At 40.6% G+C, this 144,179-nt stretch overlaps 3 protein-coding genes, 2 long non-coding RNA genes and 2 other non-coding genes across 11 annotated transcripts; 5 read left to right on the forward strand and 2 right to left on the reverse strand.

The window, feature by feature from the left end:
* Positions 1 to 27,316: 27,316 nt before the first annotated feature.
* Positions 27,317 to 29,744, forward strand: LOC125905307 (uncharacterized). Its single transcript, XR_007451635.1, has 6 exons — positions 27,317 to 27,431; positions 27,656 to 27,696; positions 28,321 to 28,404; positions 28,999 to 29,077; positions 29,378 to 29,467; positions 29,560 to 29,744. It is a non-coding gene; the product is annotated as an uncharacterized LOC125905307 (long non-coding RNA).
* LOC125905433 (small nucleolar RNA SNORA9) lies at positions 27,875 to 28,009 on the forward strand. The gene has a single exon (XR_007451652.1). It is a non-coding gene; the product is annotated as a small nucleolar RNA SNORA9 (small nucleolar RNA).
* On the forward strand, positions 28,501 to 28,635 carry LOC125905435 (small nucleolar RNA SNORA9). Its single transcript, XR_007451653.1, has one exon. It is a non-coding gene; the product is annotated as a small nucleolar RNA SNORA9 (small nucleolar RNA).
* Positions 29,745 to 31,701: 1,957 nt separating the features above from the next.
* si:dkey-154b15.1 (RNA-binding protein 43) lies at positions 31,702 to 38,125 on the forward strand. 3 transcript variants are annotated; one of them, XR_007451634.1, is made up of 6 exons: positions 31,702 to 31,782; positions 32,015 to 32,096; positions 32,194 to 32,399; positions 35,029 to 35,120; positions 35,202 to 37,174; positions 37,263 to 38,125. XR_007451634.1 is itself a non-coding variant. In XM_049603229.1 (5 exons), exons 3-5 carry the CDS (start codon positions 32,216 to 32,218, stop codon positions 36,348 to 36,350), a joined length of 1,425 nt encoding a protein of 474 aa, XP_049459186.1. In that variant the 5' UTR covers positions 31,702 to 31,782; positions 32,015 to 32,096; positions 32,194 to 32,215; the 3' UTR covers positions 36,351 to 38,125. The 3 variants fall into 3 exon arrangements, 2 of the variants coding, with proteins under 2 accessions (XP_049459186.1, XP_049459187.1); XM_049603229.1 differs by having other exon boundaries at positions 35,202 to 38,125; XM_049603230.1 differs by lacking the exons at positions 31,702 to 31,782; positions 32,015 to 32,096; positions 32,194 to 32,399 and adding an exon at positions 32,556 to 33,845 and having other exon boundaries at positions 35,202 to 38,125.
* A 4,694-nt stretch (positions 38,126 to 42,819) lies between these two features.
* myo1g (myosin IG) lies at positions 42,820 to 107,851 on the forward strand. 3 transcript variants are annotated; one of them, XM_049603226.1, is made up of 22 exons: positions 42,820 to 43,024; positions 47,525 to 47,733; positions 49,762 to 49,855; positions 50,107 to 50,272; positions 52,329 to 52,382; positions 52,515 to 52,610; positions 52,789 to 52,905; positions 53,067 to 53,273; positions 53,515 to 53,660; positions 53,765 to 53,879; positions 55,075 to 55,245; positions 56,502 to 56,572; positions 64,894 to 64,968; positions 65,119 to 65,251; positions 68,117 to 68,283; positions 69,286 to 69,493; positions 70,101 to 70,324; positions 71,397 to 71,541; positions 76,689 to 76,793; positions 77,539 to 77,652; positions 85,354 to 85,511; positions 107,071 to 107,851. In XM_049603226.1, exons 1-22 carry the CDS (start codon positions 42,930 to 42,932, stop codon positions 107,231 to 107,233), a joined length of 3,033 nt encoding a protein of 1,010 aa, XP_049459183.1. In that variant the 5' UTR covers positions 42,820 to 42,929; the 3' UTR covers positions 107,234 to 107,851. The 3 variants fall into 3 exon arrangements, with proteins under 3 accessions (XP_049459183.1, XP_049459185.1, XP_049459184.1); XM_049603228.1 differs by lacking the exons at positions 42,820 to 43,024; positions 47,525 to 47,733 and adding an exon at positions 48,861 to 48,906 and having other exon boundaries at positions 107,071 to 107,850; XM_049603227.1 differs by lacking the exons at positions 42,820 to 43,024; positions 47,525 to 47,733 and adding an exon at positions 48,953 to 49,109 and having other exon boundaries at positions 107,071 to 107,850.
* A 7,968-nt stretch (positions 107,852 to 115,819) lies between these two features.
* Positions 115,820 to 119,601, reverse strand: LOC125905308 (uncharacterized). The gene is made up of 3 exons (XR_007451636.1): positions 119,489 to 119,601; positions 116,308 to 116,446; positions 115,820 to 116,034 (listed from the first exon to the last, which is right to left on the reverse strand). It is a non-coding gene; the product is annotated as an uncharacterized LOC125905308 (long non-coding RNA).
* A 4,440-nt stretch (positions 119,602 to 124,041) lies between these two features.
* Positions 124,042 to 130,866, reverse strand: si:dkeyp-92c9.2 (uncharacterized protein LOC571482 homolog). The gene is made up of 2 exons (XM_049603232.1): positions 130,308 to 130,866; positions 124,042 to 129,637 (listed from the first exon to the last, which is right to left on the reverse strand). The coding sequence occupies exon 2, from the start codon at positions 129,470 to 129,472 to the stop codon at positions 128,474 to 128,476; it is 999 nt and encodes a 332-aa protein (XP_049459189.1). The 5' UTR covers positions 129,473 to 129,637; positions 130,308 to 130,866; the 3' UTR covers positions 124,042 to 128,473.
* Positions 130,867 to 144,179: the final 13,313 nt, after the last annotated feature.

The raw sequence follows: 144,179 nt of genomic DNA on the forward strand, positions 1-144,179 counted from the left end.
ACTGGTTCTATAGAAATTAAATACAACATATGACATATATGATAAATAAAGCCTTTCATCTTGTGTTTCTAGAGTTATGTGTTTTTGCGGACATGTGGGAATTGTTAATATATCCTATTTCTTAAAGGGAGTTTGGCATAATATTTTCCACCAAAAATGGTGACCTTTTAAGATCCCCAGTCTTTGCAAAATCAAAGTCTTTAGATGTGAGAGGGTGGCAGACTTTAGTCTTTTAAATGTCTTTTCAAAGTCTCTAGTGTATGGCACAGTAGGCATAAGGAGGATAACGTGCTGCTCATTTTATAGTCGTTTTATTGTGAGCATGATCATCATCTATTAACTTTTGCTTTAAGAATTGTTTTAGTCAGATGCGTGTATTCTTACATAAAAATCAAACCTTGACGTCTTAAGATCAAAGTTTGTCCCGAGATGTTCAGGCTGAATCACGAGTGATCACGGAGGCTCACGTGCCTTTAAGGATGGATGTGGGCAGCCGGATCATGAGAGTGGAGGGTAGCTGAGCTTAATCATGGGAACCAGAGGCGGATCACTTGTGAGTGTCTCGGCTCCTTAGGTTACAAAATCATATGACAGAGGCCGAGACACAACTTTTACAACTTGCATTCCTGACCGCGCTTGATCCAACTCTTTTTTATCTATCTATCTATCTATCTATCTATACTCACATTTTTCTACTTATGTTTCGGCTCATGAGAACTGTTTAGTGAGTGCATTCCTGTGCAGAGCCACATGAGTGGAATTAGGGTAATGTCTGCTGACAGAGTTATATAATGTTATTCTACAGGCAGGCAGCTTGTAACCTTTATTTGCTGTATTCACTCTAAAGCAGACACATGGGAACAGTAAGAAGCTGTGTATCAAGCAGGAGAATCAGTTTTTTTTTTTTTTTTAGATAAATGTTGGATGAGAAAAAAGTAAATCTCCTTCTGGTTATAAATGTTGTAGTGTGTTACATAGTTTCACAGACGTGTTTTTAAAAACGATTACATGATGTTATTTAAAGCTTTGTTAGCTGACCTTTGGACGACTGCAGCATGTTAGTGTACCACAGGCTTTTATGTAAGAATTTCAAAATGCAAATTCATGGTTCAATGGATGAAAACAAACTCTGTATGCTGTAAGTCTACATTCACACTAAATCTAGTGTTGCAGCGAGAACGCCACTCCTCCCATTCATTTGAATGTGGGCAGTGTGTCTAGGCTGCGGTTATGGGGTGGACAAGGGGACTGGAAAAAAAGACAATGCAGCCTGTGGCGAAAAGTTGAAAAAGATTCAACTTTTGGAGAAAGTCTGTCTGTGTTTTCCCACATAACTGCCGATGAGACAGAAAGGTAGTCCACGCGAACAAGTAATACAGTCTTTTTCTATCATTAAATATGATGGTGAGTAAAAGAAATAGTGTATGTATTCACAGCTTGTGTTTTTGAGCCTACAAACAAGAGCGCTCACTTTGTGTGTGTAGTGCACGCATGTGTGTTTCCGGTGGCAATAAACATACTGCATTAATGATAATCAAAAGGAATTCTACTGATCTTTTAACCATCATAAACAAACTTACCAAAGCTGCTGAAATTTTTCCCTTCACTCCCCCAAAAATGTGCCACTTCAGTGACAATTCACGCCACTGCACAACCCTGCGACTAATCACCAGAACGACAGATTTGGTGTGAATGCAGCTTACGTCTCAAAAGTCCTTTCTCAGACATAGACTCTTCAACATTGCTGGTTTCATCTTTCTCTTAAAGTGACCATACATGTCTGATTACTATAAGAAGGGGCCAGAAGTTCTTTGGAAATCAGCTCTATCAAAAGCAACAAGCTTTACCTAGTCTGTTACTGGCCACATTTTGACCTTCGCCGTGTCTAAAAACTGACATTCAGAGAAAGGTTTGGTCTCATTTTGAATCAGAACATCTGTAGATTAATTCTATAGCAAATATGTTATTATGTCCCACTGCAATTAGCATGATGTGAGTTGAATTAGTCCCAATTTTTGTTATATTAGCTGGCATGTTGACTGTAGGGCCGTTTCATAGTCGACGCAAATGCGCAAATGCATTGAGACACATCGAGAAGCATTGGCCGCCACGATGCGTGCTTGCATCTCGACATGTGTTGTCCATTTTTTTGATGCGACGCAGCGACGTGTGTAATACCATGCGTTGCCAGCGGGGGTGATAATGCAAGTGACGTACTTTAAATTAACCACTTTTTGTTATTCACAGAAGAAGCAGGTATGAAATATGGTGGCAAGGAGGAAAAACTTTGTGAACTCATACAGGCACATCCCCATTTATATGACAGTTCTAGTGCCCTGCACTAAAAAAAAATAGCAGTAGAAAATGTGTGGAAAGAGATAGAAATGGCAATGGGAAAGAGTATTGAAACAGTAAAGAGAGTAAAAGATTGGAAGAATGTGAGGGACATGCGAAAGTACTTAAAATGCCTCTCCTCATCTACAATTCGCATCGGGCGCACAAGAGAGACAAACTCTCCATCCTCATATCTGCTGCAATTCAGAGGATGGACATACCACCTTCTAGGCCTATCCTTACGTTTTGCGTGATTTTTTTGCCGCCGTCGATTCAAAAGTAGTATCAGAATGCACTCCTCTTCAGTAGCCATTTTGATCTGAATATCAAATATGAATATCACCTGGAATGTACCAGTGACTCTGCTACCCCCTATTGCGCGAGCGATGTATTGTATTTCAGGTGTCGCCCGCGTCGCTTGCGTTCAATGTGTTGACTATGAAAGGAAGTGCGTTGTTCGTGTCGCTTGCGTCGCTTGTTTGTGTCGACTATGAAATGGTCCTAAGGGAGCCGAGAGGGACTGGGCCCAGCTGTCCATGGTCTGGCTGCAATATATTGTTGGTGATTTCCATCCACTGCACAGCATCATACCACAGCATGGACGTTTCAGAAGCAGACATTTTGCCTGTTGAAAATACTTGTCTAATACTTTGGTTTATGACCAAACTTTCCTGCCAGCCTGTAGCTGGGTGGAAAGTCCAACATGACAGCACATGCTAACATTTTGCATTAAGGCTGATATTTTCAGGCCACGGTCACTTGTAGCTGATATTTTGTCTTATTATGTTTTATTTTGACCTTTTGCATGTTTGAAAAATAACAAATCTTCACTATCTACAAATAGTTTTTATCCTTGTCTACGTGAAAAAGATTTTATAACAAGATGCTAAAATTTTGCAGAGAATTACAAAAAATAATTAAAGTAGAAAATGAAAAGGGCAAATAAATTTCACTTTAGCTGTAGTCAGGGAGGAAAATCCACATGACATCAACTGCTTCTCTCTCTCTCAACAGCTGGGAGTGGGTGTTGGTTGGATTATACATCTTCTGTATGCGTAATTGGGATTAGTTGAACCTCTGTGCATAATTCACAATAATCTGGAGACAAAACCCTCATTCAGAAAAAAACAAAGTGCTGTAACCTCTTCCGCCCATGGAGCTTAGATAGCAAATGTAGAGTGGATATATGGTGAGAAAAGTGTGTGGAGGGATTAAACTTAATCTGACTTCATGAATGAATAAGCGGATGAATGGATGAAGAGGGGGGTGGACAGGAGGGGCGTGCAAGTTTATTCACAGTGTGTGTGTGTGTGTGTGTGTGATTATAATAACATCCAGTGTTCCTGACAGGTACATGGAAATGGAAAATAGTTTATTAGGTTAGCATCTTCTCCCGCACGCTTTGAATGACAGGAGCCATTATTCAGTAAACTAAGGTGCATCAGTGACATACATACGAACACAGCTACCCTCTGTTGTTCTCTCTTACAGCAGAGAATGACCTCCAGACATTACATGGAGGAAAATTATTCATGCAACATATTTCATGCACAAGGGCACTTCAAAATAAAAATCCAAGTAAGACGGAGAGTTGAGGATGTAATCACAAGGTAGATAACAGCTGAGTCCAGTATTTTCAATTATGCCAAATGCAAGAGAAGAGACTGAGGGTGGCGTGGTCAGTTCAGCACATGGCTCTGCAGTCTCCAAACATAATCTGGATTCAAGTCCCAGCTATATAGTCATTGTATGCCTCTGTTTGGAGAGCAGACTGTACAGAGTTGACAGGAAATAAGAAAGAAATTGTTTAACATATTGGGAAATAGACTTATTGGCTGTCTTCTGAGAGTTTGTCGAGAAGATCAGTATCACTCTCATGTCTTTATGGTAAATATATAGCTATACAGTCAGCAGCTTATTTTAGTATGAAGACCAGAAACAGGGGAAACAGTTAGCCTGGCTCTGTGCAAAGGGAGCAAAATGTTGAGGAATCCATACAAAATTCTTTGGAGTCCCTGCTGGTGAAGAAAAAGTCTGTCAGAAATGCTATGTGACATTTTACACCATATTTGTGTGCAGTTTGAATGGATTAAGTATTTTATTTCAGATTTTGTTTCCTTTGGACAGAACCAGGCTGACTGTTTGCCCCTGTTTCTGGTCTTTGTGCTAAGCTAACCACCTGCTGGCTGTAGCGTCTCATTTATTGTACAAACATGACAGTGATATCGATCTTCTCAACTCTTAGCAAAGAAAAGAAATAAGAGTAGTTTTTAGAATGTTGAATCATTTCTTTGATAGTTTTCTATCAAATGGCATTGAAGAGAGCGGAGCACCCAAAAACTAAAAGCATGTCAGTGTAAACAGAATTCAACGGAGGCCCAACAAAAGACAGCAACAAATCTTAAAATACATTTAAAAAAACTCTGAACATTCCTGTGCAGCACTTTCCATTTGTATGTTTATATAAATCCAATCAATATTTCTGGTAAAATATTGCTTAACAAAGCATTGGACCATTTTCCCTGGAAACACCTGTGTGTCTCACTTTCTCATTTGTACTCCATCGAAGTCTGTTTGCACTGTTATGCTTCACTTTCCTTAACACCATTTAATTCAAACTTTTTCTGGAGGAGACCCTGGGGAGATGAATACTATATACAATTCATATTGTTTTTTAGTTAACTATTCCTTTAAAATGTTGTTCTACCTCCCTAAATGCAGTACCAGGAGCTTGACTCTTAGTCAGTCTTAGTGTGTGAAATAATTATCTGCTTTTATCACACTAATGATCTCAACCTTTAATAATATAAAGCACATCACCTGCTTGAAGGAGATAACACAGACACACTCCCAAACATTCACATCAGCTGTTTGTCTCTGTATGACTACAGCATCATCATCACATCTCAACAACAGCTGGAGGAGCGGCGACACACACAAGCTGAAATCAGGGGGAAAAAATCCAGGCATATCAAACTTAAAGAGATTAGTGCTGGATTGTACTGAGTGTACTGAGCGAGCTGAAACAGTCTGTACTAAAGGTGCAGAATCTGAGCTCTTTGCAACATGGAAAGTTTTAGTGTGTAAAAAAGAAACACCCTGTTGGTTTGCTGTCTTAGATAGAGACTTCAGGGTCTGGGTGTGTTTTTAACAATGGGTGACCAGCGAGTATATTTATGTCATGTTTCCTGCTGGGACATCAAAAGTGAGCCGAGCGGTTCCCAGCAGCACTGTGGATGATTTGGACTTCACCTCCTGTAGATAGGCTCTTTCTTTGGCCCTGGCTCAAGTGTGTCTGGCTAATTATAGCAGCTCACCGCCCAGGACGGTTTCAGACATCTGGTGTTATGTGCATTTGTTGCTCCTCCGTTTCTGACGGGTTCCCGCTGAACAAAGTTCACTAAGAGACAACACCTTGTTTTTGTTCTTCTGTGCTTTCCACTGTTTTTTGCTTGTAAAGTTCCAGAAGGTCACGTAGCTTATCTCCCAATTTGTTGCTGTGAGATAAGAAACATTACACCTCTAAGTTGTCAACATTTGTAGGAGTCAGTTATGTTTTAGTGCAGAAACTGTCAATTATTTAACTTGTAGTTGACTGAATACTAATAAAGCTTTTGATAAACTGTTTAAAGGAACATTCCACGTAGGGCTGTTCCAGTGAATTAATTTCCCCTGCGGTTATTAAGGCTGTCTCAACAGCACAATATGCAGTATTAATATCATTTTTTGTTGTTTTTGCAAATTACTACTTCCTGATTTTAGCGCTTTAAGCTTTATTGTTAGGCTATTATGAGGTCTTTTGTTGCTTTATGAATGACAAAGATGACACAGATTTAAAACAAATTAAATACTAGTTCATCGTTATGTGCAGAATACAGAAGGACAATAAGGTGCAATGAAGGGCACAGTGTTTTTCTTTCAATAGAGATGCTTTGGTTGCGTCTGGTTGCTATGATACAGAATATCCACAGAAGTAAAAATGGTGGCACGAGACGGAGTACTTGCTCTGGATGAAGGGAAGGTTGAAGCAGACAGGGAGAGAGGGCCAGTCTGTTTTCAGTTCAGAATTAATTTCTCTGCCAATGTTGTTCAACGGTGTGATGGTTGGTCTTTGTGGTATTTGTCCCACCCATCCTCCATTGTGATTGAATGGCTGAGTACAAAAGGACAGTGACAAGCAGCTGCAGTGTTTTACCTTAAGTTGAACATTTTTTCGGCTTCCAGGAAAAAAAAAATCTACAGATATGCAGCGCTCAGCACATAATATAGTGCCTCATCACACAGCTAGTGTTTGTTTGTGTGAATAGGCCTGGCGTTCCCATTAAAAAGGACAAAACATGAACATAGCGCTTGTGGTGGTTGCTTGCCAAACTGCAGGTGGCTTGTTAATTGTGTGGTATTGCAATGTTGCGGTGAAGCTTACCGATTGAGTTGCATTATGGGAGATGGAGGATTCAGTGCCTTTGGAGTTTGGCCAAGCAACCTGAATCCGCTTTTACGTCTGGAACCTCCCGTCTACAACGGGTTCGAGACGCGCCGTTGTTGAGGACTTGGCTCAGATTCCGGAGTTACTTTCTTATCCTGAAGCCTCCTTAAGGAATCCCATTTGATTTGGTCACTCGTCTTTGCTGACGTCGACCCCAGCAGGGTTTGAACCCTGGACCTTCCATATGGAAGACGAGTGCTCTAACCACTACACCACTAAAGTGCCAGAAACTGTAGTTCCTTAAATAGCCACTTGAGGCTGGTTCCAAAACAGAGTCAAACCTCATAGACCCCCGTGTTAAAATGCCCAACATACGGCAGAAGTAAACATATTTAGAGCCTGATACATAAAAGTGTTTTAATCTCTATTCATGACAAATATACGAGCCCTGTCATAGTCTTGTGACTTATTAAGGATAACCAAAGTCAGTCAGATTCATGAGCCTGTGGGGAACATGAACGTCTGAAACCAATGTCATTGCAATCTACTAAATGGTTGCTGAAATATTTCACTCTGAACCAAAGAAGTTGGCCACCATCCAGAGCCAGAAAGTAAAGGTAAGGGTTTTTGTTAAGGTAGAAATTAGTATTACTTGAAAAAACTAGGTTCCTGGGTCATGAAAGTTTGCAAAGAAAGTACAGAGTGTGCTTTGCATTTACATTTACAACATTTAGCTGATGCTTGCAGATAATCTGGAGCCAATTACAACAAGTCAAACACCAGAATAAGCTAAAATTTTCACATAAAAAGCAGCAATTTACTCAAACAACAGACAAAAGGTGAATGCTTGGTCAGAGCCCACCCCAAGGCAAAGACAAAATAAATAAATAAAAAAACTAAATGTGCATAAACAAAAGCTTCAAGCAAAAATGTAAAAACACCCAAAATGCAATAATTACTTTTGTTGTTTCCATTGTGCAAATGAAGCTTGTAGCAGAGGAGGGGGATGGTGTTGGGTGATGAAGGTTCAGGTTGGACTAGCAGAAGAATCCTGTTGGATTTGGGCTACAGATAATAGACTTAAAGACAGATCCCTGCAGCCTGGCCCCTCTTTTCTCAATGAGATCTGTAATCACTGAGCCCGCTGACGTGGAAAACTGCCAGGAGATCAGTTAGCGAGCGTGCTGGACTGTGATGGTCTCATTGATCGACTGTCATCAGCTGATTAGTCTGTGGTGGAAATTTCTGCCCGTGTTCCTGCAGAGCCGTTTTAAATATAACCCGGACAACCAGGGGCATGTGGTCAGACACTCACATGACACATTTACATGAAATCTACTTGTTTTTTGTTGGTGAAAAATGCTGTACTCCCACATAGAGTGCAATCATATTTGTATAAGTTAAGGTTATATCATACTTGAACTCTAGTTCAGCATTATAATGAAGTTTTAAAGGGTTAGTTGCTGATAAACTGACCCAAAACCTTCAGTAATGTGGCTGAAAATCCATCTTCGTTAATTAAAATGTGTGCTTTTGCCACTGGGCTCTTGTTCGTGGGTGTTGTTTATGAATGAAGGTATCAGTAGGAGGCAGCTCCTGACATGTTACCATGGTTACGAGCTGCTCACCTGGCCTCAGGTCTCACACTGCTCATGCCCTTTTGTTTAGAAGTCAAGAATAACCTGCACCTTTACCCAACAGGTTAATGGGATTGACTCACTGGGGAAAAGCAGAGGGAGCACAGCACAGCTAGAGGTGCTTGAATTTATGAGGGAACTAAATATAATGACTCATAACAAATTTTCACACATTGCAGTGAAATTGTGATATGAAATCCCTCAAGGTTAAAATGTGGGCAGATACACAGCTATATTTCAGTCCTCCAACCATAGCAAATATAATCTTCCCTCCTTAAAAATGTCATAAATCACGTACTATAGTTAAAAAAATGCCTCCTGTTTTCGGTCACTCAGTCTGAAGGCTCAGTCGAACCAGCGTTTAGCAAAATGGCAGACCAAGATCAGTTCATTTAATTGAAAGCAGTTGATTTGCCCTCAAAGGCAAACTAAATTAAAGCAGTGCTTTCACCAAGAGTTCATCTTATTAACCTGAAGTCTATTCGAGGTGGGTGATACAGCATTATAATGCATTATAGATGTGGCTTTCATAGAAATGTTAACCAAGTTTTACCAGAGCCAGAGTGCCCAATATCCATGCAGACTTTTTAAAGGGGCTATATGTAAGAAATCTAAAGCAAATAGTAAAATAGTAGTAGTAATAGTAAAATCATCCTAATATGTCACAGAGAATAAGGAATAATGTTCATATAACATACTGATCTCACCGACAACAATAGTACAGCCAGAATATTCGCATTTAAAAAAAAAATTTATGGTACGCAAATCATGTTTATGTTTTGAATTTGTGCTTTGGCCTGTTGTGCCTCCCACCGCCGTCTACCAGTCACGCAGTCAGTAGAGTCTCAACATCAGTTACAGTTACGACTGAGCTACAATGGCTGACGGTGCGACTAAACCCAAACAACCTCGTTATGATTCCCAAAAACGCCAAGACAAAACTTGAGGCAAAGCGAGGGTCTATATAGGAAATGCTTTTGAACGGTGGAGACGGTTGAAAGCGGAGAAGAATTTGAAATCGGATGTCAAAGTGGCTACTCTTCTCCTCGACAGGTAAGCTTTAGCCAAAGTTGGCTAACTAGCATCATAGCTAGACGAGGATGGATATTTCAAATACTTTCAACTGTCATTTTCGATCATACGTTGTAGCCCATGTGCAGGTGGGTCAACAGTTAGCAGCACGGCAAGCATCATTAGCAGTGTCCCGGTACATAGCATTAGCAGCTGGCTCCTCAGCTGTATCCCGGCAGCAGTGTTAGCAGGAGCGAAGCCGGACTTGCTCGAACAGTCCGCTGGAAAACCGAAGATCAAGGACATGGCAACGCGGCCCTGCCACAGCAGCTGCATGTGGGCAAACAAATCAGTCTCCAGCAGCCTTGAATCTGTAGGGGGGGAGGGGGGGGTGGACATGACTCGCGGCAGTATTTTGATTTTGAGTGCAGTAACTGTTTTGGCCACATTCTTACATACAGCACCTTTAAAATTAAAAGCAGCTAACATGCTGTTATGTGGGGGAGAGCATGTGTCATGATTTATGAGGTAAAGGCATCAATACTTTAGAGGGATATGTAATGGGATGTCTAAAACAGTTGAAACAGAAGTTACACTAAGGGGATAAAGAATGGATTGCAGCCACTGATTGCTCCATGAATCACTTGCAGCTAGGGCTGGGTATTCTCGATACCATTCAGGTATCAACCAAACAACCCAATACCAAGTGGTATTGAAACGTCTACAGTCAAACGATACCTACATTTAATCATTTCTGTGCTGGGGCTCTGACCATTGAGCATCCCAAATTTTCAGAGCCGCTCTCCTCGCAGTGAACAGTTTAACGTCTGCCTAGTTAGCATAACCTAATGCAGCAGTGGCTAACATCCAACACTGAGCAGTTAAGCTGTCCCAGCAAACTCATTCAGACACTGAAAACTGCTCAATTCTGTCATTCAGCCTTTCAATAACTATTATCCAATGTTAACCATATGATGCTAACAGTTTGCCCTGTCACTGTGTGTTTGCAGGCGGGTGGACTCTTTCAATTGTCCCTGGGATGGAGCTCACACTCCCACAGCAGCAGCTACAACCCTACAGTCTGTGGTGTGGCGAAGTCAAGAGGGGTGCATTTGACGGAGTTAGCTATTCAAAGTGCCAAGATGCCATCAAACCATTCACATTACTGGTATTGATTTAAGTGTTCTATTGGTACTGGTATTACTTACAGGGTACCGGTATTGTAATTTTGTGACAAAGCCCAGCCCTACTTTGCAACTGCTATCTGCCGTGTCTCAAGGCCCAATTCATAAAGAACATTGCACTAATTATATTACAGCGCAAACACACTCATAATGTTCTGCAGCTGAGTGCAATTTGCCCTTTTTGGGGCTGATTGCCATTATCCATGTTAAGTATAAATGTTGCCTTTGTGCCAAGAACAGAGTAGGCAGAGCAGTGACAGAGAGAAAACAGAATTTTTCAGGGCACAAGCTACAGGTCCTGGCAAACGAGGCCCAGAGGCATTTCTCAAAACTTCAGGTTAGGAATTGAAACGGGACGGAGAGAAATCATATTTGGGGTTCAATGTCCTAGTCTGTCAGTGCACCTTAGTTGCCACCAACTCTCTGAAGAGGTAGGTGTACTGCTAGGTGGACTGATAGGTTACAGAGGAGGAAGTGGGAATACTGTTCTACATGTTCCAGGAACTTTTAAGCTGATAGATGGGAATACTGTAAACAGCCAGACAAAGAGGTGGATATACCCAATGACCTGCGTATGCCCCCACTACAATCCTTTTGTGAATCTGCTTGTGAGTTTTGGAATCTTAATTCAAACATAAAACAACATTAATATGAACATGCTCAACATATTTCGATGCATAAAGTTATGCAGTTCTTATCACAGTAAGTTTCTCTTACACTTAACGGCAGATTTTGTCCGATAATATTTGTTGGAATGAAAAGTTTTCTGTCTCTTATTAAGTCTCAAAACAGAGTACTGTTAGTTTAGCTTAAGTTCTGCTACTTTAACCAAAACGGTGATGGAAATGAGTCCAGGACTTCATCATTCTGCCGCTTTTCTGACAAAGTCTAATATGTTGTACTTTTAAATTAGAGTATTGTCAGTAAGCCAACAAATAAAAACCTGCAGGGTTCTCTTGAACAGTGAGGCACTGAGTGCTGTGAAAAGGTAGGAGGGTCAGAGCAGGACTCATGCACTACACTGAAGCCTTTGGACATTTCATCTATTTATAGATGCTTGGAGAGCACAGTATCAAGGAAACAATCATATTAGCTTTTTGCCATATCCAGTTTTGTTCTGCTCTGCTGAATGAAAGGCAAAATAATAAATAATACACCGCCTACTCCCGAGGGCCCTTCCTAATGATCGTTGCTGTGCCACTTCCTGGTGTGACCATGCACTTATAGTTGGTATTTCTTGTCATGCAAAGCCAGCTGTATCTCCAGCAGCTCATTTACAGTAGGAAGTACTCAGGACATTTTTACGGCACAGAGGGAATAACTGAGATAATCTGATAAAGTCACTGATGCATTCAGACATGTGGAGAGCTGGTGAAAACATCCACCCTCCCTGCTCCCCACAACTGTCCCTAAAACATGTGTAAAAGGATTAAAGCCATCAGAGGAAAAAAATCTCTGTTGCCATTAGCCACTCTTAATTGATTTTTCCGAGCAGAGCCCCTGTGCAGATCAGAAAAATGTTTCTGCATGTGCGCCATTAAACCCCGGATAGCTTGACTCCTAGCAGGGGACGCAATGACACTGTGACTTCGGCTTGAACAACACCACCCACAGGTAGGCCAAGAAACAATCCAGCAATTATGACTGGCAGATCAGCATGTTCCTTTCCCTGACCTCCTCCTTCTAACCTGGCCTGCTGTCAAGCTGCTCATGCTCAGCCCCCTGCCTCCCTCTGCCTCCTCACATCTACTTCACAATTACCGCCTGTCTGATGGAGTGATAATCACTGCAGCAATCAAATCAGGCTTCAGATCCGCTCCTGTGTTTCTGCTGTGGCTGCTGCTGCTGCTCTGATGAGGGACATGTGATTAAAACAGGATGTTAAAGTGTGTTTCAAGGACCACAGATATCTCTTCCTCCCTCTGCTGCGCCGTCACCCAGGATACAGCAGATAAACACCACTGGAAAAGTTCAAGGCCTCTCTCTCTCAATGCAAACCTTTAGGGTGGAAGTTTCCAGTATTCAAGTAATTTACTCAAGTAGAAAGTGAGACCACACTACAGAAATAGTAAAATACAAATAAAAGCCCTGCATTCAGAATTTCCCTTAAGTAAAGGAGCAAAAATATTCAAATCTGTTCGTGTCATATCTTTATATGACTGGACCATTTTTATGTATGCATTAATGTAATCAGCACTTTATGGAGCTCATTGTAATGGTTTATATACTGTTTGTTAGTTGAATTCATAACACTGTCATATTTTATAAACTGATCACACATTTTGTTTATAAAATCTTGATCTGAAAACTAACCGGTAACTCAAGCTGTCAAATTGATGTGGTGGAGTAGAAGAATAAAGTTGCAGCCTAGTCACCAGAATAAACGTTGGCATCGCATGTTTCTGCAAACCACAGATATGTTACATTTGTACATTTCATACTACGTGTGACATTTTTCAGATTTCATGTATAAGAGCTGAGTTTCTCAGAAAGAAAATGATGGTGGATAGTGTGACACCTACACATGGCAGCTGTCAGGCAGCAGACAGCAGCAGATTACTGTTCAAGACCAACAAAAGTGGGTGTTTTTTAACAACTGTTTGGGACATGTCCAGCTTTATTTGTAGCAGCCAGCACAGGAGTTTTTTAAGGAGAGTTTTGACATGTCCAGCTGTGTTCGTAGGGGCAAAAGCGGGCATTTTTTTATCGAGAATTCTGGAAATATTCAGCTGTTTGTAGCAACAAAGCAGGTGTTTTTTTAACAAGAGCTGGGGACATATTCAGCTGTTTTTTTCACTGACAAAAGTGGGTATATTTTAACGACAGTTCAGGACATGTCCAGCTATGTTTGTAGCCACAAAAGCAGGTGCTTTTGAACGAGAGCTGGGGATATATCCAGCTGATTTTGTAGTGAGAAAAGCAGATATTTTTTTAATGACAATGTTTGTAGCTACAGAAGTGGCTGCTTTTAATGACATTTCGGGAATTGTCCATCCGTGTTTGTTTGAAATTTTGGCCTCTCTTTGGGGCAACAAATGCAAGTGTTGTTGTTTTTTTTTTTTTTTAGCAACAGTTTGGGACATATCCGGCTGCATTCATAGCAAGAAAAGCAGCTGTTTTTAATGACAGTTTGGGACATGTCCAGCAGTGTTTGTAGCAACAAAAATGGGTGTTTTTTAATGAGAGTGTGGGACATGCCCAACTGTTTTTGTTGCAACGAATGCAGGTGTGTTTATCAACAGTTTCGGACATCTCCAGCTGTGTTCATAGTGATGAAAGCAGTTGTTTTTTTATGACAGTTCAGACATGTCCAGCTGTGTTTGTAGAGATAGGGATATGTTCACCCTTGTTTGTAGTGACAAAAGCAGGTGTTTTTACCAAGAGTTCTGGACATTTTCAGTCATGTAAAAACTTAAAACTAAAACTAAAACATGATGTTTTCCTAACTCTAATCAAATGTTTTTTTGTGCCTAAACCAGATCTAACCACACTTTAACCACAGTGGTATTTTAACATAAAAATGTGAGGAAACATAAAGTTTTAACATATTGGGTACATAGAAACATACAAATGTAACATATCTGGGTTTGCAAAAATGGACAAAGCTAACATTTATTCTGGTGATTGGGTTGAAATACTAAAGTTAAGTGCCACTAAGCAGGACAGGAAAATGCAGAATTAGGTTAGATGGAGCCTTTTCTCATCACAGAGTAATATTTATAATATTTAGCATTGTTTCTCTGTAATGTAAAGTATCCAGTACAAGTGAAGAAAAATCTCTTTTTTCCAAGATGTATCTGAGTGTTTTTCCACCAGCCAATTTTTGACATTTCCTCATGCTCAGACACATATCAGTCTTCTGTCAGTATCATTATGTTCCCTGCATGTAACAAAAACCCATAAAATCTTTTCTGTCACGCAGACTGAAATGTTTGGCTCTCAAAGTAGAAAAAAACAAAAGTGATACTACTCATTGTAAATACTTTGTGTCTCCCTGGTATTTTTATGGGTTTTTATTTCATGTGGCAAACCAGGAAATAAAAATGTGAAAACAATCATTACCTCCCATTTAGAGGAAGAGACCTGTTGAACCATTGCGACACATGTTTGAGTAGGCTTCTGTTGCTGATCATAAAAATGCTCTTATCACTAATGCCATCGCTTTACCTTGTGAAATACTTTTTATGTGCAGTGTACTCTGGCTTTGTTGGCTCCAGAACAAAAACATTTTGATCTACTTGTACTGTAAACACCCATGAGTAGCACTTTTTCCCCGCACACTGTAGGTTGTGAAATCCAAACACAGTGTGAGGCTGAGGCGTCCTGCTGAGTAATGCTGCTCAGGACATAACGACTCTGAGATAAGAGTTTTTTTTTTTATTTATCCTGACATCTAAAAAGGACACTAGTTGCACATTATGCATTCATGCTGTAGATTTCCTAGAGCTGATGCAAAGACATGACGCTGAGATGTGAGTATTTGCAGAGTCATGAAGCCGGCACAGTGTGTCATGTGATAAGGCTATTAGAGAAGGATCTGGCATCCTTAAATAACCTGGAATAAATCCCTCCATTGATTGTAAAAGAGACATGACAGGCTGGTTAGGGTGGTAGAGGAGGGCATGGGAGGACCAATATATTGGCACACAGGAGGAGGAAGAGGAGGAGGTGGCGGTGAAGAGGTGGGAGACAGTAACAAAGAAAAGCTGAGAGGGTGAGTCAGAGTCACAGAGAGAGAACATCCTGCGTCGGGTGCTGCGCAGCCCTAAGAGGCTGACTCAGTCTGCACGGTGGGAAAATCATGTACTGGAAAACTTCTTAGTATATGATCCATCTCCTGAATTACATCTGTTCACGCACATGAACAGGCTGCGCTCTGTTCCAGTGTCCATATGTGCTGTTTTTCATTGTGTTGATTGTCAGTCCAAGTTGTAGAAGTACTCAGATCCTTTACTTCAATAAAAGTAGATATACTGTAGTCTAAAAGTAAAAATCCTGAAATCAAAATTATACTTAATGGTATTCTATGCCAGCTGGTTCTCATTCCCAGGTTGTGAAATGCTGACACTTTGTCATGATGCTCACTGTGTGATATTGACACCAAAGGCACTGGTTAGCGTATCTGTGATGCACCAGACCTTTAGTTAACCAAAATGTAAATCTATCCATGGCAATATGTGAAGCTGAGAGCAACTGACAAAGTATTAAGAGTGAGATCGTCTGCATAGAGTGTGAGGGCGGTGAGGTTGATGGGTCAAACAAAAGCGGACTTTCATCCAGGAGACTGCAGTTTGTATCTCACGTGAAAACAGAAGTCAGTGTTTTAACATAACATTAGGTAATTTGCACTTGGTCGCGCACTGACATCACTCATATCTAATCTATGTGACGTAAGACACGTACTTATTTTAACCCAAAACATGATTTTTTTTCTAAGCCTAACCAAATAGTTTTTGTTGCCTAACTGGCACACTGGAACACATTTCAGTGGGATGACTTGCGCAAGGATTGTCTACTGTCTACACATTTAAACCTGGCCCCTCCTCTCTACAATGCCTGTGCATACACTGCAAGCTACTGTACTAATGTAGGAATGTTACATTTGTTGAAGTGGGAGACACCCATATTTTAGCAAGCTAACTAAGAAAATTGCCAGCACCTGCCTATCAAATAGAAAATGTTGCTTTGGTTCTTGTGAGCAAAAGTGAAAGCCAACCTCAGATTCACTCTTGTTTTGGAACGAACTTTGGCTGCCTTGTGTTTAATTTCATTATAATGCATGTTTTCGACACTGTGGCTGCAATTTTCATAGCTTCCTCTTGGATGAATGCTGCTTTCAGTCTGAAACCTGGTTGCTACCTTTTTACAAGTTCCCAGCCTCACTTGCAAGCTGTTATTGACTGGAAGGTACACACCCAGAAATATCCCGACTACAGAAAATACAGGCAGACGAAGTCTCTGCAGACAAATACACTGCTGTACACTTTGTGGGTCATAAATGATGATTGAGAGGGATTACCTCTGTATGAATCTTTACATTTAGGACACATCTGGATGGTTTACCTTTAAGTAAAAGTACAGAAGTATTATTAGCAAAATGTACTCAATGTGTCATAAGTGAAAGTGTGCACTATGCAGAATGGCTCCGTTCAGAGCGTTATACTACTACAGAATATTATATGACTTTGTTTTAATCACTAACAAACACATGAAAGAGCATTTTAATGTTACAGTTTGTCAATGTAGAGCTTATTCTCAATCCTTTGTACACTACTGGGTAGATTAGCAGTTAAGTACTGCATCACATAACATAAAAAGTCTGAGCTTGTGATGGGGAGGTCATTGCTTCAATCCCTAAACTGGCAGGATAATAAGGTGGTGAAAGTGAAAAAGCGGTACTTAGCCCTCCCTCATTACAGCCACTGAGGTGCCCTTAAGCAAGGCTTTTAACCCTAACCGCTCCAGTAGGGCTGTTTAGTGGCCAGCAGATCACACTGTGGTTGTACTTGGCAGCTTTCAGGTGTGTAGGAGTGTAACTGTTGGAATGTGTTTAGGGGGATCCTGTAAAAGAGAGGCTTCCTCTCAGTGAAACCTAATATAGGTTTGAAAAAAAAAACTAGGAACTACAAATGTCAAATAAATGTAGTGAAGTAAAGAGTGTAATATTTCTATATGGGGCGGCAGTGGCTCAGTCCATAGGGACTTGGGTTGGGAACCGGAGGGAACCCCCCAACCGCTCGGGACGCCTCACCAAGGGCAGCCCCCTCACTCTGACATCTCTCCACTTTGTGCATGTATAGGTCCTGTTTGTGCATGTGTTTGTCTTTCGGACCTGTGTGTTAATGACAAGCAAAAACATTGAATTTCCCCTCAGGGGGATTAATAAAGTAAATAAACTTAAACTTTCCCCCTGAAATGTAGTGGAGTCGTAGCATACAGAAGAAGAAAGTGGAAATACTCAAAGTACAAATACCTTAATCTCTCAAGACAGATTCTGCAATTTACATTGTACAATCTGTCGGCAGCCCTGTGTGAAAGATGAAAAAAAAATTTTTTCCAGTGGATGTCTTAGTTACAACATGATTGAGCTAACTGGAGTAGTTTCATGTCGTATCCAACAACGGGAGGCTTTTAACAGATGATGTCCCGATGTTAGCTTTGCTAACTTTCCCTGTCAGCTGCAGCCACTGATGCTTTCTAGACATTGTGATTTCCCATAACTGAATAAATACCACACATAGCAACACAAAACTGCTTTGCTAGCTCAATTATGTTGTAACTAACATATCCGCTGGAAAAAATATTTTATTCATGGATTCATGGAGTTATTACCTTATTTTTATACAGTCTATGGTTATTACAGACACCACTAACGGCTAACGTTAACAGCTAACGGTTAGCCCAGCCAATCTACGATGTTATTATTGTTATTTACAAAACGTGCACACAGAAATAGTAACGTTTGTTCAGTCATTGTGTTTATAGACTTAACAAACATCAGATCAGTCTTCACGGTCATATAGTGACGTGAAGAATGTGATTTATAGCTAAACTGCTGGTTTTCTACCTTAAGTATTTGTAAACAACACGGTGATTCCCTGGGGGCACCGCCGGAAATGAAGGGTGTGATCGATCGCTGAGGCCCCTGCACTTCCGTTAGTCGAAAAACTCCGGGCTGTGCCTCCAGAGGTAAAGGAAGAAAAAACTTTTTTCTTTTTCTTTTTTTTTTTTTACCGATGGATTTCCAGATTGCAAGTACCTTAAAACTGTCCTTAAGTACAGTACATGTTACAGCACTTGGTTACATTCCACCAGTGATTTACTAACAATGGTTGATTAAACACAATCAACAAGGATCACAAAGACATCATGGCCCCTCCCCGCCTTTCTCTCAACCACGAGGGAATTAAGTATTTCACCTCATTTTGGCGATCATCAGGTGAAAAGGATTACCGGCTCATTGAACCCCTAAAGTCTGAATCAAACTTCAATTATCCTCAAACTGCAAACCTCACAAATCCTCTCAGATTGTTGCGTGGTTTCATAAGAGAGGCCAGGAGCTCCTGAACCAGCTGGAGCCTCAGCTGCACCTCAGCTCTCCTGGTCTTTCTGTCTTTCTGTGGCATCCAGATCAGACTGAACTGTGGGTCCACGTCAGACCGCCCCAGCACACAGATTTAAACAGAAGGGGCCCTGCCAGTTGATATTAAAGTCAAAATAGGGACAGAGCTGGAACATTATTAGATCAGCAGACATGGAATCAGTGTGGTTTTCATTGTTTAAGACAACGATCCAACTTTTCTTACCAGACTCTGAACTGATCTGCCTCCTGAATTGATCAAAACCCAAACTAATACAGATTTTAATGAAATATAAGTACATATTTCATATATGTTTCATGATTGTTTTATTGTGTATGTTTTTTATGAAGCAAAAATATCAAACATTTGTATTTTACAGCTTCTTAGATGTAAGGATTTCCTACATTTCTTTGTTTTCTACATTCAAGTCAAGTCACTTTTATTCATTTAGCCCAATATTGCAAATTTTGTAGCTATTTAATATGAAGAATATGGATCTGAGAGGACGCCAAACATAAAGGATCTGAGCCACACAACCGCCACTCTAAGAGAGATCTAAGAATATAGAGTAAATTTATCCCTTTCATGCATGAATTATTAAACCAAAATTTTTTTTTTTTGTTTTTACATCCAAATATGTGAATAATAATGACCATATATTTTTTTTTGCCAGTGTATTTTATTTTGAAGGAGTTGCATATCTGGACAATTGAGTAGACACCATGCATCAGTGAAAGAAAAAAAGTGAAAAAGTGATTCAGTCTAACGCAATAGGTCTGAAAAACAAGTGTTTTTAAAACATTTACTTATTCCCCTCTTCCACCAACATAGAACCAGTTCCACTCTGGTTCTTGCACTTAATTTTGAACCATTCGGTGCATTTCAGTCTAAAATGATTTGGTTTAGAACCTGAAAAGATGGTTCTCAGCTGGAACCAAAAAGTAGCAGGTTTTCCTTGACCTTAAGTGCAAACTGTGGCATCATCAGTCGTGGCCATGTCATGCTCTACGAATTGGAAAGAGAGGATGGAGAAGGAGAAGTCAAGTGAGACATCAGGAAAAAAAAGAACATGAAGTGGTCTCATTGATAACAGGTCCATGCTTGTTTTAGGGGTAAAAACAAATATCTGTACTAACAAAATAAAAGTTGCTTCTACTGTAAACTGTCCTTGTGCGTTGTGTAGCACCCTCCGTTGATGACACATCCTTGATTACAATGGTTCTGGTGGAACGTGGGCTGGTTCACAGCCGAAGCTCTTTGCAGCCTTATTAACTGTTAGCTACAGCAATCTCTCAGACCAGGTGGCTTCTCCAGGAGCTCAGAGATGTTGGTCAGCTGATACAACACACACACACACATTAACACACACTCACACAAAGGCATCATTCACATGCCGACTCAAGTGTAATCTAATGCCACTTACATAAGTCTCACTTGAATCTTAAGTTTGAAACAAAAGCAACCCTGTTGTTACACACTGCATGTATATTGTGCTGCAGCAGTTAAACTGATGGAGGATATATATTTAGCAGCTGTAATGAAAGTAACTGACATAACGCCATAGTGATTCTGAGAAAAGGCTCTGACAGGGTGGAGTTGTTATGTGTGACTCTCTCAGCTGGAGGTGATCCACAGAGCGTCACCTTGATACAAATCAGAGAGCAGTGACGACATTTGGAGCAGCGTGGCACTGAGCTGACTGCTCGCTAAACCCCCTTTAGGTAGATTACAGATCTGGTTTGGTGATGTGCAGTGGTGTCTGAGATCAGGCCAATCCTCTGATGTCTGACACAAGGTTCATTCAGCAGTCTAACCTGTCTGTCACACCTAAGCAATGACTCAACTAGATTTTTATTCTAAATTGGACACACGTTCACATTATGTGTAGCCATGTGATAGAATATTAATGTAAAAATTAGGGCTGCACCATGAAATTCTAGGCTGATAACAGATGTTTAAAATAATAATTTGTCCCATACTAATAAGGATGCATTTGTTGTTGTTTATATAGAAATTGACCTAACTTAAAAAACTTGAAAAAAAGGCTAAATCAACCACAAAAGACACAAAATGACTGCAAAGAGACACAAAATTACTACAAACAGACACAAAACAACTTCAAGGAGACACAAAATTACTACAGAGACACAAAATGACTGCAAAAAGACAAAGGGAATACAAAGAGACACAAAACAACTTCAAAGAGACACAAAAAGACTGCAAAGAGACATAAAATGACTACAAAGACAAATCAACTTCAAAGAGACACAAAACGACTCCAAAGAAACAAAAATGACTACAAAGAGACACAAAACAACTTCAAAGAGACAAAAAATGACTGCAAAGAGACACAAAACGACTACAAAGAGACAAAATGACTGCAAAGAGACACAAAACGACTGCAAACAGACAAAATGACTACAAAGAGACACAAAGTAACTTCAAAGAGACACAAAACAACTTTAAAGAGATACAAAACAACTGCAAAGAGACACAAGATGACTCAGAGACACAAAACAACTTCAAAAAGACAAAAAGACTGCAAAGAGACACAAAACAACTTCAAAGAGACAAAACGACTACAAAGACACAAAACAACTTCAAACAGACACAAAACGACTGCAACGAGACACAAGATGACTCAAAGAGACACAAAACAACTTCAAAGAGACACAAGATGACTCATAGAGACACAAAACAACTTCAAAGAAACAAATGATGACTCATAGAGACACAAAACAACTTCAAAGAGACACAAGATGACTCATAGAGACACAAAACGGCTTCAAAGAGATACAAAATGAATACAAAGAGAAAAAACAACTTCAGAAAGACACAAAACAACTGCAAAGAAACACAAAATGAGACAGTGAAACACAAAACAACTCTAAAAAGACACAAAACAACTTCAAACAGACACAAAACGACTGCAACAAGACACAAGATGACTCAAAGAGACACAAAACAACTTCAAAGAGACACAAGATGACTCATAGAGACACAAAACAACTTTAAAGAGACACAAAATGACTTCAAAGAGACACAAAATGACTACAGAGAGATACAAAATGACTACAGAGAGACACAAAACAACTTCAAAGAGACAAAACATAACTTCAGAGAGATGCAACAAACTACAGACAGGGGCAAAACAAAAACAGACAGAAAAAATTATGAGACAAAGACCAAAACAATTTTAAAGAGACACAAAGCAACTACAAAGGGGCACAATGTAAGTGCAAAGAGACACATAATGACCACAAAGAGACACAAAACCACAGAGAGGTGCATAACAACTAAAACAACAACAAAAAGAGGTTAAACAGCAAGTCTGTGTCTTGCTCCTCTGTAGGAGAGGTGGTGGGGCCTTTTGCATGTCTGTGCCCGGGGACCCACTGTCTCATAATCTGCCCATGACCCCAACCCCAAGTCTCTCCCCCCAGACATGACCTCACTGTCCTCAGCAGGAGCTGCAGCCCTGCTTTGATATAGAATAACAACTGATATGAAAGTAAAACAAATGTTTGGTCATTGATCTATTTTAAGACTCTGCCCAGAGGCTGAAATGTCATAATCTAATTTTTTGAGTCTGGTAAATTATTTCAAGCTTGGCCTGATCTGTACTGTTTATGTTGTTGTGGTATTGTACAGACTCTGTCAGGATTAATCCCAGGACATGATGGAAATAGGATTATTCAAAGAGATCAAATTATGATAGTATATCGTTTGGTGGGGTCTTCGGAGATAATGCAGCTCTTATTTATCGCCTCATCAGAGCCTTGACGCTGAGGTCTGTGCTTGGCTCCACTGTTGTTTTTATTAAATATAAAAACTTTCTTCAAACGTCAGAGTCTCCCAGTCACACAGAAACAGGAGGAGCAGCTAAAACAGCTCATGTTTGTGTCTAAACACAGATTCAGATTGTACGTTTTCTTCATCAGTATGCAAACCCCGCCAGCTGGGTGAGCGGTCAGCATCACGGCAGACAAACAAAGCTGAAATTCATCTCGGATGTCTGCTGATGGCGCAGGCCACGACAGACGGCCAGAGCAGAAGTCTGCTCCTCTATGGTTTGTATTGTTGTACGGCAATGCAGTCTGAGTCATCGACCACGAGCACCCTCCTGGTGGATGCGTCCGAGCTGCCAACACCCACCAGCAACGTCTGTCCACTGAGTTATAAAAGCCCTCCTACATGGAGACAATCTGTGTCGGTAGCTATAAAGCAGTTTTCGTATCACTTTTTATGGTTTTATTGGTTTCATTCTAAAATCCTGTATAATGAACTGTAAGTGTGCTGAATAAATCAGTCAAAGATACTTAAAAAAAAAAAAACTTTGTGAAGAAAAAGACTATTTTATAGGTATAGGTCTTATAAATGAGCTGTGTAATGTGCCAAACTTTCATGTCATCAGTTCACATGGGAAAATGGGAAGTGATATTGATACCATGAGATCATTATGTAAGGAATTTGCATTCTGTATCTTGATTGTGACTTCATGCTAAAGGTGAAGATTTGTTTTCCACTTGTCCTCACTGTGAAATTTCCAGCAAGAGGAAGTGCGAAGGCCTTATTTGTAAATATTTGCATTTTAATAAACTTAAAAAAAAAACCCATTGTGGTTTATTTTGGATGTATTTACTGTACAATTTAATTTCTCTATCCTTTTATAGCCCTTTTTAATACAAAAAACTTATAGGTCTAATTCCATTCAAGTCACAGCCTATAAAATGTTATATATGTATGGCAGTCATCACTAAACCACTTAATTTCTCGGTTTTACCATAACTTTGTGAAAAAGGCTCTTTTAAAAATAAGTAAAAGTCTCATAAATGAGCTGTGTAATGTGCCAAACTTTCATGTCATCAGTCCGCATGGTTAAAATGGGAAGTGAAATTGATACCATGTGATTGATATATAATGAATTTGCATTCTGTATCTTGTTTGGGACTCATTGTTAAAGGTGAAGATTTGTTGTCCACTTGTCATCACTGAAATTTCCAGCAAGAGGAAGTGAGAAAGCCTTATTTGTAAATATTTACATTTCAATAAACCATTGGGGTTTATTTTGGATGTATTTACTGTACTATTTTATTTCCCTATCCATTTATAGCCCTGTTTAATACAAAAAAAAATTATAGGACTAATTCCATTCAAGTCACAGCCTATTAAATGTCATATATTCCTGTATGTACAGTAGGGTAGTCATCACTTAACCACTTAATTTCTTGGTTTTATCATAACTTTGTCAAAATGGCTTTTTTAAAAATAAGTAAAAGTCTTATGAATAAGCTGTATAATGTGCCAAACTCTCCTGTCACCAGTCCACATGGTTAAAATGGGAAGTGATATTGACACCATGTGATCATTATGTGTCTTATTTTGGACTCATTGCTTAAGGTGAAGATTTGTTTTCCATTTGTGATCACTGAGTGGGTCTACATGGGGTTTTGGGAGTATCCTGTTTGTGTTTGAGTATGTGAACACATATTCGGTTTATGAGAAACCCAAATATGCTAACTGGAGTAATTTGAAACAAACCAGGATATATGCGGGGAATATGAATAACCTGATTTCTCTGTGCTCATGTGAACACCATATCCCAAACAGGTTAGAGAATCAGGTTAGAGAATCGAGTTACTTGTGTCTGTGTAATCACACTGAATGGGAAATTTCAGCAAGAGGAAGTGAGTCAGCCTTATTGGAATTATTTGCATTTTGATAAAACTTTTAAAAAATATTTCATACATTGTGGTTTATTTGGGATGTACAGTACTAGCTTCATTTATTCATTCATTTCATGTTTTAACTTCATTTTATAACTTTAAATTTCATGGTTCATACATTTTGTTTTACTTTACTTTCATCTTTATGATCATAGCTTAACTTCTGATTTGAAAAGTGCTGTAAATGATGCATGGTCACTACTGTATTCTTCTTAAATCGCTATGTACTGTGTTTATTAACCTTTTATTACTGTAAATACAGTTTCATCGATGCTACTGCCTTTTAGTTACAGACGAATTTTTACTTGTAACGATCTCCTTTTTTGTAAGGGAAGACGTTAAATTCTATTTAAACACCCCGCCGCCATCTTTGGTACTTTATTGCCCCCTGCTGGGCGACCCCGTGTATCGTAAACAAAGACGGAAACCCCGTGCATTAATTTAAATTACATCACATCCGGTAGCACGACCAGACATAATGCTAAAGCACTTAGGGGTCTTAGCATCCATGAAGCTGCTAGGTGTATATAATAAAGTGTGGGAAGTGGGGAAATTACCAAGTAGCTGGAAAGAGTCAGTGATTATTCCTATCAGGAAGCCAGGAAAGGATCCGTCAAGTCCAATGAATTATAGACCTATAGCCCTAACATCACATATGGGGAAGATAATGGAGAGAATGGTCACAGATAGACTGACATTTTATATGGAAAGCAGAGGACTCCTGTCTCCTTCTCGGAGTGGGTTTAGGAGGGGTAGAGGGACTATGGACCCTGTTATGTGTCTTGAAACAGAGATCAAAAAAGCACAAGTGAACAAAGAATCTGTAATGGCAGTGTTCTTTGATGTAGAAAAGGCATATGATATGGTATGGAAGGAGGGAGTAATGATCAAATTAAATATGATGGGAGTAACAGGTAGGGTATATAATTGGGTTAAGGAGTTTTTATTTGACCGATTTATTCAGGTTAGAATTGGAGCAGCTATATCACAGAAATATAAGGTCGATAATGGTACTCCTCAAGGGAGTGTTATTAGTCCTTTACTGTTCTCCATTATGATAAATGATGTTTTTTCCCAAGTGCAGGGGGATATTGGGCGGTCATTGTTTGCAGATGATGGGGCCTTATGGAAGAGGGGGAAGAATGTTGAATATATTGAAAAGAAAATACAAGAAGCAGTCAATGTAGTGGAAAAATGGTCCTATTCTTGGGGATTCAAGTTTTCTGTAGGAAAAACCAAAGCAGTATTATTTACAAGAAGGAGGGGTGCTGATCCTCAGTTAAAGATGTATGGACAAATAATAGAACGAGTGAAAGATTTTAGATTTTTGGGTGTGTGGTTCGATGAAAAGTTGACATGGAATGAGCATATTAATAAGGTACATGCTAAGTGTAAAAAAATACTGAATGTAATGAGATGTTTAACAGGATTAGAATGGGGAGCAAGTAGGTCAGCTTTGAAAATGATTTATGTTGCACTGATCAGGTCAGTATTAGACTATGGGAGTGCTGCATATGGTTCAGCATCTAAGTCTTTACTGAAAAAGTTAGAGGTGGTGCAGTCTCAAGCCTTGAGGTTGTGTTGCGGGGCTTTCAGATCAACTCCTGTGTTTGCTCTTCAGGTTGAGGTGGGAGAAATGCCACTGCATTTTAGATGAAAGCAGTTAATGATGAACTACTGGGCTAATCTTCAAGGGCATTCTGAAGGGTGACATCCAACAACAAAGGTGCTTCTTCCCTGTTGGGAGAGTGAAAGGGCCAAGCGCGAGTGCTTTGCTTGGAACAGTGTGAAAGTAGCTAAAGATATGGCATTAGATCAGTTAAGATACTCACCTACAGTGCCTTTATCAGTAACACCACCCTGGTTGTTTCCTGCAGTTTCAGTTGATTTATCTATGCTCCAGGAGCAGAAAGAATCTGGTAATATTGCTCAGCTAGTTGAGGATAGGCTGAATACAGTGTACCAATTAGCTGTGCCAGTGTTTACAGATGGATCTAAGGATCCGGTTACAGGAGAACAGGGTTTGCTTTCAGTGTCCCAACAATGGAAGTCTATGTTAAAAAGAACCACAGGTCATTTGTCTGTCTGTACAGTTGAGATGTTGGCAATAGCATCAGCATTACAGTGGGTAGAAGAGTCACAAATCAGAGAGGTTGTTCTTTGCTCTGATTCATGTTCAACACTAATGTCCTTACAGTCAAATATATCAGACAGTAGGCAGGATATTATTCATGAAATTTTTGAAACTTTGCACAGGATTAAAAATATGAACATTGGGGTGACATTTATGTGGGTTCCGGCTCACAGAGGAGTTGGGGGTAATGAATTAGTAGATACATTAGCTAAAGAGTCACTAAAAATGAACGAGATCATGGAAATCGCATTGAGCAAGTCAGAAGCAAAATGTTTAATAAAGGAGAAGATCATGAGAGAATGGCAGCACGAATGGGATACAGCTATTACAGGTAGACACCTGTATGCAGTCCAGACAGTAGTTGGCAAAGTAAGACCAGCCAATAGAACCACCAAAGAGGAGAGGATTTTAACCAGACTGAGGGTAGGACATGCTGGAATAAACAAGACACTGCACCTGATAGGGAAACATCCCTCAGGGCTATGCGAGCATTGTCAGGAAGTAGAATCAGTGGAGCATGTTATTTTGTGGTGCCCAAAATATTCACATGAACGTGAACTATTAAAGAGAAGTCAGGACTGCACAGGAGGAGCTGACACTGAAGAATGTATTAACAGTTGGTGTAGGAGGTCTTTTCAAGTTTTTAAATGATACTGGGTTAATTAGAAGGATTTAGTCGAGTTGAAACTGTTTATTTATCTATTTTTCTTTCCATTTATTTATTTTTTTATTTTTTGTTATTTTAGTGCTTTTGTTTTGAAATAGAGTGATAACGCTGGTCCACACTCCAACACAGTAGGTGGCGGTAATGCACTTCAACGTTGGTTGCCACCCGCCAAAAACACCAAGAAGGAGAAGAAGAAGCACGAGCAGACGGCTCCAGAGTGGTCGACCTGAGGTAAATTTAATAATCGTCTACCATCCGACTTAAATTACAAAATGTTTGAAGTTTTAACTTTGTGAAATGTTACCAGAGGCATCAAGCTGTGACAAAATGGCGGTTTTGTTGAGGAAATGTTCTTAAATGGTCAAAATCAGTCACATGCCGCCGCTTCTACTCGTTGTATCACAAACATATTAACTAAGTTTATAACAGCTGTCATCTATTTTCTGTGTTCACAGACTGAAGGCATGTCTGCAGCGTCCAGCATCAAAATGACAAGGTAAAGACGCTTTTTATTCTTACTTTTATCAGTTTGGCAGCAGCAATGCCTCCCAGGCAGCCCATGTGAATGTACTGGGTGGGATGTGAAGAACTCTGCACGTTGCTCACACAGGAACAACATGAAAGCTTTTAAATAGCAGACTTCAGAGTGACTGTTCTGTATTATACAGTTAATTCTGCAGACCTTTCCAGCGAGGCTCAGCCTGCAGTGGTTATGTCCTTTCCTGTTGTGTCTGCTAGAGAGATATGAGGCTGTTTGAGGCCCTGCTGTGACTCTTCATGGCAGGGTTATAGGTAAACCTCAGACAATCTCAAGTGTTAAATACACCTTGAATGTGACTTTCTCTACCTGAAACCTTGTGCCATGAGGTGATGCAGGCATGTCATATCAGTGGATTTCACTAGAGACTGCAGTTGTGCAGAAGACATATTTTTGATATTGACATTTGCAGCCATCTGCTTTTATCATGCAAATTAATCCACTATTGAGGGGAAGTCAGTTTCGCTTCATTACACAAGCTGTTGAACTCTCATCCCTTCATGGCACATGATGTGTGATGTTACCTTTACGTAAACTTCGTCAAACTGCAGAATGTTTGAAGTTCCGTTTTTATTCTGTCAGGTCTGCAAAGGTGAAGCCAGGCCCCGCACCACTCAGACCTCCTGACTGACATCTGATCCTCAAGAATGACTTTGAGCTTGATGAGTAAGTTTTTGTAATTTTAAAGAACATGTGGCCTGAAAACCTCTGTCATTTTGTATACTTCTCAATACTGCTACGTTATCTTGGATGAATGGACATGTGCAGACCTTTCCAGCGAGGCTCAGCCTGCGGTGGCTCTGATCTTTCCTGTAGTGTCTGCTAGAGAGATGTGAGGCTGTTTGAGGCCCTGCTGTGACTCTTCATGGCAGGGTTATAGGTAAACCTCCAACATTTTCATCTGAATTTAGGTTTATTCTTGCTGTAGTGTCTCTGGCACAAGGTTTGCGTGCCAAAAATAATGTCATTGCCTCTTTTGCATTGAACATAAAGGCTCTAAAAGTTGTACAGCACTTGCTTGTGCACCTCTGTGAATTTTTGTAACGAAGCACCCGCCCGCTTATCTACAGAATATTTCTTTTGCACACACCCTGGAGTTTTCATCTCTTGCATGCTTATAGCTTTTGTACAGTTTACAGAGGCCTGTGTCGTGGTGTCTGTCACGAGTATAAACAGAGGTTTAGGTTTCAATGACATGCTTGTTGTGCTCCAGTGTCATCTGTTAGCTCGACTGGAATCTTTTTTTTTTTTGCTTTACAGGAGTGGGAGGTTCAGCACTATGTTCAGAGGCATTGAGTGCAGAAGTCTGACATGTCATGGTTTCAAGGAAGGTGAAATGGTATGTTTACCTCTTTAACTTTTTTTTTTTTTTTTTTTTAACCAGCAACACATCACTAAACGTCGATCAGACCTGGATAGTCGTGATCTAGATCAATTCAGCAACAAGTGATTAACTGAACTCAAACATTTTATATTTTTCTTGTCATTTTCTTGTATACTCTGATGCTGCTGTACTCTTAACTCACTGTACATAGACCAGCCCAGTCAGGTTATTGGACAGTGTTGTGTCCAATGTATAAACATAAATGTACAAAAGTGTTTTAAGCATTTTAGAAATACTGCTTTTATTCTTTCTAAGGCTTCACTGGCCATGTGGATCAATGATGTGACACTGCATTAGAGCTGCAAACTTCAGGGAATTCACCAACATGACCAGACTTCAATGCAGGTAAAGATTACGTTTTACCCTAAATCACCCCGATGGAGCTTTGTCTGTTTTTTACAGTAAGGAGTTGATAACAATGTCTTCTTTGTCTGCAGGTTTATCCAGAGAGTTGGAGAGCCAGTTCATCTGCTGAAGGAAACAATGATCACATTTGTGCATCTGCAGTAAACTTCTGTAACAGGGAAGAGAGAAGAAAGATTTATGTTGATGGTAAAATCATTCAAATTATATTGTGCAAGGGTTTGACGAGAAACACTTGAAATAAACATCGTTCTGAGCATGTGTGGTTGTAACTTGATTGGTGGTCAGAGAATAATATTTTGTTAGTTGGTAAAGAAAACAGTGGGTGAAAGAGTAATGGTGTCTCTGGATTATCATTGAACAAGAAATAAATTCAGGGTAAAGCTGGTGTTACATTTATCACATTAGACTGTGGTGATCATCAGGATTCTGGATTGTGGCCATCTGGTGAAGAAAAGACTAATTAAAATCCAGAAACTGGAGAAAGGTTTGAATAAAAACATGATACTTAATTTCCTGTCCTGATTACATGACAAATGCATCATTTTAGTTGAATTTGTAACTGAGATTACTCGCATGCAGTTATTCCTGGTGACTCTTTAGAGACTATCACCAAGCCTGTCAATTTACATTGACATTGTGAGGAAAAACATGTTTGACAGGAACATTTGTAATATTATAATCTGTGGAGACTCAACTGTGGTCACATTAAATCTGATTATGAAATTAAGGTGGTTAGCTTTTTGCCTTAACAGTCTTGGAGGACGTAAGGCTTTAAAATACTGACCTTATTTTGTTCTGAAACAATGTGTAATTCTACAAAGATCCATGTGAGGGCACTATTGCACCGTGTATAAACTAGGTTTTAGAGCGAGTCATTGGCAAAATAAAATGCTCTAAAATCTAGGAGGGCTTTCTTACTGCAAGTTGTGTGGTATTGACCTACAGTTTGTTTTTATTCTGCTTATTATAAGTAAGAATTAAACTATGTTAGTTCTTTTATGGATGTAGATAAATTCTACCAAATTTACAGCAGATATACTGAATAAAATATGATCTGTGGACCGAGGTTGCAAATCACTGCCCAATAACAAATACCATTAAAAAGTGCTTACTAAGGCTTTCATGCCGTGATATATACCTGCTGGCCACTTTATTAGGTACTCAGATCAGTCATAGTTTCAGCTTTATTAGCATAATATTATACTGCAAGAGAGGTGTTATCTGATGTTTATTGCTGAGGTTGTAATGTGCAGTGGTGTTGTACTGGGTGCAATATAATAAATGTGTTTCTAATTTTTCCCACCACTTCATGTTTGTAATTGAAAAATGGACAAAACATAAGTAACACCTCTTTGTAAAGGTATTGGTTGCATTAGAGTTTAATTCAACTCTCTTCATTTTAAATCATGTACAGCTGTTTTCACTTAACATTTTAACATTAATTTTATATTAATGATTGGATGACTTTTTTTTTTTTACCGTACTCTTGTTATCTCTCTTACTTTAGATATAATTTTCACAGTTAGGCATAACTCAAAGGGAAATCACTTGTATGGGACAGTCTAGCCTATTTGGCAATAAACCTGATCAATGATTCACTGAGTGCAAACCAAAGGTGGGTTTTATGAGAGAGCGCAAACAAAGACCAGCGACAGTCACTTTAAATATATATTAAATTAGATGATGAAACCCTTTAATATGGGGCGGCACGGTGGTGTGGTGGTTAGCACTCTCGCCTCACAGCAAGAGGGTTGCCGGTTCGATCCCGGGCGTGGGAGCCCTTCTGTGGAGTTGCATGTTCTCCCCGTGTCAGCGTGTGTTCTCTCCGGGCACTCCGGCTTCCTCCCACAATCCAAAGACATAGGACTAGGTTAATTGATAACTCTAAATTGTCCGTAGGTGTGAATGTTGAGTGTGAATTAGAAGATGAACGAACGAACCCTTTAATATAACTTAATTTCACCCTTATAGTGTGTTACTTTATGCATGTATGTATGGATGCAATCTCTATGAAATGTGAAGGGTTTTCTTACCCGTTACTGAACTGATTGATTAATTGAAACATTGGCCAAGTTATTATCATTATCATATATAAAAAACCCAGAGACCCTAAATGCAGACAAGTATGTAATACCTTACTCAATACAAAATGATGAGAAGGAATTTTGTATTATATTGTGGAGTAATAAACTGTAAAGCTGGAGCGGAAATGACGTCATTACTTTCGGTTTCATCGCGCACTGATTAAAAACAAAGTGAAGTGAATCATGAAGTTATCGGGAGTGAGCTTTAAAGTAAGTTACCACTGTCAATTCAGTTTGAATTAGTCGCGGTATGTTTCCCTGTAATAGAAATGTTATCGAGTTAACTAATCAGTCGACACTAAACTCACTCGGTAGTATTTCTAAAGTATTTGGCGGATATTTTCGATCAGAAAAAAAGCAAGATTTAACTTTGCAAAGAGTGTGATTCTTGCCTGTACTACTTTAACCGCTGCATTCGCTCTTTCACCGGCATTAATTTTAGTTTCCAGAAGTATAAAAGAAGCTGCGGGCGCCGAGAGCCGCATTACTTTCACTTTCGATGAAACCTGGAATTGAAGTTTCAGGTAACCTCAAAATATCATCATGTAGGCCTAACATAAATCTAACCAGTACAAAGTGGACAGTATGATTTATAACAAGTGTTTATGTTTGCTGTCACAGTATCTCCAACACCGACGTGAGGATGGAGAAAAAGGGAAATATGATTGAGGTTTTGGGCGTGCCAGATGTTGCACCGGCTGAGAGGACATGTGCTAAACTGCAACTGTATTTCCTCAAAACCAGACATGGAGGAGGAGATGTGGAGAGGGTGTTGTACCCCTGCTATCAGCCCGGGCAGGCTTTCATCATATTTAAGAAGCCAGAGAGTAAGTCATGGTGGGGAGCATGAATTTTAGGTGGAGGGGAAGGTATTTTTTTTTTTTTTTTTTTAATATATTTAGATTTTATTAGGGGTTATACAATATACAAACAGACGCAGGACAGTGCGGGGGAGGGGGGGGGGGGATGCAGTACAAAACAATAAGTAGGTAACACTGAGTTAGCAGTGTGTGCAAGCACTGTAAAAGTCTTGACCTCACACACATGATATTTCCTGAGGGAGACGTATGGAGTGGAGGGAGACAATATGGATGGAACTTAGGTGCAGACATTACAAGGAGTCACCTGGATAACAGTCAATCACTAGGAACATCAACAAAAAGCCCTGTTAACAGTCTTAGTGGGCAAAAGGCCTTGATTCAATGGGACCACATTATGCTGGGGTGGGGGCAAGGTGCTGTGCTGTCATAAAGTTTCTAATTATGTCCCATAAGCCATCCTCCCTCTTGTGAAGGTCCAACAATGCCGAAGCAGCCTTTGCCATGCTTACAAGATTTAAAAATTCATCCAGCCATTTCAGGATGTTAAAACAGTCGGGGTTTCTAACTTTCCAATTCATGAGTATTATACGTTTAGTTGCAGGACATGCGAGTGAGACAATTTTTTGTGCAGTTGAAGAGTTAATGCCAATCGGTTGAACACCTAACAGGCATGTAGCTGGAGAAAGGGTCAGTTTAGTATTTAAAATTTGGGGCACTGTGGCTTTGACTGCATCCCAGAGGGCCTTGACAGCAGGACAGAACAAAAGGGAGTGGGCCAGGGTGCCTACCTCCCCACAGCCATGCCAGCATAGGTCTGAAACAGAGTTATCCATCTTTTTTAGCTTATAGGGCATGATGTAAACTCTATGTAAGATTTTAAAATTGATAATCCTGAAACGTGCACATTTAGTAAAAGATAGAGAGTTATTCCAAATTCTGTCCCATTCATGCTGGGAGAGTGAGATACCTAAATCTTCCTCCCACCTTGTCTGAGCCCTAGTGTTGGTATTGGAGGACGATAGGAGTAGTAATTTTCAATGCCTGAGACCAGACCTTTTCCACCCACAAGTTTTTTTAGGGTTTTGTTTAAGTGTTCACGACTACACACACTTGATCCTTTTGAGGATATTTTGGTAATAACAGCCTTAAGCTGGAGATAGGAGAGGAAATTGGAATTATTCATATTAAACTTCGATAACATTTCAGAGAAAGGTATCGTGGTGTTATCCTTCACAACTTGCCCTAAAGTATGTAATCCACAATTTTTCATAGAAGAAATGTTTAAAGGGTGGCCGCTTGCTGAAATAAGAGGGTTACTCCATAGTGGGCAGGAGGGAAGGGAGCTCCCCACAATGCCTAGCCTTCTGTGCACGAGCTTCACTATGCCAATGGAGCACCTAATTACTGGATTGTCTATGCCTGCCATATCTTTAGGACAGTACCATAATGATGGTAAGGATATATGTTTATTATGGTCTTTAATTATCTGTTCCTCTAACCAATCCCAATTTGGCTTCCAGGTTTTAGTGCTATAACCCCATACAATGGGAAATCTGGCATTGTATGCAAGGTAATATAAATATATATCAGGAACACTTAGACCTCCTTTACTCTTCAACATGGTCAACACTTTATGGTATTTAAAGTGGATCAGAAGTGGACAGCTTATAAACTAATCTGTTGCCTTTGTCTCCCCCTACTGACCATCAGTAGGAGCTGCAGCAATGTGAATAATGGTGTCATAAACATACTGTAGGTCGAAGTTTCAGTAGCTGTCTTCTAGCAGTGTAGTCTCACCACATTAATCTGTAATTATAAAGTATCCCATCTGTAGAGAGGAGTAAAGGCTTCTGTATGTCTTTTGTGCCCTTCAGCCAGCGGGGGAAGAAGTATTTAGATCTTTTACTCAAGTTGAATTAGCAATACCAGAGTGTAGCCCCGAAATACAAGTAAAAGTCCTGCATGCTGAATCTTACTCATGTAAAAGTACAAAAGTATTAACATCCAATTATACCGAAAGTACCAAAAAATAAAAGTATTCATTTTGCAGAATTGCCCATTTCACAATATTATGTGCGTACATGGATCATAATTTAAGGTTCTATATGCAACATTCAGAGCATTAACAGCAAACCACCACACTCACTTGCAGGTTATGGCTGATATCAGGACAGTGGCACTGAGGAAGCGTAGTGCCCACTCTTTGTTTTATGCATTTGCATTTCTTAATGAATAAAAATAAGGAATAAGGAATAAAACAGGCAGTTCACAAGAAATGCAAAACACAACCAATACATCATCTCCAATAGATACTAGAAGTGTAGGCCTGTAATGTGTTCAAGTATTGTAAAATCAAAATGAGAGGACTAACAATAAACAAATGCAAGGAAGTAGGAAAACAAAAACACAAAATTAAGAATCAAGACTTAAATTGGGTTGTATAGGACAAATGTAAAACTATATATTTCATACTCAAAAAATAAAAACAGGAGATCAACTTGCAATTTCAGTTCATGTATGTGTAATATCACATTAAAGTGAAAAGGTTAGCACCAGCAAAAACAGAGATTTTAGTTTTTTCTATTTGTCTCTGCACAGGCAAAAATCAAGTCCAATTCTGTATTTCTTTCCACAGTTGCTGCTCGAGTATTGCAGAGGAGCCCCCATGTGTTGGAAATGAATAATCAAAAATACCATCTGACAGTGAAAGCACCTGAGCATACTGAGGTAACTGAGATAACACACTATGTTAGGTCCGATTCATCCTTTACTCTCCCAGAATTCATTTGTGTGTCTGTCTGTTCTCAGGTGGATTTACCAGTGGAGGCAACAGTAAATTTAAGTACTTTCCCCGATGAGGCAGAGGTGCGAAGAATCCTCAGGTCACATGGCTTTGAGTTGACAGATCTGAGCGGCGATCAGGTGCGTGTCAAGGGGTCGTTTTTGAAACTGAAGGCTGTGAAGGCGTCTTTGGAGCAAATTCTTCAAGCGCAAACTAAGACAGACATCAGGCCCGTCCCAACGGTTTCCTCTGGAGCCATTTCCAAACACTACAACAGTAACAGGTTGATGTCAAATGGTGGCAGAGGCCGAGACAAACCTCAGCATGCCTCTCCATCTTCACCCACCACCTCCTCATCTTGGGCGCCCTTCAAACATCTAACCCTGCGTGGCTCACTCAGGTCTGGAAGGGAGTCCTTTGTCGTTGATGCAGATGTGTTTAGCTACGCAGACCGACTCAGGAAAAGAGACATTGACACAATCCTGGTCAGCCATGATGTTAGAATGGATGTGCGTGAAGTTGGTGACAGCTGCAACATCACTTTACTGGGGAATGGCTCGAGGAAAGCTGTGGGTAAACTTCAGAGCCTCCTGAATGATCTCAACAAGTCGCTGCGCACACAGGAAGTTCCTCTGAAACATGTGGATCATGATGGCCAGGCTCTTTTGGAGAGAATTCGGAAAGACAAAAACGTGTACAATTTAGTGCTGGTATGTCAGAAGAATGATCACCTTCACCTGATCGGACCATCTGGTGAGAGCTACGAATTACAGCAGAGGCTGTTAGGGAGGACGGCTGACCAGTCGGGACGTACAGGAAGGACATCGTACAGAAGCTCCAGTAGGAGGAGCAGCTCTCTGCCACCACTCAGTCGCAAGCACACAGAAAGAGATAGTGGTGCCAATGCTAATCCATCTCCTGCAGGAGCTGCTGGTTACTCTCCGCCACACTACCAAGATGATAAACAGAAAGCTGCTGAGGCCAAGCAGGCTTTTGGTCGAGGAGGTTGGAAGAGAAGAAGCCACTCTGAGACCCACGACAAAACCCGGGCACAAAGGGTTAACGAGCAAGAGACAGAAAGCAGACGTCCACCTCCTAGATCAGCCAAGAAATTCTTCATGGAATTAATAAATTTCAAAGATATAAAGAAAAAGTTTAAAAATATGAAAAAATGACAAAAGAGCAATGAAGTAATGTTCACGAAGGTAGAAAAACAGCACTGAAACTTTACTCATCTTGTCTCAGGTTACATCTTAAGCACTACTTTTTGACCATGCATAAATACCTGCTGTATGCCATACTGAGTAATAGGTTTGAGTATGCAGGTGCATGGCGTTGTATCCTAAAGTGTGATTGATACTGGATTCTGGAGGCCAATAGCAATACTGATATTTGACCGTAGCATAAAGACTGGAAATGAGGACACAACTTGCTCTGTCCAAAGGTAACCAGCCCTGCCTACCAGCACCTTTTAAGCTCATTAAAGCTGGGGTAGGTAGAAATCTGGAGGAGGCAAAAACGTGCACAATTTGAAAATCCACCCTCCTCCTCCTACTCCTCCCTCTCTGTAAGCCCCTCCCACCAGACAACCACAGACATACGCATTTCATACAGTAACCCAGTGTTTCCTATATATTAATTTATTTGATCCTGTTTCATGATAGAGTTTCATGATAGAGGTAGACACTCCACTGTCATGTCGCCTCACTCCCTACCGCTGTGGACTGCTTCCTCAGGAGGAGAGAGAGTGGCAATAGTCAGTGCAAACCCCCCAGCGGCAGGTGTTACAGCAGGCTGGTGGCCAGTGGAATCATCAGGTCTAACCTGTGTAACAGCAGCAACAGAAAGTTTGCTGATCCAGTGCTGTTCAGTTCCCTGGAGCTGAGGTTTGTGTTGGCTGGATTCAGGTTGCTGCGGCCTCTGACTGGGGGTCCATCTCTGGAGCTCCTGCCAGCTCTCCTCCAGGTGAGGTAGAGAACACAGCGATTTAAGGCTCTAGGTAATGTTAGCAACATTTTCTTTCCATCTCTATTAGACTCTCTTTTAGATCCTCTTTTTGATAACTCCTTTTTTGCATTGCTCTGCAGTGTAGGCAGTTGTTGCCAATGCTGGAACATCAGCTTTTTCTGAAGATTCTTCGCCATTGAATCAGGATTTCCCTGCATGCATCTGCATTTAAGAGCAGCCAATAGGAGCGCCCTCCCTGAAAAATCTCCTGTCACTGCTTAAATTTTTTAAAGCCTGAAAAAAGAGCCAAGAGGAGGTGCAGAAGTCTAGTGTTCTCTCAGACCACTTGAATTACAATATGTTATAAGTCTATTATAATATTTTGGCCCAATGAATCCAAAATAAAACTGCCCAACCCAGCTTTAATTAACACTTTATATCTTGTCTGTTCAAGCTGTGGCATTTTTGGGGTCATGTGCTTTGACAGTTTCCTGGAGAGAGCAAGGATAGCTGTTTCTACAGCTGTATAATATACCGTATTTGTATTAAGCTACAATTAGTTGATAAGCCATACAGATATATCGATTGTGCCTTGTAGTTTGGTTTGGACTTTTTTTATTCAGCTCTGCTTAATGATTATAGTTGAAGTGAAAAATACAAATTGATCTGTCAGATTGATGAATGTTGTTGTCATGTAGTGCAATATACTGATTTAGACTCATGATGATGACTCTGATGTCAAAATATTCATTGTATTTGAATAATACATTATTCGACATCTTCTGTCACAAGAACAATCAGTTATTTGAAGCCTGTGACTGACTTCTCTTGCAAAGTTGTATTTCACCATTGCTAGTTGCTTGCAGTGTAATGACTGGTGATCGGGAAATTATAAACTGAATGGCTTAAAATGTAATGTGTGTAAATGGGAAAACACTAACATTAATATTATGGGTAATCTGAAGGATCTTTGAGTGTTAAATAAATGTGATAATGAGAATAATTACATGTTTGTGCTTTACCATAGTTACACTGTGCATCTGGGGCTGTTGTCATTAATGTTAATGTTGTTTGTTACTGAAACACCTGAACACCACATCTACATGGAGACAGAAAATAGTGAGAGGAAGCATGAGCAGGAAGTGAAACAGTCTTCGACAGTCGACTGAACCTGAGAGAGGAAGTACGTATGACTGATGAGGATCTAACAGGCATGTGTATTTACAGGAAGGGTAAATGGATATTGGGCTGGATACTATTGCATTTACGGCATTGAAAAAATTGAAAGCGGCAAAAAAGAACAGGCTGTGAAGGCAGATGAATGCTCTGCAGTAGGTAGGTGTTATTTATTTATGACAAATCAAAATGTTTCATTTTGAAGGTAAAGTCCCTCTACTCATATCATTTTTCCAATTGATGTTTGTATCAAGTGTGCATTAAAGAGACCATTTAAAGGGGGCTCCACTGCTGACTGTAAGTATGACTCATATGCCTTTCTGTAAACAGTAATCCCTAAAATAAAAATCAGTCTGATGAGAAATCACCAACACAAAGCTTAGTGCAGTGGGTTTCCCCTGTTCGTGTTTGTCTGTTGCCATGGTATCTCAAAAACCTAACACGATAGATTATTACAACATTATCTTTTAGCCAAAACCAAGGACACTATATATGTGTGTATAGATGTATATGTATATATTGCTTAGCTAAAACCAAGGAAACATAAAGACAAACTATTAAACTAATTGTCTATTTGGCAGGTTAACTGGCTGATTAAAGGTTTTATCCCCCAAATTACAAAAACATCAAGCATCAAAGTTCAGTCTTAAAAAAGAATTGTGGATGGATAAAACAACCTCAACTCAAAAGTCTTCATCACTGCATCGAGTTTGCTCAGGTGCCATGGAGATGGATCTGTTCATTAGCCCACTTAGCACTACTTGTCTGTGTTTACTTAAAAACTAAGCATCAACATTCATCGTTCACCTTGCAAATAGTAACTTGACCGGGCAAATTAAGGGCTATTACCAGCTTTTCCTGAGCTTTGAACTGTGTCTCTGCTGTTTCAACCTTGGATAAAGGAAAGTGCACCTTGAGGTGGGACTTTTTTGTCCAGTAATCCAATCCTTAATTTACCCAAAACTTGCCAGATAGGTTTTAGTTTTATTGGCTAAGGTTTTGAGATGTCTGTCTCTGAAATTGAATGAATGAATGAATGAATGAATGAATGAATGAGTGTCTTTATTTCGGTCCATCTTGTCAAGTTTACATATTTCACTTAGATATAAAATTTCCATCCAATTAAAGCAGGTGCTCCTAACATAAACCAAAATAGTATTATTCATGTAAATAAATCAAATAAAATGTAGAGGAATAGACAAAAAAAGTATGTAACTATATCTCATAGAATGTACCAAATTTATATAATTTATGTAATCAGTTAATTACTGTTAATAAAACTCTGTGTATTTCAGATATGTTGAATGCACTTCTTAACTTCTACTTCAAATATTTGAAATACATAGAATTTTTAACAGAATTTACACAAACTTTAAGTTAATTCAATGTACAGTATTTGAAATACACAGATTTTCATTAACAGCAATTACATAAACATTAAAGTAAATTAGGTACATTTGTGGCACTGTAGTCACATAGATTCTCATAGTGTGTTCATCTCAGTTTTATTAGATTTTATAACACATTATATTTTTTGGTTTTATGTCAGAGTTACTTGACTCAATTGAATGGAATTTTTATGTAACTGAAATACACAAACCTGACAAAATGGACCAAATAATTTCTTTGATTGTCTAATGTGTTTTTGAGCGCCACAAATAAAAATTCCATTCACTTTCAAGATATTTCAAAACCTGGACAAATACAGCATTCATGGCTAAATTCCACTGGGTGTAAATAAAAAAAAAAGTTTATCTTTTTGTAATTTTGGTGAACCAAGCCTTTACATTTAAAGAGAAAGGACTGACCTAAACAAGTAAGAGTATCATCCAGCATTAGTAAGAATTTAATTTCAAAAATGCACGTAGGCTGTGTAAACACACAACTTAAACATTTTTAAGGGTTTCCATACAAAGTGGCTGCTCATCCTCATCACAGACTCTATTCATGAAACGGACAATACAGCCGTGGACTTCGCTCGTCATGGAGAAAAACCCATCTGAGTCATGAGCTGAGCTGTGTCATTCAGCCTGTGTTTGGAAAGATAAACACACACTGCTGTAACATGTTGCATTGGCAAACTGCCAGCAGCTGACTGTGAGGGACAAAAGGTCAAGCTCATCACATCAGTGCATCTTGACCTTCACACAATGCTGAGAGGTATACAGATTAGAGATGGACCTCATGAATCACTCTGCTGATTCAAATAACTTCATTTAGCTCACATCAAATATTTGTCTGATAAAGATTTGTTCATAAACTGAACACCTCTAAGTGGGGTGGGGTGAAGCCCCTTCTGAAGAAGAGTAATTTAGATCCCAACATTTTTAAAAATTACGGACCTGTATCCAACTTACCGTTTTTAAGTAAGATTTTAGAAAAACTGGTTTTTAACCAAGTAAATGATTTTTTAAAAAGAAACAGTATTTTAGAGAAATATCAATCTGGTTTTAGGATGAACCACAGTACAGAGACAGCCCTTTTAAAGATTTTAAATGATATCAGGTTTAAAACCCATGGGGAGGCTGCATTCAGCCATTATGGCCCTCACTTATGGAACAGCCTGCCGGAGAACATCAGGACTGCAGAGATTGTTGATGTTTTTAAAAGGAGGCTCAAGACTCACCTTTTTAATTTAGCTTTTAACCGATTTCTTTTACTCTTTTAATTCTTCTATTATATGTTCTTTTTACTTTCTAATGCTTTTAAATGATTTATTTTTAAATCTTTATGCATTTTAGTTTATAAATCTTAATTTATTTATTTATTTAGTATTATTATTAATATTATTTTAATCTTTAACTCTTTAATTTTTCCTAATCAAAACATTTCCAAAACATTAAATCCAATGGTGGGTGAAGTGAATAACACTGATCGTCTTGTTACAGTGCAATGTTCTGCTGGGAAACCTTGGGTCTTGGCATTCATGTAGATGCTACTTGAGGTGCTCCACCCAGGCAAACACCATTGGAGACCAAGTAAACCCCCTCATGGCAACGGCACAACAACTGCTCAGGAATGACCCAAGGAATGTGGCGAGACCTCAAATACCCCAGATCCCAACCTGTTCGAACATTTGAGGGACGTGCTGGTACCCTAGGGGTACCTCCAATCCACGGTGGGTGCTCCTTAGACCAGACTTTGCTCTGACCTGTCAAGGCATGGACACTGAACCTCTGGAGGGTGTCCTTTGGTGTCTGGCATCGGGGCATTACCATCAGATCTTTTGAGTCCTGTACAATGTGAGGTGGGATACCAGCATGTCCCAAAGATGTTTGATCAGACTGGAATTCGGGGAATTTGGAGGCCAGGTTGGTGCCTTGAGCGCTTTGTCTTATTCCTCGGACCATTCCTGAGCAGTTTCTGTGGCGTGGCATGGTGCATTGTCTTGCTGGAGGGACCACAGCTACTGGGGAGTGCAATTGCCATAATGGAGGTTGCATGGTCTGCACTGGTGTGGCATCCACACAAATGTCAGGACCCAAGATTTCCCAACAGAACATTGCATTGTAACACAATGATCAGTGTTGTTCACTTCACCTGTCAGTAGTTTTAATGTTTTGGCTGATCGGTGCATCTTTAGTTGTAAAAGTTATGGCTGAAAAGACAACAGTAATTAACAAGTTTGCTGATTTTAAATATCTCTGCAATTGTAATCAACTACACAGAAGAAAACTGGTGCCTTTTGACCCCTTACAAATGAAGTAATGTCTATACACGACCCTTAATCACAGGATAGCTTCATTCAGCTTTGTCTTATGTCCTTCCACAGTAATTGTCTTGTAACTCAAGACCCCAAATTTTTTACCAGTGTTCCTGTGGAGGAAAAACTACCTTGAAAAATTTGTGAAAAGGTTCTTGATTTCAAGAAAAAGGTCAAGTGGTTTTGAAATCAACTGCATTAGTCAGCACACATTCTGAACTTTATCACATACACCCACACTTACATTTGTCCTACATGACAAACTGTACGACGAAACCTTTTAGCTCCAGCATCTGAAAGCACAAGTTTCTCACGTTGCAGCTCGGCTCAGCTGGGAGTTGGGAACCTTTGGTTTAGAGAAACCCCTGAGGGACACGTTGCTCTGCCAATGCAAAGTTAAGAAAGGAAATGCCATGATCCTTCCCAGGAGATAAAGGCCATTTTCTACCCCCAAATTCGCAAGGTTAACTGCCCTTGTCTGGCAGTATGTCAGATATGGGTTCCTGTTTCTGGGGAGAAAAGATACACAAAAGCAGAGTAAATAGTGAAGCCTTACAGTGAGAGTCACAGTCTGTTTAGATATTTGAAGGCCTTGTGACAGGAAGAGAGCGATAGAGGAGGATGCAGAAGTGGTATGAGCTCTTAAAGATAGCCTCCTGCTATTTATACAGATCTGCATGAGGTTTCAGGCTGACTGACAGGATGACGTGCTGTAGCTTGTAGACCACAGCCCTCTGTGACTCGACTAAGCACACCCTAGAATCCACCACCAGAGAGCTCGCCACGCCCACAGCACACACACACTGTCTGCACTACCGGGCCCCAGAAGTCGACCATACTTCTCTTTCTTCTTCCTTGAGCTGCTTTCTGTTCCTCTGTGTCTTGTCCGTCCTTTTATTTTTAGTGTGTTTGGTGAACACAGACAGGGATGGCGGAGCTGGAGGGCCTGGAGTTTGGGAAGTCAGACTTTGTTCTGCTTGACGAGGTGACGATGGAGCAGTTTATGGAGAATCTAAAGTTGAGGTAAGAGGCCTGAGATACTCTTAGAGAGGAGGAAGGGAGGGGAGGCAGGCAGCTGGGTGTCAGAGATGCAGCGGGTAACGATTCATACATCCCTCTTACATGAAGAAAAACTGCATGTTCTTTAATATCTATGTTAAAATTAGTGTTGGATAAGTAAGATAAAGATATACATTGTTATACTCAACTGTCTCTGACACAAGCCTACAAAAACAAAAAAAGAATTTGTCATAGTACCCCTACATTATCAAGCTGACATTATCTTGACAACATCTCTCAAGTAACAGAGGACATAAAGACAAAAAAGAGACAAGCATGAGTCACTTCTACCTTTCCCGCTCACCCTCGGGGTTCAGATATAAACTTGTGGTTAATGTGATCATCATGGCACGACATCACACCGCCTGTCATGTGAAGCCAATGAAGCACATGGAACATTACCAGAAAACACAGCTGATCTCAGCAAACCGGTTCAAGTTAATATAACTTTTATTTTCTTCTGTGACCTTTCTGCTCATCCCTGGTGTAAAGCTTTGGGGATTTTGAAATTGTCTCTGAGTCCAGACAGTGTCCATTCTCACTTCCTTGGTGTCTTTCGCAGGGGCTTCATGTTCTCAGTTCAAAATGTGAAAAATCACACGGTTTTCCCCGGCAGCAAAGCTCTACATTTCTCTAGAATTCACACTCTCTGTTGACGTGTGCGCAGCAGGTGGCTCTAAATTAACATTTTTCACATAGTTACACTTCTTGGCGTCTGTCTGCCTATTTTGGTGTGTGAATAATGTATGTAGAGTTTCATCACACAGCTTGATCAGACTTGTCTGGTGGCAGAGCAGAAACAGGCACTCAGGTTTTTGCTGATATGTGACTACTTTAATGATCTGCTCTGTTTTTTTTATTTCTACCTGTGAGATCAGGTGTTTGCATTTCTGTTTTTGTATTTGCACTGTTTGTCTTCACTTGTTAGGATAACGTTGCTAATCAACACTGCTATTTTTTATCCTATGTTGGGTTCTCTGTCAGCAAGATATCTTGAAAACTGGACAGATTTTCATGAGGGTTGATGGACAAAGACACCTTGGTAGTCATGGGCAGATTATGAGATAATAGGTCCCCGGGCACAGACATGTTAAAGGCGCCACAACTGCTCCTACACAGAACTGGAAACACACACTTTTGCCACTTTTTTTTGTTGTAGACAATCTGGGTCTTTTCATAGTCCTTTGTATCTCCTTTGTTAGTTTTTTTTTTAGGTAGTTTTAGATTGTTTTGTGTCTCATTGCAATCACTTTGTCTCTTTTTGGTTGTATTGCCCCTTTTTGTAGTTTTTTTTTCTGCCTCTTTGAGGTAATTTTATGTCTTTTTTGGTCGTTTTGTGTCTCTTTGTGGTTGTTTTGCCCCTCTTGTATTTACTTTGTCTCTTTGCAGTTCATTTGCATCTCTTTGTGGTATTTTTGTATCTCTTTCTGGTCAGTGTGTGTTAACTGTGTCTGTGCATGTGCCTGTGCCTGGTGGGGCTGTTCAGGAATCTATCCATGTTGATGGTGATCCTTTTATTGAGTCTCGCACACTTGTTGCCTTAACTCTAAAACTACCAGAGATCGAGACTTGTGAAACTGTTTTCATTACCAAGACATCACTTTAAGTGTTAAACTGATACCTTTAAAGCAACAACAAGCTGTTCCCTCTAGCTCACATAAGATGTAGTCTCACATGGACTCAGTCACCTGTTACCTGATTGGTCAGTATATTACCAGGAAGGAGACAGGGGTGACTTCTCTATTTTTTTTGTGGCACCAAACCCAACTGTTACACAGAGGAAACCTATAATTTGCTGTTCTCGAGCGATATTTGTGAAACAAGTGTGAAATCACAATAGCTGTGACCACGCAAATACATGCATCCACATGTTGCTGCTTTCACTCGCACACAGCCTCACAAACACTTGCCACTAGTCTAGTGATGACAACCGGTTCATGAGCTGTGAAGGTGGATTTGGCTAAATGGTGTGTGTTTGTATGTCTGTCTCTTTGTCTATTTGTGTGTGTGTTACATGAACCACCACCACCCCTGTAAATCCATTTGTAGATTATGCACATTTTTGTTAAAGGCCACTCTCACTGTCCCCCCCCCCCCTTCCTTTTAACCAGCTGGCATGAACACAGACACCTTCACACACACCCCCAAACACTTGGACTTCATGCCAAATATCAGCCTCTGAGGGCAAAGAGGGCAAAAACTGTGGCAGCCAAAGAGGTGTAGAATTTTTTTATGACCAACAGAACAACCTGAAGAGCTGCTGGTCACAATAACAAAAAAATATCCACAACCTTCTCAGTGACTCAGGTCCCATTTATACGACAACGATTTCAACTGAAAACGGTAAACTTTAGTTGCGTTTTGGCCCATTGTTTACACGACAGCGGCATTTTCGAAACGGGTTCCAGAGAGCAATTTTTTGGAAACGGCACCGTCTCCATTGTCATCTAAACTTGCAATATGCAGTTCCTCTGAAAAGAGACTTTTCGCACATGCGCATTACCGTTCCAGTCACTAGGCATGTGCGAGAAAGTTGACCATCACAACAACAATGGCGGACACCCAAGCTCTGCTTGTGCTACTCACCCTGTTGAATTTATCAACACTTCCCCATCATAGTGTAGATTTACTGTAGCAACCCCACCTCATCGTCCGTCCAGACAAACGTTCGTGTGGATGCCATTTTGTGTGTTTATACATCCCACTCTGTAGAAGGAAGCATAAGCGTCACACCGCCAACTACTGGCCTGGCATGTATACTGCAGCGTTTTTGGTCATTTTTGTGGATCTGTGTGCACGGCGATTGTTATCAAGATGTTGTTGTCTAAACGCAGAACTTTTTTCAAAACAAAAATGAGAAACGATTCTGTTTTCAGTGGATTGTTTTCATGTAAACATGACCTCAGATGCAGCCATAATCATCTCTAGCTGTGTCTCACTTCAGAGCAGGGTCCTTCAACTCTCAATTTAAACTTGAGGCTGAAACAGCTTTTGCTTTCTAAATGACAAAGTCTAGCTTCCCACAAACCAAAACTAACGGTGCTTTCAGATGTTCCTATTCAATTTGAATAATGAAGACATTCTAAGTTTATCAATAAGGGAAGTGGCCTTAATGTAAATGGCCATCTACATGTTAATACCAGTGGTCAAATCAGAATGACTTCACAGTGTCACATTTCCACAAAGAAGTCAATATTCTTTTACTTAGAGGGGAACACCACCTTCCAATATGCTGTTTCCATGGCTGAGGAAAGTTCATCAGTATTTGAGATCATGAGCTACTCTCTCTCAAAGCCAGAAACCAGATGAGGAAGTCTCAAACTTGTGATGTCATAGGTTATAAAGTCTGGAGCTGCTCCGTAGACAATGAATGGAGGTCTGATTTTGTGAACCCACAGAATGTTTGTTTTGTTTCTTATTCAAAAATTAGCTTCATTTTATTGTAGTGTTCTCAGTTGTGAAACAGAAAATGTACCCATATACCCAGAACATTCCCCTGGGTGCTCTCAGTGTCATCTAAAACATCTGTCACTTTTTATTGTCTATGGGGCAGCTCCAGACTTTATGATGATGTTACAACTTGTAGTTTTATCACTCCATCGTCTTAGACCATAGGAAAGACATGTATGAATTTTGAAAATGGGCGTAGTTCCCCTTTAAGTAAAAAGTAAATTAAAAATGGCCTGTTACTGACTGTTAATTCCAAGTTAACAGGTAAAAGCCAACTACTTTACATACTGTTGAATCTGAGCAACACCATGCATCATATTTTAAGACTTATTGACATGTTGTTATGACTGATGACCTGTTAAAAAGTTTGTGGTCATATGATATTTCCCAACTTTACTGGGTAACAAGAACCACATGAACGATCTAGTAAGAGCTGACCAGTACACAAGTTGTGTCTCTCAAATTCAGGGACAAGGCCATATTTCAGCCTTGCACCAACCTTGTCCTGTTAGGATGTATTGGAACTACAAATATGGACCTCTAAGGGTCAGCCCCTTAACTGTGACATAGCTTATGTGTCCAGTCCCAGACCACCTTTTATAGTATACAAAGAAATTTCATTTTTCCTCCATCAACCCTCATGACACAATGAGTCAATCTTACCTCTCCCAGCTCAACAAACCCACAAGAGGTTACACAAAGCTGTGACGCCCTTTGAACCACAGGTTTCATTTCCTGCCTCTCAGTGTACACACACTTGTGTCACTTCCTGTCAGGAAATTACATATCACCATATTGTTGCATGGAACTCATATCTCGAGGGTTTTTTCACGGGTGGTGTGAAACATCATGGGGGAAATGGTTCTAAACGTCACTTTGCCCTCTTAAATGAGTGTTTAAGTAAATAAAAATACTTTAATACATATTTATGCATCAAGTATATCTACATATATGTCTACACATTTTTTGTGAGATATGCCATCAGTATGTTTGTATCTTCTGTTGTTTGGACAGGTTTGAGAAGGGCCGTATCTACACCTACATCGGAGAAGTAGTCGTCTCCGTTAACCCGTACAGACAGATGGACATTTATGGCAAAGACACCATTGATGCGTACCGGGGTCGGGAGCTGTATGAGAACCCTCCTCACCTGTATGCAGTGTCTGATGCTGCCTATAAGGCTATGAAAAGACGGGCCAAAGATACCTGCATCGTCATATCAGGTCTGTCTCTTTTGCACTCCTAAGCCCCTTCATCCAATGAGCTGCAGTCCTGCAAAGATGAACTCTGTGCTGTGTGTGAGGCTGTTGCACAGTTTTAAATATAGACTTCTCGCACTTTAACTTCAAACCTGATCACAGACAATACATTCTTAATTCTTGTTTGTGGAATGATTCAATGCAGCATTATGTTTATATCTGATGCATTCATTGCCAGCACAACAAATTGATAGTTTCATTAAACTGAATATTTATAGCTACAGTAATAGTTTTACAAATCCATGCTGCCACAAGCAACATCTTTACTACTGTTAGGTCCTTACTTCTGTTTCACACTGAGGTTTGGCCTGTGCGTGGCGCCAGATGAGAAGCTATGTTGTTAAATCAAGAGTTCATTTTCTGTACTTCGGCTGTGAATCTCAGCTTGCTGGACTCTGTTTTACATTGTCAGACTTGGCTCAGCAACCATCAGCCCAGGTCAACTTTTATTATCAATGAATCCATTTTCTTGACTTGTCAAATTAATGGTTTGGTCTGTGAAATAACAGTGAAAAATGCCTTGAGACCAAGCGGACATCTTTACAATGTATTGTTTTCTCAAACTCAAAGATATCCAGGCTACAGAAGACAAAAATTGATAAATTAATACATTTAATATTCACATTTGAGAGGCTGAAGGTTCAGAAATTTTCACTTAAAAACTTACTTGAAACTCTTACAGCCCCACGACTAAGGATATGACGCTTGAAGAATGAGATATCTTTTGATTCAGTTCTCACAAACAAGTAAAAATATTTTTTAAATAAAATAAAAACATTTTATTAATACTGCTTTACTATTTTATTACTTTCTAACTTTGTTTAGAAAAGTGCTAAACAATAGGCTTATCAAAATTATTGACAATCATTTTACTGTAAATTTACTACTAAAAAACTACTAAATTTTACTACAATCAATCAATCAATCAATCAATCAATCAAACAAACAACTGGTTCATCTCTGGGTGTCCATTAGTTTCAGCTGTCTTCTTTTAAGGCCTGTAATTTGTTGACAGCTACACATGCTAACATTTAGCATGATTTAGCAACATTAGCAATGATAAGTTAGCATCAGGCTAATCTCAAAGCTAGCATTAGCTGAGGATAAATGGCATCAGGAAGTCATCTTCAGGGAAGCGTGAGTGTTTATAACTTTACAAAATAAGGTAGCTAAGTTAGTTGTCGACATATTTTACTCTTGACTGACGTGTAGCACTCAGAACAACACCGCTACAGAGTAGGTGCGTTTTTGTTATCCACAGTATGGTTAGCCATTTCAGTTTATTAACCTGTGATGGAGATATTAGCGTGATACCCTCCAGGTGCTCTCCTATCATACAGGTATCTGTCTGGATGTTCATGTTAATCTCTGAATGTTTAGAAAATTGTTGTTTATACTGTATGCTTTTTCTGACACTTTACTGGGGTTATAACTTGGATTATTGGGCCAGCAGCGTTACTGAACTTGTGCTAGCTAATGTTAGCTAAGTATTGCACATCACAGCTAAGAGTCAAATGTGTTTTCTTTATATTTACGTGATGTTTATTCACCTAATTGCTAGCTCATTTGTATGTACATATTTTTTATGTTTCTCTGGATAATAACTCCTTATCATTAGCCTAATACTCACTGTAAACATTTGCTAACTAAATATTTGGATTTTGTTTTTATTTTTGGTTTCCATGATGGTCTAAATAAAGTTTCATCCTGTCAGGAATAAAATTTAGGGACAAATAATAAATATTTTTTCATAAAAATCATTAAATGAACATGTTTGAGTCCAGTCTGTTGGTCAGATCACACCAGTGACTTGTAATTGCACTGTTCCATTTAGACTATAGTCATACAGTACAATAAGTCCACATCCTCATTTATTATGCATTGCATAGTCAACAAAAACACTGTCATATGATTAGTGTTTTCAGGTAATCAGAGTTCATGCTGTAATACTAATTTATTTGTGTTGTGTAATTTGTGTGTTTTGGGTTTCAGGTGAAAGTGGGGCCGGAAAAACAGAAGCTAGTAAATACATTATGCAGTACATTGCAGCAATCACAAACCCAAGCCAGCGGGCAGAGGTTGAGAGGTGAGTGGTGCTTTTGGTGACATTACAGCACCTTTATTCACGGCAAGAGGACTTATTAAGGCAGTGCTGTAGACTGAAAGGCTCCAGATTGGTTCTTTTCCTCAAATCCAATACAAGTAAATAATTGGATCATGAGAACATGATGTAACATAAATCATCTCACTGTCTTTTTTCCCTACAACTCCATTTTCACCTCCCTGGTGGCCATTTCTCACGTCTCCATCAATGGTTTCCACAATATGATAAATCAGTGTGAAGAATGTGCTGCTCAAATCCAACTGTGTGCTTGAGGCCTTTGGGAACGCCAAGACAAATCGCAACGACAATTCCAGCCGCTTCGGCAAGTACATGGACATCAACTTCAACTTCAACGGGGACCCCACTGGAGGACACATCAACAACTACTTGCTGGAGAAGGTGAGGGCATGCTGGGCAGGATGATGGAGAAGCTTTGAGTGCAGACAGGAGACCTTCACGGCTCCATGGAACACAATAATGAACTAGTTATACACTCTTTTGGGACATGATGTGCCCACCTCTGAAAGAAAAGTTCTGCTCATTTAGTTTTTAGATTACGTCTTCTCTCTTGAACATGAATGTTTCATGAGGTGATGACAAAAAGGTGTCAGGGAACATCCATGAATAGATGTATCTGTGAAGCCAATGTGCTGCTGCTGCCGCGCGTTAATGAATGGCTCACCTGGGGGTACTTGATGCTGCTGTATTTATCCGCCCTGTTAAAGATCCGTCTGGCACTCAGAGCTGGTGTGAATGATGGTGCCATGATTCATTTTCAGAAGGTGGGAATAACCACACTGTTCCTATGCTGTCTTGCTTCTGCATCAGCAGTAAAGTGGTGCTGCTGTGATGTCACAACTGGTCAGTGTTTGTCTTAAAACACTGTTGGAAAAACACATGGCGGTGATTTTGTTGCTTAGTCATGGATTTCTCTCATGTCTTCAGATATATGTGTGATCCATCCTTTACTGCATTGTGTTACTTTTAGACATTTTGAGTGCAGCCACAGTACAGTGGAGATCAGATACATTTTCAGCCGTCAACAACATCAGCACTATTTCTAAGGGTTTGGCATCAATCTCTTAAGAGCAACGACCTTTTTTTAGATGTACAATTTGTCACCAAAGTTCAGCAGCCATCCAGGGAAAAATCTATCTGTGACACATTAATGTGCTCTTTGAGTTCAGAGTGTTACTTTCACTTTTTCTTTTGCAGTACAAAACTTGCTTTACTCCCTTTGTAGCTTTCTTATTTGTCTTTTGTTCCCTCAAAAACTTACACATCTGATTTCTACAAACTTGCATTTTGTTCAGCAAGATAATCTTCACAAAGTAGTAGAATTTTGAAGCATAAATGCAATCACCAGGGGTAAAAAACTAACGTCAGGCTATAAATGAACCACCCCACCAGCACAACGAGGCTGTAAAGCCATGTTTGGCATCATTTAGCTACTTGTTAGCAATCAGCCTTTGTAAGACACGTAAAAGCCTCAAAATTCATAGGTTGGGTATATACTGAAATATTTTATGTTGTAGAATCGTGAACGTGAAAGTCTCTTAAGCTTGTGTTAACCACAGACTTAATCCTGGGTATTCTCACCAAAAACCCATTAAAAAAAACCCCCAGTGACTTGAGGGAACTAGAAGTGCTAAAATACTAACTTATTCTCTGGGTTTTAGGACTAATTCCTGCAGCACTCTGTAAAACACGTGTTGTTGGTGTGTAACCAAGCTAATGTTATGCTGAAACAAAAATAAAATCACAAGCAATTGACACAATGGCAAGAGAAAAGTGAGTATAATAGGCTACAAATAAACATGTGCATGCTAGCTAAAGTTTTAGCATTAACAGTATGGATGGAGATAAAAGGCCGGTGGATTGGGTGGCAGCAACAGGTATTTCTCTAACAAAGTGACAGGACACAGTGGGTTTCCTCTCCGTGCTGTTCAAACATAAATCCTCATGTTTGTTTCTTTCACGGCATCTATGTGGTTTTCTTGTGCATTCACTGAATGCACAACTTGTTACTGTCCTCACTCTGGCTGGTGATAAAGAATTGGGCTTCAGTTGGCGGTTGCCCTCTTTAGCTTTGCGCCCCATATGACAATTGGCACAGTGATACTGAAATTGTAATGTGGTCACAGCTGTGTGTTTGTAGAGTATTACAACATATTTGAATCAAAGCAAGAACTTTAACTATGTGCTTTATAATAATTTGCTCTACCTTAAGTTGTAACCCAAAGAGGTTTGAGTAAAGGTAACACCCTTCCTCTTGGGGTTGTTAAAGAGTAATTTAGAGAAAAACTAAAGTAAGGACAATGCAGGAAGTGATAGAACAAGCAGCACTTGACTTTAAAAAAGACCTCCTGGAATAAATTGGTCATCACAGAATAATTGTGTAAGTGTCTGAGGATGAATGTCTGGTTCTCTACCATAATCTGTTTTCCTGTTTAAGTCCAGGGTGGTCCATCAGCAAGACGGGGAGAGGAACTTCCACTCATTTTACCAGGTAAATTCTAATCCATGCTGCTAGTAAATGTATGCACCATATTACTCCCTGAAATAATTTACTGCCCAGCGCTGCCCACTTTCAAGTAACTCTCTTGGTCTGAACTTGATGTTTGATGTGTATTTGACACAGTTACTGCGTGGAGGCTCAGATGAGATGCTGGAGTCATGTCATCTACAGAACGATCCTGCTCTTTATACCTATACCAAAGAGGGAGCTGCAACTACCGTGAGTTTGTCACCTTTCAGTTTTATTACAGGCAACATGAGCTATTCTACAAAAACAGCTGTTGATATGAAATTAAACAAACTGCAAAATAGCAAACTTTTCGGAGGCATGAATTGCAAAAATCCAGACTGTTCCCTCTGAACTGATGATAATAATCCGAAATCCTTTTTTTCTTAAGACCTCCAACAACGACCGCTCAAGCCACAAAGCAGTGATGAGTGCCCTGGATGTGATTGGCTTCTCTAAAGAGGAAATTAATTCAATTTATCAGATCCTGGCCTCCATTCTTCTGTTGGTGAGTTAAATGGATTGTTAAAAATAGAAAAAATTTAAAAAAAATTATAAATGTAAAAATATGAAAAGTATTTTCTTCACCACTTGTTTTTACATGTAGAGTAATCTGTGATTCATGAGATCACCAACACTGATGAGATCATACCTCTGGTCTGTTTTCAGGGTAACATGCAATTTGAGAGTGATGGTGAGAGCGTTCAGATCGTGGGACTTGAAGCCGTTAACCACATCTCTGAGCTGACGGACACAGATGCGGACAGTGTCAGTAAGAGCCTGCTGTACCGCACCGTGGCCACCGGGGGAGGCGAGGTCATCGAGAAGGGACACACGGAGCAGGACGCTTGCTTCGGACGGGATGCTTTCGCCAAGGTGCTGTTTACTTGCTTCCTGTGTTCATTTACAAATCACACAGCCCAATGTCTTTTGACAAAGTAGCTTATCAGGATGTGGTTTATGCCGTTTACAGATTAATGGTTTCACGGCTTCCCTAGGATAAGAAAATTATGTTAACATCACCACTGTGACGTGCTCTGCTTTAATCTAATTTTCACAGTTTTCACATTGTTTTAATCTCCGGCTCTGTTAAAGACAAACACTCTCTCTGCTGTAGGCTCTATATGAGAGACTTTTTGGCTGGATTGTAAGCCGCATCAACAACGTCATCGAAGTTAAAGACTACAACCCATTGCTTCATGGGAAGAACACAGTCATCGGTGTGCTGGACATCTACGGCTTTGAGATCTTTGACAACAACAGGTTGGTGTTGTTCTGTTGTGAAATATATCTCCTCATTTAAGTGGAAAAGAATTGATCATTGTTGATACTGTTGCCCAAGTGTTTGTTCCCCTATTGTCGGCCAGCTTCGAACAGTTCTGCATCAACTACTGCAATGAGAAGCTGCAGCAGCTGTTCATCGAGCTGATCCTCAGACAGGAGCAAGACGAATACCAGAGAGAGGGCATCACCTGGCAACATGTGAGAAACACACACACAACCACACAAGCATGAGGTGTCATGTTTGAAGAGCATTTTATGGTCTGCTGTTCTGCATTTGCAGTTGACGTTCAGTCGCTGTGCAGGACATAGACTGATGTTTGTACATTGTAGTTATACGTCAGTTTGAGGTCAGGGTAGTGAATATTAATGTATATTTTCTCTAACATTATTCAAGTGTTTTGAGTGGCCTCACACACTTAGGGATTATTGTTTTGCATTGTGTACATGTGGTTATCGCACCTTACTGATCATTTTTACTGTTTATATTTTGTCTTAGTTGCACTCTGTCCCACTTTGTACAAAAACTGCTACACAACACTTTCCATAGAGATAAATAACATTTTAAAATCCCTTGGCGTGGACGACAGCTATGGCCAATCCCAATTTAGTATGTATCTCAGGAACACTTCAAGGGAACACCCATTTGGACTCAGGAATAGACTGATTAGATTTTAGTGGTCATAGATCAAAGGTCATTGTCACTGTGACCCCACAAAAGACATTTTTGGCCATGACTTTTGGCCATGAAATTCATGCTCAAATTATGACAAAATTTAACACAAATGTCTGATAACGTAAAATCAAATGATGAAGTGATGTCATTGTATATCCAAAAAGTCAAAGGTCAATGTCACCGGGACATTATAATGTTCTGCAAAAACACTTTTCATGGCCATTACTCAACGTCATATCTCAGGAACAGAAGGGGAGACATTTGATCAGATACTGAATTAGTGACACTAATCTTTTGTGTCCAACTTGAAAGTGTGATGATTATATGGATCTTCTGTGCTGTCACGTCGAAGATGTGTGTGAAGCATCCGTGCTTTAGAATTGGTAGCTCCTTTGCAGTAACGTCCTAAAGCGTTGTCTATTGTCATGGAAACATATGAGTCTGGACAGACATGGATGTAAACTGTAACTTGACTGGTTGGCGGAGGCATACAACCACAAGGCAGTAATTGTAGTTTTATCTTAAAATGGGTTTGCCAGTATGAAAAACTTGTTTATGAAAGTGGCAGAAACATTTGGTGCAGATGTGACACACACACACGTTTGTAAATGCAGAAGCATGCACTTGAACAAAACCACACATGCCGTACATGCATTCACATGATTGATAAAAATCACAGTATTTTTTCACACTGAACTGAATCATATTGCTTTTACACAGATTGATTACTTCAACAACCAGATCATTGTGGACCTTGTGGAGCAGCCTCACAAAGGCATCATCTCCATTTTGGACGAAGCTTGCCTCACTGTAGGCAAAGTCACCGACACGGTTTGCCTGGAGAGCATGGACACCAAACTGGCCCAGCACCCCCACTATACCTCCCGCAAGGTGAGAACAGATCAGAAACATCATCTGTCAGCCTTAATCTCTCCTTCTCATACAGATAATCAGAGGACCTATCCACATTATTAGGCAGAGATCTGCTACTCAACATGAAACTGCAATGATCTGTAAAAGGGGATCTTTGAAAATGTGGTTATAACTTCATTTGGTAGGTAGGAAGTGATGGTATGTTTTGACATATCCTTCTCAGTTTCTAAAAAAACACAAATGAGGAAATCATATTGTCCAGCTAAAGTTGCAGCATTCATATTTTCTCTTGTAGGGTAGAAATGCGAAAGTGAAAGAGTTTATTGTTTGGAATCTAAAGGATGAGATGTTTTGCGCTTGTAATTGTGGGCAGGTAGAATAAATCAGTCCCCCATTTTAACATCAAATAATTTGTTAACTAGTAACAGAAAAACAAACACATAGACACACATCAGCATGACAAGAACTACCTAAAATGACAGAAATCATCTTTCAGAAAATGTTATTTGATGTGTACTTTGAGTTTTTAGTTTGGCCATGTCTCTTCTGCGTGAGGGAGGGGATGGGTTTTATGGCCTGTACTGCAGCCAGCCACCAGGGGGCAATCAAGATGTTTTGGCTTCACTTTGTAGGACGCAGTATTATCAGCAGTAACCACCATATGCGCAGTACAGAGTAGTGATGATTAGCTAGCCACTGGGACACACAGGAACTCACTAGCACTAACATGCAGACTTGGCTGGGCCGTCTGCCACAACAAAGAACAGAGAAGCTCAGAGTATATCACACACAGAGGGAGCATGACTTCATCAGAACACCATTACTCCTGTATATCTAAAATATTTGTGTGCTGCTATATTAATGTTAAGAATGTTGCATACAGCTTCTCTAACAGCTAAAATGTAAAGTAATTTTTTAGGGGTAATGTGATGATCAGGACAGATAGAACAAAAATCTATGAGGATGTTAAAAATATATAATATTTTCATTTGTTCTCAAATGTTTTGCTGTCTTAAAATTAGGAAGCATGAACACAGAGTCGCTCTACACTGATTTTAAAAAGTCCTTAAACACAGGTGCAGTTTTGTGCTGCATTCAGTAGAGAGCACAGTTTCTCCAGTGTTTTGCCTTCAGACTCATCATCATTTGCTCTTCAAACAACAGGGGCCTCCTCTTAAACCCGACATCTGCACACTGTAAATGTTTGTAATATATTGTATTTAATATTTCATACGGTTGGCTCTGCACTCACAGCTTCTCCTCCTCATTTCCAGCTCACCCCCACGGACAAAACCATGGACTTCAAGAAACACTTCCGTATTCGCCACTATGCGGGAGACGTCACGTGAGTCGCTCACACATTTACTTTGTCGCAGTCATCTGCTCCGGTCCCCCGCGGCCGGTCTGTGGCTGAAAAATTGACAGGGTGTAGTGCAGAGTTCAGAAGTGTAAGCCAAATAATCCTATTAAGAGAGGTCAGTTTATGACACCGGCAGCAGTGGGTGAATTCATAGAGGCATTCCAGTGGTGTTGTTAATGGTGTGAAAACCATTGATTTGTGTCTGAACTGTGATCTTATGATATATTCCCAGAGGTTGCAAATATCCAACACAAATATAGTGTTAAATTTACAGGACAGAAGATCTACATGCACCGTACACTAAGAGATTGTTACATATAGAAATGGAAATTGTAGTTATTGAATGTTGGCCATCCATTCCAACAAGTGCAGGATGTTATCCACATAACACATGTGAATTGACAGCTACATATGTGCTGTACAATCCACTCACATGATAACACATGAGGACTCCTCACTCACATACATAAAGTACATTTACTAACCTGCACAGCCAGGCGCACAGACACAACCATAGGCATGAACAACACATGTGACAGGGAGGCAGGGAGAGGAGATGCTCTCATCTGTGTTGACTTCACAGATCATATTATCATTTTAAAATTCAGTATATGATACTTAGTTGTCTGTTTTACCTTTATCTGATGGCTGGTGATGCCTAGATTCCCTAGGTTGTATTATTTTCCGACAGGTGTCACACATGTTAAAGGATAACTTCATTTTCTTTCTACCAGCACCTTATTTTTCCATGTTTTAATTGTTCCCATGAATCACTTAGACACAAAGCATGTGTAAAGTAGGGGCCAGGTTGAAACATGGAAGTTACCCTTTAAGTCATAGATAGATATAGATAGATATTTACCTAATTAAAATGTAAATTGTCATGTTGTTGTCAGAGTTCACATAAGAGATAAGGTGCTGCTCTTAACAATAACAGCATGAACGTATGTATTTGTCACTTGTTTTAAACCATCCCTCCTCTTTTAGTCCTAATTTATAAAGATGTTTTTGAGAAAATCACAGTAGAGACAAGTAGGGAAGGGTTGGTGACTTGCAAAAAGGTCCTGGACCAGATTCAAACACAAAATGTTCAGAGCCATTAGAATATAATTTATAGTATGATTACATCTTTAATCAAAGGTAATGTTATAAAAGGAATATTTGCACATTAGAGATTTTTAGCTCTTATCTTATTCTGAAAGTACAGTCATTTTTGTATTTGTTAGTGGTCGTTTGGTTTAAGATTCACAGACTAGAGATCAGACAGTTTGTTCTGTTTCCCTTCCCATCACTGCTCCACTTCCTTAACGTGCCCACTGAATTTACACATTGGCCAGATGAGGCCCCTGGCCAGCAAGTCACCCGTCATGGCTTTGGTTTCAGAAGATCCCCGCTGCTCACGTGTACTGCCCTCAATCTCGAGAGGGGAAGGACATTAATATGTCAAGGGAACACGAAAGAAGGAGGAGGAGGAGGAGGAGGGCAGGAAGGGATGGAGCCAGCTGAAGAGACAATTTTGGCTCCACGAGATGTAGCAGCAGCAGTAATCAAGGAGAACTGGAGTAGGGTTTATCATGGGTCTTTGACTCGGGGAAATCCAGGCTAAAACGATGTCGAACACACATTGAAACACAGAGTAATTTCATCCCTCTCTGAAGCTCAACACAGCTCTCATGGACAGTGTGTTTTCTCTTCCTAAATGCCCCTCCCTTGTCAATATTTAGTAGGATTCAGATCCAGTTTCAGGTTGTGTGGGTGTTAACATTATGACGTTTTGTAACCATTGGGTTTTGTTCTGCATACCCTTTGACTAAATGTTATTCTATGTCAATATGCATGAGACATTTTGAAGACTTTGGATTTTTGTTTTCCAACAACACAACTTAAAAATAACAACATCATCTATTTATCAGCTGATGCTAATTTGAAACTGTTCCTCAGAGGACTGTAACTAATGAATATTTTCATTGTGGATTAGTCCGCTTCTTGCTCAGTCCATTAATTTTCCAGCTTGTATAAACTCAGAAAATAGTGGGAAATGCTCATTACAATTACCCAAAGTGACACCATCAAAACCCCTCAAATTATTCAGAAAATCTTAACATTTGATAAGGTGAAACTATGAAATGCTTTTTTGGTTTTGCATAAAAAATGACTTAAAGGAATACCTCGACCCCAAATGACCGTTTGTATATAAATTACTCACCTGGTATTTCAATTTGCAAAGAAAGCTTTTTTCTCACATAATGAACGAAGAATCCAAAAAACAGATACAGTTCTTGGTGAATTAAAGTTAGAAGGGTCCATGTTTACCGACAGCAAAACAATATCAAAATTTCCTTTTACAAACTCTCACAGAGGTCCTGCAGTATAATCCTAGTCCCATTTATTTAGGCGTATGCTCAGCAACTCCCAAACAGCCCTTTTGAACAGGGAACTGAACTAAAAGGGGGACTTATCTCTGCAAAAACAGTGATTTTACCTTGCCAAAAATGGGAGTTGCTGGTCCACATGCCTCGATAAGTTGGTTTGTTTGTGTTATTGTGTGACTTTGCTGAAGCCAAACTAACCCGTTCAAGTACCAGAGTCATTAAATAAGACAAACTAATACACTGATTGAGGCAGCTGTGGACCAGCAGCTCCTGTTTCACTTTTAGTTCAGTTCCCCATTCAGTTGTGTGAGAGTCTGTGAACTGATGTTTTAATATAGTTTGCTATTGTCACAAACAGACCCCTATGACCATAATTCATCAGGACTTTTCTTAGTTTTTGGATTCTTCCATCACTGAGGAGGCATGTGAGAAAAACACTGTCCTTGACAAATTCGATATACAAGCGGTCATTTGGAGGGTGAAGTATTCCCTCAAAGTAATAATCAGTAAAGAGTTCCAGGTTATTTTGTGATGATTATCAAACTGTTTCAACTCTAAATGTAAACGGTTCGGTAATTTGATTTTTCACAATGCGTCATATTTTAAAAGCTCTTCATGTGTTCTACATGTTAAATCTGTATGCAAAACTACTTTTTGGTTTCGTGATGAATATTTAATGTTATACAGAAAGACATATATTTACTGTATTTGAGTAAATGGACTTTCCTGTCAGCGTTAACAAGACAGGCTGGATAAGAACATGGATGACAGACCTGCAGTGGTGATGACAGATGGCTGTCCCTGTCACTGCATGTCCATGTCACCCTGCCTCATGTCGGGGTCGCTCCAGCTGAGCTGTCACCCCTCATATATTGCTTCCTGGTGGCAGTGACCCCCCCACCCATCGTCCCTGTCCCATCCCACCACATCTGAGTCTTCTCTGGCTAAATATACCCTCATCCTTGCCACCCACTGCCCCCACCCCCTCCCGCCTCCACCCTCACCACACCACCACTATCACAAGCTTTGACCTACTTTGCTCCCTCCTCCTCCTCCTCCTTCTCTTTCCTGTTTCTTCTTTTTTCTCCTCCCTCTGCACTGCAACCCTCACCTGACTCTCTTTGCCATCCACATTTTAATTCCCTGCAGTATTTCAGCCTGCACATGCAGCACTTTGAGCAGCCATGAGATGTATCATATTCCCATAGTGCGCAACTTTATATTGCAAGAAATCTCACATCTTTGTCGCCTGGCTCTCTCAGTGTGAGCTCTGTCTAACCTTGTGTAATGCAGCCCTCTCCTTGCACCATCCTTGACCTTCATACTTTAATACACTCTCTTTTAAATCATCCTCCTGTCTCTGGAGATCCCCTGCCTTTATCTCGGCATGTCCTCTCTTGTCCGTCCTCTCCCAGGACTGTCCTGTCCTGTCCTGTCCTGTCCTTGTAAATGAGCGCTGTGGCTTGTTATTGTGTTGTCCTGACTGCTCTCCCTTCTCCTTTCACACTCTGTCTCTCTCCGGCGAGCTTCCCAGGATTTGGTCAGGTGGTTTCGCCGCCCATGAGCCAAGGGGACACATCTGTCGTAGCTAGCCTCCACTTCTTTGCCTCCAGATGTGACAGCCGAGGACACAATCGCAGACAGGGCCATGCAGATGACATGTGTCATGCTGTGCGCCTGTGGTTTTGTTTGTGTGTGTGTGTTTGCTGAAGAGGAATGCAGAGGAAATATGTAAAAGTAATGTGTGTGTGTGTGGCGTGTGAACTACTGTGGTGGACGTGCATTTACTCAAGCGCTGTTTAAGTATAGTTTTGAGGTACTTGAGTATTTCCATTTCATGCTACCCTATACCTCTACACATTACATTTCAGACAGGAATATTTTACTTTTACCTCACTGCAAATATTGTACTTTTTACTTCACTATATTTAAATTCCTATTGCAATAATTACGTTATCAACTTATTAATATCAGCAATATATATCGTATATATCGTATATTATACGATATTGCACTTGTGTTTACATGCCTGTTTGTTTACATAAGAATGCCCCCAACATTTTAGCCAACATGATGCCAGAATAAACAGCAGGTTTTTTCCTGCCAGTATAAGACTTGGATACAAGCGCCTAAGCGTTTTTTCACATTGCCTAAGCCAAATGAACAGAAAAGAAATCATGGTGACACATTTTGCTGTCACCATCCAACAAAAGTAGTTATTGTGACAGATACAATGAGTGTATCATGGTACAATTATTACTTCACTGCATTTAGCTGACAGCTATAGGCATGTTGTGGATTTAGATTTTACATAAAAAATATAATATAAATGCAGTTTAAGCCAGTGTTTTCCAACCTTTTGGCTCATGACCTCTCTGAGTTGCAAGCAGTTCCACCAAAGAGTGATTTCCACTCTAAAATTCACACATTATCTTATTTAAATAAAGCGGTAAAATGATTTATTTCCCCAAAAAGCACATAAAATGCATGTTTTTTTCTTATTAATCATCTTATTGCCTCCTACATTTATTCTGTGACCTTTTGGAAGGAGCATAACCCCTAGGTTGTATATAAAGCTGTTAAAGCTAGTATTAAAACTAGCTCCATCTTTACCAGCTGCAACAGTAACTATGCTACTTACAGTACTAGTGTTGTGTCGTTCGCGAACGAATCTTTCAAAAGAACGAATCTGTTGAGTGAACGTACTGAACTAAATCACTTCCGGAACTGATTCGTTCATTCCTCAGTTCAGTTGAGCTCAGCAGCAAGCGTGCAGGCTGGGAGTGGAACTGCCAATTCGGTCCATGCAAACGATGAATCACTCACGAGTCGTGAGGCAGCCAGGGTGCAGGGAGGGACTGCCTACCACGTGATGAATCACTCGGTGAACAAATCACTCGGTGAATGAATCACTCAGTGAACGACGTAACCCCGATCCCTGAGTGATTCAAATCATTTCTTCTCAGCGATACACTTTCATACAGACCGTTTTCTCCAAGCTAACGGCTAATGTAGCCAGGAGTCAAGCCACATGAACACAATCACACACCTCCCCATTGTTTTAACAGACTTAGTTTCCAGATAAACAAACTTAAAACGTTAGGCTGGCCAGTAATGAGACTCACCAGTGCAGGGCAGACGCAGCAGCAGCTCAGCTGTGTATCAGTTCAGTGAGTCGGACTAGGCAGTACACAGTCAGGGCTCCTCCCGCCAAGCACTTAACGATTTGGTGAACGAATCTTTTTAATGAACTGATTCTAGTGATTCAGTAACATCTGAAGAACTGCTTTGCCCATCACTATTACACACTGATGCATCATTAACAATTAATCAACAACAATTAATGTCATATATAGTAATATATGTCACAGGGACAGAACAAGTACTTTTAATGTAATACTTAAGTACATTTTGTCTGCATAGTAGAATTTCTTATGCAGGTCTTTTACTTGAAATGGATTTTTCTACATTGGTACTATACCATTGGTACTTTACTTGAAGGTCCATTGTGCAGGATTTAGTGGCATCTGCTGGTGAGGTTGCAGATAGCAACCTCTTGAGACCCCTCTTGTGTGTCAGGTGTATAGGAGAACTACAGAGGCTGTCGTGAAAATACAGATGGTCCTATCTAGTGTGTTTAGCTTTGGCTTGTGCAGGGCTACTGTAGAAGCATGGTGGACTCCGTGGAAAAGGTAGCCTGAGTGTCAGACTGAAGCTCCCAGAACCTTCAGTCTGACATTGCCTCCACTGAAGGCGATTTACAAGGGGGAGGGAATTTGATTTTTTCCCTAACCAATCAGTAGAGATCAACGACTCACCCAGAATCTGACGTCATTAGTATCCATGCCTCGAGGGTGCTGAAAACAAGCGAGCATTGCCTGTTTAAAATGTCTCCGTCGTCGTGCACGCCCAGCTGCATCGCCGTTAAATCCAGTTTAGCAGCTTCCTTAATTTGGTCCTCCATTAACGCGAGTAGTGGCGAAATACCTCGATAGCATCGTTAATGTGGTCTGTGGGATCTGTAGCGGTCGCCATTGTTGTTATCCTCACCAGTTACCCACCGGCGTACAGCTTGACATCAGCGTGGCGCTGATTGGCTAATCGCTAGACCCGCCCCCACCCCCGGCGTTCATTGGTCCGTCCATCGTTTGGACGAGATAAATCGCAAATTCATTGAAGTATGCCAGACCAGTAATGCAAGCCTACTCAGTTGAGTGGGCGGGGTCTATGGTCTGGAACCAGGCTATGGAAAAGGACCAGCTCTGTACATTGATGTTAACGCTCTGTATGTAGGTAGAAACTGCTCATCTAAGGCAACAAAAGCACAACGATTCTTATTTCAGGTGATTGTAAACTAATAAAACAATTAAGTTAGCAATATTATATTTCAATTCTGACCCTAAACACTAGAACTTTAGGTGAAGGATCTGAATACTTCCTCCACCACTCATGTATCAACACGTTCTCACGCCGACATCGTCACACATTGTCATGGACTTTCCACGTCCACATACAACGTGCAAGGTGCGTTGGTTGTTGACGTTCTGGGACGCTGTGCCAAGTTTTGCCTGTTGCATGCATTGTCTTCTCTCAAGATACACTTCTGTTTTCACAGGAAATTTAACGTTTACATACAGTCTCTTTCAAAATAACGAACTACGTCAAACACATGGTTAGGTTTAGGAAAAGTCTGGCTTTAGAATCTTACAGGATGCGAACACCGCTCTCTTGGGTGAAAGTCGGTGTTTGTTGAACCCATCCACCACCACTCCCACCTGCCCTACTTGGACTTTTGCGGACTTAACTTTCGTCCTTGTCCCACTGCGTTTCCCTCTGACGCAGGGCAACCTGCTGCGTATCATGCCAATGTTAAAGGACAACTGTAGGGGGATGAATTTTTATATAACTCACCTGTTTACATTTTATCGAGGCTTAATGTTATTCATATTTAAGGGCGAGGCCACTTGAGTGACAGGCTGTCTGTGGCTAGTGTCCTCGGCTTCTCAGTCAGCTCCACCCCTCACTCCTTCACAGAGTGAGGGGTGGAGGTCACTTGTGGCCAAACTTAAGGCTTTAAAATGGCAGTCCACAAACCAGTGGGTGATGTCATGGTAGCTCCATCCATTACTATGTACAGTCTATGATTGTCAGCCAGTGATTTCCAAATCACTGGCGTGTGACCTTATGAGAGTGAGTCCCTCTCTCAGTGTCTTACATGGTTTTAGTTAATAACTGTCTGAGAAAGTAAAACTATAGAAATATAAGATAATACATTACCCACAGTGGCCATTTTCTGTGGAACTGGTACTTTTTTGACCTTTTAAGTACATTTATCTGATAATACTTGAGACCTAAGCAGGCTTTTAAATGCAGTGTGCTTTTTTTAAGCGAATCATCCACACTGTGTAAGTTTTTGTGACACTGTAAATGAAAGAGGAGAGGGAGAGGTTCATGTGAGGCAACACTTACACTACAGCAGGCTCTCACCCCGAGGCTGGACGGCTTATGTAACCGTGCCGCACAGTGCGCCCGTGACCTCCCGCTGATGCCTCAACAGAACCAACTGAGCAGTTTAAAAACAGGCAGACAGATTAGTTTGTAGACAGTTTTTTTTTTCTCTTCTCCAAAACGTGAGCCGTGGGGGGAATCTGACCATGTTCCTAATTTGTAAATCGTCTGAGCGGCATGACTGTTGTTCTAATCTTCTAGCCTGAAGGCCGTGAATCATTTGGAGCAGAGAATGGAGTCTGTTAAATGGGTAGTGATCGTGACCCTTTTAGTGGCAGATGCTTACTGTTTAAATTGTGTTACTTTCTTGTCATTTAAATTATTTTTCTGACATACCTCCTCACTCTAAGTGCTCCTTCTTTTGAGCCACTTTGTTTTACAATTACTCTCGATTATTCTCACCTTCTGCTTCTACATCTATTACAGATACTCTGTCGAAGGCTTTCTGGACAAAAACAAGGACCTGCTTTTCCAAGATTTCAAGCGTCTCATGTACAACAGGTGCCAAACATCATGATGCTCTTGACAGTTCAGTAACTGGGTTAAGTGTATAAATGAGTTTCATGCACATCACTCCTCTGCTAGCCCAGTTACTGACACCCTCTCTTCACTCTCTGCCCCCCTTTTCCTGCTCCCTTCTCTTTCTCATAGTGCCAACCCAGTCCTGAAGGAGATGTGGCCAGATGGTCAGCTGAGTATCACAGAGGTCACCAAGCGACCTCTGACTGCAGCCACCCTCTTCAAGAACTCCATTGTGGCCTTGGTGGATAAACTGAGCTGCAAGGTCAGTGGTTTCAGCTTAAAAATGTCTTCCTGTTCCTTTCCCGTTAACCCCTGGAGGAAGCTGTGGCTGGCGTTTGCAGTTTTTAGACAGATTAAAGATACCCAATTCTGACACATATGAAGTAAAGCCAAGCAGCGGTGCAAAGGCAGAGAGCAGTAAGTTTTGAGAAAAGGTTTTTAGGTTGGATTGAAAACTGCAAAACAAATAGAGAAGTGGTACTGTCGTCAAGATGCCATAGAATGTACATGATAATAATCTAACATCATAAAATATTAACAATATGTTGTGTCTGTTAATGAAAATAAAGATTTTGATTATTTACAATCTATAGTTCACAAAAAATGAAATCTCTCTCTCTTTTTATGCCTCCATGCCTGCGATATGTACATCCCATTTTTGTGAATATATCTCAAGAACGATTTGAGGGAATTTCCTCAAATTTGGTGCAAACATCCACTTTAACCCTCTGGGGTCATGGGTATAATTGGCCGTTTTTGGCTACTTTTGAATACCTTTAAATTTCACCTTAAAAACTGTTTACCTTGCCTTGTTTGGTGTCATCTTTTCAGCACAACCTCACGTGTGTGACTTTACAGTTACATTGGACCTAAAATCACACTAAAAAAACACCAATAGGAAAGGTGGTGTCATGTGTGTTTTTTGCTTGCAAGCACTTTCCTTAGAATAGCCTGTTTTTCTTCCTGCACCAAATGTGATGACAGTATTCAGGAAAAAGCAGGGCATAGCTTATCAAAAGTCTGGTTTTACTTGGCCTATCAACACAATTTAAAAATGGTATATAGTTTGAAGTTCGCACTTTCGACACAATTTGAAACGGAGACTCAGCGAAGCTGCGTCTTGCTGCTATGTCATCTTAAATCGGTCATGTGATTTGGACGCACTGGCGCGTCCATCGACTCCGGAGGGTTAATTCAGGTGTGAACTGATTAGATTTTGATTGTCACTGGTCAAAGGTCAAAGGTTTTTCTATCAGAATTATATTTAGCTACTGCCTCATTTATTACAATAATAAAGTGAGGATTCATCAAATAGATATTTTTCAATTACAGAAAAGAGCTGGGAAAAATTTGGATGTAAATAGATAAGTAAATTTCATTTTAGCTTTTGGCTAACTGTGACTATCTCCACCTGTTAGCTAGCTAACACTTGCGATAGCTGTCTTGTTTTGCTGAGTTGGCCTCACTTTACTGTTGTTTGACCTGATTTGTAGCCCTGCTTTGCAGTTAAATGTTAGTTAGTTAAATGATACATTACTGTGTTCAATTTTTCATACGCTAAGACAGACTCTGACTAAAAGTCAGAGCACTGTTTTGACCAAATATGTAGTTACTGTGTTTTGGGTTTGTAGGGCAGAATTGGTGTCAAACCAAAGCCACCGGAGGTTTGATTTTGTAATCATATTTTCATGTTGGAGTATTTAGCACCAACATAGATCTTTTCCCCAGTTTACTCCTCTGTTGTCATCCGGAAGATGCTCTGCACCAGTTTGCCTGCTCTGGTCCCTGTAAAGCCTGTATGAGTCACAGGCTATTCTGAGGCTGCCAATGTGTCTGTGCGATGTCTCTTTTGGGAGGACGGCTCTTCACCAAGCATAACAAAGTATGGCGCTGGAGGCAGTATGCAGCCGTCCAGCAGGAACATGTATACATAGCAATGTGCTCTTTTTGGTGTCAGAGAGTAACAGTTTTTGTAGGTCGCTTGTCCTCATCCCGTCTGGCTGTGTGTGTGTGGAGTTGATAGGGTGGTGAGGGGGAGGTGGTGTTGGACCACAAAATGTTCTGCTCACCTCTCCTGGCCTCATCTCACTGACTGAAGTCTGACATTTCCTGCTGTTATTTTGGGACGGCCTGCTGTCAGGCTGTTGTAGCATCTCGTCTTGGTGTGGCTGAGGTAAAATGAAAGGAAACTCCCCTGGCAACCTTCAGGTCACGTTGGAAGAGCGGATGTTTTCTTCAGCTGCCGAACAGAAGCACCTGTGCCCACTCTGCCCACCCCATTTGCTCCCAGCCCCCATTAACTGACTCTTTTCTTGAATCTCTGCTCAGCTAGGTTGAAACAGGGGGCACACATGCACATGCATCATTGATATGATGGACGACAGTGTCGGGGAGCAGAAAGTGTTCACTTTGTTCCGCCTTGTTCATCTTTCATGGACAGAGAGTGAAAACACAGCAGTCTCTGTTCTTTGACAGGATGAACGTGTCCCTTAGAGATCCCTGTCAAGGTGCACGCGTCCGGCTGTAGCTTCACACTGGAGGCTTTATCGTCTTCAAAGTTGAAATGTGCAGTTTAATGTGCTGTTAATAAGTAGATGTGCTGGATGTGTTATGAGGCTCAGCTGCTCACTGTAGCGTCTGTTGGAATACTCTGCAAGTCTGATTAAGGTCAGTGAACTCAGATTGCCAGTTTTGCAGCTTGGCTGGGGCTCTGTCATCGTTTACAAGCTGAGTATGGTTTATTTACTCGCACAGTGATGAACACAGCAGTGATGAAAACAATGACTAAAACATGACAAAAATCAAAGTTTGTGCAGGTGATAAAACAAGAGTGTTATGAAAAAATATTGCCTCAATCATACAAACACTGAATCATGTCAAGTGTTGGAGCGACGTTGTGTCGTGCTACGGTGGTACTTTTATTGTGTTTAATGTCATCCTTTGATTTCTTGCAGTATTACTGTCTATGTTTCTGTATACTGATGCACAAGTCAGTTAGAGCAATGCGATGATGTGATACCAGAAAAATAATTTACAGTAAATAAAATGATCTCACTTCTCAGTCCTGCAGCAACAACACTGGAACAAAGTCAGCTGATGAGTTACCTACATCTCTTCTGTCTTTCAGGAGCCTTACTACGTGCGTTGCATAAAGCCCAACGAGATGAAGTCTCCGGTGTTGTTTGATGACGCCCGGTGCCAGCACCAGGTGGCCTACCTGGGCCTGATGGAGAATGTGATGGTGCGCAGAGCGGGTTTTGCCTACAGGCAGCATTACGCTCGTGTCCTACAGCGGTAAGAGAATATGAGGCTCTATGAAGCAAGACTTCCTCTGTGTTTCAGCTCATCTTTTTGTAGATATCTGTCTGAGGAAGTTGAGAAAAACTTGTGTCTTTTTGTATTACTTAAGCAGCTCAGTGTGACACAGCAGTGTAAAATGTACCAAACTATCCAGTGTTCCTTGCTACTAAGATGGAATTTTATTTAAAACTGTTAACCTAAAAGTTAACAATAAGTTACATTTAAAATTGGACAACAATGCTGCATGCAGTCTTAATATAAACTTCACAGATTTTCTCCAGACCCAAAGAGGACATTATACAACTCGCAGCGTCACAAGCTGAGTAGACGTCCCTTTGACTAAGAAATTCACCTTAACATGTAAAATTGGTGGAGTGACCCTTTAAAAAAAGAAAAACTGGCTAAAAGTATGGAGGGGGAAAAAATGACATAAGTATCAAAATAAATAAATAAACAAATAAATATGAAAATAAATGAGTACATGAAATAAATAAATACAGGAATAATTAGAAATAAAGAGATAATGAGAAATTAAATTAATGTATACCAAAAATACAGGAGTAAATAGATAAGTAAATAAATACAAAAATCAATCAGTGAATAAAAATGAATTAAAAAAATGATAATAAATACATGTAGGTGTATTAAAGGACATACATTTAAGATTTTTATTTTTTATGTCCTATTTAATTAAACTTTTTTTATTTATGCATTTAAGTATTTATTTTACATATTTTTTCAACCTTTATTTATTTGTTCATTTATCTATGCATTTATTTACATATTTATTAATTCTTGTATTTATTTACACATTAATTCATTCATTTATTTATACTTAAGTCATTTTCCATCCTCCATATAAAAATAAAAGGTAAAGGTAAATTAAAAAAACGACCCAGTTATAGTAACAATTTCACTTTTGTAAATACAGAAAGAAGTCCTGAGCTGCACCCTTGTCTCCATGCTGTAAACCCTGATTTCCTCTGTAACTTTCAGGTATAAAATGACGTGCGAGTACACCTGGCCGAACCATCTGATGGCCTCGGACAGAGAGGCTGTGGAGGCCATCGTAAACCAGCATGGTTTCCAGGACGATGTGGCGTACGGACACACTAAGCTGTTTGTCAGAACGCCGCGGTCCCTCTACACTCTCGAGCAGGAGAGAGCCGCCCTCATTCCCATCCTGGTGCTCTTCCTGCAGAAGGTCAGCCATATTAGAATCACTACATTGTTTGCCATCGGTGTCGTCATCATCTGCACTTTTAGTATTCATCCACAGCCTCAACATGATTTGAAACATCACATCTCTTTAGCTGTTTTTAAAGTTGTGCATGTACTGTGTCTAAGGATGTATTGATCTGACAGTCCAGTTACTTGACACAGAGACCTAATTTAACGCCAGGCGCAGCTTGGATCATGTGATCTCCGTTAATCACCCGCAACTTTATCTTCTCCAGTTTCAAACCCAGGCCTCTGGGTTTCAAAGTTGAGACTGGAGTTTGCCTCAGCCTCATGAATATGTGGCTCCTGGTTATGTTTGACTGGAATTCATCTGCCAGCCTGAATCCTAATTTCCTGTAACAATAATTGGGATAATTAATGAGATCCAGAGCACAGTTACATTACAGTCAATTACTGCACTCGTTCAATGAAACACCCTGCTCCTTTCTCTGTTCCCTGACCTACTTTGATGACTCTGCGGAGAAGTCTGGTTCTTTAACTGGAGCACAAGTTCAGCTCAGTGGGACTCTCTAGTTTCCCCTCTCTTACTTTCTGTCTTTAACACATCCCTCTTTTTTTTAAACTCCCAGGTGTGGCGCGGGGCTTTGGCTCGCATGAGGTGCCGAAGAATGAGGGCCATCTACACCATTATGGGCTGCTATAAGCGCTACAAGGTGAAGGCCCACTTCTGGGAGGTGGAGAGGAGGTTCGCTAATGTGCGAACCATGGCTGACTACGGAAAGAATGTGGAGTGGCCGACCCCGCCTGCAGCTCTGTTCCAGTTTCACAACAACACAGTCATGCTGCATCGCCGGTAAGATCTCATACCCCATATTAATATCAGTATTTATGTAAAATAGCCTGATTTATGGCGGGAAGCTCAACACTTATGATGAGTGCCGTCGACAGAAATTAAAGAGCTGCGGGATGTTTTCAATGTATGGTAACCAGATGATATCCTCCAATATCCTAATCGATATATATGTCCCTCTGAAAGCTATTTTATTTTGCATCTAAATGTGTGCTTCTTTGTTTACTTTTGCATTTTGATGATGGAGGGATTTGATGAAATCAGTGGGTTAATAGAAAAAGGAAGAGGTTGTAAACTTACTGCTAATGAGAAGACAATGTGAGCACAAGAAAAGGAACTAAACAAGGGAGCTACAAGGTGAATACGTTTTGGTCCAACTAATGTGGGACACGGACGAGATGATACACTGTCAAACATACGTCATTTCTGGCGTGTAACATTCATCCAAGTGTCGAGCGCCCTACCATAAATCAGGCTTTAGTTTATAACCATATTTTACTTTGGACAATAATCACAAATCTGTTTTGAATAAGGAAACAAAATGAAACTTTAACCCCTTAAAGGAATAGTTTGAGACTACAGCCAGCCGCCAGTTAGCTTAGCTTAGAATAAAAACTTCAAACAGGGAAGCAACTTCTGGCTCTGTCTGAAGCTACGTCTTGAGACTCTAGCACGTCACTGTGCTTGGACAGGAAATGCATCATATTATGGCCCTCAAATGCACAGCGAGCTGTTTACACTTTGGTTATAGTACAGATGAAATAAACAAGAAACTTTAAACTTTAAAGTTGTGAGCACTGCTGGCTGCAGCTTCATAGGAACACACCGACATGAGAGTGGTGTTGGTCTTTTAATTTAGCTCTAAAACACTGATTTGTATTGAAATAAGATTGATTACTGATCATTATTTCTGCCAAATTTCAACATAAATTCTCAGCGACTGTAAAATAACTTGAATGAGTTTCTGAGTGAGTGAGGGAGTTTTGGAACAACAAGGATGTGTTTTCTCTTGCACCTTTTGATGTATTATTCCGCCCACGTGACATGCTGTCTTGTTCCCATCCATTGTTGTCAGGTGGTGGGCGAGGCAGATTGTGAAGAACATCCCTCCGTCTGACATGCTGGAGGTTCGAGCCAAAGTTGCGGCTCTGACTGCTTTGAGCGGAGAGAGGAAAGACTGGGGAGTCAGCAGAGCCTGGGAGAGGGACTACCTGTCCAATGTAAGAACTGCACATGAACAAAACACAAAGATCTGTAATTTACCACACATCATGGGAAAGTTGTCCATGATTATTCGCACATAAAACAAACTGAAGTTTTATTCTTTACCATGGGAAGACATATCTGTGTAGAAGTATTCAAAGCTCACCCTTTTACTCATTTATTTATTTGCAACTCCCATCATTTTTATTATGAATTAAATGTAGTAAAAGTGAAAAATGCTCATTATAGTTTCCCAAAGCCTAGGTTAATGTGCTCAAAACAGCTTTTTCTGAGCAGCAGTTCAAAATCCGCATATATTAAGTTTATCATCACAAAAACCAGCAAAAAGTCACATTTTAAGAGCTGCAACCACTGAAATTGTGTTACTTCTGCTTAAAAATGTCAAATCATGATTAACCAGTCCAAAATGTTTGCAGATCAACTTCCTCTGCCAATTGTTTCAGTTCTAATTTATGTATGCCATGAGCCCTATCTGCACAGGACTAGTATTACCAGGGGACCTCATGTGATTTAGAAATGATCCCCTCACGTCTGTGTATCGTGCGGCACATTTGTCACAGGATAAGCTATTCTGTATTTTACTCAGATTTACTGACATTATCCCCTGGATATGATGTCATAGCGAGATGAGCTCCCTGCACCCAAAATGCTGCCAAAACCTTCATTTCAATCAGGAGAGAGTCGTTTTTTAATAGTAAAAAGAATAGATGGAGAAGTGCTGATGAGTAGTGGAATGAGCCTTTGTTGAGCTTGTCCTGGACTCTGGATACGATGGCTGGAGGTGAACGGGGTGGAGGCAGCAGCAGAAGAGAGAGCAGATTTTAAATTTTGCAGTGGGATCCTGATTGGCTGAGAGAGATCGTGGCAAAGCTTGATTGGATAACTAGAAGAGTGAACACCCATAGTCAGCTGATTAGAGGAAGCAGTGGGAGGGGGAGGGAGAGAATTGTGAATGGATGAGTGCAAAGAAAGTCTTCCTGATTGAACTTACGCTGAGCTTCATTTGTAGTTGCCAATGCAGCCTCGATAATTCTTGACTGGGAAGAAGGCAGAAAAGGTGTGGAGAAAACAAAAAACCTTACAAAATCAATAAATATATACGACTCCAAGCCGTCTGGTGCTTTCGATTGTAACCCATGACCCTCCTCAGTAAATGGAACCTTATCAGGCATCATCACATGACCTGGGACAGATGATCTCCTTGATATATGACCACGTTATCACGTGACCAGAGTTTAATACTAAAGTCACCAGAGCAAGTTCCCTATGATGAATATGGCTGTGAAAAAAAGCTGGTACTGTTACTTGTCCTTTTTCCACTTTTCCAAAATTAAACAGGTCTTATTTTCTGTTGTTGTTCATCATTGACCACATGTCTGTGCCCCCTTTTCAAATGCACCACAAAAACATACCCCTAACAAGATGGTATTTTTAAAATTATTAATGATGTAAAGCAGCTTTTTAGCTTTCATAACACATCCACAGTTTCATTTGTGATTGTTGTGGGAAATTTGGTTTGCTTTGAAGCTTGGGCAAAAAGATAGCAAAATAATAAACCCACAGTGCAGTGCGGACACTTTGTAGTTTAATCTTCTATTTTTAATAGTTTTTTCTCTCATGGACTCTGATGTAAAATCAACAGAAGTTTTGTGTTTTCTCCCAGAAGTGTTTTCTAAGCAGTCCTCGCCACAAGAGGACCTCATTTACTGTAAACCAACACAACAAAATGCTTTTGTCTTATCTGAAAATAAGTGGGAAAATCCATTGGATTTTTTCACTTGAATGCATCGCAGTAAACAAGATTTGAATAAGCAGCAGTGTTTTGGATCACAGCATCTGCTGTTGTGAATGTATACGGTGCATGTGACGCAGAGCCTCACAGTGTGACTAAAGAAGGATGGTGCCTGTGAACACAGCCCTTCTTTAATGAATCCCACAGTCGGCTCATTTAACAGCTAATCTGGGCTTGTTTGGTGGCCGAAGGCTTGAAAGACGCCTTCAGGGAGCGTGAGCATGACTGAGTCACTCCCCTCGTTAGTTTGTCAGACGGCCCGTGACTTGCTGCCCTCCTTCAGGGCTCCAGCTCCACGAGATTGTGGTTAATTCCACAAAGACCTATAGATAAGTGCATGTAATCCGGCATGCAGTCAGCCTGAATCATGACTTGTATGTGACTGACGTTACTTTAGTTCAATTCTTTAGGTACAGACAGTAAAAAGAAAAGTTAGACGTATTAGTGTATGTCACGTCTTCTCAAAAATGCTCAACAAGATCACAAGATTCAGGAAGTTTACTTCATTATTTCAAATTCAGGCTCATCTTAGAAATCAAAGCCGAGATCTTTCTTGGAATAGCTATTTACATCCATTTCCCCCCCATCCACAATCATTGCTAACACTGCATGTGCATTTCCCAGACTCTTTGTATCATCAGAAATTGATAAAGTCCAATAAAATTTGGAAAGTCCAGAAGTGCGTTATGATTAAATTATATGATAACCTTCGTGTGTGGGGTGCCATCCTGAGCTCCGTGAGGAAGCCTCACCTTTTCAGCATATTTCCATCAGAATAACAAAAGCCAATTCTTCTTAAGACATCCGAGATATGTGGTATCATTTTTAAACATCTAATTGATTCCAGAAACATGGTCATTCTGCTGTAACAAGTTCAGCCCAAAGGTGTTGGATGGGGATCGATGTGCAGACTGGTTGAGTGCATCCTTACCCAACTCTTAAAAACATTACTTTATGGAGCTGACTACACGCTTGAAGGTGTCTTTTACTGATGTGCTTGTGAACCAGTGGAACATTTTTCTGTCTGCCTTCTGGTAGGGCTGCCACTAATGATTATTTTCATTGTCGATTAATCTGTCGATTATTTCTTCGATTAGTCGACTAATCATTTCATTGAAAAATGTGTTAAAATATTGAAAAATGTCGGTCTGTCTCACCCAAACCCCAAAATTTCGTCATCTAATGTCTTGTTTCATACTCACGCCAAAGGGTTTTAGTTCACTGTCACGGGAGAGTGTGTAAAGCTGCCAATATCTGAACGTAAGAAGCTGCAATCAGAGTATTTTGGGGTACTTTATAGTACTTTTCTATGAAAAATGACTCAAACTGATTAGTCGACTACTAAAATAGTCACCGATTGTTTTAATAGTCAATTAGTCATCGATTAGTCGACTAATCGTGGCAGCCCTAGTTGCTGGTATTATTGTGGTCCCAGCACTGCACCAACATATGCTAGATGCCCATCTCCACTAGATTGCTTGCAGTGTCTCAGAAGCATACTGTGGGCGTAGTGCTGCTGGAGCACCCTGGAATGACACTCCACCACTTTTTTGCTCCAAGTGAGGAAATAGAATAGTCGCAATTTGTATGTTCCTGTTGTAATTCATTTAAAAAAAATTTAAAGATTTTTTTTAAGATCCAGACATCACTGGAGCATGTGTTGTGCAAGAGAGACAATGAAATCAGTTGAAATGGTCAGTTGTCTAATTGACATTTAGCCTGAGCAAGACTGCTGCAGCTGAAGCAGTGAAACAGGCTGCAATATTAAACCAATGGGCAACTGTGCACCGTCAATTTATGCCCATTAAAAATGCTTGTTTTTGCCACTGACAGGCTCACATTGTTATTTTAGAAAGGATCCTACAAAGAAATGAAATGTTCTATACACCTTTCACCAATCTGGTCTGTTTGTTCAAATCACCTCAGCCAAGACACTGAAAATATTTGAGATAACACTGAGCTACACTGTCTGTACTCCAACACAGTAAAGTCTTCCCCGCACTGTGCTATCGTACTTCTGTACGTTATTTTAATGCCTGTTCATATATATATATGTATGTATATACCATCAACCTGCCAGGGACTGCAGATGAAAATTAGCCTGTATGGCTAAATCTGGTACATTTACGTGACTTAAGTGGTCATGTTAATTAATGAGCACTGTCCCTTCTTAAATAAACATAAACATAAACTCCTCTCTCCAACTCTCACCAGTGTTCCCACCTTTCCTGAAAAAAAATACGTCTTACTAGATTTCAAACAAGACTTCTCCATGAGTGAGACTTGGTCACCAGAACAAACAGATCTGATCATCAAAACATTTTATTTGTCTGTAGGATCCTTTCCATAATGTTATCATAAAATTATAGTAATCTGAGCCTGTCAGTGGCAAAAACAGGCACTTTTAGTGGACATAAATTGACGGTGAACAAATGCCCGCAGCTTGTTTCACCTCTGTTGCTGCAGCAGTCTCTCTCAATACTGGAGTGATTCAAAAAACTGTTGTTCCCTTTAATCAGTTTGACACAAAAACATGAGAAAATAGGGTCCAGGTTAATAAACACAGATGTTTCCCTTTAATGGGTGGTAACATATTCACAACATTAACTCACACATTGAGTAACATGCAAGGAAACATTCCATTTTAAAAGCTGCCGGTAGCTGCCTGTAGCCATTGAGCGGCACGGTGAATTAAATTATTTTTTCACCACCTGTATACGACATATTCAGGATTCCTCTGATGGTTTATGTATTTGTGTTTTTAAATGATGACAAAGCCCAATTGATGCCTCTGCAACCTGTTTGGCACGCTTTGGCCTCAGAGATTGTCTATCTCAGGCCTGATTTGACACAACTTGAACCTGGTAATGGAAACACAAGGACAAGAGATGTCCACATACTTTTGGCCACATGCTTTGGTTAATTCAGTATGCATACATCCTTACATCTACTGAATATGTTAATAAGAATTTTGCTGAATGCCCATTTAGTGAATGCAAAGCAGACTTTGTCTCATAGCAGCGGAGACATTATTGTGACGGCTCTATAGGAGGCAGACGGTGACATGGTTTTAGATTAGCAGCCCCCGACTGTATTTCTCATCAGGCAGTTTAGCTCCAGTATCAACCGCCATGCTTCCTCTCTAATGGCACGTCAAACACCGTGTCTGGTAACAGCAGCCCAAGGCCACAAGCTTTTGATCTGCTGCTTATGGAATTAAAGCGATAAAAAAGGCTTGAAAGGGGCTGGGAGAGGTCACCCAGAGTTTTATACAACCCACAACGAGACACATTCCTATATACTGTGGCTGGTGGCTTCTTGGAAATGACACGGGGTCTTTCATTTGTGCAGGTGCGAGACTGCCCTCAGACCAGCTCCAGCTTCATGCGTGCTTCCAAGGAGCTGAGGAACAAAGACGAGTACAGTCAGGTCCTCTTCTCTGGCTTCTGTCGGAAGGTACAGTATGTGGGAAAAGAACACGCTGAAATGAAAATGTCTGTTTTATACAAGGAGTTTCTTTCTTTTGTTGCTTCCTTTTAGCTTTGGGATGTTTTTCTCACTTGCTGTGTTCTCCTTTCCACCCCCTCATTCTCTTTCTTTGTGTCGGCTCGTCTTTCAAGTTTTCGTGTTCCAGTGGTGAATACAACCCTCTCAGAAATGAGATAAGAAATAATGATCAGAGGATTAATCACAAAAGGAACTGAGCTATGAATTCTCTCCTACAATTTTCCTAACCTTTAAGATTTCCTTTGCTTGCTCGTTGTGATTTCACTAAATGGAGTCAGTTAGGCCCTGCTTATTATTTCACCTCATGATGAACCTGCCCTTATCATCTCCCTGTGGATAATAATGGCCATATTTTCCTTATCAGGGATTGTAGAGAGAGGGCTTCCACTAAATTCTGGGTGCAGCTTTAGCCAAAGTACTTCTGAAGATATGCAGGCTTTGATAAAGTGAAATAAAACAACCTCCAACACTGACAGACCCACGAGAGCCTTTGTCTTTTTATCTGAATTTGCCTTTTTTGTTTTGTTGTGTGCGTTCCACAAGGAAAACCTCTTTGAATCGAGAGTCGTGATAACCCAAAAGATCCTACAAGTGGCAAGAAAAGGCTCTTCACAGAAAATAGAAATGCTACAGATCTTCCTCTCTCTCTCTCTCTCTCTCTCTCTCCCTCTCTCTCCTCCCTCTGCTCTCTCAGGTGAACAGATTCAACAAAAGCACAGACCGAGCCGTGCTCATCACAGACAAGTGCGTCTACAAATTAGAGCCAAAGAAACAGTACAAGGTTTTGAAGAGGCTTCCCTTAGACACTGTAAGTACTCACACGGGAGATGCATGCACACTCTCACACATTCATGCACTGTTGCACAGCCTTAATCTAAAGCTATTGAGCGCCTCAGTCCTCTAAATACTATTAAAAACACATGCAGCGTACAACCCACAGTGCTGAATTAAGGTTACACTTTCTTTATTCACTGAGAGCAGTGTGGTTTATCCTTCTCAACATTAATTTGTCAACTAGCAGTGTAAACATAGAGTCACATCCCCATCATGGTCATTCCAGTGGAGGACTAGGTGACACTCATGTTCTGGTGTGGCAATTTCTTGTGTTTTTTGTAGTCTTAGGACAAAAAAAGGTTTCTAAAGTGTAGGACTGTATTAAAAACAAAAACAAAAATCATGGTCAACTGAAATTGTACCTAATCTTCAACCAATCAATTGTTTGATGGAGGAAAAAAAATGCACATTATCTCTAGATTAAGTCAATCAGCCACAGTGCACTGAGTGCATTCTACCTGGTAGTGTTGTTTGTCCACCAAAGCATTTTGTTCCTGTCACAGGGCTCGGCATTAACACTCGCCCAGGGCAAGTTAACTCTTTGTTCAGGCAAGTGGAATGCCTCAAGTGAAACATAAATGTGATCTCCAATGTGATGTTATCCAAAAATAAACTGTGCACGGTAATGTTTTTCCACGTGAGCTGCCTGCACGAGTCCATCTCACTCCTAAACAATGAAAAGGACTGATGATAAAAATCTAACATACTAGTGGACACTATAGAAGGTAACTCTGGGGACACTGCCATATGCATGTGAGAGAAAGACTTACTAATTTTAGCCCAGAGCTAATGTTAGCCATCCAAGCTAACATTAGCTCTGGTGTGATCGCATCTTTTTGGAGACTTAGTAAAATAAATCCATAATCATAAATACAACACTGAATTTCTTCTGTGATTATTTGTCCGTTTTCCAATGAAAAATGAGAGTTGGAAAATGTTAAACTTTGGGTAAAGCTCTGCACTCATCATTGTCACTAACTGTCCAATCAGTGGTGAAGGGGTGGGACAAATACCATAAAGACAAACAGTCACAGAGGTGCTGAACAACAACATTTGCCATTTCCAGCTGGGAAAAGAAACGCTGTGGTGGACACATGGCCTTATTAAACTAACACCTGCGACTGTCCAACCAATGAGAGTTTGGTCGGATAAGAAGAAGAAAAAGAACTTTACGGTGTTGGGCAGTAGTGACATTACTAATTTAACTGCATTCCCAGTAGCGTGGTGGTAACGTCACTACTAGCATTTTTTACTCAACTTTAAAAAGACAGATGATTAAAAGGATAATCAAAATTAAATCAGCAAATACCAAAATATTTTTTACATTTGGTCTCTAATGTAGGTTAGCCCCAAAAAGCACTGGATCTTACACTTCCCTCATAGCATCTTTCTGTGGTGGCAGTTTTTTTCCTACCTGATAAACTACCACATCTTTCAAACTCAGCTCAAAATCAGTCTTCACCGAATTAACCGTCCCACGAGACCCAAGAATCTTTTCAGGAAGTTGGGACCTGAACCTGCCTTTTGACCACAGGAACAGGGAACTATATTTAGTTCCTGTAAGATAGTTTCAGGTGGCAAAAGGTCCCTGCTCCGACAGGGGAAGTACTTTCAAAATGTTCAGGAGCTTTAAAGGGTAACTTTGGAATTCTTCAACCTGTGGACCCTTCATGTTTTTGTGTCTATGTGACAAATGGAGACAAACAATTTTTTGAAATTGGTCAGATTAGTATTCTTAGTGTCTGACAACATTATGGAAAATAGCTCTACACAGATAGACCTTTTGTTATAGAGTAAGATCCTTTTTGTTTAATGAGAAACAGTCCCGAAATCCCTATCGCCAAACCCACCAGACTCCAGACTTCAGTCTTCACAAGGAAGTGCTCTTGTCCTAATTTTTTTGATGTTTATTAACGTTAAAGCCAGATTTTGGTTTTTGGCTTATTGACTCTTTTTGTGAACGAGAGAAAGGCAGAGCAGTGGTCGACAAAACTACAGTCTTTGAATGAACTATAACTTTATTTGCTGATAGTTTCATGATGGATATGTTTTTGTACAGCAAAAATAAATAAACCAAATACTCAGCAGATAATTTACCGTGGCGACAGGCGCTTCTCCTTTTCAGTTATTTATCAATCACAACTCAAACATCAGTCATACTGTACAACAGAATCACTGTGTTGTGTACTAATGTGAAAAAATTGTGCTTCACAAGCCGCTGCCATTTTTTAATCAGCCATCTAATTTGTATAATCTTTGCGGTTCTTCAGATGCAGTGAAAACACTATCAGGAATGTGCAAGAGGAACATTTAGTCCCCACATTAGTTACTCTGGAACTTCTTGCTTGAAAAGGGCTTCATGCCTCCAATTTGTAACGTGGGCTTTCCATTAACAACATGTACTCTCTAACTCCATCTATGGTGTGTGAAATTGGTGGAGTGCCTCTTTAACCAAAACCCTATTCTAACCTTATTCCTAAAATAAACACTTAGAGAACCTTAGACTGAGACATAAACAAGGACACCGATGCACACAGTACAGAACCAAGGAGCGCTCCACTTCCTCACAGCCAGCAGGAATGTGGGTCAGACCTCTTGTACTTTATCCCAGCTGTCCTTTATTTCTTACTCTGTCCTCTCAATTGTGCACTTCCTCTATTCACTCCACAAACACACACACACACACACACACACACACACACACACACACACACACACACACACACACATCTTCTATCATGGTTGACCTGGGTCAGTGCCATCCATCAGTAAGTGAGAGAACACCGTCTCTGTCTGACTCAAAGGGGCTTATGACCTGTTTTAGAGAGGGTGTGTTGATCAGTCAGTACGTGTGCAGATATGTAGGTTTACGTAAGGTGTTGTGGTTGGTGTGCGAGGCTGTGATCATGCTGTGACATATACACTTAGCTTTAGGTTTTCGGCCGTCTACAGTGAACCTGGCTCATTTCACAGCCCGATGTGAGAAACTGGATCAGGAATCTCACAGGGCCGTCAGCTCTGAAGGACGGCAGGCTAAAAGTGAAGAGAGAGGAGATGACAGCTTTATTTAATCTTGATGCTCCCTTGAAATAGCTTTGAGATCATGATTTTTTTTCCATAGTTTGATGTTTCTGAACAGGAAGTTGGGGGGAGACGTATAGATAGCAGGGACTTGAATTAAGAGTTTAACAGCAGCCGGACAAAAAGTAGAGGGCCTTTTGTATGGCACATAAGCACCATTGAAACTTTTTAAAATCTTTTTATCATCAAAATTTTGTTGGCTGAAATATGTTGGAGACAGATTTTCTCAGCTACATGTATCTAATTACCTGACGATAACCCTGTCAGTTGGCTGAAAACTCTGTCTCTTATTTTAGACTGCCTTAACTATGGAAAGGTCTGAAGAAACCAAGACAATCCTGTAACTTTACTTAAGGTTCTTTGTTTCCCCACCATGAAGTTACTGTTTTGTGTTACAACTTGCAATTTTGAGGGTTAGGAAAAACAGCAATTTGGTCCTAATGATGTGAGTCGGTAATGTACCATCAAATGACAATCAAAGTAAGCAGGTTTTTAAAAACCTACAAATTGACTTATTTATTCTTTGTTATTTCATAATAAGTGGATAGTTTCATGATATATCACAGGATTCTATCTAGGTCATAATTATCATACAGTATTGGGCTTACTGTACTAAGTGAAATGCCTTTTGCCTGGGCATCACCACTTGTTATTTTGCAGACAGTGCAAAGGCAGGGGACTTTAAGTCAGTCATCAAGTTTTAGCTCAGGATTTATATGTAGATAAATAACTTTGTTTAAAAAAACAAATAATTGCCCCATTTACCCAGCTGGCATCGGATGTCAATATGACATCAGAAAGACGTTGGACTCGTACGCTGGAGAGACGATACATTTTGGTTGGAAAAATAAGGTTAACGATATTTTAAATGTCTAATGACTTAGAATGTCGCGTCGCATGGATGCTAACATTATGATGTTTTGCAGACATTGCGTTTTGGTCTCCTCACATTATGACCTAAGGTTGCTATTCTACCTCAAGATGATTTAGGTATGAGATGTTTGGAAGACGTTGGATTGTGGTTACTTAACAACACAACTTAAAACAGAAACATATTAACGTCATCTCTCGTCAGTATTCTTCATCAAATTGACTTTGGCATTAGATGTCCTGACATTGAATTTGGTCACCTGACGTCACAAAAGAAGTTCAACCAAATATCAACAACATTGTTGGCCAGCTGGGCAATATTTTTGGTATTTTGGTCATTTCCTTTTGTCTGGCACTGTAGCTGATCTTTACATGTTTCTATCTGATTTTAAAATGAGAACCCTGCAAAAATATGCAGAAAATAAGAATGGGAATGGCGACATACACATTATGGTGCTAAAGGACTGAAGCTAAAGCTAATAAAAACATGTACTGTTTTTTACGCAGAGGATACAGTTTGATTTATGCTGTGATAGTTTCCACTGTTAAAAACAGAGAATTGCAATTTGTTACAGTGGGAGGAATTTTTGGGGACTTTTTGTGAACTTATCGCTGGTACTTTACATTATGAAATATTCATGTGCTGATGTCGACTTCATGATATTGAGTTGTCATTTGGTATTTTTTTTTGTCATATTGAAACATCTGAGACTCACTTCCTGTTATTTTAATATAATTTCTCTGTCAGCTGTTTGTGACAACAGCAGTTTCAGATAAACAGGGTTAGACTGGATGTTAAAGTAAAACAGTGATCAGATGGTACAAATCTGTTCTCCGCTGTATGTGCAGTGTAATTTTACTGAGGGTTTGTGTAAAGACCACCAACACCTACATAACACACAATGAGTCAGCACAGCTGGACGTCCAGCAGTGGTTATAGAGAGCGAGACAGAGAGAAAGAGCACTCAACATGCCAGAGGGTTAAAAACCATCATTATGCAGCAGCGGAGTAGCTAAAGATAGCTGATGCCATTAAGCTCTGCTGCTCAGAGTGAAGGATATGAGTCTTATCCAGGTCAGAAACAGAGAACAGAGAAGAAGCAGTGCAGCTCTGTCCTCACATTGTGTCGCCAGACTCTTCGGTACAGAATCATAAAGTCTGACCACTGAAGGCTAAAGTGTCGCTTAGGTCACAAACTGATGGAACAATATGATGAAACATCAGCTACGTGCATAACTGTGACACGTTTTCCTGATTTTGATAATTGATTGATCACATGCAGGAAGGAGCTATTCCATGCCCCTGGTGCCTGAAGTAAAAATCTATCCCATAGAAAGTGTTACGTGACTCATAGTTAGATCACTCACTCATCTGTTTGCAGTAAATGAACAACTGTATCAGAAAATGTGTGATTCTTTGATAAAAAGTCAGCGTGTACACTGACATGTAAAGTGAGCAGCTAACTGCGACCACAGTTTAACACGTCTAGTCACAGAGCTCATAATGACGTGTGCCACTAATGGTGGGCAGAGGCTAAAAAACAACACTGTTGAAAAATACAATCTGCAGCATGAACTAATTTACTTTATGAGTCTGGGTCAATGTTTGGTAAAGTCAGCAACATTTTGTTCCCAACTGCAATAACAAAGTGTTTTGCATTTTGCTTTTATTCACTGCATTATTTCAGAGATTACTGAGAGAAAAGCTGGTGTCTGAGGGCATTCATTATTGCTGCATCAACTATTGCCAAGAAGTAGTTGAGTAGTCAACATTGTAGTAAGCAACATTGAGGATTTTTTTCACATAAAAAACTGAAATGGGAATAAAGAATGGAGAAAATCCAAGCAGCAACCAGGGCTGAGAGATGAAGGCAACATGGAGGTGCCAAAAACTGCATTTCCTCTAATGGCCACTTGAGGCTGGCTGCAGAAACCAGTCAGTCCCCACCCATGTTAAAATGCACAGCACAGCTCATGACAACTATAGGGGGGTGACGCTCTATATAAATGAAGGCTTAAAAAGTTACGCATAATTAAGAGCAGTTCCACTTTGAATGACAGGCTCTCTGCAAGGTGTCGCTACAGTCTATGAGTCAGATCCACTACTCGCCCCACCACAGCTCCACCCTCTTGGTCACCTTAATGGCCACACTCAAGGCTTTAAAACAGCAGTCCACAAACCAATGGATGATGTCAAAGAAGCTATGTCCATTTTTTTTTATACAGTCTATGGGAAAAACACATTCAGATCCAGTGGTTGCTCCCACTTTGCAGCTATATGAGTAATTTATCCAAAAAAAAAAAAAAATGCCAGTTTTAGATTCTCAAATGTGAGGATTTTATTTGGTTCCCTTTTTATGTAATTATTTTTTTGTTTTGTTTGTTTGTTACTTAAAGATGTCACCCTGTACTCTGAAAAACCAGTTGGCTTGAATTAATTAATAATGAAAATAATTATTCATAGATATACAGCTTTATATAACATGAACACATTTTTTCCGTAACATTATTTTATTAGAAAATTAAAGGAATAATTGAGATTTATGTTTGTTTATCACATTTTTTTGTAAATACAATAACTGGCTGAACACTGAAGAGACAGGTTGTACCACAGTTTGGCCTTGACACACTGTCGTCCCTGCCGGATTAACCTGTGTGTGCTGGGGACCATAAGAGGCTTAATCCACTCCGTCTCCCATTCCCATCTCTAAAATCTGTGACACACCTCACTCTCTCTGTCTGTTTCTCTCTCATATATAAAGTGAGGAACACATTAATGTATGAATTATTAGAATCCAGTAATATAATATACATTATTCTGAAATAAGTCATTCTGCATAATGACAACTTCTATTTTTGGTACTTTCAGTATACTTTGACTCTAAAACTTGTGCTTTTACTTAAGTGAGATCATTAATGTAGGACTTACCTGTAATCAAGTATTTTTAAACTGTAGTGTTGCTACTTTTACTCCAGTGAAATATCTGAATACTTCCTCCCCCACTGTGCTCAGTAAATCTGTACATTATTCCAACTGGGTCACAACTCATGACTTTCCCCCACTGCACACGTGCACTGCAGGCAGATTTTCTCTCACCCTTCATACTCTGAGCAGAAATAATCCACTGACTTCATTCATGGAGTGATTTTTGATCCAGGATATACCGTACTGTGCTGTATTAAATTTACAGGTATTATATGTTGATGTGATAATCTCTGACATTGTTGCACAAATGAATTTTCAGTGCTCAAGTGTGACACTACGTATCTGTCAGTCAGCCTATAGTCACTTCTCCTACTAAACTAAAAGCAGCAATGCAACTTTTAAACAATACTTTCCTCTTCACTGCATTCAGAGTTAAGCAGAAGTACAGACATATTATTAGCAGAATGTCCTTTAAGTATGAAAAGTAAAGGTACAAGCAGTAAGAGCCGCCATGTCTGAACACTTCAACAGATATTATTTTAAAACTGTCACCAACAATGCTTGAAGAAACTGATTGTTCCTGCTGAAACAACACAGAAAAAAAGGTCAACAAACACAAAAACAAGAGAGAACAAGATATAAATGTCAGTTTTACTCTTTCTATTACTTGCATAAAGAATGGAGGCTGTTTAACAGTGACTTTCCAAACACATGTACATCTTTTACTGTGGACGCAATCTTAGTCAGAGTTGGTGTTGTGTCCGTGTCTCACTTTGTAATTTTGTTTCCTCTCCACAGTTAACAGGACTGAGTGTGACCAGCGGGGTCGACCAAATGGTGGCGCTACACACGACCTCCCAGGATGACGTCCTGCTGTGTCTGCAGCGAGGGGAGCTGTGCACCAACCAGGACCGAGTGGGCGAGCTGGTGGGAGCATTGGTGGACCACTTCACACGGTCAGTTCACATAATCAGACAGTGTTTCCTCACCAGGAAAACCTCACTGACTTCATCCTGTGGCTTCTTAATTTCTTTGTAATGCGGCCTTCAAAAGCCCGAGATGCTCCATAGTTTCAGGGACATTCCACACTGTGACTCAGGATTTCTGTTTATAAAGACGTCCCTCAGTGCTCCCCACCTGGGATGATGTAACTACAAATGCTAAAGCTGAATACTAGATTCCAAGTTTAGTTTCTTCAAAAGCTCAATCTGGACCAAGACACAAGTATTTTTCCCCAACAATTTGGTACCATGAGCATTCAGAGAAAACAGCTGTCAGCATTATTAACAGAGCGGGTTGTCCATTAGTTGCAGCACCCACATGTTGATGTGACCCTGAGCAAGTTACTGAACCACAAACTGCTCCCAGTGGCCAGGCCAGTGTCTTGAATGGTAGCTCCGTCACCATTGGTACGTGAGTTTGTCAGTGAGAGGCAATTGTTGGAAGCGCTTTGTCCATTAAGGTAGGAAAACTGGAAAGTGCTATCCAGTCTCAAGCTCAACCACAACAAAAATGATTCCTTCTTAACAAGAAATAATCAGGTTGAAGCAATTTGATGTGTCACAAATCCAAATTTGAAACACACTGAAAGTGTTACAAAAATGTTTAGTTACAAGTTTTAGGTTTTGGGCTGGCTTTGTATTTGTTTCAGGTCAGCTCATCAAGTTTCAGAAGTACTATGGGAACATGCAGATATTTCCTTTATAGAAAAAGAAAACAAATTAGTTTGGAACTTTTTTACTCATGCTGATCATTTATTTGTTTGTTTGTTGTCAGGTTTTCATTAGTACCAAAAACTATGGCAGCTGATTTCACTCATTAGCAAACTTTCAGCAGAGAGGAGAAATTAATTAGTGATTGTGAAGTGATTGCTTGGTGGGAAAACATGCAGCCTTCCTGTGTCTCCGTGTCACACGAATAAACAACATGGCGGCAGCCTCAGAGTTAACGGTCAAAGACCCCGGCTGAGACGAAGTCTATTAATACAGCACAACAATTACGCAAATCATACTCTTGGCATTTATCACTGTCGTAGTTGTCGGTGTCTGCGCCCCACTCTGAATAACTGCTGTGAAATGAATCAGTCACGCTGACATTTATCACATTTATCACTCGGAACCTGATTTGTCATCGCTGTTTATAAACCTGATTCACATCCACCCCCATTCATCTCTGCCAGACTTCATTTGAATGGCACAAGTTTTCACACACAGCAGACTGTTTTGGTAGTGGTGTGTGTGTGTGCGTGTGTGTGTGGGTGTGTGTATGTGTTAGTGTGGGTGTGTTGTTATAAGTAGGGCCCGCTGAGAGAGCACCCAGTCTGCACTGATGGGTCTCCCAAAGTATTAAATCCTCCAAATCCTGCCAGGACTACAATGAGTGATGGAAAATTACAAACACACAGTGGCGCTGGTCTGGTGAAAATTCATTGTGCTTATGCTTATATGTTTGAGACTATGGATGTCTTCATAGTTCGGACTTCGAAAAGATTCATTCTTGAAAACAAGGTCCACTTACTTGGTGTTTCTGAGGCTTTCAGCCACTACGTATGATACAAAATTACAAACTTAGGTCATATGATTACAAATTAAAGCATCTCAGTATGTTTATTTGGATATCTTTGTAGTTCAAGGCCTGTCCTCTAAGAGTCTATATTGAAATCAATATAGCTTACATTCACACATTCATGGTCACTTAACACACCTTGGGCCTGTCCCAATACCCACACTTCCCCTAGGAATACCCACTTGCACTTGGTTGTGCGCGTTCACGTTTAGGCTAGTGGTGTCCCAAAAAAGAACTGAGGTAGTGGAAGTGGTTTACAACACTTAAAACCCGCCCTAGATTCCAAGGGAGCCCCAACCCACACTTTCAACAAAGTGGAAGATGAAATTTCTCAGAACACCTTGCGAAGTCAGCAACTTTGGCAAGTTTTGGAAAACATTTTGTTACTGTACAATCGGAATGTAGGCTATACAAACAACAGATGGTTGGACTAGCGTTAACTCATCAGCAACTCTAGCCTGGTTCCAGACCATAGACCCCGCCCACTCAACTGAGTAGGCTTGCATCTCTGGTCTGGCATACTTCAGTGAATTTGCAATTTATATTTGCATTTGCATATTACCCATGCACGTTGGCTAACACAATCAAGGATAAAAACACAATAAAGTCCAGGACTTATTTCCATTGTGGTCCTCATACATACAAGGTGGCAATCCACGTGTGCGGTGGTTAAAGCTCCATCAATAAAACCATACAAAAACATACACAACCATGGTCACAATAAAGAAACGAAGGGAACAATCATATTTGAGACAGATATGTCTTCAAGAGCTGAGGCAATTTTCACATAGGAACCTTTTCCAAAAGCCAGGCTTTTGTAAGAAATTTGAACCGTCTTAAATTGGAGGCTAATTTAATAACCAAATCCAAGCCGTTCCATTGAAAAGCCCCAATGTAAGAAAAGGATCCCTTACCGATAAGAGAGTTAAACTTATACAAGCGCACATCAGCAACACTGGCTCTTGTAGAGATACTATGTACTTCCCTAACATGTTGAAAATAATTTATTAAAAAAGCAGGGACAGCACCATAAATCATCTTATGTACCATACACAGCCTAGATAAAGTGACTCTCGCTTCAACTGGAAGCCAGTTCAGTTCTTTAAAATGGCTCCTACCTATGTATGGTTGAACACAGCGTCAAAATATTTAAACAAATTGACTTACCCGAACAAAATCGATCAGAAGATCATGAGACGGAGAAGAATAAACACAGCACACGCCACAACACGAGTGCTGGATCCGTCATTGTCATTGCATCGCTACTCCGCGTGACGTATGCCTGCATGTCGGCCATGCCGATTTGCATAAAGTGGTGTCCCATTTCTTAGGAGAAGATCTCTACCCTAATATTTCTCACTTCCCTCATCAAGGTTTATCTCACAAATGAAGGCACTCAATATCAAGTGGAAGATTAAAGGGGTAGAAACGAGACAGGCCCACACACATATGTACTTCTATATACAATGTGCCTGATATGAACTCTTAAGATGGTGGCTGAGCTGGTGGCTAGTAGCTAACAGTGACAACAGTGACAACAGTGCTGACAGAGCAACTGGTGTTAGAACTGGAGGGTGAGTGCTATGCTTCTGCTACAATGCCATCTTGATATTAGCAGCAACCAACGTATGAGCGCAGTGCAGACAGCAGTGATTAGCGAGCAAGTGGGATACAAACACAGGGACTCGCATGCACTGACATGCACACTGGGCCAGACCGTCTATCACAACAAAAACAGAGAAGCTCATATTACAACACACACAGAGGGAGCATGACTTTATTCTCTACACAGGATGCCATTACTCTACTATATCTTTACATAGCAAATAATTGTTTGTTGCTATATTAATGCTTGGAATATTATGTAGTCCTCCTTTAAAATCTGTTCCAAATCTCATGAGAGCTGGATTTTAAAAATAGCCTGCCGCTGGCACAGTAAACACTTTAGTTTATTTATTGGTAGGGCTGCAGCTAGCAGTTATTTACATTATACAGAAATCTGCAGATTATTATCTAGATTAATTGTTTGGCAGATAATTGTCAGATAGTGCAAATAAACAGTTATAGCCATAGTGGTGACATATACTCAGGTGCCAGTTTATTAGGTACACCTAGCTACACTCAATGGAGTCTTACACTTCTTCCTAACACACACCAAGCAAAGTAACTCTGCCGGACAGAGGGCAAAAAAGTGTCCAAATAATCCACAAGCGGCAACAACATTCAGCGAGCTTATCAAGTCCTGAGCGACCCTAAGGAACGATTTGCTGTTGCTCTAAAAATAGATTGGAGGTGTGCATAGATTTGCAAAAATAGAGCCAGGGCAAGCGGTTTTTCAAACAGTGCATGTAAGGACATCTTAATAGGGAACAACAAAAACAATCTGATGTTTACTCGTTTGCATTGTGTCCATTTAGGAATCGGTATAATACAAAATGCAAAAAAATGTATCCCCATAAAGGTTTTGTTGAGACTGTTTTAAGGAGGTGTTTTGAAACAACTTTATGAGGCTATAAGTTGTATTTTTGTAATGCTGTGGAGTTGTACTGCATTACACCAAAAGGTGTTTCTAAAATTTTGTTCAGCCCAGTTTTATCAGCGAGGGTAGGGTGAAACTGATCTGCCTGTTTTAAAAAAAACTCTGTTATATATCAGTGAATATCCAAAAACGTGAGCCTTACACACAGTTAAGAGCCAGTTTTTTGTTTTTATGTGATTTCTGGTGTCATGTAGAGATGAAACATCTAATGAGCTGTCAGCTCACTCACATCAGTGTGATGTTACTTCTTATGTTTAGTCACTTGTTTTGTTTATGCAGTGCACAGGCTGGGCAGAAGGCAGCCGCATGAGCGTGTGTGCTCCCACTTTTGTGAGTCTTTCTGTATGTTCAGCCAGCTGATCCCAGATCCCTGGTGAGGCTTTTGTGGATTTAATGAGTCTTAGACTTTTGGTCTGGGTTATTTTGTTTTTGGTGGGGTGGGGGTGATATCTGCATCGCTGGGGTCTATGCAGCAGCTGTGTGGCTCCTGTCAGGGTGCGGCGGGTGTCACAGAGGAAAGTCGACCATCAGGAGTCAGTTTCAGCTCTCCGCCTGTCTTTGTGCCACCATCTGCAGTGAATGGAGGGGGTCGCGACCTCTACTCATGAGACAAAGTCAGGGGTGACCTGTGTAAGTGTGTGAGCATGTGCAAGGGGGGAGAGGAGGGAGGGAGGAGGATGACAACACACAAACACACTCCTCTTGTGCTTCCTTCTGTCAGGAAATGAGATCCCAGACTATGAGAATCACGCGCATGTCATTTTTAGTTTATGAGGTTTGGAGATTGGTCAGGGGAGGAAACAGTCAATGGAACGATTGTGTTTTTCTCTCATGATTGGATATCAGACACGAGAGAGTGGATCTGTGAGTGTGTGAGAGTTGGTGGCACGGTGAGTTGTACAAAACTGGGTCAGAGAGAGCAGCGTTAGAGGCACAAGGTAAAATCTGACTTCAAAGCTGCTCTCTGTTGTCGGCGAGGACGAGCGAAGACAAGCTGTCTGGTTTTCTGTCATGTCACATCCGTCTCTTGTTCCCTCAGCAGAGCTCATCCTCCCCTCTCTTCTCTTTCCTGTGCGTTCCCTTATCCTCTCATCCCCGTCTCTCTCCTGCTTTCTCTTCCTGTCACCTGGGTCTGAGCTGTCGGCATGAATGAGGTGTGTGTGTGCCGGTATGTGCCTGTTTACTGTGTGCGTGTGTGTGTGTGTTGGAGGGGGGTTGGACTCGTGGACCATCTGCTGGGACAGCTGGGGGAGTATGAGTGGGCTAAAAGCAGGATTTAGGGTATGATCTGCCCAGCCTTAAAAGATTGAGGAGGATTCTTTACTTAAAAGGCAATTTGGGGATTTTATTATCTTATTGATCACAGAAACTCCCCGTGGATGGAAGAGAAGTTTCTTTATCAGCTGTGATGCTTCACCAAAAATTGCAGCACTTAGTTTGTGCCATTGAAAAGAAAAAGCTCTGAAACGAAATACACATGTAGAAGTTTACGTGTACAGCACAAATACAAGTTCTTATCCTGTTCCTCACCTTTACATTCATTGTTTTGCAATTTCTTGGCCAAGTCAAATAAATGTCAAGAACCATAAGAAATTTAACAAGTATTTCTTGTCTTGTGATTCCCCAAGTTTTTTCCTGAGTTTTTTCCCATTGTCCAATCAGATGACTTGAAAGGCGGCCCTTCTGTGGTGGTGATGACAGCAAGTGGTAGCGTTATAATTGTTCAGCATAGGCACTAGTTTGCTCCATTTTAAGTTTGTGAAGACAACAACAGAAGCCAAGTTAAGTAACAGGGCATGCAGTGGGTCAGATGGAGCATTTCACAGGGATCCATTTTTCCCCCTTGTGCACACAATAATAAATTGAAAGTGTCACTTTAAGTATGTAAAAAAAAAAACCCTTTTCTCCTCATGTAAATCATTAAAATATCTTTTGATGACTCCTGCTGCCCCCGAGGGTGTATACATGAATTTATTCAATCAGATGTGATTGTAGGTGACCAGCTCACACCTAACATTTTATAAAATGCCACTTCATTAGCTTGTGGGCAAAACAGCTACTCCGCTCCTCTCGCCTTTTATTTGTTTTCATTTACTCTCATCTCTTCCTTCTCCTAGCTTCTCTCTCCTTCTCCTGCATTTTCTAAATCAGCACTTTTGGTTATGAATATGGAAAGACCTGGAACGGTGTTGCATTAATAGCAATCTTCTGGGTCACCCCCTCCCTTCCCGAGGAAGAGGGAAGAAAATGAGGAGGAGAAAAAAAAACATGATTTCATTAACCTCAAAGCATACATGAATAGTCTTGTGATGTGGCTTTAATGACCAGAGACACACAGTGACCTGTTAGTGGAGTCGAAGGACTTGTTGACTTTGTTGTTTGATCTTGTTGGACGTCAACAGTTTGTCAGTTAGTGAAGGCCCTCTCTATTCTAAATTCACTTTTTAGGTCGTGAAAGGCGTCATCCAAAGCCTGAAATAGCCTCATCTCTTTCCCTGCCTCCCCAGTTTTTTCTCCCTCAGTGGCTGTCCTAAATGTGTTCGTCTCCCGGCTGGAGAGGCAGCCTGTGCTCTGAACTCTCCTCGGTCAGCTCGTCCCCTCCGCACACTTCCTGTCCCTTGTTTTGTCTTTTTCCTTGTATGTTTTTTGGACTGCACAGCTTCTGATCTGGTTCTAGTTTTGGTTTTATACATGACTTAGGCCTTGTTTACATGGATACTGATACAAATAAAAACAGATTTTTATTTATCCTGTATAAAAAAATTCGGGGTTTACACGATCAGTTGTGACAACGATATCCCTGTTTACATGAAAACGCAAAAACAGCAGCTTTTTGCTGCAATTAGCATTCCATGCCAGTAGGTGGCGATACATCATATGTCAAACATCATTCGCCCTGGCTCTGGGGGTTCTTTTGATAGTCAAAATGTTCCCACACCACCGACTTTGTCCTTTTCACCAGCGGGAAAAGGTCAGCTTCGCCTCCGCCAGCCATGTTTGCAGTTTGCACGTGAGTGGATTTATACTGATTACTGACGTACTTACTAACTGACTGACTGAGGCTGACTGAGAAATGGATATTTTTTTAAAAAACTTTCACTTTGGAAGCCGTTTTTGAAAATCTCAGTTTTCGTGGCGAGAAATGGCGGTTACGGGCATGTCATAGGTGCAAACGCAAGGATAAAAACCGTTTTCAGAAATATACGGAACGGTATAAACAGGCCCTTAGGATCACAGCTGGTGCAGTTTTTATCAAAAGTGATGGAATGTAACTAAGTACATTTACTCAAGTATTGTACCTAAAAGGGTAGGTTTGGTATTTTTCAACAAGGTATTGTTGATATATATATATTTGGTTTTTTTTACCACTTACAGGCTCAAATTATTTGAGTTCCTGGCAGTATTATTGAAAGCATCCCTACAGAGATAGTTCTTTTTGTTAAAGAGTTACCCAGAAACTGCTACAAAATCACTATCCACCAATTTCTCCAGACTCAAGCATATTTTAACATCTAACTGGGTGAAATAAGGATTTATTTCAACGAGCCAACTGTCAGCTGTTTCTGTCAACCAGTGTTTTACAATGTTTATTTAAATGGAGTCACCGTCTTTTTAAACTGAGCCTGGTGGGTTTGGTGATGGCAATTTTGGTGCAGTTACACACCCTGACTTTACGCCCACTAAAAGTGCTTGTTTTTGCCACTGACAGGCTCAGATTATTAATGTAAGTGTCTAAGATCCTTTCTGTTGAACCAGAAACAGCCCTGAAATCGCTGTCGCTACCAGGCTCCGTTTAAATAAACAGTAATTTTATCATATCACGTCATTCAGTTGACAGATACACAATAAATCTCACAAAAACTGTCTTGGCTCATCATTACACTGTCCCAACAATCACTGACTCTGGTTTGGTTGAAATACATTTTTAATTCACCAAGTTAGATGAGAAAAAAAGCAGAGAAAAAAAAATACTGTTCATTTTAATGACTGCAATTTTGGGGCTTTTTCTGATGAAACAAAAAGAATCTTGCTCTTAAACAAAAAGGTTTGTGTTTGTAAGGATCCTTTCCGTAACATTTTCAGAGCGTGTCAGTGGCAAGTACTTCCAGTAGGCGTAGACTGATGGTAAAATCAGTCATTTACGAAAGCATGAGTAAAAATAATCTAATGATAATATATAAAATAATGTAACAGTCACAGGGAACTATTTTGTGCATTGGGTACTTTTACTTTTGTTACTTCAAGTACATTTTCCTGATTATACTTACATACTTTCTCCTAAATATCATCTTTATTGTCATTTTTTGCAATGAGGTTTTAGTACAAGTAAGTAAAGGATCTTAGTACTTCCTCCTCCACTGAGAGTAACTATGACAACAGCCTTTAACCCAGGTGAATGCAAACAGTAGTAGTAATAGTAGTATATTAACACTGACCTATTTCCTTCTCATACAGCTGGCAGGTCATGTGGTTCACTGATTTATCCTGAATCTGTTGATTATAGTCGGTCTGCAGTGTGTGACTGACTGCCATCAGCACATATGTGAATAATTTAAATACATTTTTATCCTAACACATACATTTCCATGACATATAAGCATATTAGTGTTCAGCATCTGTAAGTAGAGCTGGCACCAAATATAGCACCAGTGGGGTTTTTTTTTATTTTTATTTTTTTTTGTATGTGTGTCCGTCTTTCATGTTGTGGCCAAATGCCTGTATTAAATAAGATGATTCACAGTTTTCATGCCTACATTGGTAATATTTCGGTCACATGGTAAGGTCTGACACATTGAAGAAGCTATATATTTTTCTAAATAAATTGTGTGTTCAAATAAAAGACCCTTCTTTCAGTTTAATTTTTTAGGTAAATATTGTCGCTTATCAGATCAGATAATGCTGCGATAAATACTGAAACACCTGTAATCAGCACTATATCTCTTTTATAGTGATCCTTTTCGTTACCGTCACTCTTTAACTGCACCCAAACTGCAGGTAACTACTTCAAAAATACAGTGCAAGCAGTTCTTTAGTTTTGCAGTTTGTAGGGTTTTCTGTCTCTTCATTCAGTTCAGTTCAATTCAGTTCTATTTATGAAGCCCAGTATCACAAATCACAATTTACCTCAGAGGGCTTTACAGCATACGACATCCCTCAGTCCTTGGAACCTCACAGCTGATAAGGAGCCTAACTAGGGGCTGGTCCAAGACAAGCCTGAGCCAGCCCTAACTATAAGCTTTATCTAAAAGGAAAGTCTTAAGTCTAGTCTTAAATGTGGAGACGGTGTCTGCCTCCCGGACCAAAACAGGAAGATGATTCCACAGAAGAGGAGCCTGATAGCTGAAGGCTCTGGCCCCTGTTCTACTTTTATCTCTTCCACTGGACTGTTGATAACTGTCCCTTGCTTTGAACGCTTCCCCTCTGTGAGGCTGAAACCGTCAGGGTCATTTATAACTAAATTAACTTGAGATCAAACTTTGAAGACACATTCCTCCCGAACAATTTGGTCCTTATTTTCTACTGCAACTGTAATTCAAGTCTGTAGAAGTTCAGTGGAGATGCTTGTTTTGAGGTTATTGCAATGACAAGACACATTTTAGTTTGGTCATATGGTAGTGTCCTCCCACTCATCTGGCCAAGCTTGACACACATCGTCCCTGAGCTCACAAACCAAATCCCAGAGACACATGATGAACACTTATTGTAAAATTTAAGTCTAAAGCTGTTTTCACCAGCCAACCGCCAACCTGAAAGGGGTTACCCCAAAAATCAAAGTGTTTTTAAAAGCAGTTGCTGCTGTTATGGCCCATCACTGCGATACTAGGACGGTGCTTCGGTGAACACTGGCAGAAGCTAGCTTGTAGCTGTGTACTGTAGCAAGACATTAGAAATCACTGAAACTAGCAAAGATGTTTCTTCTGGTTGTTCTCATAACTTGCTACAGCTGTAACTCCAAGTATTCAGACACCAACATCATCAGCTCCCCCATCTTGTCTTATTTCTGCTATCGTGATGCCTGCTATTGAATCAGCCACAGCCAAGCAGCAACCGCCAGAGGTTCAACACAGTGAACTCAGCACGGCAGAGCAAAATGTGCACGCATACATGTGGGTGGCAACCGTCTCATACCCCTATCACCATGTTGGAAACAGCTTCCCCTCTGTCGCCTTAAACCCTAAACACAAGGAGACTGGGGAGGTGGAGAAAGCGATGTAACAGTGAGGATGCAATACTTTGTGTTGGTGTATGAAGAGCTGGACCGTCTACACTTTCCTAAAAACAAGTAAATGGACTCAAAATGGTTGAAAAGGGAACAACAGTCGTTTTATGGTCATTGATTTGTATAATATCCAGTCAAATATATCTCTAACACTGCAGTCTCCATAAACTTTTATCGCTCATTTCCTCTTCATACCAACACAAAGAACTGCATCCTCGCTGTCTGTGAATAAATAAGTGACTTACAAAGGCCTCATTCACACAGGATTAATACTACAGAGGAAGTGGGTAGTAAATAATAAAAGTCATGCTCATTGACGTCATTTTAGCTACTGGCATATTACAAAAGCTGTGCGGGAAAAACGTGACTTTCATTACACTATAATACTTAGTATTGTACTGAATATTAGTATCATTTTTAAGGTAATTATTTAGCTGAAATTTCATCAACACAGACAGTTTAAAACCACTTAAACTTGTTTTTCTTTAAGTGGATTAGGCTGCTTTTACAGTTAGGACTGAAATCTGTAACAGCTTTCATAAATGAAGCAAAATCTCTCTGTTCCTCAGTTATTACACCTCTCTGAGGTGATAAAGCTCAAAGATGCACTGTGAACTGTGAAAGTGTCTCTCTGGACTGGACTTAAATTACAGGATAATCAGTGAGTTAGCTAAAAGAGCAACAGTAGCTAGTTAGGGCTATAGTTATTGATAGCATTGAGGTTGAAAAATCACTGGCCAGCGCAGGTTATAGAGATAAAAATCCCTTCTGAATTGGGTTTAAGAATGCACTCGTAAAACAAAATGGAATTCTCACACAGGGTTCCTGCAAATCCTTAAAAAGTCTTTGGAGGCATTGGAGTCGTTAGGCATTCACAAGGTGTTGATTGGTATTAAATGTCTTTGATAAATCTTTTAAAAGTCTTAAAAATGTTAAGACAGAATTATCTTAAGACAGAAGAGTGTCTCTTGCATCAACATCGCACAGATATAGACAGTAAAACCAACAAAAGTTTTATTTCTTTGACACTTATAATCACAATATGAGCCTGTCAGTGGCAAAACAAGCACTTGGACGAACATGCCTCAAGTGGTTACACAGCAGCCTGTTTCATGCCTGCCGGCTGCAGTGCTTTCTAATTACTGGAACAGTTTCCAAATCTGTTGTCTCCATTAGTCACTGAGACACAAAAACATTAGAAAGATGAGTCCTGGTTGGAAAAAACAAAGTTTCCTTTTAATGTAAAGCTTTAAAATGCTCTGCTGCAGTTTGAACTCATATTTCAGCAAATCAGTAAACACACATCCTGACTTTATGACCTAAATGAAATTTTAACAGATAGAATGATGTTGTCTGTTAAACCATGCCGTCTAGTTGAATAAAAGACCCATGTGCACTGATTCATTATGTTGATGCACATTAAATGGATTCCCCAGGAAGATCCAGGCAGATATAAATGGTGATATGATGAAGAGAAGGGATTTAACAGGATGATGGGATGGGTGGTTTAGTGAAAGACTCAGAGACAGTGAACATCATATTTTCCCGATGAGCTCATTGTCACAAGTTTACATCAAAGACGCTGTGGAGGAGCAGATATTTTTTAAAGAGGTTCTGACTGGTGGCTTGGTTGTTAAATCTCTGGGACTTTCTGTTTGGGCATCTCAAAGCCTCCTGGGCGCACTCTCACAGAGGCGGCTGCTGACCTCAAAACTGCAGCAGCATCAAAAGGCCCTCTTTGTGGATTCAAACAGCATGCACACGTGCTGCCTTTAAATCGACCTCAGAGTGCAACAAATGGATTCCTAAGCAACATTTTCATTCTTCACAACGGCCTCACTGTAATGTCGAGTACGACACGGTAATTCATCTGTTAAAAGAATCAGTCTTTATGTCAAGAGGCGCTTGTTTGTCCTGGTGTTGTCTCTTAGCTGATGTTTTGACTAATATGATGTGTTACAAAGCCATCACTAACATTTCTGAAGCTCCTGCTGCATATAAACCCCTGATAGCAATCGAGCGTCTTCCCTCACGAACCGATTTGATGAGACGCTCAGCTCTCCCTCTGTGAGCTACCTCGCTGTTAAACTGATTTGTTCTTATCTCAGAAATGTGTTGATGGTCCCAAGAATTAATCAGCACTGAGGAAATGATTGAAGCCAGTGCTATTATTGAAGTACATCACACTCAATGACACACATTATGAGTCATGCCATTTCAGACCACAGTGTTGAATCTTAAAACATATTTGCACCATTTAGAGAAACCACTCTACATGCATTAGCTCCACTGTTGTTACAATATGACTCATTTTTTTCCCAGAATGCCCCCTGAAGAGACTCAAGACGCAGGGTGCAGCTGGTTGAGATAGGCCCACTGTTTCTGATGATGGTGATGGTAATTTTAATGGATGGTGAACACCATGACGCCAGAGCGGACCCCGATATGGTCTGCTCCCCGCCACCTTATGCCAGAGACCTCGAGTGGTCTCGTTGCCCCTGCTGCTGGGGCTGCAGATGCTGCTGTTGCCCCAGTGATGGTTGCCAGGCAGCTGAGGAAGTGCTAATTAAGATTGCAAGGGGAAATTTGCAGGCTTGTGTTGATGAGTGGGTGTCGAGTCAGGTGGGATGGAATGAAGGGGGGCTGTGAGATGGAGGGGAGGGGCTCTGATGGATGAAAGCTACAGGTGAATGTGAGAAGGCTGCTGCCTTTTTGTATTAAAGGAGAAGTTCGACATTTTAGGAAATATGCTTGTCAGAGTTGAATGAGAAGATTAATGAGAAGTCATGCTGACACCTACACTCTAAATGTTTCTGCAGAGCCAAGTGATAAAAAACATGATATGAACAGCAACCACAGGGAACCTTAAAGTCCCCCTCTAGACATGTTTTTTTCCCACAGAAAAAGTTCTGGATTCCGGATCCCGCTCAACACCGTTGCTGGAGCTAGGTTTCGCTTCCCGATTTCTCCAGCACTGGCACAGTCCTAAAACAAAGTGTGGCGATTAGTGCTACTATTGCAAGGTTGACTGGTGAAAGAGCAGTGTACATCAAGATGGCTAGCGTTAGCATCACAGAAAACATCTGAAAGATTCAGACATACGTGTTTGAGCCTCAGTGAGACTCAGATGAGGAGTCTGTTGTGCTTTAAAATCTGCGACTACCAGACGCATCAGAATATTAGGTGTAGTAAGTATCTTATGTTAATGGTTTTGAAACACACAATTATATCTGCTACGATGGGGTTTCAGTAGATCGTGGAAGGAAGCTTCAGGGTCTGGTTAACATCCATAAACTGCACACACTACCATGTTTGGTGTCAAAACTTTCACTGTGCTAATGCTAACTCTGCTCTCTATGCTGACAAGTCCACTCTGGGCTGGGGGTTTTAGGATTTTTTTCGCCAGTGTTGTGTCAAAGTCTGTTCCACTGCCAATATGTGTTTCCTGTATTAGACAGTGACCTCTGTAGTAACAAACTTTGCACAGATGCAAGTCAGTTTAGTCAAGGTCAGACAATTTTGGGTACATGAACAGAAAAGAAACACCCTTTGAGTAGAGGCGGACTTCAAATACTGACAATTAGCTTTAAAGCACAGCAGTTGGTGTGTAGATCCTTTATTTAGTGTGTTAGATTAAGATAACTTTTTTTTTATACTGGACTACATAGAAAAAATATTTTTAAAATGACAGTTTAAAATCTCCAGTGGAAATGAAAGAATCAAGTTTCATAACTGTTTGCAGTTTAACCCTAACAAGTCCCCCCTAAACCTCAAAAATGGCGTTAGCAGCTATGACGGAAAGAACTCTTTAAACCTACAGGGGAAGAAAAAAGGGTTGTTTGTCAGTGCTGTTTTCACGTGAGCTGCCTCAAATGTTAAGGTGGGGTTTCTGTCAGCTAGGCAACTACAACTACTTGGTTAAGGTCAGGAAACGATCATGGTCATGGCTAAGAGAAGCCATGTTTTTGTTGGTTGGATGCAAACCGCAGTGTCCGGTAACCTCCAACCTAGCCTCCTCCCTGAGAGGTTTGGTAGCACTGTAGCAACATCTCAACTCCATCTTTATCTTTTAGATTTGCACAATTACTGGGAAAGATTTTTGAGCATTTGAAGCAAGGACAGTCTTGGAAAAAACTCATCACAGCCAAAACCTTTTGGTTGCTGTACACTGAGCACAAATTCTGCAGTGATCAAACATAACTTCCATTTTACACAATAACAGCTCTTATTTATTGCCCAGCTGTATTTGAACAGAAGCGCGCGCATGAAGAGTGACAGCTGGCTATATTTAATCGTGGACGGTCTCAGCCTCCACAGTCTTCAGCAGCAGAAAGCTGCACATGGCTGCACCACAGAGGCCTTCCTCCAGACACACTGCTGGTGTCAGGTTTCACTTGTGGTAGCCGGTAGGATGAGATCAGTATCACACACAAAATCAAAACCCTGTGGAGGTCAGTGGGTTTCCGTGTCTGGCCTGTCCCTGCTGTGGCGGGGCAGGACAGCTGGCTTAAGGGGTTCAGCGAGGTGAGGTTTGAGGCTGACGAGGGGCCAAGTGGAAAAAAGAGAGCAAGGCCACACCTGTTGGAGTGACTTATGATGAACAGTGACACAGATTTGGAAACATGTCCAAAGTCTTTTAGCACCAGGAAATCATATAACATGGCAGTTTAAAGTGATGGCTTTGAATTTCCAGCTTGGTTAATGTTTGGTTATTTTTATGTAGTTTATGAGGACATTTCTTTCTGTCTCTCTCTATTCACATTACCTGCTTTCATGCTGGTCATGTGTCACATATAATTACCCAATGCCCAGTAGGAAGTGGGAAAGACGGAGGATGGAGGAACAGATTTAATGAGGCTTTTGTGACGCATTCTACCATCAAACACATCTGACTGTATTTGTGGATCAGATGTACCAGGCTTGAGTCACACTTTGCATGTCATTCTCTCCTGATTGCATATGTATCTAAGGGAGGATTACACCCATGACGACCTTGTATAACCATTGTGACAGAGCTGTCCGAGGTCTGGGTGATTTGCTCTTTTGCTGTCTTACTAAGACTTAGATCAGAAAAATATCAGTTTCATCTCTTTGCATCCAGTTCAACAAAAACTCCATCGTGTGTGTAGACTAGCTTTGAAAGAGACTGTGAGCATGCAGGTAAAAGTTAGATTTAATCAAAAGTAGCAAAATGCTATGCTCTCCATGTTGTTTACGTGATTGTTATTAAGTTCATTTACTTAAAATATTTGAAGATGTTGTCTTTACTAAGAGAACAGGACTTTAGCCAACTGTTTGAGATCACTGGCCTAAACCTAAGTTACGTGACTTTGCATTAAGTACATAATGTAATTTGCACCATGCTAATTTGTGTGGTATTTGTGTGGTAGGTATACAGTTTGTATACATACCAACTGTTGTGTGTGCATTTTTGTAGGATATATACAATATCACCCCCACAAAATAGCATTTGAAGTCTTGTGTGTGATTTATCCTTGCCGCATATGAATAGAGGAAAGTCTGCTATCAGGAAGCTACTTTATGTAATGAGAAATGCCATAGGTCTATGCTAATGACGTTAGCATGTTGTGTATGTGGAAAAGGTAGGGCTGGGCGATATGGCCTAAAAAAAAATCTCCAATTTTTTCACGAAAAATCCGATTCACGATTTAAATCAATTTTTCCCCTCCTAGTTAAAAAAAATATATATTTGCTGCCTGGTAGCACATACCTGGGGTCCAAAACTTTCAGCATGTGAATAAACCCCAGCTTTTCCACAGTAGCCTATATATGGGCACCATATCTCTTGCAATATACATTGCGACTGCATCTGTGATCGCTTTCCACTGGACCCCTTTCTTATCATATGGCAGTATTTCCCCTACCATTATATTGGATCACAACAGAAGTCATTTAAGGTTACCTTTCCTATAGAACAGGTCTATACCTTGTCCTTTTATTAAACAAACTAAATAGCCTTATGTTACAGGCTGAGCCTGATGTGTGTGACTTGGGTCCATGTCATTGGTCCGACAGCCCATTGATCCAACATCCCATTAGTCCGACGGTCCGCGGTGCTGAACGGCTCCTGGTGGGCGTATTTCTACCTTGATGGTGCGCTGTGACTGGCTCTGGGTCAGCTGGGAAAGGCTTGAGGCGGAGCAGGCTCACAGCTTATGTGTTTGTCACTTTCTTTTTCATTTTAACCCACACCATGATCTTTTCCTGACCCTAACCAAGTGGTTTTTGTGCCTAATCCTAACCAGACCTTAACCACAGGGCATCATGATGATTTTGGAACGGACTTTGGAACAATGGGTTTAATATGGTCGGAACAATGGGATGTCGGACCAATGGGCAGTTCCCGTGTGGCTTGTGTGTGTGTGTGTGTGTGTGTGTGTATGTGTGTGGAGCTGTGTATGTGTGTAGTTGATGTAGGAGGTATGAGACGTTAGTGTGCCGGGTGTGGTGTGTGACATCAGATGGATGCGCCCCAGGAAGAAAGTGAGGCATGTGCTGTGTTGTTTACATCGAGCAGCCACAGTGAAGAAGCCTACGCAGTTCTGCATGCTGTTTTTGAGTTATTTCCTTCTATGTAAAAGTCAGACACTGATGAGAGAGGCTGTGCATCATCCCTGCAGTGCTGAAAATAAAGTGCCGTTCTTTAACGCAGACGAAGTCCCGTTGTTTATGTGTTGTTGCCACAATGAGCTAACACAAGCTAAAGGAGCTAATGGTCTTCGGAGGTCCCTTTACTACGGTTCGGGGGTCTGCCAGCTTGCCGTTGGTAACACTTATTCATCTTATTTACACAACAGCATGTCATTTATGTCCCTACACGGTGCGCGTCTAAAATCCTCCTCTGCTCTCTGTGTCACGCACGGCGGAGTTCGGCCCTGATGCGCGCGCGCACACACACACACACACACACACACACACACACACACACACACACACAGGTGAGCACACAAACACAGACACAGGTGTGCACACAAAAGCGCTGAAGAACTCGTTCCCTTTCTTGAGAAGGAGTTCTTCCCCGCTCGCTGCCATGTTTGTGTATCAAGCGCGCGGGGGGGAGGGGTGAGCCCACTCTGAACTACCGGAGACCAGCGTGGAGCGGCGGTGGCGGATTTTAAATAGAAACTCGATTTTCATTAAAACAAATCGGCCTAAACTGCAAATTCGAATTAATCGATAAAATCGATTTATCGCCCAGCCCTAGGAAAAGGCATGTTTTGTATTAAACACTAGTTTTGACAGTGAGTCTCATGGGTTACACAGGAGCTGAATTTTGTTAGGTTACCTTTGCTTCATGTGAGTAGAGGAAAAGACCGCTAGCAGCTAGGCTAATTGATGCAATGTAAAATGTAACACGCTCATGCTGATAATGTTAGCATGATGTCTTTTTGGGGGGGGACTTGTCTAACGAAAGATGGTTGTTTCGTCTGTGAAGCTGAACCTTGTTAGTTAAAATGGAGTTGAATTTTGTTCTTTTGTTTAATATTGTCACTATCAAGCCATGTTTTAGGTGTGTTAATTGAATCAATCAAATTTTACTGCACTTCACACAATTGAAGTCCAAAATTAACACCCACCAGGCACCAAATGCATGTAAATTTTCCATTAGGCGAGTAAATCTTGTTAAACTTTGTTTAAAATTGTATCGTTTAGACCATAACCAGAGATTTTGTTCGAGTAGTTTTACTATTAACGATAGCATTTATGAGGTATCACAACACACAGTTGCCAGTTTAAAAATGGATTGATAAACAAATAATGTACCAAACTAACTTTTGCACCAATAAGCTGTTTTACATACAGTTTATACTCCATGGAGTGAGTAAGTGCTTCGCTGTCACATTAACAAACATGTGACTGCACTGTTAGAATTCAGTTTATTACTGAGCAGTATCATTATTCAGATGCTTAGAGTGTGGTGTTTTAGGTCTGTCTCTATGCTCAGATTTTAGTGTGTGTGATGCTCTCACCTGGTGTGTGAATCTACTGTACTAAACCCAACTGCCAGCACTGTTGCATAACAGCTAAAATATTATGTAATCTGCTTAAATTAAGTTCACCTTTCAAAGGTGGGACTTCATCTGATTTTCAGCCAGAGTTTTTGAGGAGGACCCTTCAGTCTGTGGAGGATAGAATGGTCGTTCAGTTGTTCTTGCCAAAGGAAGCAGACAGTTGCCAAGGTGGCCTATACTGTATGCATGAGCCAGTTCTTCTTATCAGTCACATTATCAACATTCAAAGGCGTCCACAAATAGCTGGTTGGCAAATATTGTTTTTCATCTGCTTTTTTTAAAGCTTCAAGTTGGGTTCATACAAAGTGCATCGGTGGATAGACAAACAACATTCTGAATACATTCACAGGAGAAATGGAAATATCACTGAAGCACTCGTATTCTGCAGGGTCTCAGGCTGTGATGTAGGTGCATACAGTCTGAGGCTCTTTGTATGCACATCGCAGAGCCTGAGCCATGTGCCAGGCCAGCTTGTGTTTGTGGGGGTCGCCGTGGTCGGGCTGAGGCTGCAGGATCCCCCGGGGGCTGAGAGGAAGCAGCGACTTCACAGTGGATCATCTTCAGCTGACTGTGCAGCGATCGGCCTGTCGAGCCAGCAAAGCCACACTTCCTCGTCCCAGCTGTCAGCAGAGGGACTGTGGGTGTGTGACACCAAAGCACCTGCACCCTGGATGTGACTGCGGTCAGTCGAAATCATCCAACAACATGGGGGAAGTGTCAAGTGATCAATAACAAGGCTGCTAAAAAGAGACAGGTTGTGATTTTGTGGATCTTCACCTCTGTGCAGAGCATTAGAGATGGGTTCATGCATTCAAACACAACTGTCAGTTTTTACCATTGACACACAACATGACAGATGATTAATATCATAGTAAACAACACAGTGTCTTGTGATGTTTTGATTTCAACTAGATGTTGGCAGGCAGTTTGGGTGCCTGAAGAAACACGGTTTGCTTCACTTTGGCAGTACTTTGGTTCAGTGCTAAACTTCTCTGTAATAAACTAGATAAAGGAAATAAAAAATAATTATAGTAAGTATTTTTTAAACCTGTATGTTATTTTTATTAGACCTACAGATGTTGAACTGCATTTTTAGGCCTGCAGCGTTTATATGTTGCTGTGATGTTTTGTTTGCTATCTTTTGTTGCTTTAAAATATCTACCTGAAATGCTTTGTTTTGCATGAAATACTTGAATGTCAGTGTAAAGCTTCTTTGTGTCATAGCATGTTTTCATTTAAAAGTAGGAACACTTAAAGCTGAAACCAGACATCAGTATGACATCAGAAAGATGTTGGACTCTTATGCTGGAAGGATGTTAAATTGGGTCCATGTCATTGGTACAACAGCCCATTGGTTCGACATCCCAGACTGTCCGCGGTGCTGAACGGCTCGCAGCGGGCGTATGGTGCGCCGCGACCGGCTCTGGGTCAGCTGGGAAAGGCTTGAGGCAGAGCAGGCTCACAGCTTATGTGTTTGTCACTTTCTTTTTCATTTTAACCCACACCATGATCTTTTCCTAACCCTAACCAAGAGGTTTTTGTGCTTAATCCTAACCAGACCTTAACCACAGGGCATCATGATGATTTCGGAACGGACTTTGGAACAATGGGTTTAATATGGTCGGAACAATGGGTTTAATATGGTTGGAACAAAGGGCTGTCGGACCAATGGGCAGTTCCCGTTAAACTTTGGTTAGAATGAAAATCGGGTTGACGATATTTAAATGTAAAATGCTATGGACTTGTGCTATTAACGTGTTTAGTATGGTACAGTTGTTTTGTCAGTGAACCTTGTGAGTTGGAATAGAGCAAAATTATGTACTGTTACCTTTGTTAAATGTTGCTGTTGTCCCTTGTTTAATATGAGAACAGAAAAAAGGTCACTAGCTGCTAGGCTAATTTATACAATGTAAAATACCATAGGCTTGTGCTAATAATGTTAGCATGTTGTATTTGTGGGGAAAATGTGTCCAGATAAAGACAAATGTTTGTCTGTGAATGCTGTAAGTTCTAGTGAAGCTGATTTGTGTACTTGTCTTTGAAATTGTCTCTGTTAAGCCATGTTTATTGTGTGTTTTGAATCAACTAAACTTTACAGCACTTCATAGGAACCTCCACTGCTGACTAGCATTTTGGAGGTGTAACTGCAGAGTGACACAGACACACCACTGCACGAGTATAAATTCTTACAACGGTGGAGGCCATGTGCACAGGCTATGGTGTAGGGTCTGCCGCACAACTATAAATCCCGCTTCAGTGTTGTTATTTTACATCAAATAGCTGCTGGCATTAGATGTTGCCCTGACATTTAATTTTGGTCATCCTAAATTCAACCACATATCAACATCTAACGACGTTGGTGGGTGAATTTTCCAAAAATGTACCAAACTTTTATAAATGTCTAAAATTTCTGGAGCAAATTTCAACAAAAAATTCAAACATAGGTTCCTATGTTCAAGCACTGTAATCCATGTCCTCCATCAGTGCATTGATGTAATTGACATAAATTACATATTTTTGAAATATGACAAATTCTCACGTGCATGGGGTCCTGGTGTTAGTTTGGGGTTAGGAAATAACGTAAGGTTTAGAACTGTAGTTGGTAACTTAAAAAAAAAATTGCTCGTCATATTTGCTAAAACTGTCACTATATTCACACAAAAGAAAATGAGACAGATAATCTGGAAAAAAATCAGGTTCAATCGTGAAAAGCTGTGGATGGTACCAATAAAACCAACATGGTGGTCGCAAACTCTCTCAGTTTACCGCCAAACAGTACACTAAAATATGTTTCTGAGTACATTTGAGGTGAGTAATGGGCAATACAGTGACAGAATCTTGATTCATATTTGATCAGCGCTGCCTAGTTTGACAGTTTGACTACAGTTAACAGAGCGATTGACATGAATGACAGCTGTGTTACTCCTCATCTCTGATTGGTTGTTTTCCTTTAGCTGTGGTCAATTCTACCAAATTATTTTTTTACAGACTATCTGTCTCATATAATATTGTTGAATTTGTTGCAGTTTTGGCAAATATGATAAAAAGTTATTTTCATAAAAGTTACCAACTACAGCTGTAAGTTCAGAGGTTGCAGGAATGAACTTCTGATCAAGTATAATAATACAAAAAAATGTGTTTGTCTTTTTCTCTTTCAGTATAAGAAAAGTCCATTTCCCAGTGAAGGTTTGCCCTTCAGCCGTGCAGCTTCATATGCGGGGAAAACCAAAGAGCGTCACTGTAGAAACCAAGCCAGGCCAGACCAACGTAGATTTTAAGAAGAGCCGAGATGGTTTCATCCTGCTCGTCCCCACTAATTAACAGTTGTCCGACTGAAACACCGACAGCTTGACCTCAGGACCTGAGTGCTCTGCCTTTTGGGAACTTGTCTCTCAATTTTCCTTGAAAAACTGTTGTTTATTGTTAAAGATTGTTGAAATATTTTCACAAAGGTTTTTAAGTGTTAAGAGCCTGCTTTCTGAATCCTGAGCTGCAGGAGGACAATGTTTACTAGACAATTACGAAAGTATTGAATAGAGAAGTTAGGAGATAATTTTGTTGTTGGATCGACTCAGGACACAACTGCCAAACACACATCTATGAGTCTGTCTTTGCTTTTGATGTTATATAAAATACTGAGGATTTTTGAAGATATTTTTTAAAGACAAGATGGAACAAAAACAGAAGTAAATGCACTTTTTGAATGACAAATTGCACATCATAATGCACCAAAACAACCAAGAGAAAACATCCCAGATATATTTTTGTATATTGAGTTGAATTGTAATGAAATGAGAACTATTTTTTTGTGCTGTTGCCTCAAAAGGCAGACTGTGGCAATTATTCCATGTCAGAAGTAATAAAGAGGAAAACGAGAAACAAGAAGAAAGAAAATAAATTATTCAAGATTTACTTAAGCGAGCTCTCTGTGTGTTAATTTCTCCCTAATGCTTTGCCACATGAATAGACAGTGTGCTGTAGTCAAGCCGATATTATACAATGATTAAAATGTGTTTCTCAAATGTGGTCTGGGGATTTAATGGAAGACTGAAGAAGTAAGAATATGAATGAGAGAGGTCAGGAGCCTGTCAGTGTTGCTCTGTGATTGAGAGGATTTCCTGTACAAATACAGTCAATTTACAGCATCAGTTAATGTCCTGGTGTTTGTATATTACACTTCTCCACCCTGCAGGAAGAGATGTTCAAACAGCAGTAGAGAAAACTGAACTCAGTGACGTGAGGGCTGTTTCCTCTCTTGTCCCTTCTGTGTCCTCTGGATCAGATCAGCTGGGTTGATAAACACACAAACACAACAACCCTGCAGACATCATCTTACAGGAGTTCAAAACATCTGATGTGCAAAGATGTTGAGTGCAAATAGATTGTCAGAGAAATGTCACAAAACCATCACATTTTCTTCCATATCTATCGTGCTGTGCAGCGTGCAGATAGATATGTTTTCATTATTTTCTCATGTTTTGAGACACCTGTCTAGGAAATTATATTTAGACCAGACATGTCCAGTTTTAGTTCTCCTCTGCTGGAATGCTTTGTCACACTTCTCAGCGGCTTTCAGCTAACTTCAGTGTAAACCCATCCATGATAATCCTGGATGCTGAGAGCAACTGACAGAGTACAAGGAGCAAGAAAGTCCATGTAGGCGAGGAGGTAGGGAAGGGAGGGTCAAACAAACCGGACTTTCACCCAGGAGACCACAGTTCGTGTCCTGTGTGGTCCCAAAAAGCTTGACAGGTCGCATCAGGTTCGGGCCAAATATGTGTGCTGGGTCGGTTAGGGCTCGGGCTGTGGTCCCCCCCCCCCCATTTTTTTTAAAATAAATGAATAACAAATACCAACTTTTATTTATAACAAATATTAAAAACAAAGCGCTCTGTGAGCAGCTCTGTCTCAGCTGAGGGGGCAGCTAGGCTCAGTGCTGGGCTTTCTGTTCTTCCTCCTGGCTGGAGCAGGAAGCTTCGCTGGCAAGGAAGTACAGTGTGGAGAGTAGATGATCCACCAAACTGGTCCATTGTCTGCTGTAGATACGCTGGAGCCGATGTGTCCCGTGCACGAGGAGCTGAGTAGTGCTTTCTGGGGGGATTGGGCTTTGTCGGGCTCGGGCCTGATGATCTCTGACGGCCTGGGTTTGGGCTTCAACTCACAAGGTCAGTTCGGTTCAGGTTGTAATTTGGCACGTTGAGAACTCAACATCACTCAGTTTACGTAACAGTGTGTTAACACAACAAACCTTTAACCCAAAACATGTTTTTTTCTAAACAAAGAGTAACCATTTGACATCATTAAGCATGTTACAATGTGATTCAGCCTTGTATCACATAAAACACTAACAAGCGCCTTGTGGGTCACTGTGAAGAAAATAATAACATAATTCATGAGTAGAACTTGTCTTCTTCCTGGTTCTTACATTACCCACAATGCATCTCAAGCACCAATAGTTCTGTCAGAGATTCAGGTGGTGTATTCTAGTAGTGGCAAAGCCTCCAGCAGAGAAGAGGAGCAGGCTATGTCATGGTCTGCCCTGCTTTTTGCTCCTGATGTCACGTTTTGCCTTTGTTTGATTGAGTTATTCATTCATGCTCAGTGTTTTCTGTTTTATGTTGTGACTGTCTGCCCCACCCTGATGTGTTTCACCTGTCCCTCGTTATCACCCTCCTTCCCTTGTGTATTTAGTGTGTGTGCTTTCCCTCTGTCAGCTGTGAGTTTGTATGGTCCAAATACCTTGTCTGTGTTCCTTGTATCATTCTGGTTTGTTCTCCATTTAGTCTATGTGTTTTTAGATTTGTACTTTGATTTTAACTCTGCCTGCTTCCTTAGTTTTTGTTGCTTGCCTGTTTGTTGTCAAGTACGTTTCTTTGTTCCTTTAACCTGCCGACCTGGTGTTTTGCTTTTGGGTCCTTCTTTGAATTAGAGGACTGCATTGGTATTGGCGTCCCATGGGAACCAACACATCTCACTGGGGCGGACAGTCAAAATATAAACTGTGGGTCCCAATACAACAAGTCTGTCTCTTTACTGGCCCATTCTATGACAGATTATAAAAGAAATAACAATAACCATTTTCTGGAGAATGTGATAGACATTTGTATTTGTGCAGGGGAGAGTTGCAATAATACATACTTTATCACATTAAACCCCCACCAACCATAACTGACTGTTGTATGTTGTACATATGTAAATCGACCCTTACCAAGCCGCCTGGGTTAAGGGAGCAGACGCAAACAGTGGGAACGGCTGGCAATGGTCAGAAATCCACCAGGAGCAGGCAGGAGCGGGATTAATAAAACAGCGCTGCACAGGACTTTACTTTGAACTAAGGTCATTTCAAAGCGATAGTAGTCTAGTCAATAGTCTTTTTTTTGTTTTAACTCATCATTATGAAGCAAATGTTGACTGACTAATGTAATGGCTGTAGAATGATGACAATTGGTTCCTTGCTTTCACAATTCCATCTACCACTGGGTGCAATCTCTCTGGAAACTAAAGGCTTGAATTACAGCACAAAGGAAATGCATCAACTATTGTAACAGGTAGAGGATAGCACTTTGTTTTCCACTGTAGCTTTTATTAGCTATCCCTGGTTACTAAAGAGTGTGGAAAATCTTCCCGCTGTTGAAGTTTGCAGTGATGCAGGTGGAGTGTTTACTGTGGTAAAATGAAGGGATCAGGGAACATAGACTGATGCTTCAGTCAAGTTCTTCTTTATTGAGCAGGCCTGGAGAGAGTATTCTGGCATGCTCAGAACAGCACAGAAGAGTCTTTAACTTATATTAAAGCAGAGCGCCTTCAACAAACAAGACCTCCGTTACATCAACTCTTGCACTGGTCTTGTCTGGAGCATCAGATGCAAAATAGCAGGTGACCTATAGATGATCCGCCACATAAAAAATGAAATCAACACATAGAATGATCGATTATCATGTTTCACAAATGTCTTCTCTTGTTAACTGCTAGAGGGCAGTCACTATGAGGATGCTACATACACACTAATACAAATCATTGTTTAAAATGTGACAGCTGTTTAACCCTTTGAAACCTGGAGCGACGTTACTTTTATTGTGCTGCTTTCAGATGCCTTTCACAAGTCACTGAACCTTTGAACTCTGAGCAAATTAGTGCACTTTCTTTCAAAAACATGGAGGAAAAAAAGGAATTGAGCACCTTGGTAAGAAATGTCCCACAAATTGCAAGAAATTGAAAGATGTAGAAAATTATTTTAAAAACGCTAGGGCAAAATTATATTTATAATTATCATTATTATATATTTTAAATCATGTTACAGAATTAAAAAAAATTCCTTTTTATTTATTTATTTATTTTTAACTAATTTTCTTGTTTTTAATTTCATTCTTTCTTTTTTTTCTTTTTTTACAAATTCCTTGCAATTTTTTGTGGTCATTTCCTCGCTGGTTGCTCACTGCCTTCTTCCCATGTTTTTGAAAGAAACCAAGCCAATTTGCGCAGGTTTCAAAGGGTTAATCTGATAACAGCATACTGCTAGTTTGAATTTCATTCACTAGTCTCGATCAACATTTTCTACAAAAGCATCATAAGTTTTTTGCAGTTGTTTAGTCCCCAGCAGTGGAAATGGTGGACGGTGGAGCAATCAAAGTAACTATGGAAAACAAAATGCAGTGTGTCCTGTGTTAATAGTTGCTAGGCTCTGAGGAAAACAGAAAGCGATGCGGTCATCTTTGCATCAGCGGCACCAACAATAATACCACTTGGAAACGCTAGGGGGGAAAAGCTGTCTGTTTCCACTTTAATACAGACAATAGCATCCGCTGTTATATGTTGGTGAATCCTTTGTCAAATGGTGGATGTTTTTCTGTCTGAGAACTTAATTCTGTCGTCACTGCCAGTTTCCATCACATCACCACACTGACCTGTTAGTGAGACTGTGATTCCCCATACCTCTGTGAATGTGTGTGCATGATGAGTCTGTTTATTTTTGGTGTGTGTGATTTGCATAATGTGGAGACAGAGTGTACTGTATTGTATCTGTATAATTTACACCACACTCAGCTACATCTCCCGAACTCTGAGACACGGCTGTGTTTTTGTACAGTGCATTCACACCTGTGAGCATCACTTTAACACTTCTGATCAGCGCTGCGTCTTTTCAATCAACACCCTGCCACTTAAAATAACTGTAACTGCAAAAACAAATGTACATCATGTTATTAGATATAAATTTGTCGGTCCCTCTGTGCTGCGGTCTGTATTTTCTGTCTGCATTTACACAAATATGCCTCTGTCAGGTGCTTACGAGCCTGTTAAAATCATGTTTCAGGACACTGAACACTGGCTCAGCTTTGTCTGTTTAAAATAAATGCACAATGTCAGCACTTAATGGCGGATCACTTGATTTGTAGCACTAACTGTGGTCCCTCAACTGACTATAATGTAAGTTACATTGCAGTTACTGCAACAGAAGAAATGTCTTCATGCTCCTAATTTACCAGTTGATAAATACGACCTTCAACGTTGTTTAAGTACATGTAGATAAATTTATTTAAATGGCTTAAACAATAACTTGAATACCACCATAATTATGTGTATACAAACAAAAACCATCTGTTAACACGGAGAAACGGCTATTTTGATTTTTTGGCATAGCAGAATTTTTAATTTCTTTGTTTTTGAACTAATATCCCTAAGATTTAATTTGTAAAGGTCATTTGGTGTTTTTAAGAGTTAAAACCAGCTAAATGCATTCTTTAAACTGATGCCAATTTTAGGAGTTTTCATGTATTAGGTATGTTTGATTTGTACATTGCCTGAGTATGATTGCACCTCCTCTCCACTCCTCCATCGTTCAGCATTCGTTCATGTAGGCTACACTTGCATTGCCATCAGCGTGACATCTGTTTGCTACAGTGTCAAAAAAGTGCACCAATCACTAGATCCCAAGCCCATACAATGGAGTCCACCTTGACATTATACCTACTAACCACCCTCTCACCCAGAGTTGGGCTGGAAACAAATTTCAGCCCTAGCATTTTTTGTCTGGACTGACCCCCAGTGTGACTTTTAGGGGAGTCGGGGGACTCAGATGTGTTTACTGTTCCTCCTTTTTGCTTTTTCTGTCCTTTCTTATCCATGACGACTGTTGGTACCACTGCACCTACCTAACAGTGTAGATAGCCTGCTGACAACTTTGGGACCATATAGGCTCACCCCTAATTATATGGACTGTTCCAACATCAAGTGGGCAGGTCTTGTTTTTGTCTACATTTTGTCCCCCACATTGCTGGTGGTGTCCTCGTGGTGCCAGAATTGCCTGATGGCCAGCCCATTTCTGTTTTTGTACAGTTGGTTTTCACACCAGATGCAAACTGTACTCGAGATCACTATTTCTAGTGAACCTGGGCACCAATCGATGAACCATACCCACGATGTCACTGATTAACTAAGCTGGACATTTGGATCAAGGGTACTCAGATCTGGGCTTGGGCCGATAATGTGAAAGCCCCCTAATACACAACTTCCCTTCTCTCCTTTGAAGTGGCCGTGACACAGTCTAAGCACAATGAGTCACTGGATTTGTCGAGTGAGTGTCACCCAGATCAGGGGCCTGAAGCAGCACTTATCAGCTACTTACCAAGCCACCCTGAGACGTCCCCTCAGGCAGTTTGACACTAATTCACACCTTTACTCTTGTAACCATGCTTACATGAGTTCAGTGTGACCTGAATGACTCGCAGGTGACATCAACGTGTGAACGACCTGGAGGAAGTTAAAATGCGTGGTTGTGTGTGCCACCAGGACAGATCCTGTATGAAAGCTGAATAAAACTGCAATTCAGTTGGACTTTGAATTTTTTCGATACTTTGAGACAGTTTATCCCAAACATTTTCTGTCATGCCATATTTGTAAGCCAAAAAACAAAGAGAACACTTAATCCTAACCCCGCAAACCTCGATTACATTTTTATCAATGAGTCACAGTACTGGAGAAAATAGAAACAAAAGGAGCCAAGCTTATTGAATAACATCGTTGAGAAAAGACTGCACGTTTCTGGTGTGAAAATGGAGTGCAGAGTTTTGGCGTCTGAGATTCACAGGATTTCCTGGATGGTATTTCTCATTGGCACCACCAGTGCTGCCCAGGGTGTTGTTTTAAAGCAGGACTGATTTTGGTTTAATTACATGATCAGAGTTGAAGGAGTTCTTCATCCTCCAAATGACCATTTGTATATTAATTACGTAAGTTGTATTACATTGAATTTATATTAAAAAAAAACTGTTTTTCTCACTACATTCACGGTGAACGAATAATCCAAAAATGGAAAAAAAATTCTTGATGAATTGAAGTCATAAGGGGTCCACCTTAGACTACAGCAAAACTATATCAAAACATCTGCTTACAAACTCTCACACAAGTCGTGCAGCGTAATCCAAGTCTCTGGTCATAGCTCAGTACCTCCCAAACACATGCATTTTCACTAAAACTGCAATGTTTAAAACTGAGCAGAAAGTGACACTTATCTATTCTCTTTTCTCTTTGATTTTACTTTGCCAAACACGGGAGCTCCTGGTCTACCACTGCCTTAATCAGCCAGTTAGTTTGTGTTATTGTGTGACTTTTGTGTATTAAAGAGTTAGTTCAGGTTCACCAAAGTCACACAATTACACAAACAACCTACTTGACTAAGGCAGTGGTAGACCAGCAGCTCCCATGTTCAGCAAGGTAAAATGGCTGTTTTTGTTAGTAGAGTCTGGCTTTAAAGAGAGCAGAGATAACTTTAATTTTCAGTTCAGTTCCCCATCAGAAAGGGCTGTCTGTTCATGAGGTACTGAGCATAGGACTGGATAAATGTGACTTGGATTATACTGCACAAGTTGTGTGTGTTTGCGTGTTTGAAAATAGACTTTTTGATATAATTTTGCTGTTGTTAAACACGGACCCTATGACTTCAATTAATCAACAATTCTCTCAGTTTTTGGATTCTTTGCTCACCGCAGGAATGCGCGAAAAACAGTTTTCTTCACAAATTTAATGTAACACGGGGTGAGTATTTGATGGATGACACACCTGTGCACATGGCAAAGTAACCAATTTGTTCTCCATTTGCATTTTGTGGGTCTAAAACCAGTACATGAGCTAATCAAAGCAAACACATGTTTTTGAACCCTTTTATCTCCATTAAAAGTGCCTGCATTACCCACAATGCTCTTCGCCTTCAGGTTCTAGTAACTAGGTGACCCAGGTCAGCAGCTGTACAGCAACACATTCATTCTCCAGCACTTTCAGAGTGCTGGTTATTTTAGAAATCTCATTAGTCAGAGTAAAGTGCAAGTAAACATGCGGCAGAAATAGCTGTCCTCCACACATCTCAGCCCCTTTGCTCTGCTGCCCTATTTTGACAACAAATTGTATTTAGTGGCAAAACAAAGTTAATTGTGAATCTAATTTAAAGTCTGTTTTGGTCAGAGAGCTTGCGTCTTTTGTTATACAACTGACCAGAAGTCTGAGTGATCGCCACAGCTGCAGAGGGAACTCGTGCTCAAGCAAATGACTGATATTTGTTTATTTAAATGCCACAAACAACATATCATCCTCGGCCTCTTATCTGTTTCTGTGGAGGCTCTGTAGAGATCATCAGCTGCTCCAAGATAAACTGGACACCACAGCTCTCCTCCCAGTTACAGTTTAAACACTCAGATGACCCCCCTGCATTACATATTCAACCATAAACACAGATTATAGCATATACATATTTGTTAATGTGTAATCCTAATCACTGATGTGAAAGCCATGATTTATAAATTAAGTGTGAGACTGATGCAAATTCAAGCCTATCCTCTCCATCATGGACAGTTAATCATCAGATCAAATGAGGACATTTGGATTCATCAAAGCAGAATCTTTTTCACAGCCGCACAACATTTATTCTTCAGTTAAAAAAAAAAAAAATTCTGTGATAGGTTTAGTTTGATGGCAGCTTTTCCATCCGCACAAGCGCCACAATTATTCTCCGAATTGTTTCCCCGTCACATTTGCAGCCGCATCACGCTGCCAGGCTTTTTCTTCCACATAATGTTTCACAATCATTTTTGTCTCTGACAGCTCCAATCACATCCCTCCTCGCTGTGAAAGGCCTGTAGATGAAAAGCAGACACAAATATTGCAATCAGTCGAGTAGTTTGAATGTAGGCACATGTAAATCAATTCTTTTCATCCACCGTTTGCTTTGTGTTACGATGAAGTTTCTTGGTTCCTTCTAATCTAATTTATCGGGACTGGCAATTGTTGATGCAATCACTTAAAGCGGCGTGCAATTCCATTACAAAAAGACTGGCACCTGGTCCGTCTCTCTTTAGAGATTAGCAGCCCTGCAGCGAGGATTTGGTAATGAGTTGGAGAGGATTTACCAGTGGGAATATAATATGTGTCCCAGAGCTGCTGTGTTTTTCCCTCTAAATCCTCTCAGGGCAGACCGGCCACTGGTTTGGTGAGCGCTGCAGGTTTTTCCAGCATCCCTCCGTCATCAGCCCGAGGGGAGGTCACATGCTGGAGATTACAGTAACATGAGGGGAGAGATTGGTTTTTTACTTTGGCTTGCTCTGAATCAACATGCCATCAGCTTGAATGCTTACTGATCAGGAAATATTTGAGAAACCAGAGCACTCAAGCTTGATTTTTTTGTGATACAGCATGTAAAACCACTTTCCAGCAGTTACTTTATTGTGGAAAAAGTGTTCAGACCATTTAGGCTACTTAAGTAAAAGCATCAAAACCACACTCTGAAAATACTCCATCACACGAAAAAGTTAAAATGTAACTCAAATTAATAATTTGACATTAGGGAAAATACATTTCTGAAAGTTAGATGAAAAGATTGATACCCCTGTCGTGTCTGGTGACCTACACTAAATATGAAGCTACAGCTAGTAGTTGGTTAGCTTAGCTTAGCTTAGCATGAAGACTGGAAACAGGGAAACAGCTAGCCTGGCTCTGTCCAAAGATAACAAAATTAGCTTGACAGCACCTCTGAAGCTCAATTTCTTTTTTTCTTATATTTTTTAACAGCCTTGAGCAGTTGTGCAGTGGTTAGCACTGTGGCCTCACAGCAAGAGGGTTCCTGGTTTGATACTCAGGTTGCGGGAACCCTTTTGTGCAGAGTTTGCATGTTCTCCCTGTGTCAGTGTGGGTTTTCTCAGGGTACTCCAGCTTCCTCCCACAGTCCAAGACATGCAGGTCAATAAGCTTAGCCAACGTGTCCGGACTGTAGCTTCATATTCAGTGTTTTAAAAATGAATATGAAGCTACAGCTAGCTTAGCTTAGCTAAGCATAGCATAAGGACTGGAAATCAGGAAACAGTGAGTCTGACTCTGTCTAAAGAAAACAATATAAGCCTATCAGCACCTCTAAAACTCACAAATAAAAACATGATTTGTTTGTATGTTTTCCAATTGATGAAAAAAGAAGCATAAAAACAATATGTTGTGACTCTATGACAGGCAGTTTTCAAACTTGACATCAAGGTGGAGCTAACTTTATTCTGGACAGGGTACTTACTTTCTAAAACAATGCATCATATTTGTAGAAAATAGTAAAAGTAGTTGTAGAGTAGAAGAAGGGAAAGAAGTATTAGTATAAAGTAGTATAAAATGAAAATAAAGTACAGGTGGCTCAACATTTTACTTGAGTACAGTACCACAGTACTGCTGTTAGCCGGATATAAGATTGCTTATTAGTTTTAGCACTTTATGAAGCTTTAATGGGACCTCTGATTGCTCTTCACAGAAAGTGACGTCCCTGTAGAGTCCTCTGGAGTCCCCTCGGGCAGCGTCCTTCGCCCAGTACTTATGGGTGCATGGCTGAGTGAACCATCTGTTCGCTCAGTCAGGATGTGCCAGCAGGCTACAGCTCTCCAAGGTCCTAAAACTGTACCATTGATCTGTAAAGAATCTCACAGTGTAGACTGACCCCGATATCAAATGATTTTATTCCTTTTTAAAGCTCAGCGGCAGCACTGAGCCTGAGGAAATCCTTTTATCTTAAGTTTGAATGTTGAAACTGTGCCACATTGATAGTAATTGAATGTAAACTTTAACATGCATATGTAGGTCACAGTGTAGCTGTTACTGTAGTTTTTCAATTGTTATGCCTGTCAGTCTTCCCAATCTCACACATGCATGTGCTGTTTACAGTCACTTTGGTAATGTAACTAGTAACCCAACAAACTAATGTACGGTAGTTATTTATGGAAATGCTTCTTGGCCTTGTTGACACAGTTATGACTGTGGGTACTAAGATAGTTAGCTGGACATGCTAATGATCACAGCTTATGTTGAAGCAGATGAACACAGCTAAAGCCACAGTTCCTCAAAGTGCAGCCTGCAGCCCAGTAGCCAATTCTGTCCTGCCCATGAATGTGACATGAAATGCATGTATTATATTTTAATCATCAGCTACTGCATCAAGCCTTGCCTCCCTAATGCTGCGTTCACACTACAAGTGACAAAAGCTACAGTGTCGGCTCAGGCCAGCCACATTACCGTAAAGTCACAGTTGTAATGTTGCTCAAGTACTTGTTTATGGAGTTAGTCATAATGGGTGTTTGTGTTTATCTGCTACTTGCAACAGTGCACCTCCACTAAAGTTTGTATTTGGTCAAAACAATATCTATGCTTTTGATCACAGTCTGAGCCTTACTTAATATCACATTTTGCTGCCCCAATGCGTCCCCATGTTCACTGCAAAACACAGAAAGCTAGCATAGCGTCAGCTAACTGAGCTAAATAGGGCCATGGTCATGCATGAGCACAACTAACAACCAACAACTTGGCCAATATTCCCCCTCCCACTCACTTCCATTCTGTGCAAGTGAAAGGGCGAATAACACTTTTGTTTCCAGTGGCAAAGCATCTTTGCATTGTGTAGGGTTTGAATTTGGTGAACTTTGACTGTTTCACCAACCGATACTGTACGACCACCCAACAGGCAGGCATGAATTGTAATTGTTGTTTCCGTTAGAAACAAAACACACATAATTGGTCGATGCTTCACTGCATCATTGAAGCACTGAAAAGGTCAACTTTGATTTGTAGTGCTTCACAGCGGTCATGCAGCAAAGTGTCTGGCAGCAGGCTGTAGCTTAATGTCACTGGCTTCCACTGAAAATGACTTTTAGCCTGTTGCTGTGTCGCTTGTAGAGTAAACATATATCATAACAAGCATCTGTCAACTTGTAGAAAGTTACTGGTTGCATGGAAACTGTTCTGTCATCAATGCTACTGTTGTTAGCTCGGTTAGCCCTCAGTCATATGTTGGCTCCTTAAAGGGAAATTTCGGTTTATTTCAACCCGTCTACTATCGTCCTAAATTTGTTTCAAGTCACTAGTGACATAGAAATAATAGTTGGCATGTTAGCCGTTAGCCTAGATACAGCCGTAGCGTCAGACCTGTTAAAACTTAATTGAACGGGCATCCTTTCAAGTGCAAAGTTAGTCCACTAAACAAGCTTTTTCTCCACAAAGACCGCCTCATATCGTTAGGATAAATGTCAGAGAACACATAGAAAACGACATGTAAACGTGTTGTCTTACCTTACCGATGTGGTGCCATGTTTGTTGTTTACCATTTAGCTAAGGCTGCAACCGGTCCCATTCCTTGCAACAGAGGCATTCCTCTTCTGTGGGCACTGGGGTACAGCATTCACAAGTAACGTTACACCACCGATCTCCAGAGCTAAAGCCTTGCAGCAGCCATTCCTCCTCTGTCGTCCTCTACCTGTTGTGCCTCTCTCTCTCTCCTCCTCCGTTCTTCAGTTTCACGAAGCTCTTCGTCAGTGTATTCTGGCTCAAATAAATAAGGGCGGCTAACTTTGCACTAACTTTGCACTTGAAAGGTTGCCCGTTCAATTACGTTTTAACAGGTCTGACGTTACGGCTGTATCTAGGCTAATGGCTAACATGCTAACTATTATTTCTATGTCACTAGTGACTTGAAACAATATTGCTGCAGATTCTTAGGAGTTATTTTAAATAATAAAGCTAACATATGGAGTAATTTGTGGTGATACTGAACTAGGAAAGTGATGCTTGTTTTGAAACACAACTTGAACTGATAATGTCTGTGGATACCATCCATAGGAAGCTGTGACAGAGGGGTTTTTTAGAGCATGTTAGCTCCCAGAGGGCTGATAAAAGGCAGCGAACAGCAGCCGAGGCTTTCAGAAAGCCACTGGGAGCACAGTGAACCAGTATAGAAGTGTGATACTGGGAGGCACAGCGCTGGGTGATTTGTGTCCTCAGAGGACAGAGAAAAGCTGGAAAGGACTCAGTCAGTCTGTGGCAGCCATCTGCAGCAATGCCTCCTCATCTCATTTAATCAAAGCATATCGGCCTCACCTCCCTCACCTCTCTGCCCTCTGAGATGTCCCCGGCCTCTGCCACTGACCCCGGCTCCGACCACTGCCATATGGTTTTTACCCCACTACCCTCTCACTCCGGCATTGTGGACAGATTATAAATGGCATTTAAATAATCATTTTCCGATGCCAGCAGACAGAGAGAGCAGACAGACACATCGCGCCTCGCCAAGCTGCTTTGACTGAAAAGTCATTTTTGAGTCTTAGTTTTATGGCAGACATCTGTTAAATGATAAAAGCTAAACTGAAAACACTGCTTTTTTATTCTATGATGGGATTTTACAGACTTGTGATTTGTATATCACACTATTAGCAACTGTGTGATTCCAGATATTACAGCTTTTCTCATCTGCTTGAGCACATTCTCTAAAACACCAGATAATTATATACAGAGCAGCACAACCAACAATTGTTCTTCAAAAGACTCAAAACATTTAGTCAGTATGAAGAGTGAATGAATGTATTTTCAATTGGTGCTGAAAGAAATAGTCCTTGCTGAAAGTACATAAGTATTGGTATTTAAAGCGTTGGGGGGGGGGGGGGAACAAACAAACGCTGAAAATACATCCTCCTGCTGCAGCTCCCATCTGAAGGCCACAGACATACGCACATGCCTCATACAGTAACCCAGTGTTTCCTATACGTTAATTTATTTAATCTTATTTCATTTGTAAAGCCTCACCTTGCCTGCTCTCTCTGTTTATCACACCGTAAATGAGACAAGAATCAGTAAGCTAACGTTAGCCATTCCACCGTCGCTTTGCCTCGCTCCCTGCCACTGTGGACTGCCTCTTTGGAACCAGGGGTTTGCCATATCATCCTGTTCACAATAATACTGGTATATTTTTTAGTATCATAAGAAAAATTCATATCATGATATTTGCAATATTAGGACTTAGGACACGACAACAACAAACAACAAATATGCGGTGGTTAAAAAACAAAAAAAGAGGATCAGCTTCAGTAGTGTGGAACAAAATGTGGCATCATTAGGCCTGGGTGTCCTGAATGTTTTATGAACAGCCCTGGACTTCTCAGACTCTTTTAGTGAGTTACCGCCTGTTGCATACTCCCTGCAAAAGGAACTCATTCAGCGGCTCCTCTGGCAGCAGCACAGTGTGTCTCCCTCTCCTCTCTTGCCGTGCACACACAGGAGTTGTTGTCATTAAGTGATTCTGTCATAAATTTTTCGTAATGTAAACCTATGTTCCTCTTGCGGCTCAACAAAGAACTACATAAATGTGAATGTGCATTTATTATGGTACCATAACAGCCTATCACAGGTTACAGCGTGATGATAACAAGAGAAATGGCAGAGCATAAAGGTCCAGGTGGGAAAAAAAACAACTCAATCATGTAGGATTTTGCTAAAAGAGAAGGAAATCGCCTGTTGATTTATATATATATATATATATATATATATATATATATATATAGATCCCAGGGTACATTTGTTTTGGAAATTTTCAAGTAAAATACAAGTACCTTGCTCTTAAGTACAGTGCTTGAGTAAAAGTACTTAGTTACTAGAAGTGCACACACTGTTATGACAAGATGAATCTGACATACAGTAACATTGAGAGTTAACTGTGCCAAAACACATTAGATTTAAAGACTGCAGGAATAACAGGAGCACGGTTGAAATACACAGTGTTTATGTGTATAAATGTGATAACACTCAGTGACAGTGGGAGGCAGCCGGAGGCAGACGCTACTAAATGTGCACATAAAACCTGATTTCCTCTTTTCTTTTTCAGTTTAAACTAACGCACGCTCTCACAACAAAGCCCTCTGAACTCTGCAGCACCACCTTTTCATGTTTCTGGGCTGCACAAAGGTTCGTATCATACCGAGAAGAGTTGTTGCTGAGCAGAGGCAGCATCACAGTGTTTACACCTGTGGTCGGAGTGGAGAGAGTGGTGATTGACTGCAGAGACATGCTCAGATGGAGCGCAACCCCCTCCTCTGACAGGAAGCCAAAGGGCCATCTGCAGCGCCCGAGCTATTGTGTGGCTGTGCATTAAGCTATTTTATGTCCCACATGAATTTACTGCCAGTCTTAAGTTAGCGGGATTGCAGGCGGAGAGTATTTACTGTGAGGAGAACAAAGGCAGTTTTGGTTAAGTGTGTGAGCCTCGCAGATGTAAGAGCTACATGAAAAGAGAAAAAGACCAGATTTGGATTTCAACTCAATACTTTATTAAATAATCAACATCATCATGAAAAACGGAAACAAACAAAAAAAAAATGAAACAGTCACATTTGTTTTTCTTCAAGTTTTTCTCATCAACAGTATTTCACTTTTAGCTTCACACACACTTTTAGTGGCTCAACAAAAGCCACTGGAGGTGATGTTCCACTTCATTTTGGTGTGACGGTTAGAATGATGGCTGAGGAGGGTCACTATGGGCGGAGGAAATGGACACTAGATAGTTATATATTCATGTCTGTATTTACGCCTGTCCAGTGTGTTGTGATGAATATGACATGAAATTTGAAAGCTTTTTTTTGCGTCAGAGGCGAAGCTACAATCAGTGAGGACGCAGACCGAGCTGGAGCTGCCTGTGACAAACGCTACATAAACAATGGCTGCTTTTGTGTCACCAGCTGGTGCACTGGTGAGAAAAGCTATTGATAGCCACTTGATCATTCTTAACTGTAGTATGAATCTGAGTGGGGGGGGGGTGCGATATTATTGATGTGGAAGATGACACATCATGACCACATCTAAATGCACAAATTAACAAATGAAGTCTGGTGTGAGTTTAAAATAAAAGATGTTAAGCTGTAATTCTGTTGAAGTCACATGCTTTGCTATTTCAGGACCGAGCTTGAGAAAATGAGTCGATCATTTATTTATATTTCTGTCTCTATTTCTAAACATGAACAGACCACCATAAAAACGACAGGTACACCTGCGGTCGTATTAATACTGTTGACATCATGTTTCCAGTAAAGGAACACTCCAATGAGATCAAGTTTTAAATTACCAAAGGAACAATCTTTCATTTAAAACATCACATTATAAAAATCAAACAAAAGCAGAGGTAAAAAAAAAGAACATGATCTAAACTACCTGGCCAGCATGCATGCTACTACACAGAGAAACTATTTCTTTTTGTTCATTTTTTCATTCTTAACGGCTCTTTCTGTTACACACCCACATATTTACATCATCGGTCGATGGTGTGCCATTGAGATCAATCTCACACCAACCTCCAGCAGCAGCAGCATACTGAAATAACTCTACACAACTCATAGAGCTGTGGTGACTTAAAGGAAAAGTCTTGTTAGAGGCCACATTTTTCTTATTGTCAACAGATCCCATGAAAAGAACACGACTGACAAATTTTATCAGCGAGATCTAGGCCTGATAAATCGTATTCCTCTGCGCCACGGGGCTTCATTTTTGTACAAAAACTATAGATCGAATCACCGTGACATCACGCTATCAACAACTATCACTTCCAGGTAGAAAACTGGCAATTGACTTCAATTGTGGAGATATGCCAAATCTGCAAACGTGTTGCTATTTTCAGCTGTAAATGACACTAACTGATCAAGACAGCTGTAGTCCGGCAACTCCAGTGTTTTGCAAAGTAAAATTGCTGTTTTTGTCAGCAGAGTCTGGTGTCTGGTTTGAGATAACAGCCTCAGATACCCGACAGGAAGGGCTGTCTGATGGTGAGGTAAGTGAAAATCTTCTAAATATGGTGTATCTTTAGATTTTTTTTAGGTAGCTAAAAACTAATCAATGGAAACATTTACAAGAAACAGGGATTTTCTACCCGGAAATTAGATGTTATAGTTGATTGGGTCTATAAAACACATCAGTGAGCCACAATGTTACACTGGGTGACATGTTCCTTCCCTACGATGAACCTGGGCACTGTAGTTTTTTCAGTCAACCCTACATACACTGTATTCCTGCTGTAAATACCCAGGGCACTGGATGTTTATTCATCCGCAACTGAAAATAGTCCCTAAGAAATGCACTTTTTACTTTTTAGTACTTTGCTTTTTAAAAAGTAAAACTATACATTCTTGTGTTAAAAGATTTATGTCTTTAGTAAGACAAATGGCCTTGGGGCCGAACAGAGACAGGGTTGAGAAGTCTTAAAATACAGTCTAATGCATGGTACTTGTTGACAGTAAGAAAAGTATAGCCTAACACTAGACTTATCCATTACATCTTATATCACATTGTTCACACAAACTCATCAGTCCCTAAAACAGAGCCAGTCTGAGGCCCATCTGTCCAAAATGAAGGTCCTATCCACAGAGAAATGTCCAGTTTGCACTAAATGTAATCTTGTTTAAATATCCAGAGTCAGTCAGTAACATGAGTTCTATATTATCCACAGAGATGTCACAGGCATCATGTGTCTGTCTACCATCAGTCAGGTATGTCAGAGCCCTGGAATCAAGCCGAGGGGTTTGATTGGATGAGCGGAATTAGAGCTCCAGTTGAGATGCGAGTTAATTGGCTTGGAAGCTGCTCCGCTATGTGAAACGATTGAGGAACAGCTTCGTGATTGGACTGAAAGAGGTACTGAACTGAGGGGAAAGTTGCCGTCTTGGTTAGGACCAAATTATGTCACATTTGACAAACTGCATTAAAGCTTGATTGAGGCTTAAATGAACATGGTTCCTCTGTGTCTGTGTCGTCAATGAGCATGAAGAGTGAGTTGTTTCTGATCAAAGGAAACCTGCAACACATTAATCCTTACTGGTCACTGCTGTCGGGGCAAAAGTTAATATCAGCAGCACTTGAACATGCTGTACTGTATCTCCTGATTTAATTAACGTCCAGGTTCGCAGTGGAAGCAGATGTTGCCCTTAACTTTGACCCACATTCACACACAAGCACAACCAACCCGATGCCAACAAACAGCCTCATTCTGCCCTTCCTCGTCCTGACAATGGCTGGCGGGTGTGGGGTGTCAAATCTAATGAAACAGGCCAGGAACAACAGCTGAGTGTGTGTGGAAATGGGGTTGGAGGGGTGGAAAGAGGGAGGGAGGGGTTGAGTCAAGACACAAGTGTCCTTGTCAAAGCCGGGGCCAGAGAGAGAGAGCGAGCTGCACTGACCGCAACAACGAGCCCAAAATGGCTGCCAGTCAAAGCTCCAGAAAAAGAGACGGTGGTGGTGTCTCTGCTCTCTGAGCGTGAATCACTGCCGTCACTCCTCTCTGGTTGACTGGTGCGAGCTCACGCCAGATCCCTCAGGCGGGCAGGGAGGCAGGCTTGACTCCAATAAGCCCGGGTGAGCTGCAGTAGGAAGCAGGGTTCAGCTTTGGGTCTATTGAGGCCTCCAGTTTGTTAGAGCAGGATTTGAAGGCTGCACGGGGAAGTGTGACACAAAATCTCATCGGATTCTGAACCGTTTACTTGTTTCCTCGTGTTTTCATCCCTTGCTCCCTCTCTCTATTTGATTGGGTGGGAGGATTAGGACTGGATTACCCAAAGGAGGGGATGTGTAGCAGAGTGTGTTTTGTTTGCACATGTGTGTAAAGGTCGGATCTTACAGAGGATGTTGGTTTATCATATGACCTTGTGGGGGAGTATATACTGTAGCGTTGTTACAAAGTGTGCAAGAGCGACTGCCACATGGAGGAGGGGAGTGGAAACCTCCAGATGCTCAGACACAATAAGATTAAAGCTTTGCAATATGCTATTGTTGGCAACACATCTTCAACCAACAGCTTTCTATTGTAAACCAGTAGTTCCCAAACTGAGGGTCTAGACCCAAAAAAGGGTCGCAAGTAAAATTAGAAGGGTCTCCAGATGCTTTAAAGAGGGGGCAACTGAAAATAAGCAAAATATTCCTCTGATCTTTGCTTTTTTTCCTTTTAAATCACTGGTTGATTTTTACTTTTTCACGGGAAGAAACCAGTATTTGGTTAAATTAGTAACAACTGGTAACATATGCAACCAAAAACGATGGGTTGAAGGAGTCACAAGCCAAAAAGGTCAACATCTACTGTCCTATAACAAACCCAATGGCCAGAAAAAATGCTGGCATTGTACATTTCTTAAAACCACAGATATGCTTCATTAGCACGTTATTATGCAGCAGATAAGTTTCACCATCACCAGGGTTTAACATGTAATAAGGTTTAGGCACAAAAACCACTTGGTTTTGGTTAGGAAAAGATCACGTTTTTGGCTTAAAATAACCAGTTGGGGGGCAAAATTACAGCAGGAAACACTTCAACATCTGCATAAAAAACAATTGCTTTTTGCGCCACAATCCCAGCAGGTAAGGCAGCGATGTCTAGGTAAAAAGACAACCACTTTTTGCGCTACTATTCTGTCATGACACACGGAGATGTCTCTGTAAAAAACAACTGTCTTTCATGCCTAAAAATGCTGCTACAAAACACCCACATTTGGTGCCTAAAAAGCTGCTGAAACACAGCAATGACTCGCTAAACCACAACTGGTTTTGTTGTTTGTTGGTCTAAAAAACAGTGATCTGCAGCTTGGCAGGCGTCTCGCCTAGGTGACACAGCATCCACCATCCCCTCCACCTACTAATGATGAATCCAACTCATATACTATGTCACTTTAGAAATGTTGAAGTGGTACGTATGAAGAAATGTACAATGCCAGCACAAAAAATCCAGCTGTGATATATTTAATCTGATCTGCTTTTTAACAATACCGATGAATCTTAGGCTCATCTGTGACCCCCTTTGACAACACACATGAAAACACATGGGAAAACAACATTAAAGGCACTGAAGCACAAACGCCAATGGTTCATTCGAGGGAATAATATCGCAGGAGGCCGGAGTTGATGGAGAGATAAGAGAGCAAACAGGCCTCTTGATGGCAGATGAGGATGCGCAGGTGACTGATGAGAAAGTGGGACAAATTCAGAAGCCACAACAACAAAACCCTTCAACCACAACAGCATAGAGCTTCCCTGCCTCCGCTCTGGACCCTGAGCTGCACACGTGTGTCACACAGCGTTTTTATTCATGCGCTGAAGAGATCAGAGCGCACACAACAAGGAAATGTGTGTTTGTGTACATGTGTGTGTGTTTACAGTCCAGCACGGTCCAGCCTGACCTGGATTAGCCACTGAAGCTCTGCAGGGCTGCCGAGTGGACAAGAAGGGGGCAGAGGTTGAGAGAGGGGAGGGGCTGCAGTAATCTGCTAATCTCATTAATACCACGGCCTGTGGGTGCCCTGTCAACAAGACGCAGGGAACAAAAGGATGGAGTAAACAGCTGATGACCCTGGCTGCCGTCCACTGCACAATGCCTACACACACACGCACATGCATACACTCGCACAAGACACGTCAGTCTTAAATTTTGCTTCCACCAGGAAACTCTCCTGAGATAAAATAGAAACATGAGGCAGGCTTGAGCGAGTAAGGATAAAAAAAAAAAAAACAGCAACTGTCCCCTCAGGCCAGATGACCCTCAAAAGGCTCCACTGCCTCTTCGCTTTGCTTTACTGATTACACAGCGCACAGCAGGACCAGCAGGACCTAACATGGACCTCTCAGCTGTTCCCATCAGTCTGAGTCACTTTTCACTGCTGGCACATGAGGCTTAGCCAGCAGCGGATGTCAACATGTCTCCTTGTGTTGTCCTGGAAAATGTAACTTTGCCTCGGCGGATTACACTGTCTGTTTTATTCTTATGTGAATCCACTTTGGAATATAACCAGTGAAAAATCTTTGACGGTATTTGTGTGGAGTGATGATGTTCGTGTCCCGTGCACACTGATTGATCACATTCAGAGAGGCGGCTGAGGATGCTGGGAGGCCGGGCTGTGCAGATCCAGAGGGGCAGCTGGGACGACTGGGACCAGACACACGGGGTCAGATGGGACAGGTGGACCAAATGGTTCCTCAATTCAAGTAAACTCAGGTGGACAAAACAAAACACAACTGTGAGCTTCTGTCAGCCAATTATCTTTGAGGGAGGAAATGTCTGAATTCCTTATTTCTATCTGTGGATGGACGGGACGATGGTGACAAACACAGATGGAATGATTAACTACATAACTCTAACGAGATAGGCTTTTGTTGCTCCTGCAGGGCAGCAGAAGAAGAACAAGGGGAATCTGTATGAGACAAATGTGTGTGCAAGTATACGTGTGAATGAGTGTACAAAAAGGCATGCAGTCAGCAAACTTCCTCTCACCGATCCAGCACCCGACTATAGTCCTGAGGCCCACAGCCACCTTCACTCTTCAGTTCAGCAAATACTTGTGTGAAAAAGTGCGGGTCTGCATTGATGCGCAGCATCTTGGCGCTAGTGGCATCAATGATGGCGAGGCAACGGTCCCAGAAGGCCTCCTTACCCGCCTCAACCAGGAAGGGCTTGAGCGGGTATGAGATCTCGTTGCCCATGTAGGAGTAGGACAGGTAGAGGCAGGTGAGTAGGATGGCCTGCAGCTCGTGCTCCGATGCCACCAGGTCGCCGTCCACCACATCTCGGCACAGCATGTAGACGAAGACCACGTTGGCCGGCGTAACAAAAGCCTGGTCCTGCCAGCCCTGCAGCAGCAGTGAGCGGTCCACAGCCCGCAGCCACAACACAGGGTCGGCCGGAGACAGATGCTTTAGGCGGTAGCAGCGACAGCACAGGAACTCCCCCAGGCAGCGCAGGAGCTCGCTGGTGGACGCCTGGACTATGACACGCTTTGGGGACGAACTCACTGTCCCTTGGGGGACTTTCTTTACAGAGGAGAGCTGTTGGGACTTGCTGTAGCCACACCCATGACCCTGACCCATCCCCAGGCCATAACCAAGCCCAAGCCCCAGACCCAGTCCTGCTGGGCCCTCGTAGCTGGACAGATTGGCACATGACAGCGACTTCTTCACATTCTCACGGTTAAGGTGCAACACGGGGTCCTTCTGATAGATATTGATGTTGTTGTTGTTGTTGAGAGGGTCCCCGAGGGCCACTTGACCACCAGAGCCTTTCTTGGAGTTTCCCTTCTTCTTCGTCGAGGCCACCAGTCGCTTCCATGTGAGTGCTGGGAGGAAGATGGACTGCCCCCTCTTCAGCCCGCGGTCTTTCTGGCTGTTGAGAGAGCGGCTGCTGATGCTCGGGTAGTGGCTGAGCGAGCCCGGCCGGTTGTCATAGTAGCCTGATTTCCGAGAGCCCGGAGACAGCGATAGTACAGTGCCCATGGTGAGTCAGTGCTCCGCAGATTATACTGCCTTACTGCTGTGGTGTAGAGAGGGGACGCGTTGGAAGCAAAGCTCGCTTTTATTTCCTACAATCCAGCAGATGTGAACTCTCTACAGGGAGACGGCATGAAGAGATGAGTGCAGACATGTCAACAACTGAATGACCTGCAGCATCACAACAAACAGGAGGACAGAAGTTAAACACACAGTAAAATAATAACATTAGATCTCATTTTAAAAACCATAACAGCTACATCATATAAAGTGACATTAAACTCTTCAACCACAGACTAATGTGCTGCAGCCAAACATGATTAAAACCTATATAACTTTATATTAAATACTAGAGGAGATGCCAAACTTTCCAAATATATCAAACATGCCAGGCTGATGTGTATTAAACGATGCAAAACATCCATATGTGCATGCAGTCTTCTGGTTTATACAGGACAAAATGTAGACAAGTCAGACTAAGACAATTTGTTCCGAGCTTCCAGGGGAAATAAACGAGTAAAACTGGATGATAAGGGGTTAATCAACTGCCTGATCTAATCTATGAGCTCCTATTCTCTGAAACCTGTGAAGATTCCTGGATTTAAAACTATACAAGGACTCAAATCTATCTCCGAATGACAAAAATGCAGGAGTTAAGACGGTGAATAGTGCGTAAAGAACACACTTGAGGCTTTTTACGCACAGTATTTCATTCTGTAATAAGATATTATATGTCAACACAGACAGTAAACATCCTTATTTTAGTTTGTAAAGGACAACATAATTAATCCTAACATGTTATCCCCATCACTGTCCTTCTCAGAGCTTCTCTGATGCTCACCTGTGTGCAGAGATGTCCGGGTATGAGATGTTTCTTGCCGCAGTCAGCGATGGTGCAAAGATACAAAGGAGCGCAAAAGAAATGTTCCCGCAGCCACAGCCGGTAACTGGAGATGGCAGCGAGCAGGGAGCAGAATTAAAGTCACTCTTGCAGAAGCTCTGACCCACTCCTCTTTAAAGATGTGCAAGTGTGGAACAACGCGTCGGTCCTCGCCCGGTGGGGTGCAGGTGTCATCCTCCGCTGCACCTCAGACCTCAGGCGAGACTGTTGGCTGACTTTACTGTGATTAATTGTCTCTTCGTTTGTGTCTCCATGTCCGAAAATGTAAACTTTCACAGTGTCTGAGTCCTTTCTATGCATTCCATCTCTCACATCCGAGCGTAAAGTCTCCTCTCACGTCTCCCGCTTCTGTTCCCGGTCATCGGTGCGGGTGTCCGCACACTGCACACTTGAGTCGCCTACTGACCGGTGATCGGTCCCGGCTCTGGTCCGACCTCTGAGCGGGCTGTGCACACATTAGAGGCTGAGCAGCCAGTGAGCGCACGGAGCGGCTCTTTACACACCGCCTCCCCGAGACACTGACTCCTCCTAACGGGGCTCAGCTGCCTCCTCCTGACACACACACACACACACACACACACACACACACACACACACACACACACACACACACACACAAACAAACAAACAGCACACAGTACAGTACAACAAATAGTACTATATAGTAATCTATCTATCTATCTATCTATCTATCTAGTATTAAATATAATACTGTAATATAATATTGTAATTTTTGCTTTTTGAAAAAGCAAAAATAATAATGCACAGCTTGCATTCATTTACAGAAGGAAAAAAAACAATGTAAATAAAATAAAAAATTAATAAAATAAAATTAAATAATTCAGGGAAAAACCGAATCAAATTTATTGAACAAATGTAAAACAAATTAAATAAGAAAATATAAAAAATAAATAATCTAATAAGTGAATTCAATTGAGTAAGTAAATAATAGTTTACAATACAAAATACAACTAATTATTATTAAACTGAAATAGAATTATAGTAAAGCTGTTAAAAATAAATACAAATTTCATTAAATGAGAAACTCATATGTTTCATTTATTCCCTCTTCCAGAGCTTTTGATCACATCACATGATCGTCATCAGCGCAGTTGTCATGATCAAACTGTAGATGGTCAAACTTTTTTTCTCAGCATGTGAGACTTCTTCTCATCTGCTGATGAAGACAGTGTGATATGATTGAAAGCTCTGGAACAGCTATGGATGCTGTGGTCATGTAGTGTTCTCAACTGCTGTTTCTAAGCTCATGAATGAACTTTGACCATCAAAATAAAACATTTTTAACAATAGATATTAACAATAGATAAACACTGGATAGGAACAGTGACACACTTGTAGTAGTGTTAATCATAGCAGTAGGGCTTACTGATAGTGGCAGCAGTAGAGGTGCCGTGGCAGCAACAGTAGGCCTATTTGCTATTTTATAGGTAAAATGTGCACAAATGTTTATGCCAGCTCTGCACAAAGTAGCACTTGTCCGATAAACACTCTCAGCTACATAAACTGCAAATGGTGCAGAATGCATGTGGTCCAGTGAAGGTGTAATGACTTGAAAGAAGTTGTGCAATATTCCCTCAGAAGCCTGGAAATATATGTGTCACGCACAGGGAGGTACAATAATAGGTTCACATTGATTTATGGCAACAATATGCAAAAACGTTATATTAAATGTCCGCTATAAGACTGAGCTGCTCATATACTGCTCCTCCCTGAAATCTTTATTATACTTACACTTGTTTTGCTGTCCCTGTTCTTTTGTATGGTAAAGCTGACACCATGTTTTTGTTTCAGTAACCCTTCAGCGTCAGTCAACTGTATAAAGCTTTATGAATGAAATCGAATTGACAAAGGGAACAACAGATCACGATGAAGTGCTGGTGAGGAGCTCACACCTGAGAGGGTTGTACTCCAGGTTGAAGTAAGCCTCCCTCACATGGCGGCAGGTCTGCTGTTATTATGCAAGTGTCTTCATAAATCCATCCTGTGTTGTAGGTTGTGGAGCTGCCTGAGCTGTCGAGTATAAGAGGATCAGATACAATGCTTGGAAGGACGGGCGATAAAAGATGATCCATCCATTTCGGCTTTGGATCTGCCTGTGTGTCTGGTATTCAGTTGACTGACGTAAACACCCGTCCATTCATTTTCTGTAACTGCTTATCCTATTCAGGGCTGGAGCCTATCCCAGCTGACACTGGGCGCGAGGCAAGGTACACCCTGGACAGGTCATTAGACTGTCACAGGGCTGACAGACAACCATTCAGGGTTATATTTCACACCTACAGTTAATCTGACCTGCATGTCTTTGGACTGTGGGAGGAAGCAATGAAGTTTCTTTTTATAATGTGATAAGTTTGTATGTTATAATAATGTGAAAAAATCTTGTTATTATGTGAAAAAACAACTTTTCTTGTTATAATGTGACACCGATCTGTTTTTCTTTCCCTGGTTTGGTGCAATACATCACTGTAATATAGTTTATCACATTACAAGCAAAAATCTAAATGACTCAATTTAGGCAGATAAATAAACGACACTCAAGTTGTCTTGGTGCTGTTGTGGTTTATAAGTTCAAATGTTTTCACTAATGGCTTAATTGACAGTTAATGAGTGATTGTACTAATGCTTAGATCAGTTATACATCATTAATAAGAGGTTTTGGGTTGTCAGGTGAAAAATCCCTTGGAGTGGTTGGTCCATTACTCAAAACCCAAATATTACCAACTTCATGACAAATTTGCAAGTGAGAAACCTGTGGTCTGTATTGATACTAAGATTCCTAACTGAATTACTGCCAAATACAAAAAGTAAACATTATAACCAATAAAATGATTCATTGACCATTATTAAAACAATAACTTCCATTTTAGATACTCTCAGTAAACGGTTCATTGTTAGAAAGTTATACCCAATCATTAGTTGGGTTTCCATCCATATGTAATGCAAATTTTAACTGAGTTTTTAGAAAATCAGCAAACAAAATGTGAATATATGTACATTTCCATACTGTTGTGTGAATATCTGGAGTTTGTTCATCGCATGAGCAGAACATGGTGCTAATTCTCCAGTCAGGTGCCACAGCAGAAGAAGAGGGCACAACAAGATGATGTAATTAAAAGAGCGCCAGTCAAACCTCAAAAGAAGTAAAATAATGGATATATAATAGCAAGGGGCACAGTGGACAATAGAGTTTTGAATAAATGATATGTAACCAGTGGACTCCAGTGTTATCTGCATTGTGTTGATATAAAGAGGCCCAGACCGTGGATATCTTTTGAGGCGATCTCCATTTATTCCTCTCCTGACAAGAAGTGACAAAAACAAAAATCCTCTGTCACACACAACCACACAAACTCCAGCCCCTCTCCCACAGAGCACAACAGCAAAAGGGCAGCCATGTTACATTCAATTAAGCTCAATGAAACAGAAAATATACCTGACAACAGGTGGCAAAAACAAAAATCCACCGTCACACAACCACACCATCTCCAGCCCCTACACAAATCAAGCGAAACAAGATTACGTCAGCATAAAATGAATTTCTAAACAGCTTAACAGCGCTAACACACAGAAATTACCACAAGAGCAATGTACATAAAAGGAGGTTGTTGGAAACACACCTACTGTTTGACTAAAATGCTTTAATCTTTTCATTTTCTTATGCCTAAGCCTCCGTAGATTTCCGGAAATAAGGAGGAACTATTTGATTGTGTCTCAAGAATTCCCTAAAGATGGGAAATTGTGGGACACCAGAGAATAAACAGCACAAACACATGATGAGATGAGATGATAAGGAGCAGATGAGATAAGAAGAAGAGTGGTGGTGTGCAAAGGAGGGCGAAAAGAAGACATAAACAGAGGATGTAGGAAGAGAAATTTTTGAAACAACACACATTTACTGCAAGTAGCCAAATTCAGGAAAATAAAGACGCCAATAAAAAGTACATTGAAAATTAAACACTGACATATTAAAGTCCATTAAATCTGGTTCTTCTTGTCTTCCAAGGAGAAAGTTAGTCGGAGAAGCTACTTCTTCGCACTGTGCTTATAGGTCAAAAAACACTTATCCATAGAGACCACTGTATCATTCATCTAAAGGTGTAAACAGCCTGCAGCTGTGTGCAAATACTTGTTTGTTGTCTTGTGTGTGAAAGGTCCAGCAGCAGCCTCTAGAAGAAGAAACTGGAAATTCAAATCTGTCATATAGTGTAAAAGTGACTGCATAAAACAGGGCTTTCTTCCCTTTTCCCACAGAGGTTGAGAAGGACAGAAAAGCCCCTGAGACAGTCAGAAGAGGGGGAAGACATACACTTAGCCACCATCCCATTCTTCATCTCTCTATGCAGCACTCACAAGGACCAGAAACCTGCCATTTCCTCCAGCCTTTCAACAGAAATCTTTAAGTGCTTCAACAAGAGAAGAGAAAAGAGACTAACAGCAGTTAACTCTAAAAGATGACAACAATGAGCACATATTTTCAATAGCAAATTCTAAATACATCAGTGAATAAGAACCACAAAAAAAAAAAGACTTCTCAAGAGTTTTTTTTTTTCTTTTCTTATCCGGAGCCTTTTTGGTGAAAACCACTTATCTGATTGATCACTTTATAACCTTACAAAATGCGTCTAAAAGCTTGTTTGGCAGCTTCTCAAACAAGCTGTCAGACTCACAGCTGTCCACTTCTTTTATTATCACTGAGTCATCCTCCAGAAGAGACAGACTTTCATTGGAGCTGCCAGAAAGACAAAAACCCCTCGCTGTGCATCCACTACACCTCTTTCATTATAAATATGTACAGTATATTTAATTATAGAGCCGTTATATAGGGAGACATGTTTTTCCACACCTTCACCCACTGAAAAACCACATTCAATCCTGCAATATATATACATATTTTGGGCAACACGTTTATTCCCTTGATCTTGCAGAGAGTTATATGAGAACATTACACACATAGCTTAGCTTAGCATAAAGACTGCTAAGCTACAGGGGGACAGCTAGTCTGAGTCCGTCCAAAGACACTGAAGAGCCCCTTTTCCATTGGACAAAAAACTCACTAACAACCACTGACGTCTGTTTTTGTATTCAATGGGAAAGGTTACAATCAGCATTCATTAGGTTGTAGTACAACCTACAAATGATTCTGCAGTTGTCACAGGTATTTATCAGCTCCGATCAGCAGTGATGGAAATACAACACCCGAATAAATGCACTAATTTTAACCCCTTTGCTGGCACGATACGATGGCGGGCTTCCAAGCAGCACAGTGGATTTTGTGACCTTTTGATAGTGCTTGTTAGTTTAGCTTTAAGCTAAGCTAAGCTAACTACATAAACATAAGAGTGATATTGATCTTCAACCCAATAGCAAGAATAAATGTTGGCATTTTATTCATTCATTCATCTTCTAACCGCTTCATCCTCTTGAGGGTCGCGGGGGGGCTGGAGCCTATCCCAGCTACATCGGGCAAGAGGCAGGCTACACCCTGGACAGGTCGCCAGACTATCGCAGGGCTGACGCATAGAGACAGACAACCATTCACGCTCACATTCACACCTACGGACAATTTAGAGTCACCAATTAACCTAGTCCCCAATCTGCATGTCTTTGGACTGTGGGAGGAAGCCGGAGTGCCCGGAGAGAACCCACGCTGACACGGGGAGAACATGCAAACTCCACACAGAAGGGCTCCCACACCCAGGATCGAACCGGGAACCCTCTTGCTGTGAGGCGAGAGTGCTAACCACCACACCACCGTGCTGCCCATGTTGGCATTTTATATTTCTGCAAATACATTCCACAGATACATTACATTTGTATGTTGTTATATGGCAGAAACAACTTTTCAACAACGCTTTGGTTAACACAGCCCTTCTGTGTGGAGTTTGCATTTTCTCCTGGTGTCAGTGTGGGTTTTATTCGGGTACTCCAACTTCCTCCCACAATCCAAGACATGCAGGTTAGGTTAGTTGGTGACTCTAAATTGCCCATAGGTGTGAATGTGAGCAGGGCCGTACGCAGGTTTTTTGAAATACTGAGGTAATTTAGTCGTGGTGCACGTGAGTGGGTCAGAAATTTTTGACAATTATATATCAAAAGGCTTCAATCTGGTGCACTTTGACAGCCAAATTAAGAGGCTACATCTATAAAGAACTACACACATCATATTATATTAATCCCATCTTATCATGTTTCTCTTCCCACTTCATACTATAGCGTAATTGCCTTTCACCAAACTTTTTTTGTGGGTATTTATAATTATGTTTGAACCCCTTATTCTTTAGCAGGAAGTACTTCTCTTCATCTGTCAGTTGTCAGTATTCATTTTTCTATCAATGAAAAAAACAAATCCGCATTACTAAATTCTTACATTTTTACATGTATCTCAGCATAGCAATTTGGAAGTTGACATATTCTGCCATATATGAAGAGGGGAGACTCTCTGGAATCTGGCAATATAAGAACCATGATGCTGGGACATTCTGTCACTTCACAGCTGTCCAAAACATGTGGTTTGTGCCAGGTGGACATAATGCCAGTATTTTTTCATTATTGCAAGAAATTCCATTGACTCATTCACAAGTCAAAAATGTATTTTATCTGAAAGAAACATGCAATATTTACATCTAAGATCATAGAAAAATAGTCAGCCAAGTGCAATGATGTCCTCCAAGATAATATTTGCCACTTTGCAGACGTTTTCTTGTCGACATGATCTTGACTTACTTCTCTGTGCTCTGTGCTGCTCTTTGACCTGACCTGAACGTTTTTTTGTTGTTGTTTTTCAGTTTCAGTTATATATTGGGGGCTGGTCTTGTCATACAAAGTTTGATGGAGTGTCAACTGGACAATATGGAGATATTTGCATCTTGAAAGCCGGACTACAAATGTGGATAGACAGGGAGAAACACACACAAGCCTAAGACGTGGTAAGATACGATATTCCTCACTATATGAAGTGACTGATAACAAGATCTGTATAATGGATTGTAAAGAAATTCATCAGGTTTTTATTTTGTAGACAATTGATCTGGATTTATGTGTGTATTTTTTCTCAAATGAAGAAAACAATTCACATGAACTCCCACCAAGAGGAGACAGAGGGTTGTTTAGACCTCTTCAGTGAAGAAGAAAAATACCTCCAAGCCAAATGTGACAACCAGGATAACGTAATACTAGTGATTCCTCAGAGACACTAAAAAGAGTAGTTAATAGACTTAGCTTCAGGGCAAATATTTAGAAATTTAGACAGTATTAACACTTCTTTAAGTTTAGAATTTTATTTGCAAAGTAGCATAAAGCATCAAAGGAGTAAACAGAATTTTAAACCCCCAAAGGACAAACAAAGGAATCTCACAAAACATCTACAATTAAATTTATAAATGAAGCAAAAAGAAAAAGAAAAAACACTAGTGCAACACATAGAAAATAGACACCACTATATTATATGTGCCAACAATAAAACAAACACAACCTACATATGTCAGGTGCTATCAACAACCATGGCTCAACAAATGAGCTTTTAACATTGATGTTCAATCCACAAGAGGATTGTGTTTTAATCTGATTTTACTGGACAAAGTTTACACACCTGTTGTTATATGTGTGGTATACTAAGCTGACATGCAGTCACATGTTTAAAGTCACTTGTATTAACCCAAATAAAAAACAGAATGAGTAGTTTTAGCCTGAGCAGACGAGATGCAGACAAACCAAACTGAGGCGATCCTCCTCTGGCATAAACACATCTTTGTTTTTCTCCTCCATTTAGGTTTTTTACGTCAGCGTAAGATGGCTGATTGGCTGGTTGAGCTGTATAGGGGAGATCTCCTCATTCACACACACACACACACACACACACACACACACACACACACACACACACACTCCGTCCTCATTTTCTCTGCTGTTCCTCCCTCCAACAGCTGCAGGACTCTCAGCATCTCCTGCACAGCTGACCCGGATACACTGACAGCTATGAAGAGAGCTGTTGTTGTTCACTGATGCCTCCCCACCCACCCAACACACATACTCACACCGACACACCGACACACACACTCACGCACACTACCACTTTACAGCAACAGATTTGACACAGGAGGCACAAGCACAGTCTTGTGATGGCTGTTAGTGTCTTCATAATCCCCATTTTGACTTTTTATTTTTTAAATCCTGAGATTAAAGGTGGATGAATGACATTATCTGAGCATTTGTTAAACTAAGTCAGCTGATATTAAGCTGTTCATACCAATACAAGAATCTTAAGTACACCCTCCTGCAGCTCTCCGCTCCCTGTCCTAAGCTCCTCCCACCAGATGACCAGGAGCATATGCACACACTTCACACAGTAACCCAGTGTTTCCCATACATTCATTCATTTAATCTTACTATACTGTACAGTTGCACACAGCTCATTTGCTCAGCCCCTCTTTGCCCAGCTCTCTCTGTTTTTCAAACTGCAGATCAAAATAAAGTTAGCTAGCTAATGTTAGCCACCCCAGCACTCCTCCCCTTCTCTCCTAGCTGCTGTGGACTGCTTCTCCTGAAATGAGAGCAGGGAGCAGCTCAGCGGTTGTGGCAACCCACATGTGTCCAGCATAAGCCCCCCCAGCAGCAGGTGTCACAGCAGGCTGGTGGCCAGCAGCAGCAACAGGTCTAACCTGTGTGACGGCAGCAACAGAAAGTTTGCTGACTGGCAAGGAGTCTGGACTGGCCTGTCTGGATTCAGGTTGCTGTGGCTGCTGACTGGGGTTCTGTTAGATTATATAATAAGATTATTACACATAAAACTTACTAAAGTCTAAAACTGTAGATAAAATTAGATAATTAATCAACCAGGTGACTGACAAAAAAAGGCAATTATTTTTAGGTCATGTTTTTTTAATGCAAAAACAATTCAATGTTCAAGCTTCTGTGAAGAAGCTGTCAAGATCTGCTGCTTTTCCTTTTAGTTATTGTAATTCATTTGTACTAATGTTGAGGTTCAGACTGTTGGCTGAACAAAATAAACATTGTGAAGGTATCACTCTGGGCTCTGGCTAATTGTAAGTGCATTTCTCTCTGTCTTTCTCTCCTTGTTTTGAATTTTTACAAACCAAACAATCAATCTGTTAATGGAGAAAATAAACAGCAGACGAATCAATAATCAAAGTAATTATTAGGTAACACTTAAAAATGAGCTTAGCCTCAGTCAACTACAGCAGTAACATCCCGATTTTACATAAATACATGAGTCATAATAATCTAATGAACACTACAACTACAACAGTCACAGGGGACAATTTTCTGCATTGAGTACTTAAAAAAATAAATTAAGTACATTTTCCTGAGTATACTCACATGTTTGGACTTTTACTTGTAACAGAGCAAAGCATTACTACATTTACCTTAATAAAGGATCTGAGTACTCCCCCACAACCGTAGCTCTGTTAAAACCCTAATTTTGGGTCAGAAACCTTTTTTCGGAATCATTTGCTGTTGTTTGACCTAGTTGCATTATGTAATTGCGATTTGTGCCGTCATGTCCCACATTCTGCAGCAGGAGAAGAAGACTGGTGCAGTCGATAAAACAAATTGTTTCCTGCCTTGTTTTTGTCTTTTCTTTTTTTTTAACCAGGGCTTACAAATGAGGCCCGGCAGCTGTATTTCTTCCCTTTTTTTTCTCTCCTCTCATCACAGACACTTTCATCCACATCCAAACGCACAGTGGATCCGTCTTGCCTCTCTGTCACACGCCCACTGATCTTATTTTATTTTATTTAAACAGAGCAGCATGAATACACTGAAATGAAACCTAAGATGAGTTTTCTGTAGCAGAAGGAGCTCCTGTTTCTTCTGTTGTTTCATTTGAGTTTTTCTCTGGTGTAATTATGTCTTCTATTTTCTCATAATAGAGCTTAACTTGTTCAGTTAACCTAAAATAAATACTTAACATGGTGTCAGTCGCCCTCAAACACTGAAACATCCACTTAGCTGCAAAGTATAGATTATATATAATTACAGTTTAGAACTATACACATTGTTTTGTATTATCCATTACTGTCTATTATTAATCCATTAGTTAATGGATGGATAACTGAACAGGTCTACCGGGCACAGCAGCCCAAAGTGCCAGGGCCCCCCTGACCTTCACCTGCAAAATGTCACTCAAATAAACATGCACTGACCAGGTAGACTCAAAATGACCACAAAGAGATACAAAGGGACTGCAAAGAGACAAAATAACCTAAAAAAGGGCAAAACAACCACAAAGAGACACACAATCACCAAAAAAAGAAAAAAAAACTCAAAGAAACACAAAACGACCAAAAAACCCCCAAAACAAAACAAACAAAAAAAATAACCTCAAAAGGATACCTAATTACCTCAGGGAGACACAAATTGACCAAAAAGAGACCAGAAAATGACCCAAAAATACTCAAAATGACCAGAAAGAGAAAAAAATAAACTTAAAAGGACACACAATTAACTCAAAGAGACACAAAATTACCAAAAAATACTAAAAATGAGCACAAAGAGATGAAAAGGCACTGCAAAGAGCCACAAAATAATTTAAAAGGGGGAAAAACAACTGAAAAGAGCCCCAAAATGACCACCAAATGAGACACAAAATTACCTCATAAGACACAAATAATGCTACAAAAGGCCACAAAATGAGCTCAGAGACACAAAAAATTACACAAGATGACCTCATAGTGACAGAAAATTACCCCAGAGAGACACATGACCTCAGGGACACAAACGACCTAAAAAAGACACAAAACATCCTCAAAGAGGATGTCAACATTTAACTCAAAGAGACAAACACATGCAAACAGCAACAAAAAGGGACAAAACCACCACAAATCTGTCTTTTGCTCCTGTGGTGGGGCCTGCTGCATATCTGTGCTCAGTGGCCCATTGTCTCATAATCCACACATGTGCATAGTAGTTTTAACCTATCTCTCAGTTTTGTTGTCCTTGTTTTTAACTGTATGCGTATATCTAGCTTTCTGTAAAAGGCACATTAAGAGCTACACTTCAGGTTGGAAAGGATCCCATTCACAGTTCTCTGAAGGGTGGAAACAAATGCAGCCACATCAAAACAAAAATGGTCAACAACGGAAAAAAAGGAAAATAAAAGCATCAAAATGAGAGCAAGAAATGGGATATCAGACATCAGAAATGAAAGAAAACCAGGGCAGTGACTTCACAGAAAAAGAGGACACAGACAGAAGGAGAGTAAAGATGCAGGGAGGAGAGAACTGGCGGGGAATAAGAGGAACAAGAGCGGGGAGAAACAACAACGAGGGCACAGACAGGCCGGAGAGGGACAATCAGCTCAGCAGTGGTTGCAGCCGGAGTCAGACAGATTCACCTGATGACACATCTGTCTGTCTGACTCACACAGACTCTATAATCGCACTCTTTAAGACCTGCAGACAACACAGAGGGCAGAGACAACACACGCACACAGTGGGATTACATGATGATGATTCAGGCCAGTTTCAGGCTTTTATCAAATATCAAATAATGACCTGATTTATTGTCCACCACTGACATGATGGAGGTTGTCAGTGCACTGGATGATAATAACTAGGCCAATACACTGCACCACTGCCACAGTTCAGTCTGTGATGCAGGGGTGATGACTCATTTGGAAACAAGTTGTTTATGCAGATAACTAAACTTGCTGGACCATGCAGAGTACAGGCACAGACTTCAATGACCTTACATTTACAAAACAGACATAACAGTGCACACATTTATGAATGATATGAGACTGGACACTGGACCAGCTGTTTATGTGTGAATGAATGAGAGGTCTTGCAGGCCTGGTACTGCTCTGCATACATGTGGTAATACTGCTCTCTGGTGGACATTACAAGGCTATGTTGTCTGAATATGAAGACTACTACTACTACGTAGTTTTTACAGGAGTAAACATGTACTTAAAGTATTAAAAGTGTTTATTCAGAAAAAGTGGTTGTGATGACTGTTATAATATTATATTTTATATAATTAGAATATTAATACTCATGCATTAATCAAAAAGCAGGGCTTATAGTTGGTTGAGGTGGAGCTAATGTTTAACAGTTTTTTATTGGATTGCAGCTAATGATTATTTTCACCATTAGCTGATTGATTGTTGGATTTGTAAAAAAAAAAAAATAAATCAAAAGATAGTGAGAAACAGTGTCAAAGTGACACTTTCACAATGTTTGTTTGTTCAGCCAATAGTACAGAATTCAAAATTATTAATATGCTAAAAAGGAAAATCAGCAAATCGGCACATTTGAGAAGCTTGGACCAAAATGTTTTTGCATGAAAAATGACTTAAACGATTAATAAAACAGTTGCCAATCAATTTTCTGTCAATCGACTAACTATTATTTCAGCTGCAGGATACTTGTACATACTGTTAGACAGTTTAACCTATACAAAGCACAGTGGTGGGAGAAGTATTCAGATGTTTTACTTTAGTACAAGTAGCAATACAATAGTAGAATGTTACAAATATAGCATCACAGTATACTTAAGAGTTCTCATTATGCAAAATGGCCCATTTCAGAACATTATATGGTCTAGTGCTTTAATAATTTATAAGTTTTAATGGCTATTTCTTTCTTTCTTTCTTTCTTTTTTACTATAGGCTACTACTGGGTAGCTTGTGAATTTCACCAAGTGATCAATTGAGTTTTATCATTATTCATGGAAGACATCATAATTTATTTGTTGATTATTAGTAGGCTATTTATTTATTTGCATTAATAATCTGAACCTGCAAAGCAGCCTAACTAGTGCTCAAACGCCAGGGCATTTTTTCCAGGGAGCAAACGCTGCACACTAGGATAAGTCAGGTTCAACTTTTGGAATGCAGCAGCACACATTGCATATCATGTGCCAAGGAACAACCAATCACAGTCGTCAGATATCTTTAATAACTAGGTGAATAACTGTCGATGGTTACTATGGAGGAGAAGCTGATCATTTTAGTGCAGGGCTACCCTGAGCTTTCTGATCTGTCCCATGGATGATATTGTAAACTTTAAAAAACAACGCCTGAAAGAAGATCAGCTCCCAGCTGGGGATTTCTGGTGTGTAGGCTATGCTATTTGTTTTATTTATGCTGTCTATGACTGTGTTTTCTTTACTGTCAGGAAACGTTAGCCAGCTAGCTTTCATTGCCAAATGGTAACCCTCGCACATTGTGAGAGTCACACAATTGGTTGATTTCACACGGTCTCACGCCACACCTCCAATTTCTCACTCGAAAAAAAAAAAAGTGCTGGTAGTCCTTCCACTCCTGTACGGTAGGTGGCGCCACCTTACATAAATAGGCTACTTCTACCTATAATGGCGAATGATTCGCGCCCTCCTGCTAGTAAGAAGAGGAAGAAGAAATTTCTCACCTCCGGGTATGTTGGCATGTGTGTTGTGAAGTAGTTAGTCCTTAGCCTTTAAATGTTACATTTGTGTTAATCAGTAGTGTAGTGGATAGTGCTGGTGCTCCATATACAGAGGTGATACCTCGCTGCAACAGTCACGGGTTTGAATCCGGCTTGCAACGATTTATTGCATGTCATCCCCCCACTCCCTCTCTCCCCATCTCACCCTGTCCTATCCACACTAAAATGATGTAAAACAAGGAAAATTAGAAACATGATTCATGACAAATACAACAGACAAATTTATATTAATATTGACACAGCATTTATTTTTTAATACAAATTTATGTCTCTGTAATAGGCCACATTATGTTAAATGAAGGTTTTGTGGTTACCTGCTGTATTTGGTAAAGAAAAAAGAAATTAG

Source organism: Epinephelus fuscoguttatus, linkage group LG17 (assembly GCF_011397635.1).
Source record: "Epinephelus fuscoguttatus linkage group LG17, E.fuscoguttatus.final_Chr_v1".
NCBI lineage: Eukaryota > Metazoa > Chordata > Actinopteri > Perciformes > Serranidae > Epinephelus > Epinephelus fuscoguttatus.

Coding starts and splice junctions, on each gene's coding strand:
- si:dkeyp-92c9.2 (XM_049603232.1), bottom strand. CDS start 129,472: ATGGGCACTGTACTATCGCTGTCTCCGGGCTCTCGGAAATCAGGCTAC.
- si:dkey-154b15.1 (XM_049603229.1), top strand. CDS start 32,216: ATGGAGAAAAAGGGAAATATGATTGAGGTTTTGGGCGTGCCAGATGTT. Junction 32,400..35,028: donor CATATTTAAGAAGCCAGAGA/GTAAGTCATGGT, acceptor TTCTTTCCACAG/TTGCTGCTCGAGTATTGCAG. Junction 35,121..35,201: donor AAGCACCTGAGCATACTGAG/GTAACTGAGATA, acceptor GTCTGTTCTCAG/GTGGATTTACCAGTGGAGGC.
- myo1g (XM_049603226.1), top strand. CDS start 42,930: ATGGCGGAGCTGGAGGGCCTGGAGTTTGGGAAGTCAGACTTTGTTCTG. Junction 53,661..53,764: donor GAGATCTTTGACAACAACAG/GTTGGTGTTGTT, acceptor ATTGTCGGCCAG/CTTCGAACAGTTCTGCATCA. Junction 56,573..64,893: donor CACTATGCGGGAGACGTCAC/GTGAGTCGCTCA, acceptor CATCTATTACAG/ATACTCTGTCGAAGGCTTTC.